We start from the raw sequence: 125,514 nt of genomic DNA on the forward strand, positions 1-125,514 counted from the left end.
CATTCCGTGATTGGTCCGGGCACTCGGAGACATTGATAGATCGATTCTTGGGGGAAATCTTGGTAGCGATACGAGCGCTGATCGGCCGTAGCGTACAAATCCTAGTGGATTTGTGGTAAATATGAAAACGTGATTGCTGTCACTACCAAGAATAACCTCGACGTGCCATCGTTCTCATGATCTCTGATCATGTTTGGCAGTTTATTACAATCTACGCCTTTTCGCACAATGGAAAAGAATTAGGATGTGAAAGAGCAGGATAAGCGGTTAAGATAATGGATGGATGGATGGAAAAGAGTTAGTAGATAAACGTTTAGAAAAATGTGTATGTCAGAAGTGGGATTCGAACCCACGCCTCCAGGGGAGACTACGACCTGAACGTAGCGCCTTAGACCGCTCGGCCATCCTGACATACGCGTAACGCTTACGTTTAGTTATATGAATCATTACAAGCACGATGAGTCGTGTAATATTTGTTAGATTTTTCGATGTGAACTACAAAGCTACAACACAATCCGGTTTAATTTTGTAGTTCAAGCGCTCAAAAAAAAAACAACCATGTGCCTATTAGGCAACGGTGATTCCCCAGAGAAAGCCTTCCGGTCCGGCTGTAACACGCACAGTTTAAACCAGGGGTCTCCAACCTTTTTTCGTCTGAGAGCTATACTTTTACAAAATGAAAATGGCCAAGAGCTACTCGTGTTTTGTAACATTTATTCTCATAGCTTATTTCAACCCAAACAAAATGAATAAGCTTGTTTTGCCTGAACATTCACAAAATGTTGGTTTCCACAACTCACATTTTGTATTAAAACATCACAAAAAGTATTTAATTCACCTGCATGTGCGTTTTGTATTTCTGCCTGCATTTCTTTCTAGTCTGTCTCACACTATTAAATTAGAATATGAATGCTGTAAAAACAAAATGCAATTACAAATACACAGATATTATTACTTACTCACTTGTCATTTTGTTATATCTGTCCACATGTCACTGTATCACTTCACAAGAGTATTCACATGTACAGTTGTATGTGTGATGTGTATTCAGTCTTTTGTAGTTAGTGAGATGACTGGCACTGCATGGAGTCAACAAGAGAGATGTATGCTGGAGTGTATCCACTCAGGTTCACTCTTGTGGAGTCCTTTAAATGTTCATCTGTCAGTCTTGTTCTGAATTTTGATTTCATGACATTCATGTCAGAAAAGGCCGACTCACAGAGGTGTGTAGACCCAAACAAAGCAGACATTTTCAGAGCTGCTTGGTGAAGATTCTTATAGTTATCTGGCTCTACTAAGCTCCAGAAATGCTGAGAATGCTGTTGAGCCTTTAACTGCACATTATTTTGAAGGTTTATTACCTCAATTTCCATTTCTACAGGATCAACACAGAAAAGTTCAGCAATCTGTCCTGAAATTTCAATTATATCCACATCCATGGAGGGGTTGGCCATAAATGTCACACAGGGCGCAAATTTCTCAAAGTCACTGAATCTGTCTGCAAACTCCTTTCCAAGCCTTGACAAGAGGTCACAATACTTGGAAACCTTTAAAACGCTGGCTGCACCTGTGTGACTTTCCAACATCTTTGAGACACAGGGGAAGTGCTGAAACCTTTTGTTTTTCACTTGCTGAATGTACAGTGACAGTTTTGCACTGAACGCACTGACAGCACTGATCATATCAGATATGTTTTTATCTTTGCCTTGTAACTGTAGGTTCAGGTCATTAATTTTCTCAGTTACATCTGTCAGGAAAGCAAGATCAAGTAGCCACTCTGCATCAGATAATAGGGTGGTATCCTCCTCCCTCGTTTCCATAAATGCCTTGATTTCACCCAGCAAGGAAAGAAAGCGCTGTAGTATCTTACCCCGACTTAGCCATCTGACTTCAGTGTGGAGGAGGAGATCCCCATACTCCGCAGAGCATTCCTCCAGCAACAGCTTGAAGCTCCGGTGTTGCTTAGCCTTTGCTCGAATGGAGTTGATGATCTTAACAACAGGCGCCGTCACACGGTCAAATTCCATAACTTTTGCGCATATAGCCTGCTGGTGAATGATGCAGTGATAGTTCAGAAACTTTGGAAAGTCCGGGTCCGCTTTGCAGTGCGCAATAAATCCCGAGTGACGACCTGTCATAGCAGGGGCTCCATCAGTTGTTACAGACACCAGCTTTTCAATAGGGATCTTTTGTTCTACAAAGTATTCCTTCACTGCATGGTAAATATCAACTCCCCTGGTTGTGGTTTTCAGTGGAAGTAAGGTCAAAAACTCTTCTTTGGTGGAAAAGTCATCAAACACCATCCGAATGAAAACTACGCTTCAAAGACAACAGTCTCTGTTCACAAGACCAACGAAGAAGGCCAGAGCAGCAACGGAGGCTTCGTTTAAAGTGGCGCACGTCTTCGTCTTAACCAAGCACAGAAAGCCCTTCACCGATGGCGGGATTGTAAAGGAGGCTATGACTGCGGTGGCTGACACGTTATTCAGGGACAACAAAAGTAAGACAGAAATGTTGTCTGCTATTGCCGATGTACAACTTGGTGCTAATACTGTGGCAAGGAGAGCGTCTGCGCTGTCTGTGGATGTGGTAAAACAGCTGGACTCGGACACGTGCAAATGGTTTTCAATTCAGTATGATGAGTCTGTCGACTCCAGCGATGCAGCCCAGCTAGCTGTTTTCAGCTCCTTTACCTACACTGCTACCTGCAGGGAAGGCCCGTGAAAACTTGCTGTGGACTTTGGTGAAATGGCGCTCCACGTTACATCTTTTACCAACTGACACACTAGCTCCGCAGATCAGACACACACTTATCGTTCACATTCGTGAAACAAAACTGTTTCCCACTCTCCGTGAAAATGGTATGTTTTTAGCCTCTTATTGGTATGGGCAGCTGCCGCGGTCATGGTTGCTGTCCGTCTCACATCACCACTGACTCATCAAGCTTGACAGCAGCGCAACTGTTTGACTGACAACTAATTGGCAAATAATAATTTTGTGTAAGGAGGGGACCGGACACCTGTGAATTTGACTGGATATAAATGTAAGCAGGTTTTCCAAGTGACCAAACAAATTTGACTCATCAAGTTTTCAAATATATAGTCCGCGGTGGTGTAGCGGTCTAAGCGTCGGTCGGCTTTGTGTCGACGCAGTTGCCCGCTGGGGACCAGGGGTACGCGCCTCGGTCTTGTCTGATCCGACTATGGCCGGGTTCGATGAAGCAGCAATAATTGGCAGCGCTGTCTTCGGGAGGGGGGCGGAGTCGGCTTGTGTTCGTCATATAAAGCGTCTCTGGGTGTGTCGCAAAAAGCAGTGGTTCGGCTTGGAGTCGCCTTATCACGGAAGTGGCGAGGTGTCTCCTTCAAGACTGCCGGCCGGAAAGATGCAGTACGAGGGTGGGTGTTGGAACTAAAATAGCGACGATTGGCCACTAAATTGGGAGAAAAAGGGGAAAACAAATTAACCCTTCATTAACCCTTTGGCGAGCTACTTGAAAAGGGGCCGCGAGCTACCGGTAGCTCGCGAGCGACGTGTTGGAGACCCCCGGTTTAAACTGACGGGCCAGAGCCGAACCGAAACGGGGTACCAATCGAAAACGGCCGTTTGTTCTAGTGCCGTTTACAGACCTAAACCGGAAGCACCAAAACGGAGCTCATGTGTTTCTTAGATCATAACATGACTTTTGGCTTCGAATTATACTGAACCTCCAGAGGGTTGGCACTTTTTCATTGACGTGGCACGTCAATGAAATGGTTTTTCTAGTCTATAATGTATCATCAGGCCAGTGGAAATCACAGGTCACAATGTAAATGCTTGGCTATATGCACCAAAAACATTTCCATGAATAAAACATCAGTGCTCAGAATAACAAAAGCCACAGCAAATCGACACAATTTGAGGAGCCTAAACTGGTACATTTGTAAAAATGTTTATCACTGTAAAATGTTCTTTTCTTTCTCTCTCTCTCTCTCTCTCTCTCTCTCTCTCTCTCTCATTAATGAGTTTGAGTTACTCTGTGTCACTATAGAATTATTATCCTGATACTAAGCAGAAATTGGTCAGAATCCAAATGGCATTAGCTGGCATAGAGAGCCATAAACTATTCAAATTAATGTTATTTTAAAGCTTCCTATAGTACCAACTCCTTGGACAAGCTCCCTTTTCAAAATGCAAACTGTGTACTATTTTACAGCAACAATGTTTTCCCCAAACTAAAGTTAATACATGTTTATCATACTTATGTAACCCCTTTTTCACTGGCGGGCAATGCCAAGCACATTTAAACAAGACAAAAGCTAATGCTACCAGTTACTAAAGTGTTACAATACAACCCAATGGCGCAACAGGATCCTGAATTCTCAGCAGTGGAATGGTGAGCTGGCTGAACTTCCTGCGTACTAGTAGGCTAGTGCCACTAATGACAATATTAGTGATAAATGATAATAGAAATAATTAACCAATATAATAATCAATTTAGTAGTGCCTTGCCTCCACTGTCAAAATACTACACTTACCTAAGGCTAGTGAATGGTGTATCTTCCCAGAATTAAACAAACCCAAAGAGCTACCTGAAACCTAGGTTCAAGCTAGCTGTAGCTTTTAGCCTAAGTAGCGTTACAGACCAGTGTTAGTAGCACTAGCTGTGAATCGCACAGCTTAACACCCAATGAACAATAGCAATATGCTTAAATCGATAACAGATTATTGACATCGGTACATTAATTGAAATTATACAAGGTGTGACAACCGGTCACAATAAACAGGGCGAAAAGTATCAAAAGAACACAAAAATACCCGGCGCTTTCCGTTGGGGCCCATTGGTGCACATAAAACAGCTCTCTGAGCTGAGGGCAAGGCAGCAACCGCTACGATGCCCAGGCGACGAGATAAAAGTGTGTGTGTGTGTGTGTCAGTATAAATGCAATTTCAGGTTACACACAACCCATCGCTCCCTCGACCGGGAGGCTGTGTGCAGTCCAGAGGATGGAAGGCGTAGTGCTAGCCTAGCAGCTGGCAGGTGTCGGCTCCCCGTAAGCATCCTCAGCCGCAAGATGGCCACAGGTTGCAATGATCAGAAAAACCCTGGCGAAGATGGTGATCCTCCGATGGGCCCAGCACCGGAGAGTAGATCAAGCGAGTCCTCTTTGGACAGCAGACAGGTCCCAGGAATGGAGCAGAGCGGCTCACCTAGTTAGCTCACAGTCCAGCGCAGCCCGATGACTTCTTGCTAGCCTCCACAACTCAAGTCGGCTAACACATTAGCACTGGATGCTGAATCCACTTAGCTAGTGTAAACTACTAATAAGACACGTTAGTCCCTAGCTAACGGGTCTGACCCTTTAGCCGAGCGGTTGGTGATATCGCCTTGTGGTGCAGTACACCTCGTATCGAATCCCGCACCGGGCAAGAAAATAACCGGTTACATTGGTGGCAGCGGTGGGATCCGGAAGTGTGCAGATCCTCAGAAGTCTCTTCGTAGCGCGGGAATAACCAAGCGCGAGGGCGCGCTTCCGGGGAGGGTGACGATTGTAAACTACTAAGAAGACACGTCAGTCCCTAGCTAATGGGTCAGACCCTTTAGCCGAGCGGTTAGTGATGTCGCCTTGTGGTTCAGTACACCCCGTATCGTATCCCGCACCGGGCAAGAAAATAACCGGTTACACTAGCTAGTGGCTACACTGGCTATAGAGCATAGCCAAAATAATCGTAATACTAAAAAAAACAACCACACAAGCAAGCATATGACCGCGGGCCAATCGCAATACTCCTGAACTCAAATGCGGGCCTAGTACACGGGCTGTACCAGATATTTACACAATATCATTGGATGATAACAAAATTCAAATAAAAATACAAAGAGCAAATACATTTCATTAGTTCACATGTTTAGAAACTTATAAGAACATAGGAAATGCTTAAGACACAAAGCATGCTGGTAAATGAAGTACCACAAAGTATGTACACTAAGCAGTATGCTAAACAATACAATGTCATAACATATGCATTACAATAAACAGTATTATACTAGGCCTCTATTTACATCCTAGGGGCCTAGGTTTTAGAGGTCCTTACACTTAGAAGGGTTTAACTACTGATGCTGGACAATACCCTCTTAAAAATGTGGATTTGCTTTTGAGAACATGTTTGCTGGTGGCACAGTGAAAGTGCCAAGGGGAGCCTAAAAGTGAGGGTATAACAGTGAAGTTTTGGTATCCATGATTGCATTTACCATCTATGCCTTTTTATTGTAAAGCCCTATATAGTACATACACGTGGTGCATCGTAGAATATGTAGAACCCCACATTTGTAGGGAATTAGATGGGTATTTTCATTGTATTTTACACTTTACTTTTTTCTTTACCTGTACAGTTGACTGTCATGGCATTTGAATGGAGTATGAGGGCGCACCATGTGAATACGTGACTGCAAGCGCTTTATTTGCTTATCAGAATGTTCAACCATTACAGCTTTGAAGTGTTCCACCATCTGTCATAAACATAGGCCTATATAGCTCATATCCTGTTTTGTACCTGTCAACATGGTGCTTAAGTTGAAGTGTCTAAACTCGGGGGACAACTCTGTGAGTCATTTCCATCTGTCATTTCCAACATTTTTTGATGTGAAGTCTTTAAGGAAATGAGACTGAGCATCCAGCAGGAAGGGATTCCTTCAAGCTCAGACATCAACAACATCCCGAATATCACACCCATACATTATGCGAGGTGGGTGGTGGGAGTGAGCGTGGAAATAATGCCATAGCGACCTACTGTCAAGGGCACCCATTAGAATACCCAGACAGTCTGAGGGTAAACACGGCACTTCAAGGCAACGGAAATGCTGCATATGTCACCGATGACGTGTTTCATCTCAAAATGAGCACCTGTGAAGAAGATTTGTTGTTCTCCTGTGTAGGAACTTGCATCATTCTACGGTGGTCATGAATTTTACACTTCCAGTGTTTTGGCAATTAGATGATGCTAATGGGAGACCAAAAATAGATGGAAAATAAAGAGATAATGCCATCAAATATTTGATGAGTCCTCTGGCTAGAAATCCGAATTTATTCTTACATGATTGGCATGTTTGAGAAATTACAGACTGCTTTGACTACCACTACTACTTGCAAGAAGAATATTGTAGATTCTTGTGAATTCTTGGTTTTTCTATTCCAATTTTAGAAAGAAGGCATATGAAAACTCACAAGATAGCAGTGCCATGAAGGCAATGAATGAATTGAATTTGAGAACGAGAAAGAATGAATCGAGAAAAGATGGAGAAAAGAAGCGAGTGAACAGCATTAGTTCTAGACTGGATTTGAATGAGCCGGGTAAGCAAGCGTGGGTCAATATAAGGGGAAACACTTAATTCAACAACAGTGAACGAAATCATATCGTACAAACTTAGGTCACGTCCTTAAGGTGGCTCTCTAGGACAGGGGGAGTTTGAGGAGATTTTTTTTAGGGGTTATCTCATTTGAACGACTTGATGCTGTTGGACTATGATATTGTAGCGAATTCGGGGGGCAGTCTGGGAGACCATCGCCACAGCCGGGACGTGAACCCGTGTCTCCCACTCCGCAAGCAGCAACGTTAACCAGTCGACTAAGGTTAACGTTGTCGCTTGCGGAGTGGGAGACACGGGTTCGCGTCCCGGCTGTGGCGATGGTCTCCCAGACTGCCCCCCGAATTCGCTACACTATTTAGACCAGGGGTTTTCAAAGTGTGAGGCGCACCTCCCCTGGGGGGCGCCAGAGAGCTTCAGGGGAGGCGCAGCGTGAGAAAAAAAACGTGAAGAAAAAGTAACCGTAAACATCTAGCTAAATTTAGTTAACTTCAGCAAAATGGATCGATTTTTAGTAACATCACCTACAGTGAGAAAGGAGACAGCGTCTGGGGCAAGCAGAAAACGGAGTAAGTATGCCATGATTATTTAAAGTTTGGATTTTCATGGATTGGTCCTGATGACGCCCTACTGCCGCAGTGTGCTATCTGCAAAGAGATGCTAACTAACGGCAGTATGAGACCGTGTAAACTCCGGCGTCATATTGATACGAAACACCCAAGTTTGGTGACCAAGCCACAGGAGTTTTTTGATAGGAAGCTAAAAGAATGGCGGTCACAGAAGAAAGTCATTGACACATTTAGCACTGTAAATACCAAGGCAACCCAAGCATCACACGGAGTGGTGTTGCGCATAGCTAAGGCAGGTAAACCCCACTTTAAAACATAAAGATAAAGATAAAGATGTTTGAAAAGATGTTTAAAACATTTGAAAATGTTTGAAAAAGATGTTTAAAATGTTTAAAAATATGTTTAAAAGATAAAGATGTTTAAAAAATTTTGAAAAGATGTTTAAAAAAATAAAAGATCATCTTCAAAGATATATCATTTATTGTTGAAACCCGTTTTTACACCTAAGTGGAACCTACATTATAGCAACAACAATAATAGTAATAATAGCAATAATAATTGGGGGGGCGCAGCTGTTTTTTATGTTCTCTGAGGGGAGGCTCACTTTCCCTACACTTTGAAAACCCCTGATTTAGACGCAAGCCAGACTGTCTAGAACAGTCACAGCTAGCGTAACACTGTGCCATAAATCCCTCCAGCGAGTTCTGGGTCTACCCCGGGGTCTCCTCCCAGTTGGACATGCCCGGTAAACCTCCAAAGGAAGACGCCCAGGAGGCATCCTAATCAGATGCCCGAACCACCTCAACTGGCTCCTTTCGACGCGAGGGAGCAGCGGCTCTGCTCCGAGCTCCCTCCGGATGTCCGAGCTCCTCACCCCATCTCTAAGGCTGAGCCCAGACACCCTATGGAGGAAACTCATTTCAGCCACTTGTATCCGCGATCTCACCCTTTCGGTCACTACCAATAGGTGAGGGTTGGAACGAAGGCTGACTGATAAATTGAGAGCTTTGCCTTCCGGCTCAGCTCCTTCTTCACCACAACAGTCCGGTACAACGTCCGCATTACTGCTGATGCTGCACCAATCCGCCTGTCAATCTCCCGCTCCATCCTACCCTCACTCGTGACCCTAAGGAACGAACTGCCCATTTTCAAACAAGATACTATTTTTTTCAAACGAGATACGAAGTCGTTCAAACGAGATACCAAGTTGCTCAAAGAAGAGATTAAGTCGTTCAAATGAGATACCCCCCCATAAAAAAACAAAAACAAATCCTCCTCAATTTTCCCCCCTATGTTCTTCAGAGCCTCTGTAGCTCCTCGCTCTGTGAATAATGCAGTCCTTTTTAGGTTACTGTTAACCCAATGCTGAGTCACGGATTTGTCGGGAATACTCATCATGTGAGGGTAGCCTATTGTAGCCTACGACGTGTCAGCTGAATCAAAATACATGTAGTAAAGTCAATGGGTGGAAATATTAGAGCCCAATGCTTAGGAAATCACTGACATATATGCATGAACTGGGACTATTGATTTTAAGGATGTGTATTTTTTTACCCCTACAACAACATAACAAAAGAAAACAACGCCAGTAATGCCTTGTCTTTGCTGGTCAGCTGCTGCTTCCCTGCCTGTGCTTCCTGCACCTGTGTTTTATGACTTTACTGTATTATTATTGATGTATTTTGTGTTTTTCACCTTTTTTAGACCCTTTTCCATTTCCTCTCAAGTGGCTCTTGCCGCTTGCAAGGCCACCATTGTAAAGAAGAATTTGTTCGTAATGACTTGCCTTGGTAAAATTAGAAGAAGAAAAAAACCATCAAAATAGTATAAGTCGTTACTAAAAACAGCTTCACAAAGGCAGAAAAAGAGGGTTAAGTAAAATTTACAAGTGGGGGGATAAAAGCAAATGTATTTTAAAGGTTTTGTTGAGGGATTTAGTAGATAATGTTGATTTATGTCCACACAAACATGATTAAATCTTTAAAAAAAAAGTCTTTTTTGCTTTCTATCCGCACACTAAATTGGCATTTTCGACCATTTGAAGGAAAAAAAAAGTATTTTCAGAAATGCTCCCCTGAGTGGATGAATTTGAAAACGGCGGTGTCGCGTTGTAGTGTGTCAGCCTGCAGACAGCAAGTCACTCGGAAGTCTGGAAGCCCTGATGTCAAGCGCTCAGTCCCCTCTTCTTTACAGTCTAGACTCTGGTCTATGAGTGCAATTACATGTCCGGCCAAGTAGTTAACAAAAACAAATAAAGTCCATCATTGTAGTTTGACTGATCTTTTGTTAAAACATAAGAAACTTGTATTTTATTTGGTTATCTGGAAACCAGTCACTGGGCAGCATGGTGGCTTCCTATGTCTACCTTCCACAGTAACTGTTAAAAGGGGCTCTTTTAGCTAAACTTATAACATCACTCATCAGAATCATTAGTGTGTCTGCTTTTCAGGATGCACAGTGAGTAAACTCTGTGGCACAGGATGATGTGGCCAGAGCCATGTTGGGAATATGTAGACCCACTAAAAGGGAAAAGAGGAGGGATGACTCAGGATCAAAGCCATTAGCTGATGGTCCAGTCGACTAATAGTTTCCAAACTCCTTGAACGTCTGGACATGATGTTGGCGATATTAGCCAACTTTTTACATAGGCTGTAACCACCTCACAGGAATGCCTTTGGTTTAATTTGGATCTTCTGACATCTGACATCTTCTGTGGCTGTAGAGCCATACTTGAAATTATAGCCACGACAGTTACACTGTATCCCTCTGCTGTGGTGAACCTTGGCCCACCAGATGGGTGTGTGTGTGTGTGTGTGTGTGTGTGTGTGTGTGTGCGCTTATATATATATATATATATATATATATATATATATACACATATATACATACATACATACATACATACATATATAGTTTTTTTTTCAGAAACCATCAATAGTCTTAATATATGATTGCTTATGGCATGAAACAGGCTTGTACTGTCTCGTAAAGAATTTACTTGGCTCTACTTGCTTGACTTGATATATATATATACACCCATTGAGTCAAGTAAATTCTTTCTGAGACAGTACAAGCCTATTTCATGCCATAAGCAATAGCTGATGGTTGCTTAAGGCATGGAACAGGCTTGTACTGTCTCATAAAGAATTCACTTGACTGACTGGATTATTTTGCTCCTTATTTGTTGAGCACTTTCCCTACCGTTAAGTGTTTTTTTAACAAGGTTACATATATATATATATACATATACACACATACACACACACATACATATATACATATACACACACGTGTGTGTGTGTGTGTGTGTGTGTGTGTGTGTGTGTGTGTGTGTGTGTGTGTGTGTGAACTTTGTGTTGTACTGCTGTGGGCTGGGGGAAATGGCATTTCGTTTCATTTCATGTACGCAAGTGCATGAAGTGAAATGACAAATAAAGTGTTCCTGATTCCTCACACACACACACACACACACACACACACACACACACATATATATATATATAACTTTGTTAAAACAAACACTCGACAATAGGAAAAGTGCTCAACAAATAAGGAGCAAAATAATCCAGTGATTCAAGTAAATTCTTTATGAGACAGTACAAGTCTGTTTCATGCCCAGCTGTCTATATATAGTATGTGTGTGTGTGTGTGTGTGTGTATATATATATATAGATAGATAGATAGATAGATAGATAGATAGATAGATATATATAGAGAGAGAGAGAGATTTCATAGTAATTTAGTCATAAATTCGGCAATTTTACCACTATATTGAAACATACAAAATATGTCGTACTTGTTAAAGTTATTCCCATAATACAAGGTCACACAGGGAACAGATGAGGATGTTCTATCTCTTAAATGGAACAACCACATTGCAATTAGGAAGCACAATAGGAACATCCTCCTCCACATTGAGGTGAAGAGTAACATCACCCATGGGAGAATCTGCAGCACTCAAAAACAAGCTAGATAGCTCTGCAGTATACACGGAGACCAGCTCAACAAGCCATGCACTTTAAACAAGTTGAATGCAGGCCATGCTTTTAAAAATAGGACATGCGCTACAATGTTGCATCATTTGTCTCGAGAATAACGAATCTCAGTTGAAAAGTCGTGTTCTAAAATCTCTCATACGTGTTTATATCCTTTGCTTTTTACAGTGTACAACATTTTGTCCATAAAATTAGCAACGTTTTATTAGCATCCCACCAGCATATAATTTGTGTCTTTTAATTTAAAGATTTCCCAACATAACTCTTGCAAGGAATGAGATAGGCTCGCATTAAATACCAAAATGGTATGGTACTTTCAGGACAAAGCAAGCCTCCAAATCCTTTGTTTTGTCATTTTGCACACATTGCAGTAGAGCACGGGCAACACTGCCAGACTTGATTTTGTAATCAAGCCACTCTTATTGGTAAATGGAAATCTAGCCTTCTCCTTCCCTGGGCTGGCAGACTTCTGCTGGACTCTCTCTATGTTTTTGCTGGTTGCCTGTATCTGCTTAGAACAGGTGCCGGATCCCGCTCAGCTGCAGCATTCATAGCGCAGGTACAGGTGGGAGGCCCTTGGCTGCTCATACAGTCCCCCAAGTTTTCCAGGGGTCCCCATCTGTGTCCCCGCACATCCTCTGCCACATGGCACTTGTCCCTCGCCGAGTCTGGTCCATTCTTCGTCCGGCAACGTACACGCCTGCCTGCCACCGCACACTGTGCCTGTTGTTGTGCCACAATGAGATGGAGAATAGCTGCACCCATAATCCCTTGCTTTGAGATGTGGGGGTTTGTTTTCTCTCTCTCTCTTTCCTCATTTGGCCAGATTTGAGGCCAAGTACAAATTGTAAACAGGTTATTATGCTGCTGTAACATACTCCAACTGGAAATACACTCCGTATTTACTTATGTAAGTGTACCTTTGTCCCACAGGTAGAGAAGTTTTAATGGTGTTAAGTTGCTGGGCATTGCAAAGAAAAAAAAAGAAAGAGGCTGTAGCCTTTTCCTCAACTTGGTCAGAAGAATCATTTCTCTATTAATCTTTAAGTTGCAATATAATCCAAAATATTAACAATAGCTAGCATATTATGCTTAAAACTTATTAACCTGTCCTCTTATGTAGCTTTAAAGGGCAATCCTGGCCCATTACCGCACCGGACATGGATTTGCCTTAGTCACGTAGTCCAAATTAGCCACTTCCTCCCAACCTACAGTTAATAAGAAAAGCATGTCATGTATTTCACAAATTGCCAGCCCCGAAGCGTGACATGATTAGATGCTCTCTCATTGTCCATGCAACACGGCACTGACCAGACAGTCAGCCTCCTTCGCCCCTGCAGAAGACATAATATTTAAAGCGATCACTGCTCACCTCAGGCCCAACATGCAGCTAATACTTTACACAGCTGTGCAAGCCACACACACACACACACACACACACACACACACACACACACACACACACACACACACACACACACACACACACACACACACATGCACACACACACACTGGTCCCCATGTTGCTAGTTTAACGCTTGGCGTTGAGTTGGACGGTTGAGTTGTTTGTTTGCCCACGGATGTGACATGACGGCAGAGAGGGAAACGGGAAACATAACAGACTACCTGACAGCCTCATTCCACAGGCCTGACCTGAGACTGGAACTGGGCCAGCCGGCAATCAGAGAGAAATAACAAGAGGGGTCTCCCGTTTGTTTGTTCAGCTTATGTCCTCATAATCACAAATACTGTAAATCTTACCATTCTGCGACTTAGCATTAGGCTAATTTTGCGGAGTATGAGATATTATGCAGATGACATGATGAAAACTTCTGGAGAGAGGGGTCTTGAGGATTATGAGGCTTTCTCTGAATGAAGTATGATGTTTACGGCGTTGCACAGTGGCATTGCACGGTAGTTCGTTGACACATCGTTTTTTTTTCTACCTTCGTTTCCTCTCGTGTTGATTTATGGCATCTTGTGCTGAAACAGCAGCCAATTCTGGTGCCAGTTTTTAGCCGAGCACTCTCGGTAAAGGTTAGGGTAAGGACGAGTCCGTTTTCAGGGAGGAAGGGAACGGGCCTGAAAAGTTGAGCGTTTTGCCCTCGTTTTCTGAAAATGTAAAAACCATAGGCTCAACAAATCTTGTCGAGTGTTTGTTTGGGATATTTGTTGATTAATTTGAATATACGTTATGATGGATATCTTAGCCTGACACTTAAATGATTTGGCTTGCTTTCATGAGAGGAGTGATTAACTTGCAATATTCTTTTATCCTAGCCTCTTCTTTTCTACTGCCATGTGAAAGTGCTTCTCAAGGTTTTTTGCAAACACAATACAGTAATAAAAGCAAAGCATTAGGAAGATATGGGGGGGAAACAATCCGGTTGCAGCTTTGTGTGGTATTGTATGTCTCAAGAATGCAAACTATTGTGTGATACCTCAGTGACTAGTATCCCGGTGTGCACTTCTCTGAATCTTAAGTATGGATGCTTTGTCGACGGTGGAGTTTTTGTCCTTGTCCGTGTGACAATGCCCTTCCTGCGGGTGGTGGGGGTGATTGTTGAGACATGGCAGGGAGTCTTTACCATGGGAGTCTGCTGTAGGACCCTGACCTGACCTTCATGACTCTGGGGCTGATGCTTTATCGAAGGGCCCTTCCTTAGCCTTCATGCCTGGGGCTCACCAAGCGTCTGGCCCCAACATCCGAAATATGGCCGCACTCACACAGACCCTCCACAGAGTTATGGAAGCCTACAGGCACAAAGGGTAATGATCTAACCCTGCAGAAATGAGAACAGCATTGCCCAGCTGCAACCCCTCGGCATATGATGAATGTCGTCATTGCGGTCAATTTAATCACAGAAAGTGTAATGTTGTGAGGGTGGATCTGAAACACGCTTTCATAGTTGAGTGTGAAGAATGAGGAGGGTCGGATTTGAAATCCATATGCTTGTCGCTAAGAGTTGTTATTTCGGTCTGTTTTCTCGGTGTATTTACTGTCTCGTGCGTATTTTGTGTGTGTGTGTGTGTGTGTGTGTGTGTGTGTGTGTGTGTGTGTGTGTGTGTGTGTGTGTGTGTGTGTGTGTTTGTGTGGGTGGTCAAGGTACATGGGGTCAGTTCGTCAAAGCCTCCCCCAAAAAAGTGGTGGACGGGTAAGTAAGATGCTAATCAGCAAGGCAGTGTTTCCTCCCGCTAGCCGACCAGCAGGTTCCCTTCCCTCTCTCCGGCTCTTTAATGCGAGGCCCAGCCAGGCCCAAACATCCTGACGGAGAGAGGCTTTTCCCTTATCAGTCAGGAAACACCGCTCCTCCGCCACATCCTCTTTACAAGAAGAGCGACTCAACCGTTCCCAAAAAATGCAGGAAGACCAGCCAGACTCCAGGATTTGTCAAAAGCCCCCTGAATTCCTTTTATCGAAAAAGAAAAATTCAAGAGAAGAGAGTGGGGTGAGAGGGGAGGAGCAGAAAGGGAGGGGAGGGGGAGAGAGGAGAAAAATGAGGAGCGCGTAAAACAGTCAACGAGACCCCAGGATTTATTTATTTATTTCGCACAGATTACGAAAGGTCTGCATCAGCAAGATAGACCATGGGGTGAGGTGGGGTGGGGTTGGGGGATGGGGGTGGTGGTGAGGAGGAGGAGGGGGGGGGCTCTAAGAATGGCACCCAGAATAAGACTCCGGGAAAACAAAGGGCGGTTGAGATGGAGGCGGGTGGCGATGGCCGTGCCTGTTTTACACTAATCCTCCAAACCGAGATGAAATGAAAGCGAGACGAGAGGAATGGAAAAAGGAGGATGGAGGGTGGAGAGGACGAGAAGGGAGTGGGTGTCAATAAGGGCCACGAGCTGTAATGAGGGTGACAAGACAGCAAAATAGAAGAACAGCCAGTGGTGACACATTTAAATAGTTGGGGGGGGGGGACAAGTCAAATATGGTAGCAACTTTTCAAGGCGGAACCCAAAACGAAAGACGAACCCGGAACCCCCCCCCCCTTACATATTACAAATGCATGCCCTTTAATAACTATTACCCAGGAGACGTCCTCTTGTTTTCATCTTTATTCATGAAATTTGATAATGATTGTACTGATTAGTTTCAAGGTACGAGCACATGTAAAACTGGGGGAAATTTCGCCTTCATCTGTTACTGCACAATGCTGACAAGTGTATAAATTAAGAACACTGCAACACAGGTATAATAATGAAATGATAGAGAGAGGATTTTTATTCTGTGGCGTGTAACATGTGGTCGGCCGGCGCCTGCAGGGACGCCTTCTCAAAGTGGCAATCACATCAATTATAAAAGTGGAACTTTATTTTAAATTAATTGTCTCTCACAAACCTAAATCAGCATACAATTAGATAGTTATTATTATTTTCATCGTAAAGGTTATGATTATATATTATTAAGTACTTGAGAAGAAGTATAGATGCCCTTTTTTTTCTTCATTATACACCATTTTTGCTGGGGAGACTTGCATAAGAAGTGTCCGGCTAATCCTCATTTAATTACAAACTACTGAGGTAAGACTCCCACCGAATGAGAGCAGGAACAAAGAATACAAACATTCAAAATGGGAAGAATCGATAATAGCATTACAATTGGCATAATGCGAGACATCAAAATACTTAAATTAGCTTCTCGGGAGCATCTGTACATGCCTCAGTGGCAACGATGAGCAAAGACATTTACAAGTGGACGTTGAGTCCATGCAATTGTTCTGGTTTGGAAACTTCATTTGGAGGTGACATACTATATATATATAGTGTTCTGTGTGTGCATCCCTGAGGTGTCCATATCCCTCTCTTTTTACTCCTCCAAATCCCATTTGTTCTTCCCTTGGCGCCAAACAATCATATTGCTCTGTAACTGGATCAGGTTTTGATTGCTGGAGGATGAATTTGCACATGAACGTGCCAATCGGGGGAGTCAATGCTAAAGTTTCCCTGTTTACAGTAAAGGTGTAAAGGCTACAAAAGGGAGTAAAAGAGATGTTTCCCCGGTCAGCACTCAAGAGCAACTTCATCCCAAACACAACTTGACCCAACCCTTTGTTGTCTCTGGTCGGTCAGTCACAGGTGTATTGGGTGCCGTTACCTACGTAGGGGAACAGCTTACGAGATGCCATAGTTGTTGTAGTAGGCTGCCGTGGCGTCCGCGAGCACGGAGATGAGGCTGGTTTCCGTGGTGCTACTGGGACAAGTGGTGGTGGAAGCAGAGGCAGCCGTTGCCACCTGGATGTGTCCTGCAACAGTCATGCTCCCACCTTGCTCAGGGTGGAACCCGGTCCCGGTGGAGTTTAGATACTGGTCAAACTCGTTGCGGTCCACCTCACCCAGAAGCTCAGCTTGACTCAGTTGGTCCAGGGTCTCCAGGTGACCCTGTGTTTCTGGTGGGGGGGACAGTTGACCCAGATGACCCTGATGGAGCCCATGGTGAACCTGGGAGAAAGATGAGGTGCTGTAGTAGGGCAACGGTGGACCAGAGATCAGTCCACCGCCGCCGCCTGTTTGGGACATGTGGGAGATGTGGCCCAGGTGTGCGGCCCCACAGTGGAGCTGCGTCTGGGTGTAGTCAGCGTGGTACGGGGGTGGGCTCCCCATGTGCGTCTGAGTTGGACGGTGCTCATCTTGACAGGAGACCGAGGAGGTGCAGGAGGCAGGGGTACCACCAGACGTTGAGTAATAAGTGGAGGTCACGTGCTCATGGTCCATGGCATCTAAGGGGGACATCTCAGGAGGAGTAGGCAGACCATAAGGGTACGTGTCAAAGCTGCTGCTGGAGCTGGCGGGGTCTCTGAAGGATCTGACGCTAGGCAGGGCAGGGCTGGAGGTGGAGAACCCACCGCTGACATTGTTAGGGCTGCCCTCGTCCTTTTCAAGTGGGTGACAGAGGGCACGGTGGTCAGGGAGAGCATTCTGATCAGGACCCATCCCGCTCAGGAGGAAACCGGGGTCCACACGCTTGCAGATACGCTTCAGCTGCTTCTTCCGGCGAGGCCGGTATTTGTAGTTGGGGTAGTCCTGCATGTGCTGCACCCGAAGTCTCTCAGCTTCCTCTACATAGGGCCTCTTCTGAGGGGGAGTCAGGGCCTTCCATGACTTGCCTGCATAAACAGGAGATGGGAGAATTTAAACTTAAAGAGAAGAGTTTAAATCCTAGGCGAGACACCTCAGATTTGTGTTTATTTTGTCATCATATATGTTCTTTCCTTGATGTCTATACACTGTGTTGAAAGGATTGAGTGCGTGTCATCCCACTTAAACAACTCGGAGAAATTTCTTGCTCGGAACATGGGGGGGGGTTAATAACCATTATCTAAAAGTTTTATTATTTCTGATATTTGTTGGGAGTTAATACATCATTATTTGTCAACCCATTCAGTTGCATCTAATTAATATGATTGAACTATAACGAAGTTACAAAACATTCTGTAAGCCTACGCGAATCAACTACACAAAAAGGCACAAAAAGAGGGGGAATTTAAATATTAGGGGGAGGCATCAATTTAGTTATGACTATATTTTAGTGCGATTTTATTTTAGCGGAAGTTAGAAATGAAATATCAGTAGAGAGGTTTCCTCCAGGCACCCATTTTATAGCGCCAGCCAGGAAAGGTTACAAACAATAACAACAACAATACCTGAGTGCAGAATAGGACGCACTTCCCTGCCTAATCTCTGCACGCGCCGCTAATCTCGAACTGGCAAAAACGTCGCGCGACGCCGCCAATTTGAACCTTAATCCAAATCTTTTTGTTTGTTTGTTTGTTTTTTGTTTTTTTGGCCCGACGACACATTTCTATCTTCTTTTTTTTTCGTGTGTAATAAATGTTATACTATACGATTTAAATGAAATTCAGGCTACTGATTATTTAATATTTCGTGGGGATTCATCATGATAATCCTAATATTAAAACAAATCTGCACTATTATTTTTTTTTTTTTTTTTAGAAATATTAGATAATTTGTGTGGTCGAATAAACCAAATATGACTGACCAAATAAAAATGAAACTTTGGGGGGGGGGCACGTTATTTTCGCGTTATTGTAGCGGCATGTTACGCGATGGGATTTTAATTTCGTAGATCTGCCGCAGTTTGGTGCAATTTATATAAATATATATTTTTAAAGTTTTTTTAAAAGTACTATTTAGGGTGTAATTTAAGAAAAAATACAAAAACAGTTTTGGGGCTCAGCCAAGGCCTCTGGGGGGGGGATGCCGGCGTTTGATTTTGTTTTTAATAGTAGCCTAATAACAATAAGAAAAAGATATTAGCCATAATGATAATCGCGATAATAACAACAACAACAACGACTTCGTATTCATCGACCCGCGACGTGTTGACTGTGTAACTGTTCTCTCACCCAACATCTTGCTGAGCTCGGCGTTGTGCAGGTCGGGGTTCTGGACGGCCAGCCGCTTGCGCTCGTCCTTGGCCCACACCATGAAGGCGTTCATGGGCCGCCGGATGCGCGGCTCCGACGCCTTGTCCACAGGTGTCCTGCTGTGGGAGCCGTGGCCGTCGGGCACGTCCCCACCTCCCGCGGAGCACTCGAAGGACTCCGGCCACGACGAGTACGCGCTGATCAGGGCGGCCATCGGTCTGCGCGCTCTCTCTCGCTCCCCTCTTTCTGTATCTCTCACTGTCTCTCTCCCCCCCCCTCTCTCTCTCTCTCTCTCTCTCGCGCTCTCGCTCTCCTCCCAACTTCAGGATGCGCCTTCTCACTTCTCCTTCGCGAACAAGTTGGTTGTCTCTAATTGGATCCCTCTCTGGACGCGCTGTAATGACGAGCGATGTCAAAACGAAAAACGCAGCTCTGGATGAAGTGATGATAGAAAGAAGAATAAAAAGAAAGGAAAAAAAGAAGAGAAATCCCGTGGTTTGGCAGGCTACACGCGGTGAAGTGGAGGAGCTGCTGTCACTGTGGGTTAGACATGGGGTGCGATGCTCACGCAGGGAGTCGTGATTCACTCTTTCCTGCTGGATGGGGGGAGCGCTTTATATTTGAGGAGCAGCTTCCAGGAGAAGCCCCGGAGGACTCTCAGCTCCTCCTCGATTGCAACTTGAGCCCCGTGAAAAAAGGAAGAGGGAGAGGGCAACATTTCAACACCATTAGCCACTAAAAACGCTTTGGCACAACAAAACATCACTTCCAACAGTGAGATGTGTAACTCCGTTTCATTTTGGAAGCTATGGAGACGCTCCGGCTCGTCATGCGCCACTCAGCTCGTGGGGAAATTGGTTTTGTGTTTCCCTCATTAGAAAAAAAAGAGGGGGGGGGATTTCTGCATGATAGTGGATTCAGTAGGATGAAGGTTCGACCCGCAACAAAGCGGCAATGTTTTATTCAAAGTGCTGGAGAAAGCCCCCTTGCTATCTTTAGACCCCCCCCAGTCCACTCCTGGTGACACAGAGACGTCAGGTGTGTAAAGGTAGACCTCACCTGAGGTTCTTCCTGCACAGACCCTTTTTCCTGCTCTAACCCTAACCCTAACCCAACCTGTTCTGCAGTGTTTACTGCAAAACCGCTCTGACGTTGGGTTGCCAAACCCAAGAGGCAACTCCGCATTGCCTCACAACTTTGAACACACAAAAAAAAACCTGACACTCCTTATGTAAACCCCAGGTTTGCGTCAAAGTACCGATTCCAGCACAAGTTCCCTTAAGGAGATGGCTGCAAAGGCTTTTAATGGATGCCGAATGATGATACAGCAGGGCTGTCATCTCACCAAATCAAACTTCTTGTCCTAACACCTTCCTTCCCCAAACTTCTTGGTGTCCAGGTGAGATTTTACACATTTCTGAGCAAATGTGGGTGAGAAGGGAGATAATCACTGAGTGCAAACAACACTGCCACAAATCAGTTCCCTTCTGTGGCCAGGGACGGGTGCATATCTAGCACAGTAGTTCCTGTTGACAGGATACTCTTGGGCTGCGGCCATGGAGTAGCTCACACACAAGAGAGTGTGTAGTCGCGCGCACGCACACACACACACACACACACACACACACACACACACACACACACACACACACACATCCTGCAAATGTACAATCGTACACTCCTAAAATACTGATTAGGAGCTCAGCAATGTCTCTTCATTTTATAATAGTAATGAGGTATTAGGTCAAAATCCTGTTTACGTTTTTAATTAACTCTTATTGCATTGCTGACCTCTGGTTTTGATACCTGCAGCAAGCTCTTTCACAATTACCCTTCAGCCCGATGGTGTGTATATTTACCCCGATATTAGTCTAAAGGCATTGTGTTACACATCTGTTGCACAAAATCAAAATGAAGTGTCCCTTTAACCAGTATAACAGACCAGGATGCCTCTTGACTCAAGTCAGAAACGGCCCAACTAGTATAGACTCTAAACCGAGAGATTTTGTTTTGTGTATAGGTGAACCATGCTGATCATTTATTTTTCTTGAACTTTGTGTTTTTGTTTTTTTTTCTTCTTTGATTTGGTTGTATGTAATTTCATTATTTCTTTAATCTGTAATCTGTATTTCTCCTTGAGGATCTGGGAATGTCTGAAGGGGGGTGGGGGGTTTATTGTGTTAAATTATTCAATATGTGACTTGTTTATAGTAAAATTGTAAATGCCAATAAACTTTTTTTTTTTAAAATGAAGCGTCAGCTCCAGTTCTGTGTGGGACCCCCTCCTCTCACAGGAACAGGATACGGCACCTGAAAGCCCAGATTACACAGAGAGCAGACACATCAATGATGTATAGGCCTACACTTCCTCTTACTGCTCCAACATATGTATGCATGTGTGTATGTTCATACACTGATGAGCCAAAACATTATGACCATGTGCCTAATATGCTGTTGGTTCTCTCTGTGCTGGCAAAACAGCGCCGACCCACCAAGGCATGGACTCTATAAGACCCCTGAAGGTGTCCTGTGGTATCTGGCACCAAAACATTTGCATCAGATTCTTCAAATCCTGTAATTTGTGAGGTGGGGCCTCCCTGGATCAGACTTTTCAGTCCAGCACATCCCACAGATGCTCAGTTGGATTGAGATCTGGAGAATTTGGAGGCCAGAGCAACACCTTGAACACAATCATTTTCCTCTAACCATTCCTGAACAATGTGTGCAGTGTGGCAGGGCACATTATCCTTTTGAAAGAGGCCACTGCCATCAAGGAATACCATTACCATGAAGGGGTATACCTGGTCTGCAATGATGTTTAGGTTAGTGGCACATGTCAAATTGACATCCACATGAATAGCCGGACCCAGAGTTTCCCAGCAGAGCATTGCCCAGAGCATCACACCTCCTCTACCAGCTTGTCGTCTTCCCACAGTGCATCCTGGTGCCATCACTTCCCCAGGTAAACGACGCACATGGACCTGGCCATCCACATAATCTAAAAGAAAACGGGACTCATCAGACCAGACAACCTTCTTCCACTAATCCAAGGTCCAGTTCTGATGCTCGCATGCCCATTGTAGGCACTCTCGACAGTGGACAGGGGTCATCATGGGCACTAACTGCTCTGCAGCTACCCAGCCCCATATGCAGCAGGGTGCGATGCACTGTGTTAGGACACAGTCCTCCCGTAACCAATATTTAAATGTACTGTGACTTGTGCTACAGTAGACCTTCTGTCAGTTTGGACAAGACGGGATATGCTTCATTGCCCTTGTGCATCAGTGAGCCTTGGGTGCCCAACACCCTGTCGCCGGTTTGTGGTTTGTCCCTCCTCGGACCACTGTCAGTAGGTACTCACCACTGCTGACCGGGAGCATCCCACAAGCCTTGCTGTTTCAGAGATGCTCTGACCCAGTCGTCTGACCATAAAAACTTGACCCTTGTCAAAGTCACTCAGGTCTTTACTTCTGCCCATTTCTCCTGCATCCAACACGTTGACTACAAGAGCTGATTGTTATCTTACCATCTAATCTACCCAGACATTGACATGTGCCCTTGTTTGGCGATGATCACCATTATTCGGCTCACCTGTGAGTGGTCATAATGTTTTGGCTCATCAGTGTGTGTGTGTGTGTGTGTGTGTGTGTGTGTGTGTGTGTGTGTGTGTGTGTGTGTGTGTGTGTGTGTAGTGGGGGTGTGACAGTGAAAGTGGGCATGTGTTAGGGTTTCCTTGAGCCACAAAACAAGTAAAGTGTAGGTTTGTGGTGGATTGTGGGCCATGCGAGTCTAGGAGTAATATCAGATTTGCATGTGATAGCTGCATTTTGGAGGTTTCTGAGATGACTAATAGCTGTATTTTTCCTCGCCCAGTGTGGTTGGTTGTAGTTGCAGCGCTTACACATCACATCCAGCGTGATGAGACATGGAGTCAGAGGAGAATCATGAAGGGGATTTCATGTTTCATATGAAGGTAGTCTGATCTGAATGTATCAATATATCCCTTTGACACACGTATTAGCATAATATGCCGTAAACATGAGTTTATCCAAAAAAAGTCTCCTGTCGTCCACAATCTTGTTATTGTTTGTATTGCTATGCACCATTTTGTGTTATTGTTATTGTTTATATTATTTTACTACATTTTTTACGTTTTAAATGCCTACCTTGTCGTAAACTTTTTTTAGCATGTATATTCTCACACAAATGGTGTGTGTAAAGGATTTCCATTGATCTTTTAATGGGATAAGCTATGGTGTCATTGGTGAATTAATTGTAAAGCACTTTGAGTGGCTGTTGCAACTAGAAAAGCGCTATATAAAATGCAACTTGATTGCTTGATTGATGTGTGTGTGTGTGGGGGGGGACATTTCACTGCCATTGTCTTGAGATTGTGTATGTGACGAATAAACTGGAACTTGAAACTGCTTTGGGAATACGGCAGTTTCTGCTCCAAGTTTATTTTAATCAATCAATAACTGACTAGGAAAGATTATTTCAAGAAGTAATAATAATAATAATAATATCTATTCCTATAGCAACTTTTAAAGACAAGTTAAAGTGAATAAAAGTAGAATTGAAGCAGTAAAAGTGACAAATGACAAGGTATGAGTTGCTAACACAATAAAACAAGTAAAGTAAAAATAGAAGAAAAGCAGATTCAAGAGAAAGCAATTCTAAAAAAGTGTGTCTTTAAGAGAGATTTAAAAGAAGAAACAGAGCTAGCGTACCTTAACTCCTCCAGCAGGTCATTCCAGAGTCATGGAGACCTGATTCCAAAGGCCCCGTCTCTGGTTTTTTACCCTTGACCTAGGAATTACTAACAGACCCTGATCGGCACCATGCCATGGTGGAGAAGCTTGCGTCTACCAATGATTCCAGGAGCTATGCCGTCTGGAGCTTGGCTCCTGGTAGGGTCCCCCAAGGCGGATAGGTCAAGGGGGAGGTTCCAGACGAAGCCCGATCCAACAAAGACTTCAACAGCGGAACTGGCAGAAGATGTCTCCAGGTCACAATGGCAGTGAAGGCGGATGAAGACTGCAACAAAGGATGGTCCTCAATCATCTTGGTTCTCCATGTCATTGGACTCTAGCCACCCCGTCAAGGATCATGTGGTGGCTGCAGGTGCATCAGCCACTTCACGTAAAAAGCTGTCACACGCAGGCATCCTCCTATTATGCAGCTCCAGGATCAGCCGCTACACCACCTGAAGACCCAAGAGGACCGAGAAGGAGGACAGTCACACTTGACCCCAAGTGACAGCTGATGATGATGATGACTAACATACCTCTGCCAGAGGATCTCAGGCTACATTCAGGCTCGTAAGGGGTTAGTAAGCCAGTGATATAATTAGGGGCCAACCCCAAACATGCTTTAAAAGTAATCATTCAATTTTTAAAATCAATTCTAAAATGCACATGTAACTAATGTAGAGATGCTAAAACAGGCGTTATGTGGACTCTTCTGTTGGATTGTGTAAGTAGTCTTGCTGCAGCATTTTGAACTAGTTGAAGTTTGGAGAGGTTATATTGAGTGAGACAGGATTAGAGTTACAGTAGTCTAAGCGGGATGTAATGAAAGCGTGGATGACAGATTCCGGATTCTTAGTGGATAAAAAAGATCAAATTTTTGTGATATTACGAAGTTGCAGAAAGCATGATTGAATGACTGACTTCGCCTGTTGGTCAAAGTTAAATTTGTTATCAAACACCCAGATTTCTGCACTGGGTTTTGATGCAGTAGGAAAGAGAACCTAAGTGAGAGGAGATGTGATTGCAGGAGGGGTCTGGACCTATGAAAATGGCTTCTGATTTATCAATTTAGCTGAAGAAGGTTTTGAGAGAGCCAGTTTTTTAACATCTGTAAGACACAATTGAATTTTGACCAGTTGTGTTGTGTTGTTGAAGTCCAACCAGAAATATATCTGGGAGTCAAAGAAGGTTGAATCAGTTCATCTGGATACGTTTATTGACAGCTACATTTCATTACTCAACTAAGTGACCTCTTCAGTCTAACTGACTGCAGGTATCCCCCCCTTATAAAAAAATACAGTTGCATAACGACCGAAACAAACCAGTTTCATATGCAAATATGCAATGTTTATATCCACCTCTTAGCCCCCTCCCCGGTTCAGGGATGGTCGTTCCCTCTTCACATAGATGGCCTCGTTGACTCCCCGGTCAAACCAGCGTTCCTCCCTATCAAGGATGTGCACATCTTCATCCTTGAAAGAGTGGCCACTGAGCTGTAGATGGGTGTAGACTGCGGAGTCCTGGCCTGACGAGTTAGCTCTCCTGTGTCGTGCCATCCTCTTGGCCCGCGTCTGTCTGGTTTCCCCGATGTATAAGTCACGGCAGTCCTACAAGCACTTAACAGCGTACACTATGTTACTGTTTGCACCAGGGGAGCCGATCCTTGGGGTGGACCAACTTCTAGCACAGCGTGTTTTGGGATTTGAAAGCAACTGAGACGTGGTGTTTGGACAATACGCGTCTCAACTTTTCTGATACTCCTGCCACATACGGCATCACCGCTGGTTTACGCTTAGGCAGCTTCTTTGATTTTCTTACCTGGATTATTGAGCATGCATCAAGACATATTTGGGAGTCATCTACATAGAAATGGAAACTGACATTGTACTTATGAAAGATTTGACCTGGAGGTAACATACTATATCGAGAATAATAAAGGGCCAGGGACTGAGCCTTGAGGCACTCCATAGGAGAAACGGCAGGTGGAGGATTTACAGCTGAAAATCAGAGAATACAATTGCTGTAGTTTATCCACATGATTTCTAGAGGGTTTTTAAAATCATTGCCAAGTGTTCTCACCTCAAAGTTATTTGCTGTACATAAACTCTTTGTTGTGTAGAACTATACAATATAAATACATTTTTACATGATGTCCTACAATTGTAATACGAGTGATATTTGCAGAGCTAATGATGCATGATTCCACACTGCATAATTAAAATAATTTACAAATTTTCTTATCCATCTTCTATTCTTTGCTATTGCAAAGACCTGATTTCTCCACTGGGATAATTTAAGTGTCATTTATATGTTCAACATCCCATACGATGTAGAGAGCACAATTTTGAAGTCTATTGTCTCCTACCTGCCGCCCAATGACTGCTGGGATAGGCTCCAGCATCCCTGAGAGCAGGATAAGCGGTTTGGATAATGGATGGATTAATTATATTAATAGCCTTCAAAATTGCTTTGTTTGGATAGTAACCACCATCCAAACAAAGCTTATCAATATAAATCATCTTGCATGTCAGCATTTTGAAATGCTTAAATGAAGACAATCTAAATAAAAGGCAGATGCATCTTTAATTCATCTAGCATTAGTGGTGACTCCATTTTCATAGTGGCTGGTGCTAGTGACTTACCTTGTCTATCAGCTTTACCCGAGCTAGATACTGATCTCAGAGACAAATATCATGTCAAAAAGTGTTTGACCAGCTGCAACTTTTTACAAGATGATTGACCATTGCACGCACATTAACCCATGCGTTTTTTTAAAGGGAGTCAAAATATTGTTTTGATGAGTAATGCTAGGCAGCTGCCATTTCCTTTTTCCTCCTTTGACTCATAACATCCACTCCCATCTCAGATGACGAGCTTGTTAAGAGACTCATCTGTAGTGTCAAAACAGGATTTCATAACCCATCAATTAAATTGGTTGAAAGGTTAGGAAAAACCTTTGTGAAATTTAGCTATGACACATGTGAGCTGGTAAACTCATGTGTTACTGCGAGTGTGATATTATATATATATACATATACATATATATATATATATACACACACATATATATCCATCCATCAATTATCCATGCTGCTTATCCAAATCGGGGTGGCGGGATGCTGGAGCCTATCCCAGCAGTCATTGGGCGGCAGGTGGGGAGACACCCTGGACAGGCCGCCAGGCCATCACAGGGCCATATATATAATAAAGATAGATGTAGGAAATAAACTTTAATACACTTCAGTACAAGCCTGTTTTGTGCGTCATATTATATATACATATATATATGTATTTTATACAAAAACTTATATATAATATACATGTATATAAAACTTTGAAACCCTAGCACAGCATATCAGTTCATGCATTAGACAAGGAATGGTGCGGTGCGGAATGGTCCAATTGTTTGCATTCTGTCAAAAAATAAAAATCTTATTCCTTGTAAGTACAACTTAAGAAAACAGTCTCTAAATCCTTGTTCCACTAACCCATCTTTCTGATTGTCCATGCAAAAAAAGCAAGTAGGCATAAACAGTCATTTTGAGTTTGATTTATTGAGGATTCGTCTGGTTATGAGGTTTTAATGTCACATACAAAGTTTCCTTGGAGCTCATTAAAGATGCTTTCGGACAGTTCAGATTTTTGTCACCTGAAAACATCATGAATGTTCATTAAACCTTTGAGACTTTAACTGATTTCATATTACCCATATTATAATAAAAAAAGTAACAACATTTGACAATCATATACATGATTTCATTCCAAAAAGAATTCAGACATTTGTCTATTAATTAGAGTTCTCGATGAAATACCTTTGGGGAAAAAAAATATTTTTTATGATTCTTGCATTCAAAATGTTGATATTTTGAAAAGAAAGCCACTTTCTCTGTGAATGTTCTCATTCATCCAGGGTCATGGTTATCCAAAGGAGTTGAATCAAGTGCAACTGGGCTTGGGCGCGGCTGGACATCGGAGCACAGGACAGCCACGCTATCAATAGCTCTGATAACGACGGGTGCGGCCAAACGTCGGTACACAAAAGAGCCACTCATATCTATGGCTCTGTTAGCGACGGGTGTTGGTAAACATCGGATCACAAAGAGCCATGCATATCAATAGCTCTGACAACAACTCCTAGAGGATAAATTCTGAGTCTCATCACCAGCCAGTCAGACTAGCTTGGTCTCGTCAGAAAGGCACGAACTGAGGAAGCCTCTTGGATGAGAGGCAAAACGTCTTCACGGATATATACCAAGTCCAGTTGCACTTGATTCAACTCCTTTGGAGAAAGCCACTTTATTTGGCATTGTATTCTGTTCTCTGCATTTAACCTATCCTATTTTATAGGAGCAGCTGCAGTGCCCGGGGAGTGTTTACAACTTTACATGTAGAATATTTTGAAATAAAAACATATTCAACACCTGGTGCATTAACAGCACTGGATTAGTTCAAATTCATGTTTGTTTTGTTACTACCGTTAACTGGTGAAATAACAAAGGGCTATTTATGAGGACTTCTGCACGATGAATATATTTGCCAACATGGAGAAGGCAAGCATAGTGGAGTCCAGTGGGGCGGCTCAGTAGCAGATAGTACGAGGGTGGTTGAACTGTGCAGCTCCCAGTGTCTGATGCCACCCCCGCAATAGCTCATGGGATGCAGATTCTTTCTAAATGGACTCGTCTGGTTAAATAAGGGCTAAAAATCACAGGTTGAAAGTAATCCACACAAACTCATGTAAACTGGTAAAAAAAAAAAAGAGGCTAGTCACTCCATGTATTTCTGCATTCATCATCAAATTAGGGCAAAATTAGGTCCCTCTGATGGCTTAAGAGTTAATGGGATTTTAGGATAAAAAAAATTATTCATTTCAATACTATTCTCATTCCTTTTTCTTTTTTTTGTCCTTTTTTGATTTCTTCGCCATCACCACCTTATTTTCCTCTGGTAACACAACGTCCTCGTGTCTCTTCTTCTTCTTCTTCTTCTTCTTCTTGTGCGCATGCTCTGACTCCACAGTTTGGTTCTCAACTGAGTTATTTTCCTGATTTCTTTTAAGCTTTTTCTTCTTGGAGGAACTCTGCCTGTCCTCGCAGTTCGGCTCCACAACGGCGGCGGAGCTGCAATCCTCAGCCACAGCTCCTTCTTCCTCTGCCACTTTCCTCTTTTTCTTTTTTTTCCCTAAACAGGCCTGCTCCTGGTCCTCGTTCTCCTCTGTTACAGAAGTGCACATCTCTGATGCAAAGTCCATGTCTTCGACAGCCTCGCTGATTTTCTTTTTCTTCTTTTTGGGTTTTTCTGTAACACTGTCATTGCTCTGGAGGGCATCGGGTTCCTCACACAGACCTGACATTTCGGTGGTCTCTGCCTCCAGTGATGAAGCTGGATTCTGGGCCTGGCTACGAGCCCTCTTCAGCTGAGCCATCCGCTGGGCAAAGTACTCCTGCATGGTGAGAGAGCTGGTCACGGTGTTGCTGACGGACTCTGTGTCAGGTTCAGGAGTGGCAGAAGCCTCATTCTCATTCTCCCACTGGGAATCGCTGCTACTATTGTTCTCCTGCAGATAAAGATATAAATACACTTGTGTTATGCTTTCACAAAGCATTCAAAGAACTGAAACAGAGACACAGTAAACAATGGTGGAGGACTCAGGTGCTGAAGTTATTGTCAATCATCACACAGACATTAACACTGCGGAGGCCAAACAGGCTTTCGGTATAACAATGGGTGTTAAAAGAACCTCCTGTGAATTACACCTGTGCTCTCAGACACAGGACAAATCATAGGAAACAGACTATCAATGTTCATCATATTTCTCTTTTTTTCTTACAGAGCACAGCCCTACAAATGCAGGCCACTCTTTGTTGCACGCCCCTGCACAGTCAAACTACCATCCCTCTTCAACAGCCAACCACTTGCCAGTCAACGGCAAACTCCGAGTGAGACTTTCAGGCGGTGATAGTGCATCACTTATGTATTTACATAGGTTCTTAAATTCAGCTCAACAGGTTCACCAGAGTGTGGATGACTGAATTACAAAATGCATTTTCTTTGCTAAGTAAATTGTAAATCTTAATACAAAAAAAAATTTTTTTTGGAGACCCATCAGGACATTATTTAAAAAAAAAAAGATAGGTGAAATGACAATCCTGGTTCCTGGGTGTGGGTGTATTCTACCAGCAAGAATACTTGACACTCATTAAGTACAAGAGGTTGTGTCCTTGCTCTCTGCCCGTTTTTTTTTTATCTTGTTTGGAAATGTCTTTCATATGACTTATGTTTTAGGGGTTGCACGACTTCTGATTTTTTCAAGTCGACGTTTCTATCAATAAAGTCGACGTAACGTCGACGCGTCGTTGATGACGTCATCACATACACACGCACGCAAAAAAAGAGACAGAATGGGCTGTCCAAAAATGAGCAACTTGTATTGACAAGAGCTCTAGTGTGTGTGTGTGTCAATGTGAAATCGCTTAATTTTTCCCCCCACCGGCCACCGCATTTGCGGAAAAAAATAATGCTGTGTGATCATGTGGTCAACGACTCATGGCCGGCGCATAGGAGCGACAAATTGGTTCGTCGCGCTCGCTCCGAGAGTGGGGGGGGGGGGGGGTCGGAGATCTCATAGGTGTTCAATTGGCTACCAAATTGGGAGGAGAAATTGCAGACAATTCTAAGAAAGTATTAACAAGGAAGAATGTATGAACAGGAAAAAAAAAGTGGTCAACGACTCGACGTCTCCCAGTAGGCGTCGACTTGTGGTAGTGACGTCGACATGTCGATAAGTCGACTTTTCTGTGCAAGCCCTATTATGTTTAAAAAAAAAACCTAAACATAAAGTATTAAAAGTGGGAAGAGCTCCAGCAAGTTTTCTGGTGATGATGGAGAGTGGCAAGGCATATTTTTCTCTTGTTTTTTCCTGCAGTTGGAAGATTATGGAATAACCCTAACTAAGTAAAGCAGGGTGAACATAAAACGGCTGATTTTTTTTTATTATTTCTGCCCCTTTTTCTCCCCAATTGTACTGGGCCAATTACCCTGTTTTCCAAGCCGCCCCGGTCGCTGCTCCACCTCCTCTGTCGATCCCGGGAGGGCTGCAGACTACCACATGCCTCCTCCAATATACAGTGCATCCAGAAAGAATTCACACCCCTTCACTTTCCCCACATTTTGTTATGTTACAGCCTTATTCCGAAATGGATTAAATTCCTTTTTTTCCTCATCAATCTACACACAATACCCCATAACGACAAAGTGAGAAAGGTTTTGTAGAAATTTTTGCAAATTTATTAAAAATAAAAAACTGAAATACTGCATGTACATAAGTATTCATTCACACCCTTTGCTATGACACTCAAAATTGAGCTCAGGTTCATCCTGTTTCCACTGATCATCCTTGAGATGTTTCTACATCTTGATTGGAGTCCACCTGTAGTAAATTCAATGGATTGGACATGATTTGGAAAGGCACACACCTGTCTATATAAGGTCCCAGGCTGTTGACAGTGCATGTCAGAGCAGAAACCAAGCCATGAGGTCAAAGGAATTGTCTGTGGACCTCCGAGACAGGATTGTATCGAGGCACAGATCTGGGGAAGGGTACAAAAACATTTCTACAGCTTTGAAGGTCCCGAAGAGCACAGTGGTCTCCATCATTCGTAAATGGAAGAAGTTTGGATCCACCAGGACTCTTCCTAGAGCTGGCCGCCCAGCCAAACTCAGCAATCGGGGGAGAAGGGCCTTGGTAAGGGAGGTGACCAAGAACCCGATGGTCACTCTGACAGAGCTCCAGCGTTCCTCTGTGGAGATGGGAGAACCTTCCAGAAGGACAACCATCTCTGCAGCACTCCACCAATCAAGCCTTTATGGTAGAGTGGCCAGACGGAAGCCTCTGCTCAGTAAAAGGCACATGACAGCCCACTTGGAGTTTGCCAGAAAGCACCTAAAGGACTTTCAGACCATGAGAAACAAAATTCTCTGGTCTGATGAAATCAAGATTGAATTCTTTGGCCTGAATGCCAAACGTCACGTCTGGAGGAAACCAGGCACCTCTCATCACCTTGCTAATACCATCCCTACAGTGAAGCATGGTGGTGGCAGCATCATGCTGTGGGGATGTTTTTCAGCAGCAGGAACTGGGAGACTAGTCAGGATCGAGGGAAAGATGAATGGAGCAAAGTACAGAGAGATCCTTGATGAAAACCTGCTCCAGAGCACTCAGGATCTCAGACTGCGGCGAAGGTTCACCTTTCAACATGACAACGACCCTAAGCACACAGCCAAGACAATGAAGGAGTGGCTTCGGGACAAGTCTGTGAATGTCCTTGAGTGGCCCAGTCAGAGCCCAGACTTGAACCCCATTGAACATCTCTGGAAAGACCTGAAAATAGCTGTGCAGCGATGCTCCCCATCTAACGTTACAGAGCTCGAGAGGATCTGCAGAGAAGAATGGGAGAAATACCCCAAATATAGGTGTGCCAAGCTTGTAGCTTCACACCCAAGAAGACTTGAGGCTGTAATCGCTGCCAAGGGTGCCTCAACCAAGTACTGAGTAAAGGGTGTGAATACTTATGTACATGCAATATTTCAGTTTTTTATTTTTAATAAATTTGCAAAAATTTCTACAAAACCTTTTTCACTTTGTCATCATGGGGTATTGTTTGTAGATTGATGAGGGAAAAAAATGAATTTAATCCATTTTGGAATAAGGCTTTACCATAACAAAATGTGGGGAAAATGAAGGGGTGTGAATACTTTCAGGATGCACTGTATGTGGAGTCGCCAGCCGCTTCTTGTCACCTGACAGTGAGGAGTTTCGCCAGGGGGACATAGCGCGTGGGAGGATCACGATATTCCCCCCAGTTCCCCCCTGAACAGGCACCCCGACCGACCAGAGGTGGCGTTAGTGCAGCAACCAGGACACACACCCACATCCGGCTTCCCACTGACAGACACAACCAATTGGGTTTTTTTTTTTAACCTTTTTCTCCCCAGTTGTACTTGGCCAATTACCCTATTTTCTGAGCCATCTCGGTCACTGCTCCACCACCTCTGCCAATCCGGGGAGGGCTGCAGACTACCACGTTTCCTCCGATACATGTGGCCAGTCACTTCTTTTCACCTGGCAGTGAGGAGTTTTGCCTGGGGGATGTAGCACATGGGAGGATCACGCTATTCCCTCCAGTCACCCCCCCCCCTCCCGAACAGGCGCCCTGACCAACCAGAGGAGGTGCTAGTGCAGTGACCAGGGCACACACCCACCCACTGATACAACCATTTGTGTCCGTAGGGACACCCGACCAAGCCGGAGGTAACACGGGGATTTGAGCCGGCGATCCCGTGTTAGCGGGCAATAGAATAGACCGCTACGCTACCTGGACACCCAAAACGCCTGATTTCTAGAGTTTGGAGAGTGTTTCCGTCACACACAAACACAGTGGGCATGACCTGCACAGCAAATTGAGCAGAGTTAAATTTCTGGTGTTGATGAGAAGCTTCCAAACAGTCACTGTGACTCTACTTGGAATCAATCGAACTCTGTATTTTGTCTAATCCATTAGATTTCACAATGTATCATCAAACAATTGGTGTCAAAATAGAGCGTATAACGGTTTTCTTGAAATCAACTCTGATAGTGAATGAAGTCAATGACCCTTAGCTGTTGTGTTTTATGCTAAGGCTGCTGAGGGTTGATCGCTGTACATGGCTGAGGAAAAAAGAAGATGATTACCTTGCACTGAACTGGACTTTTTTTCAGTTTGTTGGTAATAGCATCCCCCAATAAAAATATTGTAGTTCTATAATTTCATAAATGCAACAAAACATGACATTACTGTAATAGAAATGCAAAGTTAAAGTACCAAGTAATCACAAATAGCCTACTGCAGAGTAGCCACATGTGGTAAAACTTAATTCATTTAGATTTAGCTACATGGCTGCCCACTGTTTCCAGTGTGTGTGTTGGGATGGGTTAAATGCAAAGGATGAATTTTCCCAAGGGGATTAATAACGTACACCTTATCTTATCTAGTAATGTTGATAGGCTGTGTTAACTTCATTATAAGGCTCAAATATGTTTTACGGCTCCAGACAATTTTTTTGTTGTTTTTTTTTTGAGCCAAAAATGGCTCATTTGATAGTAAAGGTTGCCAACCCCTGCTCTAGTGGAATGCACAGCATTTGGAAGAAATCTGCCATTAGAAGTCTTTTTGCATTATGTCGGCAAGTAACAGTTAATTAGATTACCTAATTAGGGCTATTGTTAAATACAGAAGCAAATACTTATTTAGATCTTGGTATGATGTTTATGACCACTTTAATATTAGTAACTGTTAGGCTGCAGTTTTTACTCAAGGCCTAAGCTAATGTTAGCCAGTAACAGTAGAACCGACAAACTACCAAATGCTTGTTTCTTCTACTTTGTTACATTTTCTAATTATGAAGCGTTACTGTGAGATAAATGGAATTCTCGTTGAGCTTGCAAAGTTTGGCAGTGTAAGATACATTGCAGCATTGTTATGCTATCTTTTGAATTAGCTAACGGTTAAAATTAGCAAACTGGCTAGATGAGAACAAACCCCCACGTGTTAGCTGTGTTGTTGTCCAGCAAAAGAGTTGGTATTGCAATATCCTGAGATGAAGACTGGACATATCAGACATGTGGGGGGAAGTTAATTTGAAGGGCTCATTCACAAAGAGGTTTTTCTTGCATACTAAAATCTACTAACTTGGGCCTGTCAGCCCTGTTAACCCAGTTGGTGAAATGCAGAGCAACTCTAATTTGACTGGTCAGAATGAAAGAGAAATGTTAAGGTTCTGCAGCCGTTTCATGCCAAGGTCTTTTCCAATTTTCTACTGGGAATGGACATGCATAAAAAAGGTGAGGCAAAGTTAGTGGAGCAGCTAGGAGCCGTTTTCTCCTCAAAATGAGTGAAAAGCAACGGGCACATGCATGGTGAAAATCCTCAATGTTTCATGATTCTCCTGTAAATCTAGCTTGTTGGTCACTAATAAAAGGTAGTATTAGTAAAATAAAAAGGAACCTCCGATTTAATAATAGGCCACTGTGCAAATTGAAAAGTAGTTAAAAATCATTATCTTAGGATTTTAAGGCTTGTAGAAAGGACGACAAGTTATAAGTTCTTCATATAAAAACATTCTCAGTATCACTATGCACTGTGATAGTGCGGCATTTTCTTAATCTTGACACTTTTTTACTCACATCAAGAGGTAAACACCTCGTTTCTTTCCTCTTCACAAGAAGCAATGTCTTGTTTTAGAGAGACATTATGACTTTGGCTCCTATTTGGACTGTGTTGGCCTGGCTTTATTAACAAATAATTTATTAAATATCCTTTTACAGGAAACGCTGGCTAAAGTGGAGATCAGAGGAGTGCAGAAATATATTAAAGTTCCACAGGGTGATCAAGTCGTTCAGTTCGAGAAGTTCCTTCAAGAAAGTTTGTAGTTTATTTATGGAAATAGTTTGCATTTAATGTTGTTATCACTGCAGTTGAACATGCAATGTTAAAGAGTCTGTAAATACAGTGATTAGTTTGCAAGTGCTAGTATTCCATAGGAATTACAAAAATAGTTCTTTATGTCAGCGATACTGAGACCTGTATACTGAAATATTGTGTCTCCTTGTTTACAGATTGGCCAGGATTTCTCCATGATGTTTGGTGACCAAGTTTCTCAGAAGTTCCTGGCAAAGTGGTCAACATTCTCCAAGCCAAAAATCATCGCAGACAGCAAGACTCTTCCACAAAAATCAGAATATTGACAAGCTACTGCCAGGAACTGAACCTCAACCTGAGGACAACCATGGTCAGTATAAACGGCTTCGTATTTCCACAATATTTCATAAGTCTTAAAACATATATATATATATATATATATATATATATATATATATATATATCATTTCATTATTTTGTGATGTTTTTAGGATGGGACAGTGATATGTCCTCAATCTTTTTGCTGCTGCATCTGCTCCCTCAGACCTCAAGAGGCCAGGAAAAATTAAAAAAAAAAACAGCCAAGATCACTTCAGCTCAAGCAGCCAGCCATCTTGTGAAATATTTCAAGATATGCAAAAGCTAATATTCAAACATCAGATCTTGACTTTTGTGTCTCATTGAATTCATTTTAGGAATTCTTGAGGTGCGGATTATCTTGGGATTCTGAGACAAACATCATCTCTCATTTCGTTCATTCCATCTGGACATAAGCTGTGATGAAATACGAAGTAATAAAAATGATGCAAAGCGCTCACTATGTCTTCAGTCTCATATGATGACGCTCTTTGTAATTTCTATCCAAAACACAATTTATACGATCAATGCCGAAAGAGCAAAGGAGAGCCCACGTGTTAAAGAACTTAGAGCATGACTGCTGCAGCGAGAGGGTTGAACTGATAAACCTTAAAGACGCTCACATGTTTTGCATAAAAAGTGCACCATAAGGGGCATCCGGGTGGCATGGCGGTCTATTCCATTGCCTACCAACTTGGGGATCCCCAGTTCAAATCCCTGCGTTACCTCTGGCTTGATCAGGCATCGCTACAGACACAATTGGCCGTGTCTGCGGGTGGGAAGCCGGATGTGGGTATGTGTCCTGGTCACTGCACTAGCGCTTCCTCTGGTCAGTTGGGGCGCGTGTTCAGGGGGGAGGGGGAACTGGGGGGGATAGTATGGTCCTCCCACACACTACGTACCCCCGGTGAAACTCCTCACTGTCAGGTGAAAAGAAGCAGCGGTCGACTCCACATGTATCGGAGGAGGCATGTGGTAGTTTGCAGCCCTCCACGGATCGGCAGAGGAGGTGGAGCAGTGATCGGGATGGCTCAGAAAGAGTGGGGTAATTGGCCGGATACAACTGGTGAGAGAAACAGGCGAGCCAAAAAAAAAAGCACACCACAAAAATTGTTTGGTTCTGTGTCAACATTAAACATGGTTTATATCCAGGCAAAAAGTTATGTTTAAAAATGTGGAGAGCTAGGTTGTCCATTATCACTTTGCACTAATAGTGGCTTCTGAAAGCACCTCAACAAGGTGCATAAAACATCAAAAACAGCCTGTAACTTGCAAGGTGGGGAAGAACTTACTCAGACAATATATTTAAGAACATGTTCAAGTGTTTCAAGCACCAACTGGGTCAGAAATGATGATACCGAGTGCCAAGTTGATTTGTTCATTTAGATATACCTATGATCTCTGTGTGTTTAAAAAGATGTGATATAATAATATACTACGAGTGTGCTTTCATAATAGCCTGTAATGTAAAAACAATGTACTATGATGACCGCTTTAATGTGTACAGTATAGAAGACCAAATTGGTGAGTTTTCTGTCATCCGAGTGGATGAACGGACTCATTTCAGACCATTTGACAGGCAGTGCTCTAATGAGAATAGTCAAAGTGCATACATAGTGCGCTATTGTTATATTCTGAAAAGTGACTGAGGAGCTAGTATAAAGCAATCAACTTGTATATCATTCTTATTTTACATTTTTAATGATTTAATGCTTTAATTATGAAGTAGCATATTTACACATTATAGTGTTAATGAGGCAACACATTTATAGTATGCAAATCACACTATGAGAGTTAATGAATTACTCAGAATTAATTTCTAACACTATGAACTGGTGTTGAGAAAATTTAACACTAGTTATTGTTTAGTAGTGTTAAATTTCAACAATACAAAGAGTTGATATTAACCATTATAGTGTAAAAATACCAATAATTGGGCATCCGGGTAGCATAGTGGTCTATTCTGTTGTCTACCAACATGGGGATCCCGGTTCGAATCTCCGTGTTACCCCCGGCTTGGTCAGGCGTCCCTACAGACACAATTGGCCGTGTCTGCGGATGGGAAGCCAGATGTGGGTATGTGTCCTAGTCACTGCACTAGCACCTCCTCTGGTCGGTCAGGGTGCCTGTTCGGGGGGAGGGGGAACTGGTGGGAATAGTGTGATCCTCCCACGCGCTATGTCCCCCTGGCGATACTCCTCACTGTCAGGTTAAAAGAAGCGGCTGGTGACTCCACATGTATCAGAAGAGGCATGTGGTAGTCTGCAGCCCTCCCCGGATCAGCAGAGGGGTGGAGCAGCGACCAGGATGGCTCGGAATATAGGGTAATTGGCCAGATACAATTGGGGTGAAAAGGGGGGAGGCCAAATAATTTAAACGTATTAAAATCACTCTGGGGAGTGGACCCTTCCAGACACTTAAAAAGAGTTGAAATTAACTGATAAGAGTTTTGTGTCTGTTGATTTTGCTGTGTGGGGCTAATGTAGGGAGCAGTCAGAGCCGCCAGAGCAAGTTGGGGTTAAACGCCTTGCTCAAAGGTGCATTAACAATGGTTAAGGTTTGGTAGTGGGTCACTCTCCTGGGCTAAATTTTCCCAGCCAATCTGGGGAGCTTAAACCTTCTGGTCAGAAGACTTCCCTTTCTAACCTTGAGGCTACTGCTGCCTGTATCACTGGGCTAAATCTGTAACAACTGTGTCCAACCACCAAAGGTACAATACAATCTAGATTGCAACTGTAGAGCATGAACACTTTGTCATGCCATCCCAGCGGCCCATTTGTCTTCATTTTCCTAATGGCCTACTCAATGCATAATGATTTGTCCTGAAGAATACAGAACCTCCTCCTGAGAATCCCGCTAAACAATGCTTCTGCTCTGCGTATTGCTTCAGAGGTAGCAATGTGGATGGCATTTTTCCAAACCCTGCAGATTAGAGATAAATGTGAAGACACCATGTAGGGGTGAGGCACCTCATGGGTTGGCCTTTATGCTTTTACATCCAGATTACACTGAATTGACCCTGAATATGGAGTGAAATAGACAAGCAAATTGATGGTCTGCTAAAACAATACACGTGTAGATCTGCATGGGCCTTGAGAGGTTTGATGATATTGAAGTGTTTTGTGGTGCTGCTTATTAGCAGGTGTTTTCTGAGCATCTAAGAAAAATTTTAAATATATTCTATCCATGTTTGGTTATTTATCTCATACTCATAAAATTCAAGTTTACAAAAAAAATCTTAATTTTTCTCCAGCCTGGCCTCAAAGGGGGGCTAGCAAAGATCCTACCTCCATTAGTCTCTGTCCTTTTACCCACTAAAAGAGCCCTTATAGTCAAAACTTTTCAATATGGGGAATGCAGTTGTAGTCATTATTTTGAAGGCTAATTCATTGATCAAATCAGGAAGAAAAGGCACAAAAACAAAGATCACTGAGTTTATCAGAGCATAAAACAATGTATTGTTTTTTTCCCTATGCGATTAAATTGTACAAGGATACAAATTTTGAGTAAGATATTTTGAGTAAAAACTGTACACCTGAGCTTGAGTAAATTAATGGCATAACACTCCATTATCACCCATAGTACTGAGTAGTCTCCTGTACGTCACTAAAATGCCACCCAAATTGTGTGGAAAAGTGCATATTGCAAGGCTAACTGTATATTGGGCGGCACAGTGGCGCAGTGGTTAGCGCTGTCACCTCACAGCAAGAGGGTCCTGGGTTTGAACCCCGGGGGTTGTCCAACCTTGGGGGTCATCCCAGATTGTCCTCTGTGTGGAGTTTGCATGTTCTCCCCGTATCTGCGGGGGGTTTTCTCCGGGTGCTCCGGTTTCCCCCACCATCAAAAAAGACATGCATGTTAGGGTTAATATTTCTTTCCGTCTGTGCCCCTGACCAAGGCAATGGCAAGACGAACTGGAGTTGGTCCCCAGGTGCTGCACGGCGGCTGCCCATTGCTAGGATGGGTTAAATGCAGAGCAGAATTTCCCCACGGAGATTAATAAAGTATATCAAAAATAAAAAAAATAAAATAAATATTGGACTGTTAACTCTATAACTTACAGCATATATAGAGATACTGGTGAAAATCATGATCGTTCCCATATATGTAAATATGTACTTGAGTCTGTTCCTTATTACAAGGTTGCACTGGCAGACCAGTGTTTGACCAAAATTATAATACCTGACAGAGGTTCTATGACGACACAAGGCAGTTGGTTCAAATGGCCTACGAAAGTTTTCTGCGATCTCAGATCTCGACTTGAAATGGCCTCAACTTCTAACAAGGGGGGGGGGGGTATTGGCCCTTCAGGTGAGGTGAGGTGCCATTAAACAAAACTTTCCAACTTCCCAGAGAAAATCTATACTCCCTGTTATTTCACAATGGCATCCACTGCTTGGGAGATGGCAGATGGGGTTTAGAGCTTACAGCGTCAAACAACATGTAACTGGGATTTGGGGATGATGGCTGGGGGCCACTTTCCAACTGCCTGTGAAATTACTCTCAAGAGAGGGTGAATGAGAGAGAGAGAGAGAGAGAGAGAGAGAGAGAGAGAGAGAGAGAGAGAGAGAGAGAGAGAGAGAGAGAAGAGAGAAAGAGAGAGAGAGAGAGAGAGAGAGAGAGAGAGAGAGAGAGAGAGAGAGAGAGAGAGACTTCATCCTAGGAGTGCCCTGAAACCCAGTGTGTGGTTCATCCTCTCCCTGCCTGGGGACCTCTATTAGCCACATCTCTGGTCCAACAAGGGGAAAGTGCTGTGCTGAGCACTGGCTGGACACACAGACACACAGCAACAGATCCAGTCAGCATCACTGAAACCCTTGCAGATCTTAGCTGATCAGTTCTCAGGACAAAATATTATACAGAATGAATACTTTTGTGACGATATGAATTTTTGATATCAAAGTAATATTTATTCAACAAATTTAAATAAGTCGGGCAGTCATCAACAACCAGTTTTCAATCAACTGTTAGATGAGTAAAAGCAGAAGGGCACCTGCCAAAATGAAGTAAATGTCTGCATTATGTGTTGTATTTGATCACTGAGCCACCACACGGCAAAGACGTCTTAGTGTACCTCAAGTGTACCTACTCTAAAATCTCCATTAGGTATTTCAGGTTTGAAATGGGTGAAAACTTAGCAGTTGTAAATTTTTAATGGTTTATTCTGAGTCTTCTAACTTTTAAGAAAGTTGTTTCAACAATGGCTCTATGAAACCTGTAAGAGGTAAAAGGGTTTTAAAACACACCAAACCCACAAAACTCTACATCGCTTTCCATCCCCATCCTCTCCTTCAATACTCGCCAACGGTTGAAAGCCGACCTCAGATTCACTGGTTTTGGAGTGAACCCTTGTCTGCTTGTAGTTTCACCTTGCTCTACTTTTGTTTTTGAGGGTGCTGTGTCTGCCACTTTATATCATTTCAGCTGCAAAGACTGAACGCAGCAGTTTTAAAGAATCCTGCCCTCACAAGCAGTGCTATTGGTTGCAGGCGTTGACTGGCGGACCCACTGCCAAAAAGCTGATGTCTGGAAATGTTCCGAACGTTCAGAAAACACACATGGAAGTCAGGATGTCTGCAGACACTGACACGGACTACCAATGGGCCATAAGAAATGAATGGGTAGGTACATTTCTGGACAAGTCCATGCTATTTCAAGTGTGTGTGTGTGTGTGTGTGTGGGGGGGGTAGTATTCTAGTTGGTATGCCTTTAACTGAAAAATAAAATACAATAAAACAGTTTGGAGGGAATGAAACATAATTTCATAAAAGGCTTTCATAGCCATTTCCACCGGCAATCAAACCAAATTACTCTTCTTTCAGTATCACATTAACTCAAGCGCTAGTGCAAGTGCTCGGTGGATGGACTGAAAAAGCCCTAGTTCAGGAAACGATACCGTGGTAGGTAGCAACAGTAGCAGAATGAGTAATATTCTGCCCATACTTTCAACAAATACTTTTAAGGTAGCATTGGGCAAGGCACGTAACTCCCAAATGTCCCGGTGGAGCTTTTCTATGGCCACTACAAAAAAAGACCGTTTTAGGGCAGTTGCTATTGTAAATAAGTGTAAGTGCATGAATGTGAAGCATGCTACTGCTGAAAAAACTGCATGTGCTAATTGGTAATAATAGCTCTGAAGATAATAAAAACATACATCAAATCGTTTTATCATCTGATTTGCTGGCCCTTGTATTCAGTGAACGCAATTTTTTTTTCTAGAGGTTTTTGTTTATCTAAGGAATGTAATTTGACAATTTTGTTCTTTTGAAAATTTATCTGTGATTTCTATTAACAAAATGATTTGTGGTGGTGAGGTGGCCATGATATATTTTCCATGTCATCTTATTAAGCAAACAAAAGTATTTCCTTGGTTACTGAATGCTCAATCCAATAATGCAACAAAAATTTGCATAAATCCATGTAGTACATATAAACTCTCACATTTGATGAGGTTGTCTACCAATCTGGTTTTAGGCATCAATTTGTTGTGAGATAGCTCTACTGATGCATGTGTGTCTGCTCTCATGCCTTGAGAAGAGTCGAGTGCCTGTGGCGCAATTCTTCCTCTGCATTTAACCCCTCCTAGCTGTGTAGCTAGGAGCAGTGGGCAGCCGCTAGTGCAGCACCCGGGGACCAACTCCAGTTCTTCTTTCCATTGCCTTGGTCAGGGGCACAGACAGGAGTATTAACCCTAAAATGCATGTCTTTTTGATGGTGGGAGGAAACCAGAGCACCCAGAGAAAACTCACCGCAGACACAGGGAGACATGCAAACTCTACACAGAAAGGACCTGGGATGACCCCCAAGGCTGGACAACCCCGGGGTTTGAACTCAGGACCTTCTTGCTGTGAGAAGACAGCACTAACCACTGTGCCACCATGCTGCCAGGGATGTTGTCTGCTGTAGTTTATCTAGCAGCTTTTGAAGAATAATTACTTTTTCCTTTTTTATACAACTCGGGTCTTATTCTTATAGTTTTTAATATCGTTCATATTGGTTATGATATTTTACTCATTTGCTTCATTGTGGAGATCAATGATACAGGACCACTGCCGGACACAGCTTTACAGCAGCGTCTTATGGGGAGAATACAGAACAGTCTATCATCTAAACCACATATTTGGAGGAGAAAACAAAAGCCCAAGTTAAAAGTTGCAACTTGAAATATCCAATGTTATTAACAATGGTCCATCATATTGTTAAACTACCCATTTCAAAATGCAGGAATGACCATCATACTTCACCCCAGGTAGTAATAACCATTGATAAACTACCTGGCCATTGCAGCTGACAGATCACAGATAACAGCAAATCATGTACACAGTCTAACTGAGAAACTACTCTTTTTGGAGTGGCTGTCATTTAAAGCACAGGTTTAAAGCTCGTGTTCGATGCCCCGTTAGACGCCGTTGTAAAGTGATGCCTAGTACTGGTCCCATGTACAAGAATTTCCCAAATGAAGCGGGTGAGTAACATTCTAACATAACCACTATGCATGATGGCAAAAGTTATAAATTATGAAAAGATGCAGGTTGTTAGCCCCCCCCCCAAAAAAATCTTTAATTGGTACCTAAAACTAATCATTCTCAGTTAAGCCCTAACTTGTTTGACCGTTGGCCTCTCTTCACTTGGTCTAAGGGTGAACATAGTTACGGGTACGAGTGAGTTTATCCTGGCTAATGTCCCTAAATTTGTCGATGAGAAATTCTGCCTCGAGGAACCCACGAAAGGTACCTCATCATCAACTACATCACAAAGTACATCAAAAGTTAAGCACAGCTGCAGGATGGTGACAGTTTGAGGCTTGCTGGATTACTTTATGAGCCACATTTCCAGCCATCACCGTGAAATCCAGTCTTGCATGCCACACTTGAAAACGGTGGCTCCAATCAATTAAGGGTATAAATATGAGGGATGTGCTAGCATACTGCAAGATGAAAATACTGGGATACATTAGCTTCCACCAAAATTTCAATGGGAAAATATTTATACCTTAATTACATATGTAAAATTTCAACTTCAAAGCAGATTTTAAATGATTCAACTTGATTACAATATAACCAATAATTAGTGTTTTAGGAAATGGAAAATTAACTACAGAGAGGTACTTTGTGGACAAAGTCATACATGTCATAACATTTTCATTAGCAGTGATAGTCAAACTATGTTTTTTTGCAGAGATGGCATTTTTCTAGACTAAACTGACATTCTCAAGTTGATTAAATGCTAAACTTAATCTGTAAGAGTTTTAAGTCCTTTGTTTAAAAAAAGGTTAAAAATAGCTTCTTTTTCCTTAATTCAAATGTGTCTCAATGTAACCACCTCATTTTATCCAGTTTAAAACTCGTAGAAACACTGCATGTTTGAAGAGACTGGAAGAAAATGACTGAATACAGGCAGACCAGGGAAGGATACAGGGAGGTTGACGAGTGAAGAAGGGCTGGAAAATGCACCTATAGTCAACCATCCTCCTCCACCTCCTCACAGCCCCAGAACCCCAGGAAGAGGATGCGCTCAGTGCACTGTGTGCAGCTCTGAGATAAGACTCCTACGGCGGAGTAGCGGTCTGGCTGGCTATCGGGCCCTTCCTGCTCCGCTCTCTCCCCAGGCGGGGGCTGGGGCTGGGCAGGGAACATAGGGAGGGCCCGCAGAGGGTCCCAAAGAAAAGGAGAAGGTGGGAAGGCATTCAACAGGGCCACCTCCTTCAAGACACTCCAGTTCTATCTTTCCCTGCTAATGTGGCCAACAAAGAGCCACATGCCAAGGTACCAAGATATGGAGGCCAAGGCATTCAGAAGGAGAGTCCATCAAACCCATACAGGAATCATGCAAAAGGCTGATTAGAGTAAATCTGAAACTTTACCTGAAAAAAATAAAAATCAGGTAGAAATTCCAACTCATCCATTATTAACAGAGAAGTGCTATACTTTGTCATCAATGCGCTAGCAGAGTCCGGGAATTAAAATGACTTCATTTTTGTAACAGCATGCAATACTGCAATGAAACTGAGGAAGCAAATATATCAAACTGACACAGCAATTCATGTGAATGTTGTGTGAAGCAAAGCAAAATTCTTTAAGGAACATAATCATAAACAGTAATTTGGCTCTATTTTTGTGAATGCCTACTATGTGTTTATGTAGAAGAGGAATTCAAGTTGGCAATTTGTATGATGACTATGCTGTCTCCGTCTATCTATTTTGACCACAAACAGTTGGCAGCCCTGTAGCCATGTCTTTCTTCTGAATTGATGAGTAAGGCCGGTTCCGGCAGCTTGACAGAAAAAAAAAAAACAACAACAAACTGCGTCTCATTACTTTGGTCAATACAAGGAATCTTTACTGGCTCTAGTAAGAGTCAGTTTGCTTCATTATAACTGAAAAAGAGAAAAACATATTGTTGCTAATCTCTTGGCACTAAATCTGATCTAATTTAGGATATAGTGTACCCTTTCCTATTCACAAACAAGTTTTTCATCTAGCTAGAGGATATCCTACAAAAATCTGGAGGAAGGCCTTGGAAATCTCAAGTGTTGCCGTACACTGTCTAAATGAGGGCATTAGGCAACCCTAATTTCCCTATGCAATGATAATACCAGTGCAGAAATTTTACTATAAATTATTCATTGCTGCAAATGTAAGACATGTACATGTAAATGTAACAGACTCAATAAATGGATGCACATCCATCCACAGACGTGGAATCATAGATCACTGACATTACACTGACACTTAAAATGAACGCTTTTAATTACTAACCAATTTTTTTAATTAGTATCCATTTATGTTCAACTTACTGATATTAAAAGGTGTCAGCAGGCATCACCATATCACCATGGCGATGCTGATAATGGTATTGGTGTTTGGCCATTCCAGATCCCTGAGATCCACTTGAAATCCCACCACCATGGAGAGTAAAAAAATTTTTTTTTTAAAAACACATGGTTTAGCCTGGATTACAGATATTATATTGTAGTATCTGTTGATAAAAGGTCTTTTGCAAACTTGGTCTGCCTCATCTGCTTGTTAACCACTACAATGATGCTTCAACTTTTGCATTTGGCAGACAGGTTGAAGATGTAAAACACAATGCGCTCTCTCTTTTTCTCCTGGGGTCCAAGCCAACAATAAACATTAAAATGAGCAATTAAAAAAATGGTCATGACGTGGCTATCCACAAATTACATTAATTTCATCACCACATCTAACAACAGTGATATCATTTTTTTTTATTTTGATATACTATATTAATCCCCGTGGGGAAATTCTTCTCTGCATTGAACCCATCCTAGCTATGTAGCTAGGAGCAGTGGGCAGCCGCCGTGCAGCACCCGGGGACCAACTCCAGTTCTTTACATCGCTGTGGTCAGGGACACAGACAGGAGTATCAACCCTAACACGCATGTCTTTTTGATGGTGGGAGGAAACCGAAGCACCCGGAGGAACCCGCCACAGACACGGGGAGAACACGCAAACTCCTCACAGAGGACGACCCTGGATGACCCCCAAGGTTGGACAGCCCCGGGGTTCGAACCCAGGCCCTTCTTGCTGTGAGGTGACAGCGCTAACCACTGGCCCACCGTGCCGCCCATCATCTAAAATTGGACTTTTTTAACATGCAAGTTTTCATGGGTCATACTTTGAGTCACATTGGCCATACTATTTAACTTTACTGTAAAAAAAAAAAAAATTACTGTTGTTCCAAAACAAATATTAAAAGTGGAACCAATTCAGCCTTATAATGAATTAAAAGGTCCAATGTAGCAGTCACTCCAATTGTCTGTATGAGGTTAAAATGTTTTCAGTTTGTGTCTTAAATCATGGCATGTCACACAAAGTCTGTCAGTAAAAAACTACCACCCCATCCACCCTTTAAAAACAGTCTATGAGACTAGCGGGCTACGACTGACAACATTCTAGCACTGAGCATGCCTAAAGATTTGAATGTTGTGTCCCGAGGCATCAGCCTTCAAAAAAAAAGTCACATTAGGTTCCAATACTAATTAGCATTGAACAGAGCCACAGTTACCCATTCATTTTCCCCAAAAATGCCCGTTTGCATTACTTGCCCTTTTTTCAATAATATCCCATCAATATTGGTTGGTTCTGTAATTGCGGGAATGTGCTCTCATTGTCCTGCCACAATAATAAATTTGGTGATAGTAGGAGTCTATGGATCAGGCCTGGATCAGACCCAGCTGTCTCTCCCTGATGAGCACACAAGTCCATGAGCCCATCCTTCATGAGCGTGATGTGGGCGGACAGGAAAACAGGTGGATACCGCTGCTTATCAATGGGTAAATAAGCATACGATTCACTTCACTATCAATTATTTTCCAAGAAACAGCAGTGCCTCGGGAGAAATTGAATTTTTTTTTTTTGGTTGTTGGTGTTCAAGATTAACTTTAGCTCTTCTGCAGAATCACGTTAAAGAAAATATCATACACAATTTAATGAACAAAATAAGAAACATTACCATGGCCTGTACAGCCACTAGCGCATTTAAATACCACAATTCCTCGACTAAAAGCATACCTTCTTATGTTCAGTTTTGAAAAAAACGTTTAAAAAAAATTGGGTTTTGAAAAAATGCACTTTGCCACCAGATGCAAGAATGTTTATCATTAGTAACAAATGAAGACATTATGCATGCAACATGACTGCCCTGCACTTGTTCAACATTGCAAGCGCTTGCCGAATATGCCTCCCTCAAGAGCGCAGGGGTCCCCACCACTGCAACCCCGACGACGGAAGATACAGCGATTATTTTCCCTAGCTGTGATTTATTAGATTAAAGAGTCAGTGATTAAATGGGTGTCGGTGGACGTAAACAGCCAAGGGGCTGGAAAGCTTCAGGCAGTTAGCTTCACCAGGCAGTAATTACCCTGGCCGCATGCATTCTAGCTTAGGTCCGTAACTAAGAGACAGACACTCTCCATTTCTTTTCTTTTTTTTTTCGTTTTTTCTACACTAATCTTTAAGTGTCAGCAAGCTGGCATGGCCTACAGGGAGCCTTCCACAGAGCTGCCAGGGAGGTAGGTGGTAGGTGTGTGTGTCTTTGCAGGTGGGGGGTTATGCTGGTGGTGGTTGTGTCACTTGGCAGGCCCTATTTTATTTTCGGCGGTAAGAAGCAATGGGGCCTTGTCAACAGACACGCTCTTGAAAGGCAGAGCTTTTGTTTTGAGGCAATTAGATGTTATCTGAGAGTGAATTAGAGCTCCGCAGTTTCACAACAGGCCAGGCACTCGGTGCAAGTGCATCAGTCTATTCCAAATGTCACAAGCGCGTATGGTTCGGCCGCTTATCTCAACGGACCAACACGGAATTTGGACAACTATGCCAAAAATACAACCTTATTTTCGGTCCAATATTCTTATCTGTTAAATTAAGATTCAACAAAAAATTAGCACACTTAGTATGCTACCAACAGGACAGACCCATTCATATGATGTATGAGCAGCTGAAAAACCATGGCTGATTTAAAGCAAACAGGGAAATGTACCTCAAAACAATTTCCAATACGAAAGGCTAATATAACAGTACCTGCATGCTATTCCAATGTCAAGCCATCTAAAGCAAATATTCCGACAAATTCGGCGAATAAATTTATGTTGAGAGAACTGGTGGAAGAATGCAGGAGTAGCTTACAACACAATTCAAATTTATGTAACTGAATTTTTTTCATTCATATGACACCTTGTTGAAATAAAGTCATCTCAGACTGTGATAATTTATTCATCCATCCATTAACCAAACGGCTTATCCTTACTCAGGGTCGCGGAGATGCTGGAGCCTATCCCAGCAGTCATTGGGCGGCAGGCGGGGAGACACCCTGGACAGGCCGCCAGACCATCACAGGACCAACACACACACACACACACACACACACACACACACACATATTCACACCTCGGGACAATTTAGTTCTGTGATAATTATCCCCCCGTGTAATTGGCTCAAAGATTCCTCCCTCTCCACCTCATGCTGATGGGTGGTGAGCGTTCTGGTGCAAAATGGCTGCCGTGCATCACTCAGGTGGGTGCTACACATTGGTGGTGGTTGAGGTGAGTTTCCCCTCTTCTCTGTGAAGTGCTTTGGGTGTCTAAATATAAAGCGCTATATAAATGTAATCCATTATAATTATTATTATCCTGATCACTTTGAAGTCTTGTACAATAAAGGGTTTGTCTCATCCAGGAACTCAAACTATAATCACAACTTCTAACGACACGTAGTTTCAGGGCAATTTTAACACCATTTAAAACTAAATTGAAACATACCCACGCCTCATCGTGTATGGGCCTTGGCAGTGACCCGAAACCTGTGCTGTACTCTTTTTAGCATATTTTCGTACAGAAAAGACACCTCGCTTCTGCGCTGTCAGCAGAGTTTCACTGCTCGACTCCGCCCACCGACTCCCTGGCGCCCTGCCGACACATCTGCCAAACGCCCAAGCCCACAACCTGCACCGCCCCTGCCCCATATTCCTTAAGATGGCGGCACCGGGGGAGCCCCTGCTGACATGCGATTCTTCATGTAGACGATGCGTGGGCAGGAAAATCCAGCAACAGGTGCCATCCGACGACGCCTGATTCTGGGCCCTTTGTGCCTGAGGAGGAGTGGGAGTGGGAGAGGCCGTGGGGTCATGCCGACCGCTGGAGCAGGGTGCACCATGCAGACCGCCTGACTAGCCATTTCAGATGCCAAAACAAGGCTTGCATCAAATTATAAACTACTATTTATCACCCACGGCATTTTAAGGAGTACAGCACTAAAGAATTACACCAAGTTGGTCCGTTCAAACAAAGCAGACCTGGCAAGGAAATATCCTATAGATAACATAAGAGTACAAGCACTAAGCGATTCCAACCAACAGTTGTATAAATAAACTAATTTTCTGCTTTATGATGCCAATATGCTGCCATCAATACATAGGGTGTAAAGAAGTAAATATATGAAATTTCAAAACAGTGATGGATTTCAGCCAAATGAACAGAAATGGTAGCTCATCAATCAACAATTATTCATTAAACTGTCACATAGCAGACATGATCAAATACTGAACGGGTGCGTATCTAATGACCTTGTTCGGTTTGAAATGAAATCACATGATCAACTGCGGGTTCATCTCAGATATGGCCATGATACACAGCTTAGGTGTCCAGGAGCAGAAAACAATCAAGCAAAAACAAAAAAAAAAGTTTTAAGAACAGACAACAGTTGAGGATGTATTTGACCTTTGAGCATATAAAATTTGCTGTCGCAGCTTATGCAAAAATCAGCGGGTTAATAGAAAAAACAAAACACTTTTCACAAACACACACACACCAATTACAATTAACTACAAAGATGGAAAATCTCAAAACAAATTTGTCAAAAAGTAGCCTTCCACCAAACAAAAACACCAAAAGTGCGATAGAGTGGGCAAAAATATTAAATTATATACTTGTGTTCCCACCACTCACGTTAGCCGGTGGCTTTAAAAAATGACTAACTTTTGTTGATGTATGAATCGGCGGGAAGTCTATTTATCAGCAGGCCCTCTGCGGTCGCCCGCTTGGGTCCCTCAAGTCACAAACCGCGTCGCTCCCCTTTGACTGATTAATTAGCCAATCAGAGGACATTTTTCACTGGGCGGCAGGATGGTTTATTTCAGCTAATGCCGGGCTTTCGAGCAGAGGCCCGTTGGAGCCTCGTCGGCTCTTTCGGCCTGCCTGACTGGCCGGGCAGAGGGGCAAGGGAGATAAATCAAGCTGGGCTGGCCCTCCCTGTGGCTCCCCTAACTAAACCCCCTGAGAAGAGCACAGAGATCTGGAGGAGGAGGGAAGAGAGAGGGACACAGGATGGCCAGGGGCACTGCTCGCCCGGCGATAAGCATTGGGAGCACAGGGCTGCCAAAGTGCCTTCATTTAGAAGTGGCCGGGGCTTTTTGATATCTCGGCAGAGAGAGCCTGTCATTTGTCTTGCAGTGAGTAATTGTGTTGAGGGACATAGGGGAAGGCAGGAGATGGAGGGAGCTTGCAGGCACGGGATGGGTGATGGATAACAGAGAGGGCTGCGGATGGACAGGTGCTCTACCACAACTCGATAACCCTTACCGTTAGGGTGTGCGTGCGTGCGTATATGTGCGTGTGTAAATAATGGTCTCGAGCATACATTTTCAAGTAGCTCTGTAGGAAAAAAAAAAGGTGGGATGAGGTTACTGGTGGTGGTCATGCTGTCTCATACAGCTAAAAAGGAGTAATTGTCATGGCACACGTTCTGTGGCCTTCAAATTCATATTCTTTAGCACCCCTTGTGGTAGTTTGTTGTAAAAAGATGGTGATACATTTTAAGCGTTTTCTCAGTGGTCAGTTCAGATCACGTGTCTCGTAGGTTAGAGGTCAACCAGGAAAAGAGAGAAGTTTGCAAGAATTTCTCCATGTGTCAGACAGGAAGTTCCGCTCCGTTTTTCTTTACGTTTGTGCCTTGGAGAGCCTTTGCTTGTAAGTTTGTTATCTTTTCTGTGTTTTGTGAAAATGTGCATATTAATGATTTGGAATTCAAACGTTTGGATTAACAATGCTATTTGTGATCATTTCATTTTCTAAGGTTAAAAACGGTAAGCTAAGCTAAATGTAGCTTCTTGTCGTAGCATGTGTATTTAGGCTATTTGTAAGCAATGATAATTCATTTGTGCTGTACTTTGAGAACAGTTTGTAACCAAAGCATTGTAACTTTGCATTTATTTAACTTTTACAAAAAAAGGAAAAGAAGAGAAATGAGGACTTGGTAAAACACCTTAACTTCACTCTTGTGTTCGACTTTTCTCGGAATCCTGTTTGTTAGCTATCTGTCAGTTTTTGCGTAGATGAAACATGTATCAGGGACAGAATAGTAAAAAAGCAACCTCACAGTGGGTACAACAATTCAAGGAAAGAAAGCTTCACTTCAAGCATTCCTCACTCATTATCACGCTTCATACGCCTGGAAAGCATCAGCATTACATGATGGTACAGGAAACGTTTGAGATTGAAGATGCAATGGAGCAAAGCCAAGCATTGGAGACAAGATCCTTCGCCTCCATTTCAACGAATGGATCAAGAAGCTCATCAGCTAGCATAGCTGCTGCCAAGGCTCGTGCCAAGCTGGAGGCCGCTCGAGCCAGGGCTGAATTCTTCAAGAAGGAATCGGAAGTTACGATTGAAAAGGCTCAATTAAAAGTGACAGAGGCTCGTATGGAAGCGACTCTACCAGCTTTAAAGTATGAGAGAGAGGTAGCTGCAGCCATTGCTGAGACAAAAGTGCTGGAGGCAGCAGTAGAAGGTGAGCATGGAGAAAAGAACTCAGATGTAAGCGAGGTCTCTGAACGCACTCGTGACTACATCCTGTGTCAGTCCTAGCTAGGTTCAACAACTCCTTTAGGGGTTGAACCATATCAACCACCTCTAGAGCCCATCATCCATGCATTCAAACCTGAAACACCATTAAGGCAGCATCTCTACAGCTCGAAATGTTAGAGCTCCTTGCAAAATGCTTGATAATGATGATACAACACAGCAACCTCAGAGGCCAACGCCAGTGATTCATCACAACTCTCCAGCACCGCCATTCACAACCTCACCTATTAAGACTGTACCATAGCCACCGCTCAATAAAGACACCAATATAAGCGATGTCGCTAGGTACTTAGCACTCCATGAGCTTGTTAACTCAGGACTCACAAAGTTTGATGATCGTCCCGAGAACTATTGGGCGTAGAAGTCATCTTTCACAAATGCCATAGAAGGATTGCGCCTATCAGCTAGACGACCTTCAGTCAAAATGGTTGGGAGAACAGTCCACGTATCAGGTGAGGAGGATTCGAGCTGTGCATGTAGGTAATCCTATTACCGGCCTAAGAAAGGCTTGGGAGCACCTGGAAGACTGCTATGGCGCCCCGGAGGTTATTGAAAAGTCTCTCTTTGACAGGACTGACAACTTTCCAAAGATCAGTGGTAAAGATGCTGTAAAATTTAGGGAGCTTGGAGATCCCCTACAGGAGGTGGAGTCTGCTAAATATGAAGGTTACTTACCTGGACTTACCTATCTTGACACCGCCTGTGGTATAGCCCCCATTGTACACAAGCTACCTTATAGTCTTCAAGAGAAGTGGATGGCTCAATGTTCCCAGTACAAAGCTGTATATCACGTTGCCTTTCCACCATTTTCGTTCTTCTGTGACTTCATTTATGGTCTCTGAAGCACAGCTGTCCATGGTGAAGAGGAGTACGGTTCAGATGCCAAGCGCTTTGTTGACAGAGGGTTTTATGTTGATGATGGACTTCTGTCAATGCCCACAGCTGCTGAAGCTATTGACCTGTTAGCACGGACACAGGAGATGTTCGACACCTCAAATCTGAGACTTTACAAGTTTGCCTCTAACAGCAAGGACATAATGGAAGCACTCGCCACCGAAGATCATGCGAAAAGACTCAAGGACCTTGACTTGGATGTTGATCCTATACCTACCTATCCAACGCAGCCTTGGACTTTGCTGGGATCTGAAGAAGGACATATTTACCTTCCGTGTAGCTGACACCGAGAAGCCTTTTACACGCAGAGGGATACTCGCTACTGTCAATAGTCTCTTTGACCCACTCGGGTTTGTCGCACCCATCAGCATCCAGGGAAGTTCCTGCTACGGGAATTATCAAGTGAGGCTCGTGACTGGGATTCCCCCCTTCCTGAAGTTAAGGAAAAAGAATGGAACATCTGGAGGAAATCACTGCATGATCTCAAGCAGCTGGAGATTCCCAGACCATATGCTGCCACCACCCTCCCTAAAGCTCTGAGAAAGGAACTCACATTTTCTCAGATGCTTCTGTCAAAGCGACTGTGGCAGTAGCATATCTCTGTGTCATTGACAGAGAAGGAGCATGTCACACTGGCTTTGTCCTTGGTAAAGCGAAGCTAGCTCCACAAGCTGCTCATACCATTCCCAGACTGTAACTGAGAGCTGCTGTTCTAGCTACAGAGATAGCAGAGATGGTCACAAGTGAACAGGACTTCACTCCATATGCCGTGGACTTCTACACCGATAGCAGAGTCGTCCTGGGATACATCTATAACCAGACAAGATGTTTCTATGTATACGGCTGTGGACTTCTACACCGATAGCAGAGTCGTCCTGGGATACATCTATAACCAGACAAGACGTTTCAATGTATACGTCAGTAACAGAGTGCAGCGTATTAGGAAGGTCTCAAGCCCAGCACAATGGCATTATGTCTCTACGAGGCATAACCCTGCAGATCACGCCACTCACTCCATGCCAGCAGCTCTGTTGAGCACTACCAGCTAGTTCACAGGACTCGCTTCCCTGTCACAAACTGAAAAAAGAACCATCTCTGGAAGAGGAAAGGTTTGACCTCCTCATCGATCCAGACATAGATGTGGAAGTTCATTCTCTCACCACCACACTATCTAGAGAGCTCCTACCTAGGATCCCAATGCTTCGAGCGATTTTCTTCATGGAGGTGAGAGCCACAGCTTCTCTCATACACATCATCCAGTCTTATAAGGCGACAGATGGTCAGGAGAGAACCTGCAGATCATGGCACCACTGCACAAGGCCTCGCACAGTGGAGGAACTGTTACAAGCAGAAGCAGTCATAATCAAGAGTGTGCAGAGAAAGGCTTACATTGAAGAGCTTGTCTGCACTGCCAAGTGGAAAAGAAATTCCAAGGAACAGTGCTCTGAAATAACTGAACCCTTACCTGGACGATGGAGGCTTTCTCAGGATAGGAGGCCGGCTTAAGCATGTTGCTCTGGACTTCAAAGAGAAATTCCCTGTAATTGTTTCAGGCTGCAGCCATGCCACAAAACTGCTTGTGGAACACTACCAATATCGAGTCAAACATCATGGTCATGTGTTCACTGAAGCCACAGTTCGCACTGCAGGGTATTAGATTGTTGGTGTTAGGAAGTATATACACAGCATCCTTCACAAGTGTGTGATATGTAACAAGCTTCGTGGGAAATTAACTGAGCAGAAGATGGCGGACTTACCCATCGATCGCCTGAGCACTGAACCACCATTCACATATATTGGGCTGGATGTGTTTGGCCCTTGGACAGTCGTCGCAAGATGTACATGAGGGGGGCAGGCAAATGCAAGAGATGGGCCATTCTCGTCGCCTGTATGAGCACTTGTGTCATACACATCAAGCTGACTGAGTACATGGATTCATCCACCTTTATAAATGCCTTAAGATTTTTTGTTCTGCGAAGACCTGCCGAGCAGATTCGCTCAGATTGCAGGACCAACTGGAAATCCTGCTGACTGATCCCTGTGAGCCCAAAGTGAGGAAGTACCTTAGTACTCAAAAGGACTGCACTCTCCTTCCCCCGTCCAGGCCACTTCAAGGAATCTGACCTCCACAGACAACGATGGAGGCAAGTGCAGCATCTTGCCAACACCTTCTGGAGCAGATGGGGGCGTGAATACCTGGCAACGCTTCAGAGCCAAAGCAAATGGCAAGAGGAATGACAAAACCTGAAGGAGGGCAATGTGGTCCTTCTTAAAGAGGCTCAAGCCAAGCGCAACGAATGGCCCATGGCTCTTGTGACCAAGGCATTTGCTTGAAGAAATGGAAGAGTCAGAAAGGTCGAGCTTAGGGTCACGAAACATGGAACAATCAAAATGTTCCTCAGACATGTTTCAGAAATGGTTGTTCTTATGTCAACCAAGGACTGACTTTGAAGTTTTTCCTGCGGACATTTCCTATAATCTCAGTTGGTTACATAGTGGTATCTAATTAATACCAGGCGGGGAGTGTCATGGCACATGTTCTGTGGCCTTCAAATTCATATTCTTTAGCATCCCTTGAGGTAGTTTGTTGTAAAAAACGATAAATGTAAAGCATTTTCTCAGTGGTCAGTTCAGATCATGTGACTCGTAGGTTAGAGTTCAACCAGGAAAAGACGGCAGTTTGCAAGAATTTCTCCATGTGTCAGACAGAAAGTTCCGCTCTGTTTTTCCTTACGTTGGTGCCTTGGAGAGCCTTTGCTTGTAAGTTTGTTAGCTTTTCCGTGTTTTGTGCAAATGTGCATATTAATAATTTGGAATTCAAACGTTTGGATTAACAATGCTATTTGTGATGATTTCGTTTGCTACGGTTAAAAATGGTAAGCTAAGCTAAATGTAGCTTCTTGTCGTAGCATGTGCATTTAGGCTATTTGTAAGCAATGAGAATTCATTTGTGCTGTACTCTGAGAACAGTTTGTAACCAAATCATTGTAACTTTGCATTTATTTCAGTTTTACAAAAAAGGAAAAAAGGAAAAGAAGAGAAACGAGGACTCAGTGAAACATCTTAACTTCACTCCCATGTTCGACTTTTCTCTGAATCCTGTTTGTTAGGTATCTGTCAGTTTTTGTGTAAATGAAACACGCATCAGGGACAGAATAGTAATATTTCCCAGTCAAATGGTCTGTACACTACTTAGAGAAACACACCACTTCAACATAAGGTAATTCTAACCCTTTTGCTGAGTCTAATGTTAATAAGACAGTAATTAAAATGACCATGTACTGCACATGAAGGTGAGGCAGTTGAGTAAACACTATCTGCTTCCATGTTCCTACATAGACAGCAGTGTCTTTAACAAGCAGGGGCACGTGGGACGGCTGTGTGTGTGCATGTAAGTGTGTGTGTGTGTATGTGTGTGTGTGTGTGTCTGTCTGTCTGTCTGTCTGTCTGTCTGTCTGTCTGTCTGTCTGTCTGTCTGCCTGTGTTCCAGGGAGCACTGTGAGCAGCGATAAGGGGCTAGCAGGAAGCACATCTCTATGGAGGAAGGAAAACCCCAGCAGTGAGAGACTGGTGGAAGGGAGGCTGGAGAGACAGCAGTGGGTGGTGGGTGGGGGTCGCTTGGTCTGGTTACTGAGGGAAGACACATGAGAAGGATGAATGGTTTTGAAAAGACAGTTAAGATGTGGGTGAGTCCAGTGGTATCACTTCATTTGAGTGCCAATATGTAATTGGGGACAGTACACATATATGCCTTCCAGTGCAGTCTATAACTGGATTGGTGCTAATACCTCAGATCATTTTACATTTAGGCACCAACCGAACTACACACACACACAACTTCTCATGTGAATAAAGGCTGTGATACACTACTCCCCTGGATTTTAAGTATGGCTAATTTTTAAATGTTGCATATCCTGGTATGATTAATATTACGAATGAGACTAACTTTAAGCACAGATGAACAAGTGATCAAGGGTCACTGGCAGTGTCAGGGACCGATGCACAGCAGGTCTCACACAATGCCTAAAGCTTGATTGGTCCATCACCCTCGTTACCTCTACCCGGAAACCTCTGACACTACAGTGCTTTACCAGGTGGCCCCATGAGATGCCATTGTAACTACGTTCAGTATTTTCAATATGGTCATTGATGTCGCCCCTGGCTGAAAAATAACAACCCATAACCAAATGATTAGGGAGAAAAGATGATGGGTACTGCTTGCACATCCAGTGATGGTCAACTGGGGAGCAGTGGCCATTGTGTTGCTATGGCTCCACCTAAGCAGGGGGACAACAAGGCTTTCTTGCAACTAGACAATTCAGATGACCATTCAGTCAAGCTAAAAGGGTTGCGATATAGACAGGAAATCATGCAAGTGGGCTTTGCACTGTCTCCTAGTCAAAGGCTATTTTGAAGTTGTTTTGCACCTGTAAAGAGGACAGCACAACTTGTCATGGCAAAAAAAAAAAACGGTTTTATTGAGCATTGGTGAAATGAAGAAGAAAGATGGCAATGTAAAACTTCTTTGTGTACCACCGGAGCTAAAATGTAGACATGCATAATAGATTTCCATCCATCCATCCGTCCATTCATTACCCAAACTGCTTATCCTGTTCCAAGGGTCGCGGGGATGCTGGAGCCTATCCCAGCAGGCAACAAAAAACAAGTGCAGTCCAATGTCCATGTTAGTTGTTCATAGGGTTTATAAAAATATTTTGGTGGTATATATTATTCACAGGAGTTTACTTACTAACCTTGCGCCTTTATTACATTTTCTACCAACCTCTCCACGTACTCTCAATTTACACAGTTATAGTTATATTATTTCATCATTTTCAATTTTGGTGCAAACGAGCACAGTTTCACAAACTCACACTCAAGGTTGGGGGCTGGGGGAGGTGCATCGCCCATCTCTGAGCAGGATAAGTGGTTTGGATAATGGATGGATGGATGGTATATATTATCTATCCTAGAGCACAACTTAATTTTAGGGTTTGGTTTAGAATTTTACCTTCCAATTATTACTGTGCTTCTCATCCAGAACAAACAATGCAACTACGCAACCAAGTGTCCGAACCATTCTGAGTGCAATCAAACCAATACTCTGTAATCACCATAACCTAACTTGCACACCATAACCTAACTTGCAATGGGACAAGCATCAAATGCAGCACATCAGAAGCATACAAGTGAATAACCTTTCTAATAACCTTACAAATATGAATACATGCTTTATGCCAACAAGTTCATATCAATGAAATGGGGAATATATTGGGACTGGTGAAAAAAAACATTACATGACATGGGTTAGCTAGAAATAATTCAAGAGGCTGATAGCAAATAAATCAAACTAATCATCTTAAACATTTAAAACAAAGTGTCAATTGGGGACCTCTATAGGCTTACAACCTGATTTGCACCTGGTTCACCTGAATATGCAGAGATACTTCCATAGCACCAAATGGCAAACTGGAGGAGTTTCAAGTGGCGTACCACTAAAGCTTAGAGGAGAAAGAATGTGATGAACTTTTTTTGCAAGTGTCATCAAGTCTGTGTTCTGCAAAGCTCATCCCGATTTAGAGGTGCCTGTAATGGTGCCTGTTGGCACACTTAACCACCTGATGTGACTGCTCCAAGACAGAGGTGGAGAGGAAGGAAGTGGAGAGGAGTCAGGGGTAAGAGTGCAAATCTTTTAACTGGATTTAGGTGCTTTCGCTGCCAACTGTGGCCTGCTGGCAGTGGTAAAAGCTGCACGCTATGACACGGCTAATCTCGGGCCGCAGGCTGCTGGTGGGGCTGGGCCCAAACGGCTCATGTGACACTGGGGCCAGTGACAGAGGCCTCAGCAGCAGTGGTCATCCTTAATTACCAAGGGAGAGGCAGATAAGCCAGAACCACTTGGCCAGAGGGGTGTCAGCACCCCTCCCCCAGTGCCCACTTGACTTGGTTTAACAGGACCAGGGATTGGTCCTTGTGATTTCCATCATTTCTGCTTCCATCATTTCTGCAATTAAGTGTAAACAAGCTTTTCTAACTTTATATAGAAACCTTTCCCCCCATTTAGATGACGATTTATGACAGTTGTTGAAGGAAAAAGTCAAACAAGCGTAAACTCTACTTTAGATTCTTGTGGTTGATTTTTTTTTGTTTGTAATGATAAAATCATTTGAATCTGATGAACTGATAAAATAATGTTTTGTTGGTATTAGTCATGAAAAGTGTTGAGATAATTTTACCTCCGAAGATAGCGAAGATTGAAAACAGTCCGACAAGACATTTCAGAAGCGCTATTGCACCAACGGTCAACTCTGAAAGGTTAGAAGACTCTTAACTGAAAATTTGATTAAGTTCAACTTCAAATTTGAAAAGTATACACCTCATTTCAAAAGATAAGGCAAGAAGGTAAAGGCAAAGAACTGTGACTTCAGTGTGCGATGGTTTATTGCCGCTTACCTCCTCTTCGTCTTTAGCGTGTTTTGCTCTCTTCCCAAAGATACAATTTAGATCTTTTTCGGTGCGGCAGGACAGATCCTTTCCTGAAAAATAAATGGATTGCATTAATATAGCGCTTTTCTAGCTGCAAGAGCCACTCAAAGCGGTTTACAATCAATGAATGCCTCACATTCACCCCCCACCCCCACGGCGGTGTCAACTATGCAAGATAACAACCAGCTCATTGGGAGCAGATATGAGTTAGGTGTCTTGCTCAGGGACACCTCAACCTTTTTTGCAAGGAGAAGCCAAGGATCAAACCGGAAACTGTCAAGTTACCAGATGACCCGCTCTACCTCCAAGCCACTGTCACCCCACATTAAGAAAATATATATTTTTCTTCAACTGAACGCATTTCAAAACTCAACCAAACGTTAACAATTGCAACTTGACTATTAGTTTGGGTTCTGTAGCACTAAGAACCATGGCTAATTCTTATTATAGGTTCAAATGGGTATTGAGAAAGCCACAAAACACTTCAGAGCATCCTTTTAAGACCTGATATAAAACATTAAATGGATAGTAAATGTAAAAAATACATGCATGGGTTGGTAGTTTGTAATAAGTTTCAGACATATTTGACCATTTATGAGAACGTTGTATTTCTGTAATTCTGTTCTAATGTGATTAGGAGGTGCCAGGTTTTGCCGTCACACATACTTATACTGAGAAACTCTACCGATTCCCATGTTCGATACAGAGGGGGGAAAGTGCAAATGCTGAAATCACCATCTGCAGACAAGATGGGGGGGGGGGGCGTGATCCTCCCACGTGCTACGTCCCCCTGGTGAAACTCCGCACTGCCAGGTGAAAAGAAGCGGCTGACGAGTTGGGTAATTGGCCAAGTACAATTCGGAGAAAAATAAGAGAGACAGATATCTAGTTGTATGAGCTCTTTGTTTTCAAACGTTAGCATTGAACTGTTAATTTACATCATAATCTATCTTCTTACCTGTATTTCGCCATGGGTTTACTTTTCCTTGGACACATACAGCAGTAGATTTTTACTTTCAAATACAGCAAAAGGCAACAGCCGGACACTCAGGACAGTTTTTAATTCACATTTTTTTTCCACCATGCAAAAAATAGGTAATCACTTAAATCACAGTGTTTTGATCTTCAGCCAAACACGTTGAAATGGATGGCGTATGGGAGGTGGGGGGTGCGCAGGGGATGAGAATGTTCTCGGGGGGGAAGAAAGGGCGCATTTGTGTGGTGTGCTTTTTGCTTCAAGGATAAAACAGCAAAGAAAAATAAACCAATGTCAGTGTCTGCCATGCCACGCCTCCGGACTCCCATTTTCAAGCCAGGCCTCAAAGACTCCTGGAGCACACAGTCGTCTGTCTCAGGCCAGAGTCCTGTTCGTACAGCTGCATCCTCTTCCTCCAGCAGGCCCCCGATAACATTTGGTTATTTATTGCTTTAAAATCTCTATCTTCCCTCCTCTTGGCTTTCAAAGCCACAGCATATGCATATCTGAGGAGCAAAACCAAGCAGTTATGTTCAAGGCTAAAATAAACAGGGGGGTGTCCATAGTGTATGTTGCCTATTGATCTTAGGTCGAAGGTAAAATTATGTCCAATCTGACCTTTCTACTGTTTGGCTCAGGAAATACCTGTCAAAATTCTCAGGCTGAGACTTTCAGGTGAAAGTTCAAACAACAATGTTGAGATAAAGAGGAACTTAGCCTTATTTTTCCCCCCTTTTCAATGCTCCAAGGCAACTAAATGCCATCAGGCAGGATGAGGAGTGGGTATGGCCAACGTGCAATGGGAAGTGTTATTGAATACCTGCTGGTTTCCAAGGTCACCATTTAGACAGAACGGGTTCTAGTGCCAACAACTAGTCAAACCAGATTAGGGAATCACGGTGGCTCTGAAAAAGAAATCCCCTAATCTGACAAGTAACAAATTGATGGCAACCAGACAAGTTAGAGCAGGAAAAAAATCAAAAGGGCATACTGAAAAATGAAAGTCAGAGTTGCTTAAAGAAGGGATTAAGAGAAGAACTGATGTTTTCTTAAACATTTTTACATGGCTTAAAACCTGTAGCTCACTTAACTGTCCTCCTGACACATCACATGATAAGTCACATAGTGAAGACTTTTCAATTAACATTCATGAAAGGGAAAAAAAATCAAGTTTGAGAGAAGAAATAAAAAAGAGGCTAAGTCACAAACATGAGCACAGGATGGAATGCTATAGTTAAATTTTGCATCAACCACCCTCATTGTTATGACAAGTGATAGATGGGGAGGACAATTAAAACTGGGTTACTGGTTTACGCTGTGGGCATGGGTCTGAGCAGTGGAGATTTCGGTGCCTTTCCCCACAAACGAAGGCCATCAATCCTTACCGCTGGCAGTAAAAGGAGCTAGCCTGAACAGGATATCAATAAAAAGCAGAATAAGGGGGCCTGCAGGCTTATGTTTGCAGAAACTCTGTTGTTGTGGCCAAAACATATTAGATTTTGGTTTGTATTCAGAGTGATCCAAAAAAATATTCTATTTTTTATGTTTAAATTTTTTTTTAGAAATGTTGTGTGCTATGGTTCAACAAATTTAGCTAATAATACAGAATCAAGGGTTGATATTTAATGCAGATGTCTAATGTTGATCCCTATTTAATGTAATGGACAATTTAATGTAGAACCGTTTAATTTTTTGCAAACGGTTATGCAATAGATGCCCATGCTCAAACATACATTCTCTTGGCACACAGAGAACTGAATAAGTAGCACTTGACATTCAACTTTCTGAACCTTTCACGTAAAGAGCTTAGCAACACTAAATCCATTACCAGGCCTTAAAGTGGCAACAGCCGTACAGGGATGTCAGCACAGGTTGGAGGCATGCAAAAGAGGGTGGAGTTGGGTGGTTTGTTGAGCAACTCTTGTTGCCCGTGGTGATCTAGACCACATACAAGACAGAGCAGGTAGGGTCAAGAGAAGGTGACATTAATTCTTTAAACGGTCATCCTCCTGCTGTTCAGTGCTGCTGTGATAAGACCATAAATACAGCTGACATTCATTTCAAAGCGGATCATTCCTGTGTGTGCCAAAGGTTTATGCTAACCAGCCTAACTTCAGGCAGGTGCAGCACTGAACTCTCAAATTTCAAATTAAGAGTTATTAACAATTAGTAGAAAAACAGGAGAAACCAGCATCCCAGCATGTTGCACAGCAACCGCTGAGGCCTGGTGATGGGCAACGATTGTCCAATACCACACACTCTTTGGGCTTACCCTGTCCATCACAAACTGCCAATGGTGGTGATAGAAGGGATCCAAGTGCCTCGTGTGGATTAACGCTGCAAGTCCCGTAAAGCCAAATTATTATAGTTAATCGGTTGAGCTGTGCATCTTCATGCCTAGGTCATGAGAAGGTCCCAAGTTCACAGACACACACAAACAAGTAGCCTTGTTAAGTTGACAAAGTCAACACTCCAGAGGGGTCATTTTAGGTACCCTCTTATGGGGTCAGTGATGTGGGGGAGGGGTCATTTTAGGTACCCTCTTATGGGGTCAGTGAGGTTGTTTTGGAAAAAAGAGGAAGGGGTTAAAAGAGCATAGCTGCAACAACAAGGATGTCTTTCCTATGTGCCTCAAGTATCTACTGTATAGGTGTCTCTTTCTCTGTCTGGGACCCGGCATCTTCTGGTCCCAGCTAAATTAAGATCCCATAAACAGGGTGAGGGGGGATCTGGAAGAGGTTGGGTTTTATCTTGAAGGGTCATCTAATGGGTCATGCAGGCGCTGGGAGTTGATATTTGGGAAGGCCTGTAAATGCTCATTCCAGATGCCAAAAACATGAAACAGGAAGTCGCTACTGAATGACGTAAGAGAAGTCTCTTCTAGGTGAGGCAAAAGTTGAGATTTTATTTTCCAAAGCATACTGACCTATTTATATACATTTGAAAGCAAGATAGAAGATGGGTCATGATTGGATTATAATAACAGATGTGACATTTGATGAACCAGTGCACTCCTTACAGCAATCCTGGTAATTAGCAGGAAAAGAAATTGCAAATTCGAAAAATAAAAATTATGTGTAATAACAACATCTAAAGTGGTTCTTAGGCAGCCACACTTGCAAGACCTCAAACATGCTTTAGTCCAAGCAGCTTCTCAGCAGCAAAATAAGAACTACTGGTTATTCATTTTGGCCTTCAATAGTCCTGAACACAAAATCAGTCCTCCTTGCATCTATCAGTACACTGGCCTTGACCTGCATATCTCAACTTCCTGATGTGTAAAGAAGTAATAAAAGTAGAGGGGATGAGTTATTAATAACTTGCTCTACCCCAACACTGACCGAACCAACTGACCCAGCACCAGCTGATAGCGTGCCGCTCTGATCCGTGTCTGTGGTCGGAGCCAAGGGTGCAGCGCTGAGGAAGGATGTGTATGTGTGCATGAGTATGTTCATTTTAATTATTTTTGATCCGAAATGCAAAACCATTTTTTAGTAGCTCACTTCTACTGTGTGCCTCACGAGAAGTACTTAATCTGACAAGCTTTGCGATTAGTTTATTGCAGGAACAGATTTGTAGATGATCAAAATGTAACAAATGTTAAAAGAAGAAAGGGACCGTCTTTGATTGAAGTCATGCTATGGCACAAAGCAGCACCCTCAACAAAATGTATATCCCTCAGTGACTTGTCTGCTGTCGGGTAGAGCTGACAGCTTCCAGAAGACACACTCACCTTTAGTGAATTTCATGTAATGAACCCTCTTTTTGGACGTCTTGGACTTCTCCTCCAAGCTAAAGCCTTGCTGCTGCTCAGGCAGGGACTCTTCAAATAAAAGTAAAGATAGTCACAACCAATGTCTATCAATTTATTTCAATATCCTTTTGCCCATTATGTATATTAACACTGTGCTATAATTCCCATTTAATATGTCTCTCTTCTCGTTCCTGTACATTGATATATATCACTGTTGATATGTTACATTTTTTCCTATATCAAAGCCTCTTTTCTCTTAAGTGTTGCAGTGCAGCACCCTCTACTGGTTAACAGATTAACAAACAAGCTAGAAACTGGGAGACTGCAGTCATTTTGGTGGTCATGTGATGTTTTTTTGTTATATTTAGTTCTGTAACACTGCCACCAGTAAGAATCTTTGAATACTTAAGTTTCCCCAAATAGCATAAATTGGCATATATGATATCTACGGTGGATAAATGTGATAATTCCTTACCCTTGTTGTTGTTTTGACCATGGCAGTTATTTAGCTCAGCCAAAAGCTGATTGAAATCATCTTGGTGGGCAATCCAGTTATCCTGTAAATACAGCAGCTTTTAAAACACAGACTGTACCAAGACATTTCTACTTGAGAACCTCATACATAAAAGTGCCTTCCAACATAAAACTGACCTCAAACTGGAGTCACTCTGAATTTAAAGCTGAAATCTGCAGATTTTCTTCATTAGTAATGTCTATTTTATCCATTTGAAATGTGGTGAAGATGTGGGTATTATGTTGACCAGGCAATTAACATTACAGTAGAACAGTATTCTGGTATAGCTGGATATATGGAGGAGGCATAAAAAAAAACATTAAAAAACAAAAATAGACCTGTCGCAACCAATTTTCTCAGACTTCAAACAAGGTGTAGCAGCCATTGTGTGCCATCAGCTCAGCAGGAAACAGTTACCACCTTTGTAAAAATAGGATCCAAAGCCAAGCCAGGTGGTCTAATGTACTACAAACTACATCAAATCACTGTTTCCACCCCAACTTAGCCATTAGTAGGCAAGGGGCCGAATAATCATGAATACTTGCTAACTAATCCATGTCAACAGTGAAAATGAATCACGAATAAATGAATAAGTGAAATTAGCCCACAGTCCAAAGACATTCAGGTCAGGTGAATTGGCTGTACCAAATTGTCCCTAAGTGTGAATGTGTGTTGTGAGTCGGCCCTGTGATGGACTAGCGGCCTGTCCAGGGTGTCTCCCCGCCCTCTGCCCAATGACTGCTGGGATAGGCTCCAGCATCCCGCGACCCTAATTAGGATAAGCGTCTTGGATAATGGATGGATGGACGGGCTTGGATAATGGATGGTTGGATTACAAGTAAAGCACATACGTGCAGCAGAAGTTAATTTTACTGTACCACAAAATTACAAGTTTTCATAAGCATAATCTATAGCCGTTTGTTAATTTTGTCCACAAAATTGTGACTTTGTCTAAGTAAATCCATGCAGGAGAGCTGCAGCACTGTTGACAAACCAGATGTCACACACTCTCTGGATGTCTTAACAGTCCAAATGTCTTTGGACTGTGGGAGGAAACCAGAGCACCTGGAGGAAACCCACACAGACACAGGGAGAACATGCAAACTCCACACAGAGGACAACCTGAAACAACCCCAAAGGTTGGACAACCCCAGGACCTTCTTACTGTGAGGCGACTGTGCTAACCACTGCGCCACCGTGCCGCCCTAATGATAGCTCATCATCTGTGACAGACGTAATTCTTGGTATTTAACAGATTTTCTTCCTGGTTCATTTCTGTAGTAAAGACGTCAAGAGATGCTAAGAACTAGTTTTCATGAATTTATTTCCTCTGTGGCAGCAAAACACATGAGAGCAGCCTTCAGAAACTCCTGCAGGTTCAATTGGATTAATCAGAATCATGTTTATTGGCCATGCAGATTTGCACATACATGGAATTTGACTCCAGTTTCGTGGCTCTCGCCATGTACTTAACATAGAATAACAACACTACAACATAATCTTCATATATAATGAAACACTTTCAGTGCTGACCAGAATAAAAACACTGGCTAGCCTGGGACATTAAGGCTACAACAACCCATATTGCAACACTGTAAAATACCGTAGTTACTCTGGTACTCTCCATTCAGAAAGAATATCTGTTGTAATGAATGAACATGTAACTGTCTAGTCCTGAAATATGACAACCTCCACTTTTTTAAACCCAAGTTTCAGTAAAAAAAAAATATTGTCTTATATTTGGGCCAATACAGTATCCTTTCTATCCAGAGCAGCAGAGAACTCTCAACAATTTTTTGCTGGACCCAACAGCGGGGCCAGCCCTACACATGCGGCTGTCCGTGAGTGAGTTTCACTGTTAGTAGGACGGCTGAGTTGGAGTTTCCCCATTAGCCACATGGAACAGTTTTCTATTACCCCAGAAAATTGAATCGGTTTATCTGGACACAACGTGTATTGGGAGAAATGTTTCATCCCTCATCTAAGTGACTTCGTCAGTCTCAATTTAGATGAGTGATGAAATGTTTCTCCTAATAAACGTTGTGTCCAGATGAACTGATTCAACTTTCTGGGGTTTCCTTACCTGGATCATTGAACATGGATCAAGACAGTTTTCTATTATGTCATCAGCTGTTCACGAAACCAATGTCAAAACAGCTGCATTTTAAACGTAGTCACGCAAAAACTGCTGTTTAATAAATGTTGTCGCGGTCCAGCCATACCAGATATAATCTAGTCTTGTTTCCGTTCATTCGGTTTGGGCGCTGAGCAGGCTTTCAGGCAACACAAGAGCACCGCTGCACTCTGAAACCCATTATTTCTAATGGCTTGCACCCCACCACGATGGCTTTTCGTTACATCGAGCAAAGCATAGCGCACTGTGACAAAAACCAGCGCAGCCAATAGAAACGAGGCAGTCAGCTAGGCACGGAAGACAAAATGGAGGAAAAGACAATATAAAATAAAACAAATAACATAAAATATAATTAAAAAAAAGGTAATAAAGCTAATGACAAACTTGTCCTTCTAGAAGTTTTGAAAACTCCGCCTATTTTGCTCTGTCCTCCGCGACTTCCCCGAACACCTAGTCAGATGTGCACTGAACCCAGTGTCGAGCGCAGCTCAAATCGTGTTTTATCTGAAACGGCCATTTGTAAACCCTGCACCGATCTCATATATGGCCTCTATGGAATCCAATTGACGGAAATCTGTCATAGCAACGGAGAACTTTAATCAATGCGGTCAACTACATACCTTCACAGCCCCCACCAACGCCCACCAACAAATATAACATCTCCTGGGGAATTACTGCAACATTGTTCTTCAGTAATACTGAATGTCTATCCAACAGGAGCATTGCTATAACAGCTTCACATTTCAATCTCTTTTTTTTTTATGCTGGAGTTGTTTTCCCAACACAATTATGCTTGCCGCAGCACCAGTGTTAATTCGACCTGGTCAACAAATTTCCACAACAGAATATGGAGACTGGAGAGTAGCTCCAACCATGGTACAGATACCAGTTAGAACTATTTAACTTGAGTCTGTGTTCCAGATGAATAAAATAACCATTTATTTGAGGAAAGATTGCAGATTTCAGCTTTAAAGACAACAAAATTTCAGAAGACAAGGTGACCTTATTTGTTTAAGATGTTCTACTGAATTAAGCATACATTCAGACCACAATCACTATGGTAATGTTTGCAAGCACATGGATACCATCTACACCTTTTTGCCAAGAAAGAACTGATTAGTGACGTGATATAATAAACCTCTCAGATGTTCCAAGTTCTCACAGTTTTCATTATTGGCTTGCTCTTTTTTTCCTGGATGCCTGCAGGATGCTGGAGTTTTAAGACTACAGCTGCCCAATAGTGGAAAATTACAATAATTCATAGCTGCAAATTGTAAAGAGGCACTCATTTTATCTGTGCTCACCTCATGGCTAACAGTGGTTCCAAGACCCAGGCTGTCATTTTTCACTTTAACTTTGATGTGATCTGTGGAACCTTGCTCAGTTTTACCCAGGCCCTAGAAGGGACAAAAAAAGCAACACTTAAGATGCAACATCAATGTTCAGCTGTCATTTATGTATCAGATTTGAATTCTAAGACATTCATCATTGGATCCATAATGCACAAGTCCAAAAATATGTTACAGATTCTTTGTGGTATTTTTTCAAACATATTTACACATGTGTGTACAGATTTCGCCTCTTCCATTGTAAACAAACTAGAGCTGTTTACAAGAAAATATTTGTTGTATTCCTTTAGTTTATATGAGACTTTAACTTCTCTGGTACCAGAGTCTTGTAAGATATATGAAACAGTACTTTTAAGTTGTTTACCAGTACCAGAGATTCCTCAGTACTGAATATCACCAATTTGCACCTTTATGTTGAGACTGTGTTTTGTGTGTAAAAAGAACTACTCATCTCTCAAAGTCAGAGACAGAACTGCTAAGCAGGGTTTCCAAGCTCCTGCTGTTACTTCATTTTCTATTCGTGTTTTTCCCATATGGCACAATTTACCTGTGATGTGCCATGACGCGAAACATTAAACAATAGAACTGGTTTTTTGGGGGGGGGGTTTTATGACTGAAAATTCATACATTGGATGGAATTGAACACAGTCTTTCCATGCTGTATACAAAAAAAAAACCCAGACTTCAAGTGTTAAAAAATTGAGACACATGCATGAGATGCAGTTGAGTCACTTACCTACAGGGACCTATAGTGAGTGCAATGTTAAGAAACACCAGGATCAAATCGTTGTTGAAAATGCTGATTAACTGTCCTTGACTCAAGTATATTTAAGAATATACATTAGCCCTGTCAGGTAACATGAGATCAAAACTGAATGCAACACTGATAGTCTATTGAGTACAGCATATGACAAAAGAAAACACAGCCCGTGTAGACCAGCGGTTTCTGTTAATTGCAGAGGCAAAATTACTCCTTGAATTCGTTACAGTAATTTTTGAGTTTGTGAGAAATGCATCGGCTCTGAGAACATATTGAAATAGCCTCTACTGACCCAACAAGTAACCCAAATAGTACTCAAGGCACATACCTTGCCCTTGGACCAGCCCATTCGCTCAAGCATCTTCTGGCCGAACTTGGATTCATCATTACTCCAGGTACTGTTCCTAGGGTCCACAGACCATTTCACTTTCCTCCGGGCTACAGGGTGCAAACCAAACAATATTAGTTTAACTACATACTCAAACTGCATACTCCCACTGAAATACAGCAATCATATGAGACACATGTCTACTACAGCACGCTGACAGCTGTCAAATATCAAGTCAGGTTTAATTTTATACTAATCCCAAGGTAGTCCCGTAGGGTTTTACAATCAGTACAATACACAACAATACAGTATATGACAATATCTTTGGACCCTAGACACGAATGAGGAAAAACTCCACAAGAAACACCTTGTCAGTAAAAAAATGGGAGAAATGTCAGGAAGAGCAACAGAGGAGGGATCCCTCGTTAAGGGCCAGACAGACATGCAACATGTCTCGTATGCACAAAATACACAAGGGTAACAGAATTATGTGTACCATCATAGATTTTACATAGAGCAGGGTAATGCAGAATGTACCATCAGATTACACACAGAGCAAGTTAATGTAGAATAAATACAGCTAATGCATAAAATTTGGCAAATTTAAATGAATTGGTATCGTTGTCACTTATTTGAGGTGCGTGTTAACAGGTGTTTTGACAATACATAATGGGGACGTTGGACTACTGATCTTACTCTGACCTGAAACAACCGCGCTGCTTTCACCGGCAAACAACATAGCTTATGTCAGAGTACCAAGTCATGGTTATTAAATAATACGGTTATCATCAATAAAAAATAATGAGTCAATGACAAGTTGTTTACAACAACATTAGGGGAGAACATGCGTTTACCACGGCTAATGTAGAAAGCTAATGCTAACTAAGTACATAAACCATTTCACAACTGAGAAAAGTATTTTAAGAAGAAAGCTCTTGACAGTGGATGGCTTAGCCTTATTAGAAACGTAACAAAAGCGGAATAAAGTTTGTTATCAAACTGAAAAAAGGGGGAAATGCAACGTAAAAGTAGAGGCAAAGTACTCACGCTCCGCAAGCATGGACATCCTGGGGTCTTTAATCGCCTTGGCGGAAGTCGCGTAGGAGTCCCAGGAAATGCCTATAAATATGTCCGAGTGCGCCGACTGTCCAAATTACATTTTCAGAATTACTCCTGGAATGTGATACCATATATTCAATTCGATTGTGATCTAAAATTATTGAGGCGTTCAAGTTGATTTTTTTTCTTCTTCCTGGAATTGCATACCGCTACGAGCGACTGTAATGAATGTCTTTCGACAAACGAGGGCGCATAAAGTTTAACAGTAAATTAAGTATTTGAGCTCAACGTCGCGGTCCATACAAAACCAATTGTTGATCTCAGGAGGGTTGTATCGGGTTGACACACGAGCCCCCGCACCGTTAACATAATATAAAGTATTAGTTTGTAAACTGACAATGACTGGAAATAGTCAACACTGGTAAGCTAATTACGTAACCGTTTTGCGCGGAGTGTACAGGCAACATCCATCACTTCGAAATAGGATTTCTTTTTTTATAACCTTTGTAGTTCAAAAGAAATCTTAAATATAAGCTCATACGTGCTTATGCGAATTGCTGATAAGCGTTCCTTGTCTCATGCACGTTTTACAAAAGCTATTTTAAAAACGTGCGCCAGCCCTATCGGGAAACAAAAGACAGGTTACCTCGGGTAAATATATTGTCAATATTCACAAGGCCATTTTCTTTTGCATAACCAATGTCACCAGTCAGTCAAGATCTTTGGGAGGTTTACTCTTAGGAAACAATTTCATTGCTTGAAAAAAACCCACTGTGTAAATCCAGGGTTACTGAACTGCGTTGGATAACCTTGAGGAGTTTGCCAGTATCACTGTGTCCATATATATATATATATATATATTCATTTCTATTGTGAAGAGTAGTTTAAAAAAAGAAGTCCATTCATCCACAGGGGATTTTTTTTAAACATAATCTAAAATACTGTATTTTTCACTGCTCATTTTCCTCAGCCTCTGCTTTCCAGCCTCCCCCCTTCAGACGCTAGTGTCATCATCCTTATCCCAGTAATTTATCAGGCCTTCTTCCAAGATGGCATTGTTCCTACTCCCACTCCTGCCAGCTTGTTGGACTGTTTCAAACACCATATTTTATTCATTCTGCACTATTGGGTATAAACAATGAACAACCACATGGCACTTGTTATGGAGCTACTTCTACAAAGACAAAGTTCATGTAAATCAAAAAGCCACTGTAATGTTATACAAGCTCCTTCTGGAAACGTTTGATACTTTGGTTGAACTGCTATATGGCCTTGAGGTCGGACAGGCTGAAAGATTGGCAGTTCTATCTATTGCTTCATTAGTATGTATTGAAGCCAAAACTCTCAGCAAGGTACTTTCCAATCTGCTCAGATGACCCACTGGATAGCTTTGGGCATTGGATGCCACCCTGAGGTTTAGAGGCTAGAGTGCTGCTTAGCCTGGTTTATGAATCAATAACTCAATTTTGTTCCTCACGTTCTCCTCAGCTTGCACTGAAAGCCAAAGAGGGAAGAAGAGGGAACCATTGTGTGACAATATCTTTCTTGAAAAGTGTAACCTAGCTGGCCTAACTATAGCAAAATGATTCACTTGCTGTTACAAACTATCAGTCAAGTCAATTGACTTTATCTGTGAAATTTTAGCTCGCTAATGAGCCAGTGAAAGTTAATACATCTTTCAAAATTCTCTGAGCGAAGTCCCAAATGCAGCTTGAGTAAATAGCACACAGTGATTGAATTCTTGAAAACAACCCAAAGCAAGCATTAAGGTAAAAGATGCAAAAAGATAAGATAGTGAAAAAAGTCCTCCTGATCCTGTCTGCCCCAGAGTCGTGTTGCATTTACAAGGCTTTGTCCAGGGGATTAGGAAGAATAAGGCTTAATTCCCTGTCCCAGAGTCAGACAGCCTGTCAGTATTTGTGACCCTAATGGTCAAGGTCAGAATGTGTGGAGGGTGAATCTGACCGAATCAGTGGTTATAGTTAGGTTGTAGCTCAAGACAGGGATTAAGCTGTGATTGTGTAACAGTGTGGGAAGCTTGTGAGGGATCGATGGCACAGCACTGACAGCTTGAGACGACAAATCCTCAAGACACATTGACGAAAAAAATGCCGAGTTGCAGTACCTTTAAAAACATGGCAAACCTGATTTTTAATTTAATTTCTTTTGTATTTTTAGACCTATATTGATTTTTGTCTTACCTTTTGAACTACTTAGAAATTTAAGTTTTCTCCTGGCCCAAAGATTTCTTCTTAATAATTTTATAGTTATACAGAGCCTGTCTTCAACCTCCTACAAGTGCTTCAAAATATTTTATATTATATATATGGCTACTCTGACAATGATTTTGCATTCTCAGAATGGGGCTATTATTCTGGATGAAAGCATAAGATAGGGCATATAGATAAGATATTTTTCAATGAACATTTACTCTACATGGCTTTGAAAATGCAGACACGGTGTTGTAGTAGTGATTCTATGGTAGTATACACTGTTCAATCATCATTCCTCAGCCATTTTTGCTCCCTCCTTTTCCCACATGTACTCTGACTGTACAGTGTGTACCAGAAATGAAGGAATTACAATGTGCACAGCTAACGGCTGCAAGAAGGCGTGCAGGAAATTTTGCATACACACACTTTTTGAGGGCAAGCTTGGGTCAAAGGTATCATTGTTCATCCATTGCTCACTGTGTCATTGAATCCTAAGCCTCATAAATGTGATCGTTCTCATGTGGAAGAAGATGATTTAATGACCATCATCACGATATCCGCTATGCTCCAGACTGCTAGAGAAAACGCTATCGTAAACAATTCAATGCTTTGAATTTTATCCTTTTAGAAAATGGCTTTTTGGGAAGCTCTATTAACCATAAAAGTGAGTTATAGGTAATTAGCAAAGGCCAAAAGGTGTCTCCTCATTAAGATCATCAATAAGTGGAACTGAACTCACAGGATAAGAACTCAAGAGGAACAATGTCGAGAGAAATGGGAGAAATGGACCAAGTTTACATGTCAATGACTAGATAAGTGAAAGGTGCGCTGAATATTTCACAGAAATGTGTGGACTTCTTGGAGACAGTGGAATCCAGACCTTTCTGTGTTTTCGTTTTTGTTTTTTTCCCCTTTGATGTCTTTGTATAATGAAAAACAATAAAAAATAAAGTATTAAAAAAAGATCAATAATTGACTTTTGAGTTCCATAATTTGTAATTATGAGTAGCCATGGGAAGGTGAGGGGCTCTAAAAAGCCAAAGGATTTCACTGTTTTGATTCTGATGAGTGGGAGCCAAATGCAGGAGAGTGACGTATTGTCTTTCATGTATCTGTGGGTGGGAGTTGGGGTGGGGGTGGGGGGTGGGGTGTAGGGTCAGCTTGCATTACCATAGCAACAGGTTTCCTTCCAATAACAGCTGGGACACAACGTGTTATGGCACTTCTCCAAGGCCCACCCTCAACACCCAAATCTCACCATCAGCGCCGCCCAGCCCCCTCCTCAGTCTTGTTTTCGTCCAAACGTATCCAATCCCAGCTCCTTCTGCATAAACAGCGGCTCCCACTCTGGTCCCGCGCTCTGCCTATGAATCTTATTACATGACGAAGGACAAAACAGTGGGTGCCCTGTGGGGGGGGGGGGCTGGCAAGCACTCTGATTGGTTAGTGACAGACAGGCGTGCACACACACAAGGAGACTTGTTACATAACAGGCAAGGTTTTTCCTACCCAGTTAAAGAACATGGAGGAAGAATTAACGACCCGGTCAGATTTGTCCTTGTTCCATTTCCAAACTCCTCCTTCTGGCCCAGTCTCCCTTCTTTGACTGTATTGTCTTGATGGTTATGTCTAGTTAGTTCAGCACACACACACACACACACACACACACACACACACACACACACACACACACAGCCAGCTTTGGATATGAGAATTTTCTGACTTGGCACTCAGCTTACTCAGTTCTTGGTAAGAACAGGGCTCTTCACTGAACTGGGTTGGGAACACCCAATTCAGTATAGATATAGTCACTGCTATAGGTGTGTGTGTGTGTATGTGTGTGTGTATGTGTGTGTGTGTGTGTGTGTGTGGTATCTGTTGCTCTCCCTGAGGTTTCCTCTTATTTTTATTCCCCTGTTAAAGGATTGTTTTTTTTTTAGGGAGTTGCCCTTTAACTGATGCGAGGGCCCAAGGACAGGATGCTGTGTTGCTGTAAAGCCTCCAGAGGCAAATTTTTAATATGTGATATTGACCCACACAAATAAAATTGACTTGACTTGATTTGATTAAATAGATTTTTTTCCCCCGTGTTTATTTTACACCAGGGATGTTTGAAATCATGCATCAGTAAAATTCAATTTCCATGGTACAAACTCACTTCCATAAAACATTTTCAGTGATGCATGTAGTCACGCTAAGAAAATTGAAGAAAAAAAAAGCGCCTACATTTGGAAAATCATATGTCAAACCCAAACCCCTGTAATTTATCTTCCATTAATGGTTTCCACCGAGCTCCTGCAAGTAAACGAAATACACTGTTTCATTAACTGCGCCAAGAGTTGGAAAGTTGGAGAAGATGTCCTCTACTCAATATGAAAGGATCTCATGCAGCCTGCATACTTCAAAAATACATGGCAGTAATCACCAACATGATTATGCACAGTAAACTGTGTTAGGGGGAACAGTTTAAAGTGTTACTGTCATAAGGCTTGAACTTACGCATGTTATTCTTTAGGTTTATTGTCATTTGTAAATAGAAACATGGTGCCTGCATTCAGACAGTATTGAATTGAGGAAATGGTTCATGGATTTCCCCAGGAGTCTTGCAACATTTGACCACTGAGCTAAAATTGCACTACACTCAAGCTTTGTCTATAAATCCTGGTTCATACCCCTCAGACTGAAGAAGTCTCCCTCCTTTCTGTCTCCTGGCTGGCTTTGCAGAACACAACAAACCAAGGTCACCTGGGTGGGGACAGTAATTACTGACGTGCAGAAACTGAAGAAATGCTATCAAGCATGTTTGGCCAGATTCATTGCTATGGCATACCTCAAGGTTGCAGTTTGCGATCTCATTCAGTCCGTTCCAGACGACTGCATTCACTGATGTCTGGGACAGGTCACTCCCACAGCCTACTCTCGTCCTCACAAGACTTTTCTTTAAATCAAATCAAATCAAATCAGTTTTATTTGTAATGCCCAATATCACAAATTACAAATTTGCCTCAGAGGGCTTAACAGCAATACAACATCCTCTCCTTAGACACTCTCATTGGATAAGGAACAACTCCCTAAAAAAACTCCCTTAAAAAAAACTCTTTCAACTTGGTTTTTGGGCCTTTTTTAAACGCACACCCTTGCAACAAATTCTAATAGTCTGTCTTGCAGATAAAACCAGCTCTAACGAGTCCAATCTTCCATTTGTCCTTTTACATGGACAAAAAGATAACATCACATTATTGCCATATTGGATCAAATAGTTATTTATTAAGGTAGATTGTTGCTTGCCTTACGATTTTGGAGTTGGCATATCAAATATTTACTGTGTAAATAAATGTTTTGTTTTTTCATAGATACACAGTCACTGATAGTCCATTTCCAACAAAGGTTTAACTCACGTACATTTTCACATCTTATGAGAAGAATCTGTGGAGCATGGAAGAAGTGAATGTCAGGGCACATTACATTCTGTATAACGTGGTTTATTTTTACATTTACTGCATTAGAGGGGAGTGTCCACGTTGCATAAAACGGACATCTCCTTTTGAACCTGCTCTTTTAGAGATGGAGAGATGAGTTTGCATCGTAATACTCTTATTACAAATGTCACCTGCCCTCTCACATTGCAAATATCTCTTTGCATTACATAAACAGGCTTGCATCGAGCTGAAGCCCTGCAGGGACAAGGAAAAACAATGAAAGTAAAGTGCGACACAAAATTTGGACAAAAGTTTCTCGTCGATGGCATCTTGTCTGACTTTGACGCATGCGCACTAAGTCTGGTGTACGCCACAATATCGCTTGTGACCTTTCATGGTTCCCCATATGACTTTGACGTAAAAAGGTTATTTATGGTGTATCGAATTTCAAGTTTTAGCTGTCAGTGTGTGACTGCATACACAAGTTTAAGCCCAGCTAAGTCTTCTAGTACCATCTTGTTTTTTGTTTTTTTGTTTGTTTTTTTTTTCATTCAAATGCTGAAAGCACAGCAGTCTAACCGAACTCTCTGGGGTTTCGAGACACTGGTTCATTTGTTGCAGTTCCTGCTGACTCTAGCTTTCGGGTAAAAAAAACATCACTTTTGGTATGATTTGGATCATAACATCCCCCCCCCTTTTTTTCTCCCCAATTGTGCTTGGCCATTTACCCCACTCTTCCGAGCCGTCCCGGTTGCTGCTCCCCCCCCTCTGCCGACCAGGGGAGGGCTGCAGACTACCAAATGCCTCCTCCGATACGTGTGGAGTCGCCAGCCGCTTCTTTTCACCTGACAGTGAGGAGTTTCACCAGGGGGACGTAGCACGTGGAGGATCACGCTATTCCACCCAGTTCCCCCTTCCCCCTGAACAGGCGCCCCGACTGACCAGAGGAGGCGCTAGTGCAGCGACCAGGACACATACCCACATCCAGCTCCCCACAGACACGGCCAGTTGTGTCTGTAGGGACGCCCGACCAAGCCGGAGGTAACAGGGGGGATTCGCACCGGCGATCTCTGTGTTGGTAGGCAACGGAATAACGCCACCCGGGCGCCCCTGGATCATTACACTTTGAAACGTCTGATTCTGTACATTATGCAGTTTCCCAGTTTCTGTCTACTGCAACTTTGCTCTTGTTGAAACACAATTTGCACATCCGACTAATTGGCTCTTTGACTTGTCCTTCTTTGAGGCTATATAACACACCCTATTTCCACTACCATGTGCACAAGTCTGTGGGGAGAGAGGCTATGCTCTCATGATGGCAGTTTGTTGATTTTAGGTGCCTAAGTCGGCTCGCGAAAATTCTGATAACAACTTTGCAGCTGATGTAATTATCTCAGTTGCTTTATTTAACATGCAAATATATCAGCCTGACAGAGACATTTTGCGCTTAATCATTCTTCTGTGTTTTTTACTTTCTTGAATGCAAGAACTGAGATCCAAGGAGTTTTGACTCTAGATGTGTTTTTACAAAAAGGGAGCTAAGAAACTTGGGTACCGACCGAGAGGATTCGGTTTATGTTGCAAGTTGTTTGTAAAACAGGCACCAGGGACTTGGGTACTTGGAAAAAAAAGTTTTTATTGATAGAGGATGTTCTGTCAATCTAAGAATAAACTTAGCTAAGACTTCCACATAGAAAGCAATGAATGCCTCATACAGAATGATGGAGAAAAAAAAAAAAACAAAGAGCCACAAAATGTGGCAGTGTAGATGCGGCACGCAATGTCACATTTCGCTCTTTGTTATAAAGTAACCCCAATGAGTTGATGAGAAAATACATTTGCTCACAATGATGTATAAAGGGACCATTGGCCAAAAAGTCCACACTTAATCACTATTCCAGAAGTGGACTGGAGCACTTGTACACGAGTGCAAAAAAAAACAAAAAACACCTTACTCAACATGATTCCTTAACATTAACCAGCAGAATAAATAGAGAATGCAAAATAAGTGGAATATAAAGAAGAAACAAAATATAAAAGTTATACCTCATCGTCAAATGAGTTGCTCCACATTGTTCTAAATGCAGACGCATGGTCAGATATCGCTCCCCTCAAGCGATTTTCCATTTTGTTTGTGATTTAAAAGGACTTAAATCTCTTTAAAGTGCACTGAAGAATACCGCTTGAATATTATTTTGTAAACCTCTCAATTTAAATTCCTATGTTGATTTTGGCCTTTGAACAGTTTTTGGCCCTGAATACCTCAATACTCAGAATTTCTCTGCAAATTAATAAATAGCAAATAAAAACCTGACATTTCTTCCCCAAAGACAAAGGGGTCAAGGACTTATGAATGAATGACTGATGCTACACTCGTTTGTTGAATTTCCTTGATTTTTGTCCAGAAAACATTACAGTGTTACGAGAGTACAAGTCTTAGCCATGCAAGTCATCTTTGATTTCATTCATCAAGTTTCCAGGGGCTCTGTTAACACCCACAATATTTCTGACAGCCTTACATAGAGAATAGGAAATCTCCAAGCAGATATGTGGTAGCAGAGAATGTGAGAGAGGAGGGGTAGACAGAAGGGGTCACTGGGGTTTTCTGCCTCGACCTGTGGCATGACCTTTACATTCTGCAGACATGGCAGCCTGGTGCCAGGTAAAACAGAGCCCATCTGAATTACACAGAGAAGAGAGCGAGAGAGAGAGACTATGCACAGGCCAGGTTTCTCAATTCTCTTTGACCAGTCTTTACAATATGTACAAACAACACTCCCAGAGATGCTTTGGCCACTCAGTTGGCATGAGCAATGCGTGTTTCTGAGCCAATGAAGTTGAGCATGGTCTGGACAAGCTCTGGGAGGTCGTAGTCATGCTTCCAACCCCAGTCGTTTCGTGCGTTGATGTCATCAAAGTTCATTGGCCAGCTGTCGGCTGAAAAGAAACAGACAAGACAGAATTTAGCACAAGCAAGAATGGGACCAACAAGTTGTACTGAACCTGGTTTATTTATTGAATCACATACTAATTTTATTTAAAAAAAATTTTTTTGGATTTTTTTCTTCCTTTTCCTTCCCAATTGTACTTGGCCAATTACCCCACTCTTCCGAGCCGTCCTGATCTCTGTTCCACCCCTTCTGTTAATCCGGGGAGGGCTGCAGACTACCACGTTTCCTCCGATACATGTGGAGTCGGCAGCCGCTTCTTTTCACCTGACAGTGAGGAGTTTCACCAGGGGGACATAGCACGTGGGAGGATCACACTATTCCCCCCAGTTCCCACTCCCCCCTGAATAGACGCCCCGACTGACCAGAGGAGGTGCTAGTACAGGACACATACCCACATCCAGCTTCCCACCCACAGACACAGCCAATTGACCTTTCGCAAAGTCCCGCCCCCCTTAGTTACTGTTGCCATGCCCGTCAAGCATTTCAGAACTATCCAGGAAGTAGCCGGAAAACACCAAAACATGAAGGAAGAAATTGTGTGGGTAAAAGTAACAATAATAATACGTTAGCTGTATTAGCTATCAATAATAGCTAGTAGCAAGCTTAGCTGGGAGCAGACAGGTATTTTTGTTGATTTTGGATGGATTGAGCTGGACATGGGGTCTGCTATACTGCGAAATCTATTGCCGACATTGCGCTTCTTGCGTTCTGGGTTTCGGGAAGGGAAAGAAAATTACACCCCCTCCAAACTTTTCAGATATCTAGTATCCGATTTGCAGATCCCATAGGCACACCATTTCAGCATTTTGTTGTGTAGATTGTATTGTTCTTACATTCGTAATTATACCATAACACCAAGCTAAATTCCTAGTGCATGCATTGCACATGGCAATAAAAGGATTTCTCACTCTGATTTGTGGTGCAAGTGACAATCTTTTTCTTTCAATGGCTCATGCACCCAGCCCCCCAAAAAAGGTTACTAGGTGTATTTACCGATGGCCTGTCGAACAGGGTCAATGTCGTATGTGACCTCGAGATCGGGCAGCTGCTTCTGGACCTCCTGGGCCAGTTCTTCAGGAGTAAAGCTCATGGCGTTGATGTTGTAGGTCCTCATGGTCAGCATGTCTGTAGGAGCCTCCATCACCTCCAGGGTGGCACGCAAGCAGTCGTCAATGTACATCATGGGCAGTCGTGTGTCTGGCTTCAAGTTACACTCAAACTTGCCTGCCTTAATGGCATCGTGAAAAATCTGGACAGCATAGTCTAGAAGAGAGAGGCAAAACACTTGCTTACACCTGCTTGCACATGAAGATCATTTGAAAGACTTCTAAGTAGCTGTGGCTGGAAAGGAAAAAAATGCAATGACATTCTACACATTAAAAACTTCTTCTATCTACTTAAAAACAGTTCAAATCCGCATTAAATGGTCATTAGAGTTAAACATATCAACAAAGTTAACCCTAAATAGATTACACACATGCAAAGATATCAGCTGAGGTGGAAAATGCTGACTTTTAAGAGATGAAAATATCGGTGTTTTTTTTCCAGAAGGGAGACATTATCAGCTGCCTAAAAATACCAACACATCAGAACAAGTCACCAGTATAAGCCAGTTGCATAACGAACTTGTGACACAACAGCATGGGAATGGGAATAGATACATAAATGAAATCTGGAGAACCTGGCAGGGATCCAATTGAACCATGTGGTGGGATTTTGTTCCTCTCACCTGTCGTGCCGCCTCCAGGCTGGGAGTCAGCAGAGATGATCCCTGGGTAACGGAGACAGCGGAAGTCCAGGCCATAACGGTGGTGGTAGTACTAGAGAAAATCAGAGGAAATTCGATCATTCATGAAGTATTACATAGCCTGATTGTATATCAATGTAACAAATTAGTCCACACAGTGGATACTCAAATGGTCCACCAGACGTTTTCGTAAATTGTCACTGCATGTTTAACTGTCAGTGTGCGTGTGCTTGATTTAGTGCGGGAAGGGGGTCTAGTGGTCTCACCTCGCCCATCAGCTCAGCATGAACTTTGGAGACACCATAGATGGTGCGGGGTCTCTGCACACAGAGATCTGGTGTAGGGTTGCGAGGAGAAGTGGGACCAAAGGCACCAATGGTGCTGGGGACAAACAGACGCAAGCCATGTTCTGCAGCAATGTCCAGGATGTTGTGAAGCCCTAAGGAACAGACACAAAAACCAGGCCTTCAAGACACTGCATTTTCACAACATTTGAGTGAAAGCTGATATTTTATTCTTTTTTCTTTTTTACATTGAACCCTTAGACCTGAAGTTTCATAATTCCAAATTAAATGTTCGCTTACCTGTGATGTTGACAGCCCGTGCCAGAGGCACATTAGCCTCACCAACAGCACTGAGGAGAGCACTGTAATGAACAAGCCAGGTGATCCGGTTGTTTACCACAATTTCACGTAGGTTCTTGTAATCCAAGATGTCTGAGTAAATGAAGGGCCCTGCGGGTGACAAAGACGATTGAGCACAATTCATACATAAAATATTCTCGCAATACCAGACCTAACTTCATGCTACGTTTTAGCACTGTACCTGTGCAGAAGATTTACATATAACATAAACTTGTCTTTTCAAATATCCATTTTAATCTGTCTTCCCAATGGTTTATTTGGAGAAAATTAACTAGTGCAAAATTTTATTCCAAGATTTCTCATTTCATAGAGACTATAATTAATTTGACTTCACCTCACCTCAGTCTCTGCCCGTGTTGTTTAGGGTCACTGCCTCAATCCCAATTTATTCCTTTTCTCTCCTCATCCTTGTCCAATTACTGTTTTCCTTGTGACTAATTTCTAAAAGAACTAATTTACTTCACGCAAATAAACTGCATGTGTATCAACTGCTGTTTGACTTTCCTGTTACATATAATCAACCGTTTGTCTTCTCTGCTGTTAAATAGAGTATAAAGCTTTGCATGTGAAAACTGCTTCGGGCTCAAGTCTGTTTACAGCTCATGATGAATGGGGCTGTTAACGTTCCTATTCATCACTTCCTTGGACAGCTCGTTATTGGTCTTTCGCAGACCACTCACCATACATCAACAATTGATTCTAGAGAGCGCCTTGTTTATCAATGCGTCTTTCCTGAAGAATTTACCGACTTCCCCTTGACCATATTTAAAGTGTGCTTCAAAAAAAGAATCAATACTGATAACCGGAAAGGTTTCAGTCACCTTTCTTTACCAAACCTTTCTTTGTCGTATTTGGCAGCATGTGGCTATGATGCAAACAGTTGCGGTACATTTGTAACACATTAACAAATCATCCCATTTCATTATTGGCAAATGAAGAATTTTGCTTTAGCAGGCCACTCACTATGAGTCAGTAATAATGAATTAAAAAAAAAACAAATAAGACAAAAACTGTGCTGTTTTAAAATCCCCCTCTCGTGTGATCAGCAGGTTGATGTGTATGGTTAGATCAGTACAATGCTACAGCAGTTCTGCATGACATCCATCATCAATCACATCAATGACATGTATGGGTTTATAAGTACACGTCTTTATATGAGTCTTCAGTAGTCTGACATTAGACCCAGACATTAAAACATGGCTTGTGTTGTACAAAAGATTTTACTCACCACTGTGAAAGACGTGACTCGGAGGCTTTCTGATATCAGACAGAATGACATTGTTCTTTCCAAACCTCTTCCTGTCCCACAGGAAAGTCAAGTTTAAACTCATGTGATGCATCATAGCACTTCTCCCAAGCCTAAATTTTTTACAGCATGGCCTACCAGCCCACCATAAAATGTTCTTCCACTGTAATAACATCATTATGAGTTATGCTCAAAGTATAACTTGTGAAAAGTTAAACATGTGCTCTCGAACTTGCTGAGAAAATTCTTACCTCAGCAATTTGGCAAGCCCCACTCCCAGCTGCCCAAGGCCACCTGCAGTAGAGGAAATGATTGAGAGATAAACAGAGAAAAGGAAAATAGATGTCATCAAAGAGGTCATTCCCAATATTAACTTATGAGCATAAAATCATCTGCCATTGTTGCTATGGAGACTGAGCTGATGTCAAGAGAGAGTGGGTCATATGAGAAACGGTCAAAACTGGACGCCTACGGTTTGCTCATAACTAACGTGCCATAACAATTTCTTTGCCGCCCTCATTTTACATGCAGCCAGCGATGAATTTCTGTGAAACTCATTTGGACACTACAGTGCATCTATACATCAATTCCCTATACAACAAAGATGTCTTCCCTTTGTGCTCATAATTACGAATGCATAAACACAAGTTTGGGCTTAGCTCTTTTTCTTTAAGATTTTCATCACAACATAAAGTGCAAGTTGTAAGTGCCTCTCAACAGATATAGTGCTTACCTGTGATGAGCACCTTTGGATGGTCTGTCTCCGAGAAGGACACAGAATGGAAACTGGCATCGGATGTCACCTGTCGCGGGGAGAAGCTGATGTTTCGTACAGCCACCGTGAGGGGCAGGCACCCACATCCTGGTGGGGTGGTCAGGAGGGCCTGTTTGGCTACCTTGCTGAGGGCTCTGATGACAGGCATGCTGTTCACTGTGGAGAGAAAACCAAGTTGTCATCGAATCAAAATCCCCCAAACGCACTAAAAAAAAAAGGAAAAGTTTGAGTAACTGACTGGTTGATTGAACACGAATGTCAGGAGATCTCTTTGTGGTTTAAATGCAACAAATCGCGTCGCGGCTCTGACAGTTTCATTTCTTAGGAAGCCCATCAATCTAAGCACACAAATGAACTGACTGACTGACTGAGTGCCATCGTCTGGTGATCTCATTTCAGTGCCACGTTTTGAGGCAAACGCATTACAAGGTGCAGGCGCCGCGCAGGGGACGCCAGGAAGTAGACGCGGCACATTAGCGACTCACCATTTATTCAGTTTCATATCGTAAGTCTTTCAGCAGAAACGAGTGAGATTTACACCACACACAAAAAAAATCTACAAAAGCATGAGCAATTCCCGCTGGTTTGATGCTTTGGTTATTATCAGCCTATTGTAACCAAGCCGAAGCGGATGACGTGGAGCTGGAGCGCAGCGGTTGCAAAGCGCCTTTGCGATCACGTGGTATTCATTAAAGACAAGAGGAGCGATTCACTCCGTTTCAGCATTACCGTAAAACCCCGCTTACTTACCGAAAGCTGACGGAGCTCCCAAAAAAAGGAAGCAGACGGAGTACCTTGAGAGGATTTATACCGCCCTGCCTTCAGCGTCGGCCAATCAGAGAGAGAGGGCGGATAGGATGATGGAGTGGATGAAAACAATACACTGTTGAATATGGCGTGCGTTTCACACTCTGGGGTTTGCGCGCCCTCACATTCAGGCGAGAGACACTTTTAACGGGCTCGCTTTTCCGTAGACTAATCGTTCATACAGCAATTACAAAGCGTTATTATCAAAAGGGAGAATATGCAGTTTTTCTTTTCGGCAACAAAAAAGTGTCACGAGGTTTTGTTTTTTTTTTTGGTGGGGAGGGGGTTTGTCTATTTCTCCAGAAGAAGAAGATCCTCATCATGTGCGCTGACCAATATGTCCCCTTGCTATCCGGAGCCGTGCGCTCTCCCTGCCATCTGCTCCGTTATCACCGCTGTAGCCTACCGGTGCACCACGCTAAAGTCGGCTGTACAACGGGGGCCTCGAAACCAAATGTGAGTTTCCTCTTAAAATGCGAGAAACTCGTCCATTTAACATGTATCGCCATGTTTTGTTTTGTTTGTTTTTTTTAATTTGAGATCGATGCTTGAATAGATTTCAAGGTCGTTGACCTATATTTAGGCTGTCTGAGATAGTAACCCAGTTGCCACAGGGTGACAATAGTGTGCACCCTAGGGCTATGTACACATTCCAAAAAAATGTGTGTTTCATGCTAGCTGTTATATCTACAATTTACACTTTTACGACAACCACCTCTCAATAGCGTTGTATTAGCATACAGTAAAATCTTCTTTTCGCATCGTATTAGGACTATAACAGCACATCTTTTCCATACATATTGTACACTTGGCGAGCGGTGTTACGTGACGCTATACAACAAGAAGCCAACACGCAGGCCACGTATTCAGAGAACGTGTTGACCGGTTTCCAGTAACTATAGGCTTATCTATTCACCAGGCTGTACACCACCATTGATCTCGCTCATATTCAGAAGCAGTTCCGCTTTCCCATGCAAAGTAAAACAGCATCTAAAAGTGCGCGTTTGCGCGAATTTAGCCACCACAGATTCGGCCTGCTCACCAGCTTAGGTCATAAGATAGCAAGCAACAAAGAAAACATAAAATAAAAAAAAATCAACCTAACAAATATATACATTAATAAGCGATACGTTGCAAAAAATATTCAAAATTAAAAGAAAATGAAGAGAAAGTTTATAAGACGATTTACTCACCAATAAATAGACTTTAAGAGTCGAAAGACCGAATGTAAAGTTTCCTGTCTTTGCAGTGATGGATAGATAATAAGATGAGTCTCCTCCCTTAGTGGCTCCCCGTCAGTGTGAGACTGAGTCGAGCCGCCTGGCGTTACACGTGTTATCTCGGTCTAGTATTGCATCAGCTGCGCCGGCCTCACGCCGTATACCACACACATGTATATATATATCAGCGGTCCCCCTCCCGGCTTCGGCTGGGATTGGAGGGTTATCGGAGGTGCGGTCCCCCCTCACAGACCACTCCCGAATGACGTCACGGCTCGCTCTGTCTGTGTGCAATATGTTTTGACTATAAGGGCAGTTGTCTTCTCGCTTGTTTATGGCAACCGAGAATCCTGTTCCAGATGATCCGAAATACCTTTTATTAATACATTTTTTAAAAATAACAACAAACAAAAAAAATCACAAAAATCAACAGCGTTGAAAATGTTTTGTTTGGTGGAAATCAAAGAGACCGACTCAAAATGCATTTACATTCTCAGCTTTGGCTTATTTTTCCAATGTAATTCCACATTCGTAGTTTGCAAAGCCCCGGGCCAAAGCTGTCAAAACCAAAGCAATAGGACAACTTGGGGTTTAATTTCACTTTTGTAACATTATGCAATTTGTAGACAACGTGTATTTGGTGAATTATTTAGTTTGAGTGTTCCTACATAATCTTTTTTTTTGGGGGGGGGGGGCAAACGACAGCATTCATTAAAAGAAGGAAACAGCCTGAGCTGGACTCCCAGCCAGCTGACAGACCACATGAACTATGTCAGATAGCAAATCTACATACACACTGTCCCAGAGGGGTGTGTGTGTGTGTGTGTGTGTGTGTGTGTGACAGTGGGCTTCACGACCGATAAGGAAAAGTAAGGCCGACATGTCACACACTTGCATGCTGGAATGCCAAAACTACAAATGCCTTGGCTATTTCTATTTGATTTCGGAATCCACTTATACATGCCATTAGAAAAACAAAACATGTTGAATTCCAAACTTACCATCATGGTCAAGTCCAACAGGGATTTCAACAGACGTCTTGGAAAACACACACTGTGAAACACATTTGCAAAAACCGCATCTGCTTTTAACCTTGCAGAGAAATAACAAGAACAAGAACCCACAATGACCCCAACCCGAGGACCTCACGTGCCCATAAAGGCCTACACAAATACTGAGAAAAAAAATCAATGATGGATAGATTTAAAGTAGAAAGGAACATTTGTGTGGACTCCAGATCAGGCTGAGGAGAACATCATGGGTGCTATGAAAGCGGTGTGATTGTACACTCATTTCCAGAGATAACTTCTTTTTTTTTCTTTTTTTTTTTAATTGACGTGCTGTATTGGGATGTTTCTGGGCAGTTTCCCCAAACTATGACACGAAAAAGCAAAAACAGATGTGGCTTCTCTTTGCACCCCCCCCCTTTAATAAATGTTCCACAACCTATTTAGGGGTCTCCGTTCATGTTTACCAAGGAAAAAGGTACAACATTTCCTCCTCCATGCCCTCTTTGACTTTGAGGTTTGTTTGCATTCGATAGAGGTGGGCCAGAAAGGCCGTGCGTATCTCGGAGCAGCTTTTGCAGGGGGCTGGCTTTAGATATTCCCTGGCAAGTGTGTGGTGGATACGTGCACACACCCATGCCTGTCGTCACTGAAGGGAAACAAGTTCTTCACTCTAAAAAAGAAAAAAAAACAGCAAGTTAAACAAGTTACGAGCTGACACAGTTTCACCAGGAGCACCACCCCTCTGTGAAACTAAGAATGTCTTCTTTGCAAAACCCTAATCAATGTCAATGATGTTGATTGCCACAAATAAAAGCCAATCATTTGTTTCGCAGACAGATTTGTATTGAACTTGGATCACGCAATCCATTCACCTTCCCAGGGCTGCGTGAGAGGACACCTGATACCATGTCTTAACTGTGGTCAGAGTAGGCCAGTGGGTATCACAACTGGGTATGTCTTTGTCCTGTTCAAAACCTCTGGTGAGGAAAATCTGGTTACTGGGTGGAACTCCCCAAGCACTCCGCTTTTGGTCAAGGCAACTTGTTGGGTCAAATAAAGCGAGGTGGTCGACCTTGTGCAGAAACGGACCACCTGAAACCGAACCGGTGTGAATAAAAGTTAGCAGGGATGGTAGCTCTCGAGCCGTGGTAAATACTGGCTGCCGTCACATGCCCTCACCATGGGACAGCTGACTCTTGGCTATTTATTCCACAGTTGCCCCACCAGATGATCCGTTTGAAATAGTGATTGGAGTATATTATGAGATGAAAGGGGTGTGTGTGCGTGTGTGTGCGCATGCGCATGTGTGTGTGTGTGTGAGAGAGAGAGAGAGAGAGAGAGAGAGAGAGAGAGAGAGAGAGAGAGAGAGAGAGAGAGAGAGAGAGAGAGAGAGAGAGAGAGAGAGAGAGAGAGAGACCAACAACGTGAAGGTAAAGTGGGATGCAAGAGAGTTTTCTGCTGCCCACCATAACCAGTCTTACTGATTTAAAGCCTAGGTCAGTGGGCGGTGATATGCATGTCTTTGGGGTCATGAGATACTCTTAAGAAATCCTGTAAAGAAAATTGAAGCATTTCAGATATTTGCAAAATTTAATATTCAAGTAATAATTCATATGCAACCATGATTCAGTTGTGAATGGCTTTTTCATTTTTACATTAGAAATGACATCTTCGCATTTAGAAAAAAAAGCGGTAAAATGTGAAGGTACATTTCCACCTATTGCTTTCCCCCTTTTTCTCCCCAATTGTATCCGGTCAATTACCCCACTCTTCCGAGCCGTCCCGGCTGCTGCTCCGCCCCCTCTGCTGATCCAGGGAGGGCTGCAGATGACCATGCCTACTCCGATACATGTGGAGTCGTCAGCTGCTTCTTTTCACCTGACAGTGAGGAGTTTCACCAGGGGGACGTAGCGCATGGGAGGACCACGCTATTCCCCCCAGTTCCCCCTCCAGCGACTAGGACACATACCCACAGCCGGCTTCCCATCCGCGGGCATGGCCAATTGTGTCTGTAGGGACGCCTGACCAAGCCGGAGGAGGTTAACATGGGGATTCGAACTGATGAGCCCCGTGTTGGTAGGCAACGGAATAGACCACTATGTTTCCCGGACGCCCCCATTTCCACCTATTTTTACATTACACGTTTAACTCATTGTAAATTAATCATGAGGGTCAGTGATAAACTGTTTGCCTTAAGCATTTTTACTCACGAGTAATCTCTTTAGGGCGAAACTAAAGCGGCGAGCTTGTAAGAGGTGTATGAAATCTTGCAAGTGCAATAACAAGCAATAGTCAAGCTCATCATGTAATGGCTTGACAATTTAACAAAAATTCCATAAATATCTTAAGACCTCAAGCCTTTCAGCAGTGATCGGTGACTGTGACTCTGGACTTTCAGAGGAGTGCAGAAAGACAACGATGAGGAGCACGTGGCAACCTGCTGGTCGATGGTACTGAAGACCTCTAAGAACTGTGCCGGTGTGATGTGAAGCGATGCATTATTTGAGATTGTAGTAAAGGACACGAGTCTGCACAGTGTGTCTCTATTACTCAAGCTGAAGCTGAAGCTGAAACTGATCAACAACTTTTATTTTTATTTTACTAGTCCTTTATACTCTGCCCTAACCTCCTCGTTTTGTTCTGATTTAGGTATTTTCTGTGCTTAGTTCACTTATCGCTAGATTCTCTAGTTTCTCTCTTATACGAATCATGTGTTTAGTAGGTGGCTTCTTGTTCCCAGTTTGTTACTAGCTTTGAGCTTAGCCTAGCTTACCAGTTAGCTCTATTACATTCGCAGTCAAAGCTGCCTCGTTAAAACGATGGTTTGTGGTGACTGCTCCATAGTTACAGACAGGTTGTCTCTACTAGAGAGACGTGTCTGTGAGTTAGAGCAGCTGCTTTCGGCTAGGATTACGTTAGATGTGACGGGCACTCCAGATAGCCTTAGCCCCGGGCCTGACAGCAGGCCTGCTATTGTTAGCACTAGCTCAGCTTCGTCGGCAGATGCGGCGGAGTTTGTCTCTGTTTACCGGCGTGGGAAGGCTCGAAAGAGCAAGCCATCGGTCGCGTGGCCTGGCCTGCAGTCGCCTCTCCCGCCTGCAAACTGGTTTTCACCATTCACCAGCCCTGTTGGTAGTCCTACCGGCCATCGTGCTTCTCCCCCCTCCTGTCGACAGAGTAAAGCAACGCACGCTAGTGATAGGAGACCCCATTACATGCAATCTTAGATTGGCTTCGCCAGCCTTGGTTCACTGTTTACCCGGGGCCAGAGTCTCCGACATAGAGGCTAATCTTAGGGTGCTGGCATCACGGAGGGAGAGTCAGGGAACCCAAGCACACAACGCCACTACTTTCAGCAACATCGTTATTCATGTCGGCACCAATAATGCTAGGATGAAGCAATCAGAGATCACGAAAACCAGCCTAGTCAGAATGCTTGAGTTTGCTAGAAAGATGTGTCGGCATCGATTAATTGTCTCTGGTCCCTTACCTATGAGGGCTAATGATTAGATGTACAGTAGGCTCACCTCAATGAACCGCTGGCTGGCTCGTTACTGTAAGGAGCAGGGATTCGGCTTCGTTGATAACTGGCCTTCTTTCTGGGGCCGCCCTTACCTGCTGAAAGCGGACGGCATTCACCCTACTGGGGACAGCGCCGCTCTTTGGTCTAGCAATATAGATAGCTGTTTACGTTTAGTTTGACACTAGGGACTTATCATTCAGCAGGTTGCAGGTGATTAGAGAGCCTGCTGGGTTTAAATCTAGTGCGGATGTGGAGTCAAGTAGTTTAATTAATATGATTAGTCTGGGAATGTATCATAGTGTAGATTATCAGCCTGGTAGCTTGGTCTATAACAGGGGTTTTCAAAGTGTAGGAAAGTGAGCCTCCCCTCAGAGAACATAAAAACAGCTGCGCCCCCCCTCCCAATTATTATTGCTATTATTACTATTATTGTTGTTGCTATAATGTAGGTTTCACTCAGGTATAAAAACGGGTTTCAACAATAAATGATATATCTTTGAAGATGATCTTTTATTTTTTTAAACATCTTTTTCAACATTTTTAAACGTTTTAAACATATTTTGAAACATTTTAAACATATTTTTCAAACATTTTCAAATATTTTAAACATCTTTTTCAAAATTTTTTAAACATCTTTATCTTTATGTTTTAAAGTGGGGTTTACCTGCCTTAGCTATGCGCAACACCACTCCGTATGATGCTTGGGTTGCCTTGGTATTTACAGTGCTAAATGTGTCAATGACTTTCTTCTGTGACCGCCATTCCTTTAGCTTCCTATCAAAAAACTCCTGTGGCTTGGTCACCAAACTTGGGTGTTTCGTATCAATATGACGCCGGAGTTTACACGGTCTCATACTGCCGTTAGCTAGCACCTCTGCAGATAGCACACTGCGGCAGTGGGGCGTCATCAGGACCAATCCATGAAAATTCAAACTTTAAATAATCATGGTCATACTTACTCCGTTTTCTGCTTGCCCCAGACGCTGTCTCCTTTCTCACTGTAGGTAATGTTACTAAAAATCGATCCATTTTGCTCCAAGCATTGCTGAAGTTAACTAAATTTAGCTAGACGTTTACGATTACTTTTTCTTCACTTTTTTTTCTCACGCTGCGCCTCCCCTGAAGTTCTCTGGCGCCCCCCAGGGGAGGCGCGCCTCACACTTTGAAAACCCCTGGTCTATAACATTGAGACTGTCTCCCTACCCTGCTGTATTGCTCCCAAGCTCTCCTCTCCTAAATGTGTGAAACACAATAATCTAGTAATTATTCCTACCACTGGTAGTGGTGAGATGTGTGACAAAGGACCCAATAATCTACAAAACCAAACAGCTAATGTTATCAAGAATGTGACGACATATCGTCCAAAGCGTTGGTGGCCAAAACTCTCAACAAGGTGTCTAATTCCAATTAATCTTTCACCTATTGGTAGCTCTAAAGCTCTGCCTACTACTAATCACTTCCACAAGACACTTAAATTTGGTTTCGGAAATATCAGATCACTGTCTACCAAAGCCTTACTAATAAGTGATCTGATTCTTGAACATAGTTTTGATATGATTGGATTATGTGAAACATGGCTGAAACCAAGTGTTTTCCTTCCCTTAAATGAAGCTTCCCCACCCAACTATACTTATGCCCATGTAGGTCAGGCAAATAAACAAGGTGGGGGTGTTGCCTTAATATATAAATCTATTTTCAATCTGACGTCAAGACTTTAATCTAAATTCCAGTCTTTTGAGTCTCTTGTTCTTGGTCCATCTCCCTCAGCCATGAATAGACTCGGCTCAGTCCAAATTGTGATACTCTATCGGCCTCCTGGCTGTTACTCGTTATTTCTTGAAGAATTTGGAGAATTTGTCTCAGGCCTTGTTACTCACTCTGATGAGATTCTAATTCTAGGTGATTTCAATATTCATCTGAATAAGGCTGCTGATCCTCTAAGTAAAGCCTTTCTGGCACTAGTTGATACTTTTGGGTTCACTCAGTTTGTTCAAGAGTCGACTCATTGCAGTGGTAACACCCTTGATTTGGTTTTATCTAAAGGAATAGCTGTTTCTGATCTGAATGTCTTACCAACCACATCTGCTGTGTCAGATAATTTTCTCATCAAATTTGAAGCATTATTGGCCTGTCCAGTTAATGTCAGCACAGATGTAATTGCCACTCGCCATATTGGTCCCTCCACTGTAGCTGCATTGGGCCAGCAGCTGCCTGAAGTCTTGGCTCCTTTCACTGTGGTAAATGACTCTGTTGAAAATTTCACTAGTGACTTAAATGTGGCCCTCTCTAGTCTCCTCGATTCAGTTGCACCACTCACTACCAGAGCTAGGCGACTAAAGAGGCCTACACCCTGGTTTAATGATGAGACACGTGTTCTTAAGCGGACCTGGCTAAAATCAAAATTGGAAGTTTTTTACCTATCGTGGCACGAGTGTTTATTGAAATACAAGCATGCTTTATCTACTGCAAAAACATTGTATCTCTCTCACTTAATAAATATTAATAAACATAACCCCAGATTTCTCTTTGACACTGTATCTAAACTTACTAAAAAGCAGCCGCTGCTCATCATTCACAGCCCATGAATTTCTAGATTTTTTCTGCAATAAGGTTGATGAGATCTTAGACAAAATTAGTTCTTCAACTCCATCTACTCCTGCAGATCCTGTCTTACTAAAGTCATGTCTACACAATGAGTCACTGACAGTTCCAGTTATTACGGCTTTTGAGACGATCTCTCTTGATACTTTGACTAAGTTCGTGTCAGCTTCTAAACCAACTGCTTGCCTACTTGATCCCTTACCAGCAAAACTTTTTAAAGACCTCTGGCCTTTTCTTGGACCTACAATGCTAGACATTGTTAATTCATCTCTTACTACTGGCATTGTTCCCAGCAGTTTTAAGACAGCTGTGGTTAAACCTCTACTTAAAAAACTGCACCTTGATCCAGGGTCTCTTAAAAACTATCGACCAGTCTCTAATCTTCCATTCTTCTCTAAAGTACAAGAGAGAGTTGTGTATCAACAACTTTCGACCCATATAAAAGAAAACCATCTATATGAACCTTTTCAGTCGGCTTTCAGACCCTGTCACTCCACTGAAACTGCTCTGACCAGAGTGGTAAATGATCTTTTACTGGCTATCGACTCTGATTCCACTTCTGTGCTTCTACTACTGGATCTCAGTGCAGCCTTTGACACCATTGATCACTGTATACTTGTAGATAGATTCAATTGTAATTTTGGTGTCTCTGGCTTAGCTCTCTCTTGGCTTAAGTCCTACTTATCTGGAAGAACACATTGTGTCTGCTATAATAATATATCAACATTTTCTGACGTTAAATATGGTGTGCCCCAGGGCTCAGTTCTTGGCCCTCTACTTTTCTCTCTTTACATTACACCTCTTGGCCAAATTATACGCAGTTATGGAATAAATTTCCATTGCTATGCTGATGATACTCAGCTGTATGTGCCTATAAGGGCTGATGATCATACTCAAATCACTAACTTAGAGGCCTGCTTGGCTACTGTGAAAAACTGGATGTCACTTAACTTTCTGCTTTTAAATTCAGATAAAACCAAGATGCTGGTCATTGGCCCTGCTAGACACAGACACCAATTTGATCAAGTAACGATAACAATCGACAACTCTGTGGTTTCACAAAGTGTGGCAGCCAAAATTCTTGGTGTTACGTTTGATCCCAGCCTTTCCTTTGATAAGCACATTAAAGAACTCACCATCACTGCCTTTTTTCACTTACGTAACATGGCTAAAATTCAGTCTTTTCTGTCCATGGCTGACGCAGAGACTCTAATACATGCATTTGTTTCATCCAGACTTGATTACTGTAATGTTCTGTTCTCAGGTCTGCCACATTCTAGTACTAAAAGTCTTCAGATGGTTCAGAATGCTGCTGCTAGAATCCTAACTAAAACTAGGAAATATGACCATATTACACCAAGTCTTGCTTCCCTTCATTGGCTTCCTAGCCATGTTAGATCAGAATACAAGGTGCTTCTGCTGACTTATAAAATCCTAAATGGGCTTGCCCCATCTTACCTGTCTGATCTCCTTAAACCTTACATGCCATCTCGAGCTCTTCGTTCTCAAAATACAGGGCTCCTGTGTGTACCCAAAGTTAGAAAGAAGTCAGCTGGTGGCAGGGCCTTTTCCTATCGGGCTCCATTGTTGTGGAATAACCTGCCTGCTGCCATCAGACAATCAGAGTCAGTTGAGTCCTTTAAATCCAAACTTAAAACTCATCTTTTTGCCTTAACTTACAATTAGTTGCCTTTAAATTGAGTGCTTCAGAACCTGTACTGGATGGCGGGTTGGTTTTCTGTCGCAATGAATTTACCAACCACTGTTCTGCCGACGAGATTATCAAGTATAGATTACAGGGTAAAGATTATGACTAGTTGATGACTTAATTGATTATGACTAATGACTATTGCAAACTGTTCTCTTCTCTAACATGTCTCTCTCTTTCTCTGAATGATGTCTTCTCCTTTCTTTTTTCTGTGTTTGAATGGTGTCATGTGAGTCTCTCTTGCGTACACGTGCAGTCGGTTCTCCTCCCAGGTCTCCGTGGTGATGGTGGTCACCATTTGGATGCTGCCTGCCCTTCCTCTCCTCACATAAGTTTTTTTTTTTTTTACATGATGATGCTTGTCGCATGGGTTGGGTCCTGGACTGTTCCGTTGGCATCTGGACACTGCTTGGCATCCTGTGCATCATGTTCTTCATAAATTTTATGTCAATTATAATTCTGTTATCCTCTTTCGATGTTGTATTATGTAAATTGTGTGAACACAACATCCATTGCACGCTGTCCGTCTTGGGAGAGAGATCCCTCCTCTGTTGCTCTCCCTGAGGTTTCTCCCTATTTTTTCTCCCTGTTAAAGGATTTTTTTTTAGGGAGTTGTTCCTTATCCGATGAGAGGGTCTAAGGACAGGATGTTGTGTTGCTGTTAAACCCACTGAGGCAAATTTGTAATCTGTGATTTTGGGCTATATAAACAAAATTGATTTGATTTAATTTGATTTGTATTCTCAGCTGTATTCGCACATCTCTTTGGCAAGGCCAAAAAAATGCAATGCAAAGGAAGTGAAAGACATAGAAAACCTTTTCATTCAAAAAAAACAAACCTTAAAATAGAAGCTATAACTAAGCAAAGAACTGACTGTATAATCTCTGTATTACTGCATCAGGTTTTTTTTTTTTTTTGAATTTTCCCTCTTTTTCTCCCCAGTTGTATCCAGCCAATCACCTCGCTATTCCAAGCCGTCCCACTCACTGCTCCACCCCTTCTGCCGATCCGGGGAGGGCTGCAGACTACCACATGCCTCCTCTTGATACACGTGGAGTTGCCAGCCGCTTCTTTTCACCTGACAGTGGGGAGTTTCCTCCTTAGAGTGTCTGGGCTAAGCCTTAGTGATAGGGTGAGGAGCTCGGACATCCGGAGGGAGCTCGGAGTAGAGCCGCTGCTCCTTCGCGTTGAAAGGAGCCAGTTGATGTGGTTCGGGCATCTGATTAGGATGCCTCCATGGCGCCTTCCTTTGGAGGTTAACCGGGCACGGCCAAATGGGAGGAGACCCCGGGGTAGATCCAGAACTCACTGGAGGGACTACATGTCCAATCTGGCCTGGGAACGCCTTGGGATCCCCCAGGAGGAGCTGGAGGATGTTGCTGGGGAGAGGGATGTCTGGAGTGCCCTACTTAGCTTGCTGCCACCACGACCCGACCCCCGAGAAGAGGTGAAGACCAATGAATGAGTGAAAAGTGAGGGGTTTCGCCAGGGGGACGTAACACATGGGAGGATCACGCTATTCCCCCCAGTTCCCTCTCTCTCCCGAACAGGCGCCCCGACTGACCAGAGGAGGAGCTAGTGTAGGGACCAGGACACATACCCACATCCGGCTTCCCACCCGCAGACACGGCCAATTGTGTCTGTAGGGATGCCTGACCAAGCCGGAGGTAACACAGGGATTCGAACCGGCGATGCCCGTGTTGGTAGACAACGGAATAGACCGCTACACTACCCGGACACCCCATAGATTTACTCAGATTTTTAAACAAGCAATGATACTACTTAAACTTTTACTTAAATCTTGCTGTGAACATACATAAGATAATTACAATACAATAATTACACAGAATAATTTAGGTCATGACTGGATGTCTTTAATGTTCTTTTATAATGACTGGTAGTACATTTTCAGAATGGCCAACACTGTAATTACGTGGCTTTCTCGATCCAGTTGTTTACGTTCATGTAATGTGGGGTTATCGTTAAACCATTTCTCTTTCCTCCAAAAACAGGAGCAGTGAAGATGGTGGACTATACATTTAGACATTTCTTCAATCAAACTTTCAATAAACAGACTGACATACACGCTTAGGATGAATAGCAAAATACTGATGAAATATAATTAAGTTTACATGTGTTGGGTATTTTTCTATCACTGGTGCATTATCACACTGAAGATTGAGAAATGATTTTGTCAATGTGGTGTGGTACCAAAGAACTTGCAAGCACTGGAAAAAAAAACAGTGTTTCATACACAAAATGTAATGCTTGAAATCACCTTTCATATAGTAGCTATCTTATAAGAAAACAACATACAGTATACAGAAAATATGCCTTTCACGAAGGTGCCTCAGGTTTATGATAATAACCTCATTAAACTAGAAAACCACAGCATATATGTATTTTGTTCAATTACATACTCTATAATACAAATAAGACAAAAGAAAATTCCAAAACATACAGAATAATCTTTGACGCCATATCCCACTTGATACAGTACTGACACTTTTAGTTATCTGTACATTGGTGACATTAGTTGGGCATGGCACCCTTGTGTCTACATTGGTGCCGTGTCCAACCAATCTTGGCACCAACTGGATTCCACTGTGATCACGACTACCTTGCTCAATTGATCACAACTCACATTCGCTTTGAAAAGTAAAAAAAAAAAAAAACTGTCCAACAAAAATACAATCTACAGCGATGTTGCGATATTCATATCTTAGGTCATGGTTGGTTTTGGAATGTAACGTATGCTCTGAAATAGAAACCTGCATCAGGATGTGCTTTATAAAGCCATATTGAGTGAGCCATGTAGTTCCCCGGTGATGCTGACACTGCTCTCACATTGCCCATACCATCCAAAAGTGCAGCAAAGTCCCATGTTGCTCAGTAGTACCGTATATGTTGCCATAGTTACTAAGCATCGCTCAAGAGTCCCACATACATTCCTGCAAGATGTCTGGCTGAAATAACTCAACAGACACAAGCGTTTACATTTTTTTTTCTAAAAGCTGTCTGCCAAAATAGCGACATTACAAGCAGCGGTACCCTCCTGGGCGAGAGCAAGCTCAGACAACCAGCAGTCCTAATTGCATTGAGAAGATATACACAGCTGTAAGATGGAGTTGGCGAATAAGGCAGGTGGAAGGGGTTAACGAGGCTTAGTAGCTGTTAGTGCAGCTGATTTTGGTGAAACACGTCTGTGTCCCCATAGTTATGTGTCTGTACAGGCCTGTACACATACTGATAAGCAGGTTATATATATACATATATACAAGCTGAAGGATGCTTGACTTTAATGGTGTCATTTCTGACTCTTCTTTCTCCCTACTGCTTGCCTTGAATTGGCCCAATGGCAAATATTTGGCGATGTCATTTTGGATTGGCCCAGACAAATAACGTGCACCACAGCGTGTGAATCCATTCAGTCAATCGAGCTGTGCGCAAAATAAGTGCTTAACAACTGCATGAAAGTGAAAGCAAAGAGAGGTTGATTTTAAAAGACCATTATACCATTTTTTAGGTGAATTTAAATATTTTTTGGTTTCAACAATGCACACAAACAAACATGTAGGGAGAATAATATGACAAAACAACCAAAAATGTTCCATTGTTGTGAATTTCTGTTAACTGGAAATGACTTAAGTGAAATCCAAATACATTTAACGAAAACCCTGAGAGCCTAAAACAGGGCTAACATTCCCCCCTCTTTAAGACGTTCTCTTCCCCTGTACCTTTCGTTCTCCCATCCCGCCCTCATTTGCAGCGCTCTCTCTTCAGGGCGTCTGCAGCAGCGGGTCTTCAGTCTCCAGCTGAGCCAGCTGCCTGCGCAGGCTGTTGACTTTGTTCTGCAGCTCCTTGTTGTACTCAATGATATGGATCATTTCCTCATAGGCCTCATCCAGACATCTGGAGGAGCGGTTCCAGCGAAGGAACACACCTAGAATGAAAGGGAGTGATTGTTGTTAAGTTTTTCAAGAATCTTCCTTTTTTTTCCCCTCCCTCTCTCTTTTTTAAAAAAATCGGATGATTGTATAGGGCAAGCATCCTAAGAAGGAAATACAACTCCAATGAAGCCAGGTCTAAGTTTTTCCCCAATGTACAAAGAAACACCGGCAGAGCTCCCTGAACAGCCTACCTTGCAAGACCTAGACCTCCCACCATCTTTTAAAGAAATCCTACATGCAGTCAAGACCCTGAAAAACAACAAAACCCCTGAACCTGATAATATTCCAGCTGAAATCCTCAAGGAAGGAGGCCATCTCTGTACGAGGACACTGTATCTCTATATCCTTGAGGTGTGGAGTCGCGAGTGTGTCCCCCAACAGTGGAAAGATGCCAACATTGTGGCCATTTATAAAAACAAAGGAGACAAATCCATCTGCTCCAACAGTAGGGGTATTTCACTACTGGCCATTGCTGGAAAGGTGCTAGCCAAGATCATGCTCCACAGACTAACACTCGCAATAGCCGAACGGGTCATACCAGAGTCACAATGCGGCTTCTGAAAGGATAGAGGGACCGTTGACATGATCTTTGTCACACGCCAGCTCCAGGAGAAATGCCGAGAACAGCACAAGGATCTATATATAGATTTCATAGACCTCTCAAAGACATTTGATACAGTTAACCGGGCCCTGCTGTGGCAAGTCCTGAAGAAATTTGGATGTCCACCCAAGTTTCTCACCATTCTTGGCCAGTTTCACTCAGGAATGATGGCCTGAGTGGTAGTGGGGAACCACAGTTCTGAGCCCTTTGGTATGCAGACTGGAGTCAGACAAGGCTGTGTGCTAGCCCCAGTCCTGTTCAATATCTTCTTAGTCTCTGTTACAACACTGTTACGAAGGAGGTTGGAGAAGCAGGCTGGAGTTACCATTGACTTCAGGCTTGATGGAAACCTATTCAACATCAGGAGGTTTCAGGCAACCACCAAGTTGACCTCTGAGAACATTATTGAGCTACAGTATGTCGACGATTGTGCCCTGGTAGCTCACACACCAGAAGCCCTACAAAACACTCTGTTGGCAGTTGTAACTGCATACAGGAGAATGGGACTGATTATCAACACCCAAAAGACAGAGGTAATCTGTCAGTTGACTGCCGGCCTCCCAAACCACCCAACAACCTTCACAGCAGAAGGGCAACAACTGGCCACTGTTCCTGCCTTCAAATATCTGAGAAGTATGCTATCCGACACCTGCACAATGGACAATGAAATTCGGCACCACCTCAAACAAACCTCAACATCTTTTGGCCGTCTAAAGAGAAGGCTTTTCCAAAACAGCAACCTCAATCTCCACACCAAAGTGCTTGTTTACAGAGCAGTGTGCATCTCCACACTACTCTATGGATGTGAGGCATGGACCATCTACAGCCACCATCTCAGAGGCCTGGAGGCCTTCCATATGAAATGTCTCCAGAGGATCCTCGGCATTACTTGGGAGGACAGAGTGCCACACACAGTTGTGTTGGAGTGGGCAGGCAGCTGCAGCGTGGAGTCTACCCTAAACCACCATCAACTCAGGTGGCTTGGGCATGTTATTCGCATGCCCAGCGAACGACTCCCACGTAAAGTCCTCCACGGCCAACTACGCCTTGGTCAACGCACTGCTGGTGGGCAGAAGAAGCGGTTCAAAGACCAAATGAAGACCACACTGAAAAGATGTCAGATCAACCCCTCTTCTTTGGAGGAACTTGCTTCCCGCCGCACAACCTGGCACTCTCACATCTCAGAGGGAGTGAAGTATATGGAAAACCAGCGCACACAACACCGTGTAGCAAAGAGTGCGAAGAGGCTTACTGACAAAGCTACCGCTACCCCCTCCAGCACCACTTTTACATGCCTGGTCTGCAACCGCAACGGTGCATCCAGGATCGGACTATTCAGCCACCAAAGGACCCACAAATAGGAGAAGAGGGTCATCATCGGACACGATGGACAACTAGCAAGCAAGCAAGCATCCTAAGAAGAAAATACAACTCCAATGAAGCCAGGTCTATGTTTTTCCCCAATGTAAAAAAGAAACACTGTTCATGAAAAACACTTGCATTCCGTTGCCTACCAACACGGGAATCGCTGGTTCGAATCCCCATGTTACCTGCAGCTTGGTCAGGCATCCCTACAGACACAATTGGCCGTGTCTGTGGGTGGGAAGCCGTATGTGGGTATGTGACCTGGTCGCTGCACTAGCGCCTCCTCTGGTCGGTCAGGGGAACTGGGGGGAAATGGCGTGATCCTACTACATGCTAGGTCCCCCTGGCAAAACTCCCCACTGTCAGGTGAAAAGAAGCAGCTGGTAACTCCACATGTACCGGAGGAGGCATGTGGTAGTCTGCAGCCCTCCCCAAATAGGCAGAGGGTGGAGCAGCGACTGGGACAGTTCGGAAATTGGCCAAGTACAATTGGGGAGAAAACGAGGGGGGGAACAACATTTGCACGAAACCATATCAATAATGAATAATCCTTTCTTACTTAACGTTTTTTCATTTCAGGTAACACACTGGTTGACGTGCAGTTCAAGCAAACATCTTTTACGTTACTGGACATTATTGTTGAGAGGCTCTTTTGGCTCTTCTACATCTAATGAGCTCCAAAAGTGAAAAAAAAAACCCAAAACAAAACCAAAACAGAGACTTGTTAAAAATCTTCAATTTAAAAATCAAATGTATGAAAAACAGTCGATCAAGTTGTTCTGGAGATGAACAACAGAATTTGCTGTTCATGTTCAGGTGTGAAGTTTTGCGAGTTGAGCAGAAGGTGGAGTTATATACAGAATGTGCAACAGCAGATGGACAGAATGTCATGGGGCGTCCTCCAAAACTAATAACGGATGACGCAGAGACCCATCTCGTGAGCTGACAGCAAAAACACCTTTCCCCACAGCGGTTGTGGGTGGTTGCAGCGGGAGCTCGTGCTGAAATACATTGTTGAACAGACGCAAGTATGTGACTCTGGAATGTTCTGTATGCATAGATGGCGCGCCATGACGTGCCAGTCACTTAGCGTTCAACATTAAAGCAAGTGAGGGGTGGGCTGGATCTGGCACTTCTTTAAAACCAACCAACCAAACCCCTGGAACAAGACGTTGGATCGCCTGGGGACATTGCTCTGTGCCTCATGCCAACAACTGAAAATGGCAGTGCTTCATTTTCACTTTGTTAATCAAAATGAGCACAGGCGATCCAGACCTATTAAACAAATTACTGCAGTCATTCTTATCCACTTCATGCTATTTCTAAAGGCTTAGAAGAGAATAATTTCAAATGAAGGGCAAGGGCCTTACAATACAATACAACAGAAATACAATAAAGATAATATAAAATATAATAATAATAATAAATATAATAATAATAATATCTAATATATATACATAATATATAATAATAATAATAAAATAATGATAATAATAAAATATAAAATGATATAAAAAAATAGAAATACAACAGATCCTCACTTTTCTTAACCAAGAGACATCCAAACTCATAAAAGTATCAACTGACATACATCAAGTAACGAATTAATTGAGACCTATCTTATTTGTGTACAAAAGTTTTAATTTCCAGGTCGGGCGTTCCCACAGACACATTTGGCCATGTCTGCAGGGGGGAAGCCGGATGTGGGTATGTGTCCTGGTCGCTGCACTAGCGCCTCCTCTGGTCACTCGGGGCGCCTGTTCAGGGGGGAGGGGGAACTGGGGGGCAATGGCATGATCCTCCCACGCGCTACATCCCCCTGGCGAAACTCCTCACTGTCAGGTGAAAAGAAGCGGCTGGCAACTCCACATGTATCGGAGGAGGCATGTGGTAGTCTGCAGCCCTCCCCGACTAGGCGGAGGGGGTGGAGCAGCGACCGGGACGGCTTAGAAGAGTGGGGTAATTGGCCGGGTACAATTGGGGAGAAAAAAGAGGGGGGGGGGAGTTGGAATTTCTTTTAAGTGCAAATAATTTCCAGTGCAGATTAACTACACTGGAAATTAGATCAGATGCAAACGCCACATTACTTCACATTATGATTTAACTGTGGTGTAAAATGAGAAACACTTTTTGATAAATTAAGTTGAATTAAATTAAAGGAGAATGAATGACAAATTTCAGGTAAGAGAGTTCTTCCTCTGTTAATGGATATGTGGTGATTTGGATAGAAATTGTTCAAATTCTTGCCTGGTATCTACACATATTTTGGGATCATCCAAACATGTCCCATGAGTGAGCAATATCCTTAAGACAACATCTTTTAATAAAATTTTACTTTGGCCCATGGCCCTCATCAGAATGCAGGCTTCTTACTAAGTAAATATTATTGCCTCGCTGTGAAGAGAGTTTAAAATGCATACGTGTCAAGCACCCTTTGTGGTGCATGCAGCAAGATGCAAGGTTTAAATTCCAGACTAGCAGGCGTAAAGCATGTCCTTAGATGACATACGGACATTTATTACAGGATGGGATTAAATCATCTCTATGTCCAAGGATGACACAACAAAAAATAGGCTGCAGAAAATGGTTTAATTTTCCTAAGGCAATAGCATGGAGTTTTAAGAGGCTTGCTAAAGTAGAGCAATCATGCCCCCAAGGTCATAATCACTGAACTAATGCTTTTTCAATGCTTGGTGTATGCCATCGTACTCAAGTCTGTCCTTGATGATGAACGCTAGAAATCTGGACCTCTTCATGCAAACCTCAAACATGGTTATGAAGGCAGCAGTGTTTTCTCTGAAAGAGGACTATGAGCAGGATGAGGGCTGCATGCCATGCCCTCTTGCTGGGCCGGTCTCATTTGTTCTGTCCCATATGGAATGTGGTTGTAGCTCTTACACTGTAGGCTTTAAGAGAGGCCCACACTGGCAGTGGTGTTTGAACTTAATGAACCCTAATCTGTCTGGACCCTTTACACATGAGCTTTACATTGAGCTGATGCAAGAATCGGCCAAATTTGCACTTTGGGCTTTGCATTTTGGGCAAAGATTATCCCAATAAAAACCAGTTTTCTAGAGCTTCTGACTAGGAAAATGAAAATCTTCGTCCTTATTATTCAACTTGGTTCTGAGAGAAATGTCAGTGGGGTCACATTTGTTTTTGTTGTTTTGTTTTTTTTACCCTCATAGAAGTTGTTGTGGTATAGCGTTTTCAAAGAACCCCTCAAAAGGCACTCATTTGAAATACATGACAGGGGGGAACTCTGGTCTGATAGCAGAGTCATGGGTTGGAATCTGGCAATGGCACCTTTGCAGCATTTATTTCCTTATTTGCTTCACTGAGTGTTTCCTGTCTCTCTGCCCTATCCTGTCCAACAAAGGCTACAATACCATAAACCTATTTGCAAAAACACAAAGAAATGAAAGGCAGATCAGTTCATCTGGATAATTATTGATATGATATTGATAAATATTATTGAGCATGCATAAAGACAAAGAAATGAAAGGCGATCATGAGGGCTCACACTCAGCTATACCATGTGAATCGCTGATAAACTGCTGTTGTAAACATTCATCAATGAATACAGTCAAATCTGTATTCATCAAAACATCTATATGTTCCATTTCCAAAACATTTTCAATGTGGTGACAGAATTATTTGAATGACAATGTGTTTCTAATACTTGTCTGAGGTTGTATTATGGAGGCCTAGCACAGTCTGGTGTGTATTGAAAAAAAAAAAAAAAAAGCAAGTCATCCTTCTTTCAAACACAGACTATCAGACTCTCAGATATTGCTTGCATCCAACTCGATTTCAACAAAACAGACGGTATTCTCAACCTCAATACACATTCTTAACATTGCTACACAAACCACTTTACACTCAATTTAGTTAGACTGTTACTAGGCAACGCTAGGTCTTCTTCTTTAGTTATGTCTAAATCACATGGATTGGATGGATGGAAATTTTAAGTATTCTTATATAGGGAAGTTTTTTTTTCTTCTCCAGGGCAACCCTGCTTCACATTTACAAACTGTCCAGTCTTGAGAAATGTCTAATACAATTACAATCCACTACTGTCAGCCAATGAGCCCCACTCAGCATCAGGTGTCTTTCTCAATGGCACTACAGTTGTTGAAGGTATGAAGAGCACTAGTCAAGCTTAGACTTGTTTCCACACACCTTTACAACAATGGTGTGATGTGGGAGGGGATGACTTTGTAGACTGGATTCATAATTATGGACACTGTAAATGTACAACTCAACACTTCATTCACTAACATGATGAAAATGAACACGTGCAGATGAAAACAAACAGTGGTGGCCGAGGCAGCATCGTCAAGTAGCCAACGTGTGTCTTGAGTTTGCTTATAGGGGGAATAAAAAGGTAATTTCCATGAAGCAGTTCATGCTATGAATTCACAAAGATTGAAGTAAGATTTTTTTTCTTAAGATGCCACATAGCCCATGATGGGACTTTACAAAAGATTAATGCCTCGTCTAGTTCTTTAATTGTGTCCATTTCTCTGGAAAATCCATCCATCCATCCATTATCCAACCGCTTATCCTGCTCTCAGGGTAGCGGGGATGCTGGAGCCTATCCCAGCAGTCATTGGGCAGCAGGCGGGGAGACACCCTGGACAAGCCGCCAGGCCATCACAGGTCACACAGACACCTAGGGACAATGTAGTACAGCCAATTCACTTGATCTGCATGTGTTTTGACTGTGGGAGGAAACTGGAGCACCCGGAGGAAACCCATGCAGACACGGGGAGAACATGCAAACTCCACACAGAGGATGACCCCCAAGGTTGGACGACCCCAGGGCTCGAACCCTTGTTGTCGCCTGACAACAAGGGTTCGCACCACCGTGCCGCCCTTCTCTGGAAATATTTTTCGAATTTATTTCAATATTCCTGCTGTTTGTTATAAGAAAAGTCTTACAATATGAGGTGCTATCATTGCCTATGTGAATAAAGGTTAGCAGATACTGTTGTGGCTGAAGACCACCAGGTATAACACTGACATCCAATGGTGCCGCCTTGCTTTATAATTAGTATCAAGTATGCAGCATTAGCAATGTTAAAACGTGCTTTCTATCAAATGGAGACGAACTGCTTTTGTAATTGGTTTAGCCATCGAAAACAATCTCTCTGAATAACTACGAAGAGTTACTAAAGGCTAAAAGACACATTGCCGCAGACTTATGTTTTCGTTTAATTTATTCAACCGACCCTGAATTCCTCACTGCTGAGGAATTCAGGGTCAGTTGAGCAGTTGTCACCTTGCATACCTTGGATAGTTGACATGCCATCGGTGTATGTGTGTGTGTGTGTGTGTGTGTGTGTGTGTGTGTGTGTGTGTGTGTGTGTGTGTGTGTGCGTGTGTGAATTAATTAATTAATTGTAAAGCGCTTTGAGTGGTTGTTGCAGCTAGAAAAGCGCTATATAAAATGCAACCTGATTGACTGATTAATACTGGTAATTTCACTGGTGTCTGACCACTCGAAATTTGCATGTGTCGCTTCCCCATGCTTGTTCTACCAGATCTGCTTGTTTGCTATAAAAACATTGCTTCCTTTTCGAATTCAAGGCTAACCTAACCGCCTTATTCTCCCACATTTGGCTGCGACTGTGAAGATGAGAAATGCTATGTGCTGTATCATTTCCTCAAGCAAATTCATATCGAGTACAAAAGCATTTTTGATTTGGATAATCATGAATTAAATATAGCCTTGAATATGCCAGCACACAGAAGGGATCAAAAAAGTCATTTGTTTGCATATAAATATTCAGGATTGAAGCTTTGAATAACTATGAAATTGTAACTCAGTGTAATATTTATCAAGCCCTGTCGTCCTTAGTTTGTAAAACATGCTTAATAAAAATTTGCCATGGGATTCACACACTTTCCTTCATATCTACTCTGAGAGCACATCAGTTCCCACACAGACTTGGGCTACAGGTCCAAGAATAGCTGTCATATGGCTGCTAACTTATAACTGGCGTTGACCAGCTACTGGCAGCCTTCATCTGCCACCTGAGCACCGTCATGGGTGTCAGTGGAAACCCCTTCTTGGTCATCTATAATAAGACCACAGTGTAGGCAATGGCGTCATTGATGGGCCAATGAAGTCATCTGTGCGATGCTGGAAATGCATATGTGCTAAAAAACAGACGAGAGTAAAGTGGTCATATGAGCACATGCATACTGTGGCCCCTGTAAAAAGTTTGACGCCATTAACACAACATGGCTAAATGATTATTATTCGGGGCTGTAAGATGCTTGTAGGTTGACACATGAATATAACTGCTGACTCTCTTTTCCACTTAGGATAAAAGCATCTGCTCAGTGAGGTAATATTAAAGTAATCATAAATATTTGAGGATAATTTTGGCATTTTCAAGCAAATCCCAAGCTTCAATATTGCTAGCTGACAAATCTGCAGTAATTTATAATGATGTATTGCATAATAAATGTAATAGAGGGCGGGCGTTATTGATTTATCCCTTAATGAAACTAAATGTTGATTGTATGGGAGAGCAGCAGTTATTGTGATTTTTGTCATATGCAACTACAGCAATGAGAAAAAAAACTGACCGTAGATGTGCATCTAATTTTGAAAGATGCAAATCACAAATGAACCATGTTTGGTTTGATGCCAATAAGCAGTATGTATCAAGCAACATCAGCAAAGATGTGACACACCCAGGTCACAGTCTGTTTGTTCCCTTGCCATCAGGGAAAAGATACCGCACCATCAAAACCCAGACTAACAGGCTGAGGAACAGCTTCTTCCCCAGAGCTGTAGCCTCCATCACCCCCCCCCACACACACACACACACACACATCTGCCTATACCTGCTGAGGACTAACTGGTACTAAAGCCGCTGCAATATGGACAACTATGTGCAATAACCCCATGCACTATTTTGAACTTTAAAAGCCGCTGCTATCTTTTATTGTCTTATCATCATTTTTTCTACCTCACTTATTTATACTTAATGTTGTTTGTCCTTGTTTTTATATTGGTTTTTTTTTTTTTATCATTTACCTTGTCTAAGGTTGCTGGTCTGAGAGTCACCAAATGAAATTTTGTTATGTGTACACAATGACAATAGAGTATCTTATCTTATCTTATCTTTAACAAAAGTCAGAAAGAAGACACATATATACCTAAAATTTCATTGGTTCATGAAGCAAACCATACAATTAATGCCCAACATGCAAGAGCATCTATCATAAAGACGGCAAAAACAATGGTAAGGAAAGGTGTCTCTATCAAAAACCATTAAAAATAAAAAAGAAATTAAAAAAAAAATCACTAAATCTTGAGAATCAAAACCTTTGCGACACACTCTTAAAGTGAACCTGTATATGGTGAGCTTCAGAAATCTGGTATTTATTGCAGGGATGCCATATGGAAATGACTTGTATCTAAGGACAACACATAAAAATGCATGACCTGGTTCAAGGAGCATTGAGCTGTGTAAAACAGTAAAATAACCCAGAGATGCCTTCAAGCCAGAATGTCTGCAAGCGACTGTTGAGCATGGCAGGGGATCTGTAATATCAGGGGTAACCATCTGGTGGGAGTCATTAGGTCCAGTGATTGCTCTGCATGGCCAGGTAACAGCCAAGCAACAGGAGGCCATTTTACGGCACCAGGCGCACCCTATGATGCAGGCAGTGTTCCCATCTTTCGAAATGATGATGTCCCCTTACAAGCAGCGGGTCAAATTTGAAAGTCACCATGAACATTTAGGTAGATTCCTAGATTGCCAATTCTAAGCACCATTCAACCTTTACAGAAAGCTCTGCAGCAGAGAGTTTTAGGTGAATCTCCACCTCCTTTATCGCTCAATGAACAAGCGACCTTTCTGATAAGGACTTGCATGACAGCACTCCATTGGGGATTAAAGCTGTCCTGAAAGCTCCAGGATGGCCCAGAGCACAGTGCTAACAGAGACTTAATATATGCAGACTTTAACTTTGTTAAAAGAAACACTCAACGGTAGGAAAAATGCTCAACAAATAAGGAGCAAAATAATCCAGTGATTCAAGTAAATTCTTAAATAGACAGTACAGTACTTTCTATTAAATCACTGGATTATATGCGGACTATATGAGCTACTTGTCTTTATGGGATATTGTAAAGATATCAGGCGGCCAGCTTCTCGCAAGGAGTGATGTACATGAATTGGCTCGCTGATGCCCCCCTCTGGTGAAACTGTTATGCATCTAAATCTACCGCTAAAATACTGAGCTGTCCATCCACCCATCCATCCATTATCCGAACTACTTGAACTTAACATTATCCGAACTACTATCCTGCGCTCAGGGTCGCGGGGATGCTGGAGCCTATCCCAGCAGTCATTGGGTGGCAGGCGGGGAGACACCCTGGACAGGCCACCAGGCCAACACACAGGGCCGACACACACACACACACACACACACACACACACACACACACACACACACACACACACACACACACACACACACACACACACACACATACCTAGCATACCTAAGGGCAATTTACCACAAATAATTAAACAGAAGAGGAGCAAATCAGTAACATATCTGTCCCAATCAATCATTTGTCCAAAATTCCAAACTCAACTCTGGGTTATTTCGTCTAAAGTCAGTTAAAACGTGACTCAAAATATTGTCAGAATGCAATTACCCTAATTTGGAAGCAGGCAAGCCTTAATTTATGTATTTATTACCTGAAATACACATCTCACTCATCATTTCAAGGATGAAAGTAAAAGTATGGGGTACAAATTTAAAAAGCTGTTTATTCATCAAAACAAGGTCTGAAATGAATTGAATATTTTTACACTTATGTGCTGAAAAAGGCAACAGCATTCCTCCAGTACCACAGTATGAGCCTCTCAACGGGGTCCCAACTGACTGTTGTTATTATTTATCAGTGTTAAACAGATCCTGTTGCAGAATCTTGCTTATCACAATGTCACAACTTCAAGCAACTGTCATAACCGTATGACGCTGCTTTCTCACCAACATGGCATACCGCTCAAGCACTTGCCTCTGATAAGGTTTCCTACCTTCCCATAGCAGCAGGCTCTGAGGGGCCACAGAGGGCCAGATGACTAGACTGTTGGCCTCGTAGAGCGGGTTGGACAGGCGCTCCAACTCCTGGGGCCGGTTCATCCACGACCAAAGGGACACGGTCTTCTCAGGCAGATGCAGCTTGGCCCTAAAACAGGCAGAGGAGAGCTACGTATATGCTAACTTAAAAAAGGTGCTTCCTTATCACTTAAACCTTAGGGAAGTGAGCTTGTGACTGGTGCTTTGCTGATTTTCATTGCATGGATTTTCAAGAAAAATCTAAAGGAATGGACAAGAAGAAAACAAAAATCAAAATAATACACAGTTGCTGTACTGTGGCAGTAAAGGCTGTGGTTGTGGTGTGCATGTTGATATACAACTCACTGAAAAACAGTTAACATATTGCTGACAATCCTTGACAGGAAGCAAAACATGTTCAAACTGACCTTTCTGCAGCACTATTGCCCATGAAGGTGCCAAATTGGGAAGCATAGGCATGTTCAAAAAGCTGCACCAGGAACTGCTCATTGAATTCAAAGGAACAGGGGAATTGGCGTAGGATCTGCCACACACAGTCCAAAAAGAGGAGGAAGACAGGGGCCTCTTGGCGAGGCTTGCTGTTGGAGTAGGCTGACTGGGCACAGCGCTGCTGGAATGGGTGGCCTGCCTGGGTGGGGTGGGGGATCACAGAGGTGGTAGGGGTCAAGAAGGGAAAAGAAAGACCCTGTATCTTTCCTACAAGGGAAGGCATATATCTGAGAGTAGTTTGCTTCTTAGGTCATAATGAAATTGACTTAGTCATAGGACCTGGCCATAGATCCTCCGTCAACACACCTATGCATAGTAACTTTGTGAATGTGAAACCAGGTGAAGTAAGAAATGTATAATGTCCCTGCCATCTGAGCGCTGCTTTAGTCATAAATTGTAAACACCCTGTTCATTTTTAGTCAGGAAAGGCTTATGTCAGCACCCTCTGATCCCCTGTGGGATTGGGGTGTAAATAATAATGCTTTTCACAGCAACAGAATTGTTCAGTCAACCTCAAATTCTCAGTAATATCTGCAAAACAGAAAAACTAACCTCTATAAAGTCTTCATTAAGTGAACAACAATTAAAGAGTAAATGGAAAATTTAATTGTTTTCTGAGTCGAAAAACTTAAATATATGGCTTGTCTCGACATTTTGAACAAATATGATAATACACAAATTTTCTGTAATAAATCATCCAACAGTACTGCTGAATGTCCTGAATGTTTACATGTCCAAGTTCTTTTTTCACAGACACACACAAAAGAGAATAAATGTTCCTGCAATCACTGATCAGTGAGAAATTCTGATTCCAATCAACCGCTCCCCCTTTCTTGTCTGTTAGAAGACACACACCCCCAATGAAAAAAATATTTCTGGGCATTTTTCAAAGATGAGAAAAGGACAGAGATTGAGAGCTCACCTGAAGCCACTCGCGTTCCACCAGGCCTTGGAAACCCCTGATGGTCCTGCAGGTTGGGTCCAGGATGATCTGTGCCAGAGAGGTTACCTGCAGGGTGGAGTCTGCCCCTTCAGTGCCATGAACGAGCACTGATGCCCCCTCCCTGAAAGAGAGAGGAAAAAAATAAGCGCATTCAAAAATGTTTCAGAGGGCCACCTGCTATGAAATGTTAAAAATTGAGATGCAGATAAATAAATCTGTTTAAACAAGGACGTTTTAATCAAATACATTATACCTTCTAAGATAAGAAGTTCTCAGAGACAAATTACTTGTGAATTATGTTTGTGTCATAGAAAATCCTTTCACACTATATAGTGCACTAGAGAGTAAGTGCAACAGATCGTCCCTTTTCAGGCATAGTATCTGACTTTGGATGGCTGTGCTGAACTGCTAATGTGATGTAACATGACAATGACAGCATGATGTGTAAATGTTCAAGCAAGCATCCAAATTGGTACTCCTGACCGATCAATGCACTGTGCAGCCAGACAGGCGGTTGTGAGGATCTCCTTGACATGGGTCTGCCAGTTAGAGGCCTCCAGCTTGCTTAGCCAGCGGTCCATGTTGTGGGACTGGTCGTTGCATGCCTCCACCAACTTAATCAGGCTCTCTTGGAGGATATTAGACCTGGAAATGACAGAATGCCCATTTGGAAAATAAGTGATAAATAAAGGTGTCAAATGCTGCAAATGGGGAGGTTGTATGTTTAAAACCTAACTCAGGGCATATTAGTGAAAATGCAGACATATGGGGTCATTTTTAGAGGCCAGTATGGAAAATGAGAACAGGTTTTTAATGTGACTTCTTATTTACAGATTATCTGACAACTGATATGAAATACATATGATAAAAATAATACATTCTAATTGACAAAGGTAAAAAAAAGTCATATCCCGTGCAAATAATGCAAAATAAAGTACCAGAACACTAGATTGCTGACTGGAGTGTTTTTATAATTTCCAAATTCTATGGCCCAGATTCATAAAACTTGGCAGTAACAGCAATGTGCCACACAAAATCTATGCCACAGCAATCTTGAGTGTGTGAATCCCATTTTATGGAGAGGAAAATGCCCACCACTATGGTATTACCAATTCCTGGCAGCCAGATTTTATGAATATGGGCTAAAGAGCTTAATATAATGTGATTATTGATCCTCATAGTAAAACGTTAACGGTGCTCACATAGAACGGCAGTGGTTCTGTGTATTGCTTAAGGCCAGTATGACATCAACATGACATCATTACACAGTGGGAGGATTAATCATTAATTTGGGTTTTTTTTAACACAACATCAGTGACAGCGCACCTCTCGATGGCTTTGTGGATCCTCCTCCACTGAGGGTAGTTTGCCTCAGACTCGAAACCTCCGCCACGAGCCTTGGCCTGCTGGGCCACACTGATCGTGCGTGTGTCAATGATGTAGCCCCGCTTGCCAGGCCGCAGAGTAGCATTGATGAGCTTCTCGTCCTCTTTGCAACGTCGTCCATTGGTGCCTGTTAGAGGCTGCCCTGCACGCATTATCACCTGAGGGTAGCAGTGGTTTGGGGGAGAATTAAAGAACCTGCAATTATCACTCCCTGATAACAATTTACAAATTCTCATTCCTTTGGAACAACAAATAAACAATAACCACACTTTTGAAACCAATGACTAGGGACGAGTATCGTTAAGATTTTAATGGTACTACTACTCTTACTGATACTGCTTATCGATCTGGTACTTTAACGGCACTCTTATTGGTTCTTTTTGTTATCTTTTTTAAGAGAAAAAAAAAATTAATAACAGAATTAACATTTGCTTTATTTTCTCATGTCTGGACAGAGCATTACTTTTAATCATTAACCCATGTTTGTATAATTTCGTTAACTCTGTGTGGGCTCTAGGCTGCTAGCATACATAACATACCTCAGGTGGATGGGGCAACGAGAGATGAACTATGAGCTAGGCAGTCAAAAACTGCATTTCTCTACCTGTACTTGATGCACTTTTGCTAGACGTTTTGAAAGACTGCTTGAGTTTCCGCCCTTACATGCAAAAGATTTGTTGCACTTGTGGCAACAAGCATTGTCAGCATTGACTCTAGTGAAGTACAGCCAGACTTTTGATCGTTTAGTTCTCTCTCCACCATTGTCACTAAGAGCAGGCTCTGTGGGTCTGCGTGTGAGAGAGAGGCAGAGAGAGCTGGTCCCACCCCTTGGCTCGCACATACAACCGGCTCCAAGAGAGATCTCTCTTCTGGATTGGGAATAGTGAAAATGCATCATAGAGAAATGTCTCAATCTTATTACAAATTAGAAACGGAGTTGATGAGATAAAAGGTGCAAGATAACATATATGTAGCCTCAATAAATAGGAAATTTATTTTCTTAATTTCTCTAATTAATACCGGATTTCGGTACCCATCCCTACCAATGACATTACAATACAGCTGGCCACTAGCATATTTATATGCACATAATGAATAATAATAAGAAAAAAACACTGTAAAAACAACTCTGAGGACATCAGCTTCTTAACATTACATTTCTCATGATGTACTTACCATGCCATTCTTCTTGTGGTAGTAGCTGAGGACAGGGAAGCGGCCGCCATGACGGAAGGTCGCTAGTTTCCTTAGCATATCATCATCAACGTCTTTGGGCACAGTCACCAGAGGGGGATACGACGGGCACACACCAAAGTCCTTGTTAACCTCGCTAAGTCTCCACTCATCCGTCTGAGTGAAGAGATGGGTTTGATTAAAGAGAAAAATTTGCACAACCTCCCAATAATCTATGCAGTCTTATTTGCTCATGTCAATACCATAGACTCCAAGCATTTGAAGGCATCCTCTGAAAGAAAAGAGTCCCAGCCGTCCTCAATGACCTCAAACATTGGCCGGTAGAAGAAAGGGTACATCAGGGAGACTGAATCAAGTGTAGATAGAGCCTTTGGAAACACAGGCAAGTAAAATATTAATTAAACAACTTTCATTTGACATTACGAGACAAGCAGCCTTTAAAAATGGTCACAGAATGATTTTTCAGAATACTTTATTTATCCCCGAGGGGAAATTGAGTTCTATTACAGACACTCACGCTCTAATAACTAACAAGATACAAGATAAGAAAATAGAAACAGAAACAGAAACAAACAGAAATAAAAGATAAATAAGAAATAGAAATAAGAACAAAATATATCAACAAGCAAGGTGCACATAAGACCCTATCTATACTGCACTACCGCAGCACACAACAAGCAGCACAAACAAAACTCGACAGGGCCAATCCAATGACCATTAACTCAGAGTGTCTGACAGTCTGAGTCTGAGGGAGGAATTGTAAAGTTTGATGGCCACAGGCAGCAATGTCCTCCTGTGGCGCACTGTGGTGCTTTTTGGCAGAATGAGTCTATTATTAAAAGTACTCCTGTGCCCAACCAGCATGTCATGGAGTGGGTGGGAGACATTGTCCACGGTGGTACGTAATTTCAACAGCACCCTCCTCTCAGATACTTCCACCAGAGAATCCAGTTCCACCCCTCAACGTCACCGGCCTTGCGGATCAGTTTATTGAGCCTGTTTGCATCTTGGGATCATATAATTTCTGAAAAAGTAAAGTTATCCGTGTTGTGCATTTAGCACTTCGCTTACTTCAATAGAGCTGGCGATGTTGAGACATTCATCCATGCCAGGAATATCCAGCTGGATCACTCTTAGGTCTTTGCATTTCACTATAATTGTGCCCAGAGATCCCACAAACCTAAAAGAAATGATGAACATTGGATGCTGAGGCTGGTAGAGTAGAGGAGGCAATTGCAGCAGGTTGGACATTTGCCTTTTTTAAGTAAACTGGGTGAATGAATGAAATCGCTGAATTGAAATATTGCTAATGGTGTGACAGCCATTACAGATAAATGATAAAAAAGGCAAAAAAAATTTTGCCAAGTGTGTTTCACCTTCAATAAACTACAATTCTACCAAAAGTGGAGGCAAAAATCCTGCTCAATGTCAAATTTCCATTTCTCCCTTGGCTAATTATCTATTAAACAACTGCAATTCCCATCCATCCATCTTTCTTTTCTTTCCCAGCACTTCCCTCTTTATTAAATGTGATTTCACTTGCTCTGCTGCTGCCTTAATTAGCTTCATTAGATATTCAAGGGTTTAATTTCAATGTCACACAATGCAGAGGTATCCATGAATCTATTTATTCATACTAAAGGATATACAATAATAAGGCATCCAAAACGGAAGTTATTAAATAAGATACTAATAAATGCACTCCATGAAAAACAATCGAGGATTATTGTAGTAAAAGCCACTGATACATCACCTCTTCTCTATGGCATCAATGTTGGCGTGTAGTAGCCAGAGCTCCTCTGTGTTGTCCTGTCTGGAGGAGAGGATCAAGTGATGACCAGTCAGGCACAGGGTCCCCTCCACAGTTGGCATGAAGGGCCGATGGAGGACAACCCCATCAACCCTGGGGGTCTTAATGAGCTCAGCAAACTCCATGAACCAAACTAAAGGAAGAGGTGCAAACAACAGACACATGAGAGGATGTCACTGATTGGTGACTGGAAGTATGAGCCATATTCTTCTTAACTAACACAATCCATGTAAAGTATCCTGATTCGGCATGGTTTTCGTCAAAACTGGGGCAATTTTTTTAATGCTAGAATGAGCCAGCGAACAATAAATGTGTCGTTGTTTGTGTTATTATTTCCAATAAGTAGGGCCTACGCAGTAATGACGTAAGCGTCAGGCGCTTTAAATCACGGGGATGGCACCATTTGTTAGCTGCTATGATGCAAATCTTGCTACGCGGCATGGCTAGCTAGCTAACAGACAATTCATTGTAACTTCACCTTAGACGCCCAACTTGTTTTTAGGAAAATTATGATTGCTGTCATTAAGGAAATGAAGTGGCTAACACTGCCGTTAGCAAGCCGACGACGTTGGAGTAGGCGGTAGAAAGTGTCCATGTCATCTTCAGATTTTTTTTAAAAATTCAGTGTGGCGCATATTTCAAAATGTGAGCGTAAACAAGAATATTTACATGCGTGTGACAAAGTACCTGAATATTAAAGTGCTCTGCAGTTGCCGGACTGCCGATTTTGGTGGGGGGAGGAAAATGGCACGTTTACAAAAATATGCCGAGTGGAAAATCTAAAAGGCTGCAATTGGTTCCGCTCTCCTTCCGCAATCCCAGCGAGTAGACAAAACTGTTGAAATAACAAAATTGGTTGTATAATATATATCAGCATAAAATAAAAGGGGTATTAAAATGTGCAAAAGGGTTTTATATATCAGCAACAACGTATAAAGGGTGCAAACAAAAAGTGCAACAAGCGGAGATATAGCCAACATTGCAGAGGAATATATTTGTAGAAAGATTGCAATATACATGTTTAATATACAGTGCACTATTGGACATTTATATCCATCACTGATGACGTTTTGTTGTGGAATTATTTGCCACTGTGTGGTTATGATTAGGTTGGGTTTTTTTTTACAGGCGTAATCCCCTCAAATGAATGAATGAATCATAGCGTTGTATCATTAAAGAACACTAGGGGGCGACAATGAACCAGATATCGAGAGATTTGTGGCGCTGACAGCCTGGGGCTACAATTCAGTGAACATGGTGTACAATGTCTGGAAGGTGAGGGTGAAGACCATGTCTACAGAGTGGAGAAACTCTTTTTTTTCTTACAGATTTTGCATTAGGTCAGATACTTAAATAGATGCTATTGCATTTGCTGTGTTGCCATTGTACTCCGCACAAGTCAAATTTCTATTGATGACCTTAATTTGACGATTTTTCCCAGAGAGTCAGTGGTATAATGGCTTGATAGCAAAGCAAAGATAGTGTGTGTTCCATCAAGTGGTGAGGATTTGATTGTGTCCTGCACGTTTTTTTTGCAAGCCAGTAAGGTATGGGATTAAGTCAAATAATAGGCTCAGATCTTTCTGAGCCCTATTGCTACTGCTACTACTGCTACTACTGCTACTACTACTACTACTACTACTACTACTACTACTACTACTACTACTACTACTACTTTCAGCTGCTCCGGTTAGGGGTCACCACAGCAGATCATCCGTTTCCATTTCTTCCTGTCCTTTGCATCTTCCTCTGTTACACCAGCCACCTGCATGTCCTCCCTCACCACATCCCTAAACCTCCTCTTTGGCCTTCCTCTTTTACCCATCCCTGGTGGCTCCATATGTCAGCATCCTTCTCCCAATATACCCAGCATCTCTCCTCCACACATGTCCAAGCCATCTCAATCATGCCTCAGATCTTCCTGAGCCCATTATTTGGAAAAAGGCATAGAGGTCTCATATGCCACAGACACATCAATGAAACACTTCACAGCTTAGATAGTTTGATAAATGCTGACCTTAATTAATTAAGTGCCATCCTTAATTTTGAATTCGATTATGACTAAGTTATGTTGCCTTACAGATCTACAAATATTATACACTAGAAATCAGATTAACAGACATGCACACACACATGCACATGCACGCACGCACGCACACACACAAACACACGCACACACACACACACACAAGACTAGACTGACATAGAGAATGTTCTAATTCAAGAGGCTCTATTCAATTATGACATCCCTCCTAGCCAAGACAACCACATATGATGCAATACACACACACACACACATACAAACACACACACACACACACACACACACACACATGCACATATACGGACGCACACACACAGATATGCATACACATGCACACGTGTGCACGCACACACAGACACATACAGTGAGACTAGGGATAAGAGAATCCTTTAAAAAGTGAATACTTGAGTATTATGGGTGAGAAAAAAAATAGCAGATGGTTTGGCAGAGACTGCTGTGGGTCTGTTGGTTTGTTTGTTGGTTTGTTTGTTTGTTTGTTTGTTTGTTTGTTTGTTTGTTTGTTTGTTTGTTTGTTTGTTTGCAACCAGATGAGTATTTGTCAGGGCAATGCGTATTTGTGTGTGTGTGTCAGAGAGAGAGAGAAGGAAAGAGAAAGAAAGAGAGAGAGAGAGTTTATGGGTGTATGCTTGTGATGTATTAAAAAATCACCACGGTATTTGCTTCAGTTTGCAGGCTGTCTGGGCTGCACGATAGATAGATGGTTTGCTTTGGGCTTTTCCGGCCCACATCCTCCAGAAGACTATAGAGATGCCAGGGCACAACTTGAAAGTGAAACCCTGACTTGCTTTACAGACCAAATAGCTGTACTTCCTCTGATGAAAAGGTGCTTTGCTTTGACTTTCCCCACTGTCTGCCCCCCCCCCCAAAAAAAAGCTGTCAAAGCAAATGCTCACATCACAGCCCCCTGCAAGATTTGATAATACAGCGAGGATGTTTTGTTGAAGAAAAAAAACCTGTTTGATGAATGTATTACTGGAGGAACTGATCCTGGGGGATCAAATGCCCTACAGCATTCCCTTCGCTGTTTCATGGGATATATTTCCCATTGTCTGCATGAAAAATATAGAAAGCGGGGGACTGATCACAGCACTTTTCAGGTTTGTTTGTGAGTGTAACACGTTTCATTGCCTAAAGCACACTTGTCATCTCCGGTGGGCAAAAGTCCCGGCACAAATAGCAAACTATACAAACAAGCGCTAATGCCCCAAATCGTCTATGAATAAAAGATCCTTCATCGGGAATGTTTACAACACTAACTTACCCACACACACAGCAGACAAGCTTTTGATGTTTTTTTTAACTGACTTAATTTTTGACGACTTAGTGATCTGCTTTGCTCCTGCTCATACCAATTACGCACTTGTCAGTAATCAGATGTATGATGGAAGACAATGTCTCATTCATTCATTTCTATTATTGTTCCGTTCTGTTGTTTGCATGAATTTTTTTATCCCCCCCCCCCTTTTTCTTCCTAATTGTACCTGGCCAATCACCCCGCTCTCCGAGCCCTCCCGATCTCTGCTCCACCCCCTGCCGATCCGGGGAGGGCTGCAGACTACCTCATGCCTCCTCCGGTCCATGTGGAGTCACCAGCCGCTTCTTTTCACCTGACAGTGAGGAGTTTCGCCAGGGGGACGTAGCGCGTGGGAGATCACACTATTCCCTCACTCACTCACTCCCCCCAAACAGGCGCCCCCACCGACCAGAAGAGGCGCTAGTGCAGCGACCAGGACACATACCCACATCCGGCTTCACAGCCGCAGAAACGGCCAATTGTGTCTGTAGGGACGCTCGAGGTAACGCGGGGATTCGAACCAGCAACCCCCGCGTTGATACCAACGGAATAGACCGCCGCGCTACCCGGACTCCCTTGTGTGCGTGTATTTTTGATTATTCATCATTGTATTATTTCATGCATTCTCCCTCACCTCGTTTTAACGCATGTGCCTGCACGTTGTATTTAATGACAATAAATTCAACTGAATCTTCTGTGAATCATTTCAGTCCGTCGGGGGAAATAAGGACGGTACGGGGATGTGGGGAAAACAAACCCCCTCAAATGAGCTCATCTCGCTAATGCTTTAGTGTATGCTATGTTATGCAAAAAAAAAACTTGGATCTGTGCATGCTCTGAACGTGTGATCTGCAGCCGCTCCAACAGAAGGACACTCCAACTCTGAACCAGTGTAACACATGGCATATGAATAGCATTAGAAATACGGCCCTCGTTCAGTAAAGACGCCCTTTTTTGAACAGACCACAGTCTTGAATATTACCCATGCACGAGCTGGAAGCAACAATTATGAATACTTTTCGCAAATCAACGTGCACACCAGTCTTCTGTCCGCCTGCAGAAACACACACAGACACGCGTACTACACAGGTAAACCACACAGCTTCCATAACCTACTGCTGATGAACGAAAGCAGAGGCCACCCAGATGCATTGAGTACCCTTACTGCTTCAGAAATGTGGGAAGGTCTGGGCGTCTAGGTGGCGTAGCGGTCTATTCCGTTGCCTACCAACACGGGGATCGCCGGTTCGAATCTCCGTGTTACCTCCGGCTTGGTCGGGCGTCCCTACAGTCACAACTGGCCGTATCTGCGGGTGGGAAGCATGGATGGGGGTATGCGTCCTGGTCGCTGCACTAGCGCCTCCTCTGGTCGGTCGGGTCGTCTATTCGTAGGGAGGGGGAACTGGGGGGACTCGCGTGATCCTAACACGCGCTACGTCCCCCTAGCGAAACTTCTCACTGTCAGGTGAAAAGAAGCGGCTGGCGACTCCACATGTATGTGCAGGCATGTGGTGGTCAGCAGCCCTCCCCGGACCGGCAGAGGGGGCGGAGCGGGAGGGCAAAAAAAAGTGAAAAGTGGGAACGTATTGGCCTAGCTTGTTGCAGCAAAAAAAAAAATCTGTAATTCAAAGAAGGTTGAATCAGTTCATCTGGATACAACGTTTATTGACAGATATGTTTCATCACTCAACTAAGTGACAGCTTCAGTCTAAACGGACTGCAGGTACCCCCACCCCTTACAAACTATACAGTACACTGCAATGCCTAACGACCCAAACCAACCACCAGTTTCATATGCAAATATAGGTGTGACCATTGCTCATGTGTACTATTCACAGAAGATTAGGGATTGTTGCAACCAACGACCGGTTTCATGATCAGGTATGGGTGTGCCCATTAACTAGAGTTTCCATGGCCATGTGTACTATTCACAGAGGGTTGGGGAATAGTTGCACTCACAGCATTGTAAGATGGTGTCGGATGTACTCTTAGAACCCCCCCACCCCCCCACCCCCCGGTTCAGGGATGGTCGTTCCCTCTTCACATAGATGGCCTCTTTGACTCCCCATTCAAATCATCATTCCTCCCCAGCAAGGACGTGCACGTCCTCCTCCCTGAAAGAGTGGCCACTGGCCTGTAGATGGGGGCAGACTGCGGAGTCCTGGCCTAACGTGTTAGCTCTCCTGTGTTGTGCCAGTCTTTGGCCAGCGTCTGTTTAGTGTGTCCGATGTGCAAGTCACCGCAATCCTTCTGGCACTTCACAGCGTACCCTATATTGCTCTGTTTGTACCAGGGGATCCGATCCTTGGGAGCGTCTAGCGCAGCGTGTTTTGGGGTTTGAAAACAACTGAGACGCGGTGTTTGGAAAATACGAGTCTGTCCCGACTCTCCCACCACACATAACGGAATCCCCACTGGTTTACACTCAGGCAGCTGTTGTCCTTCTCCCTTCGGTCGGCTGGTGCACTGTCTGGACGTCTTCCTGGCTTTGACAAACGCCTAGTCAGGATAACCAGGCTTAACCAGGGCCTGTTTAATGTGGGCTTTCTCCCCTTGCCTTTCTCCCCTGTGTCAGTGGGGACGCGGTCAGCTCGGTGGTACAGCGGCCTGATGACTCCTAGTTTGTGCTCCAGTGGATGATCATGAGAGTCAAACCTGAAGTACTGGTCAGTATGTGTTGGTTTGCGGTAAACATCAACAATCAAGTGTCCCCCATCACCAACTGCAATTTCCCAGTGTAAGGAGGCTAACCTGTCATTTTTCACATCCTCCCTGGTGAAGTTGATGTGGTTGTCCACAGAGTTAATGTGGTTGGTGACACGTGGTACATTCTGAGATTGAAATTTAACCCAGGCGTCGTCCACTAATCTGAACCAATGGCTAGGTGGCGTCCCTGGATGGGACATCAGAGCCCACTTTTCTACTTCTTCCGTATACAAGTTGGCCACTACAGGTGAGATTGGAGAACCCATAGCACACCAATGCCCCTGCCTATAGTACTGCCCCTTGTATGTGAAATACATGGACCGAAGACATAGTTTCAGGAGCAGACTTACTTGGTCAGTGTTATGGGTGGTCCTATTGCTAAAGGTGGGGTCGTTAGGCACTGTATTGTACTGTATTGTTTATAAGGGGTGGGGATACCTGCAGTCGGTTTGGACTGAAGATGTCAGTTGAGCGATGAAACGTATCTGCCAATAAACGTTGAATCCAGATGAACTGATTCAACCTTCTTTGATTTTCTTACCCGGATTACTGAGCATGCATCAAGATATCTGTAATTCAGTTAAGATTTTTAAAATTTTCACAAAAAAAAGAAAAAAGAATGAAAAAATCACGTTCTTTTGGCCAAATATGGGCATAGTGTGTGCAAGAAAGTGCAACTGTGAATTCCCTGCCTTCCCTCCCATGCCAAAAAAAAAAATCTATCTGACAGACACAGGAACATTTCAGAGGTGGCTGCATTGCCACCCATTTAATTTAGAGACAGTAATAATCCATTCCCAGTATCCTTTGCATGTAACCTGTGATAAAATAATCTGACCGGGCTGCCAGATTATCTGTTATGCTGCTGATTCAGTACTCTGGTTCTTAGTGGTTTTTTCTTTTGTAATGAGGTTATTAATGGATCATTTAATGCTGTTTTCGCCCTGCATGCTGATGCGGCTGTCTCGTCACATGTGAAGGAATCTCTCATGACCAGACACATTCACCTATCAGCTGCAGTGAATGTCAGGAATCCTTCACATCCCTCCCCGTGGGGAGGGAAAGCGGGGGAACTGCAAGCAGGCTCCCCCCGGAGATCCATCACCGATTACATGCTCTGCATTATTTAGCACCAGCCACGCGCATGCTGCTATGAACCCTGTCTGCTCAAGCAATATGCTACCCTATTTGGTTTCATCAAACTTTAATATGGTTTGTAGGATGAGGGAAAAGTCCAAGAGGGTAGCTATTTGAGATCCTACACAGTTGTTTTTTCTTTCTTTTTTAAGTAACTCCCTCAACTCAATGTTTACTCAACCCCATGTTCCCTCAACCCCATGTTCCCCCAACTCGATGTTCCCTCAACCCTATGTTCCATCAGTCCTATGTTCCTTCAACCCTATGTTCCCTCTACCCTGTTCCCTCAACCCTATGTTTCTTCAACCCTATGTTCCCTCAACTCTATGTTCCCCCAACCCTATGTTCCTTCAATCTCATGTTCCCTCAAACCATTGTTCCTCAACCCTGTTTTCCTTCAACCATATGTTCCCCCAACCATATGTTCTGTCAGCCCTATGTTCCATCAACCTTGTGTTCACCCAGCCTATGTTCCCTCAGCCCTATGGTCCTTCAACCCCATTTTCCCTCAACACTATGTTCCCTCGACCCCATGTTCCCTCAATCCTATGTTCCTTCAACCCTATGTTCCCTCAACCCTATGCTCCTTCAACTCTATGTTCCCCCACCTCTACGCTCCCCAACCCTATGTTCCCTCAACCCCATGTTTCCTCAACCCTATGTTCCTCCACCTCTATGTTCCCCCAACCCCATTTTCTTTCAATCCCATGTTCCCCCAATCCTATGTTCCCTCAAGCCTGTGCTCTCTCAACCCTGTGTTCCTTCAACCCTATGTTCCAGCAACTCTATGTTCCCTCAACCATATGTTCCCCATCCCTATGTTCAGTCAGCCCTATGTTCCCCCAACCCTATGTTCCCTCAACCATATGTTCCTTCAACCCCATGTTTCCTCAACCCTATGTTCCCTCAACCCCATGTTCCCCCAACCCTATGTTCCCTCAACCCTATGTTCCCTCAACCCCATGTTTCCTCAACCCTATGTTCCTCCACCTCTATGTTCCCCCAACCCCATTTTCTTTCAATCCTATGTTCCCTCAAGCCTGTGTTCTCTCAACCCTGTGCTCCTTCAACCCTATGTCCAAGCAACCCTATGTTCCCTCAACCATATGTTCCAGCAACCCTATGTTCCCTCAACCATATGTTACCCATCCCTATGTTCCATCAGCCCTATGTTCCCTCAACCCTATGTTCCCTCAACCATATGTTCCTTCAACCCCATGTTCCCTCAACCCATGTTCTCTCAACCCTATGTTCCCTCAACCCAATGTTTCCTCAACCCCATGTTCCCCCAACCCTATGTTCCCCCAACCCTATGTTCCCTCAACCCTATGTTCCCTCAACCCCATGTTCCCCCAATCCTATGTTCCCTCAATCTCATGTTCCTCCAACCCTATGTCCTTCAACCCTATGTCCAAGCAACCCTATGTTCCCTCAACCATATGTTCCAGCAACCCTATGTTCCCTCAACCATATGTTACCCATCCCTATGTTCCATCAGCCCTATGTTCCCTCAACCCTATGTTCCCTCAACCATATGTTCCTTCAACCCCATGTTCCCTCAACCCATGTTCTCTCAACCCTATGTTCCCTCAACCCAATGTTTCCTCAACCCCATGTTCCCCCAACCCTATGTTCCCCCAACCCTATGTTCCCTCAACCCTATGTTCCCTCAACCCCATGTTACCCCAATCCTATGTTCCCTCAATCTCATGTTCCTCCAACCCTATGTCCTTCAACCCTATGTTCCTTCAACCCTATGTTCCCTCAAGCCTATGTTCCCTCAACCCTATGTCCCCTCACCCTATGTCCCCTCATCCCATGTTCCTTCAGCCCTATGTTCATATGCTCCCTTAATCTACCTTTAACCACAATTCATGAGGGAACATCGGGCTGATCTCATTACTATAGGACCTGTAGTCTGAAGGCCATTTCCTCAAGCACTGCTCCCATCTGTTGGCTGAATGAAAGATTGCTTTTTACAACCTGGGTCATCCTTTTGTAATTTTATGCCAGTGTGTGTCACTACATTTTGAAGATTTTGGATATGAAACCACTGCTAGACAGAGCTTTGTAATGGTGTCTTACTGGACAGCTGAACTATTGGCAAAATCAATGAAAATAAGAGCCTGGTTGTAAAAAAGAACCTGGATTTTATCCATTAATTTCTATCTATAACAACTTTCACATGGAGTTGTATACTTGAATTGCTAAGGAGGTAATTTAGAGCAAGAAAGCAACAAAAAATATACTATCACTGTTTTATTGTTTGCTGTATAGCTATTTGTGAGGAGAGTCATTATACTGTCTTGGTTAGTTGTAGATGCTAATGGCTAGCCATAAATTTTGTTACCTTTTATTTAAATCCTTCCATGGATTTGTTGTGAATAACATCGTTTGATTAGTGACACACAGTATATCAAAACTGATATCAATACTGTCTGCTTTCACAGTCCCAGTCAGGCTCAAATGTTCTGGGGCCCCTGTAGACATGGAATATCAAACTCCCACAAATGGAAGAAACATGTGTACAATTTGATATTCAAATCCATGCAGAAATTACCACAATATTGGCCCAGTGGTTAGCACTGTTGCCACACAGCAAGAAGGTCCTGGGTTTGAACCCCAGGCCGTCCCAGGTCCTATCTGTGTGGAGTTTGCATGTTCTCCCCGTGTCTGTGTGGGTTTCCTCCGGATGTTCTGGTTTCCTCCCACCATCAAAAATACATGCATGTTACGGTTAATACTCCTTCCTGTCTGTGCCCCTGACCAAGGCAATGGAAAGAAGAACTGGAGTTGGTCCCCGGGTGCTGCAGCTGCCCACTGCTGCTATACAATAGGATGGGTTACATGCAGAAAACAAATTTCATTGTAACCGTTCAACTGTGCAATGACAAAATAAAGTGTCTTTCACATTCTCTCCTTCAAACAAGCCATTCAGTTAACTTGCTGCTTCCTCTGCATTTGCATAGTACCCAGATTCTGTTATACCGGGGCAGGGACACGCTAAAAGACGGTTCAGATCATAGCAGGCAAGAAAAAGACAGGGCACCACCCATTTAATGGCTGATGTTTCTAGTCAACACACACACACACACACACAC

At 42.9% G+C, this 125,514-nt stretch overlaps 4 protein-coding genes, 1 long non-coding RNA gene and 1 other non-coding gene across 10 annotated transcripts; 1 reads left to right on the top strand and 5 right to left on the bottom strand.

The window, feature by feature from the left end:
- Positions 1-328: 328 nt before the first annotated feature.
- Positions 329-411, bottom strand: trnal-cag (transfer RNA leucine (anticodon CAG)). The gene has a single exon. It is a non-coding gene; the product is annotated as a tRNA-Leu (tRNA).
- Positions 412-15,951: 15,540 nt separating this feature from the next.
- Positions 15,952-19,870, bottom strand: sox7 (SRY-box transcription factor 7). The gene is made up of 2 exons (XM_056294311.1): positions 19,275-19,870; positions 15,952-18,014 (listed from the first exon to the last, which is right to left on the bottom strand). Exons 1-2 carry the CDS (start codon positions 19,507-19,509, stop codon positions 17,023-17,025), a joined length of 1,227 nt encoding a protein of 408 aa, XP_056150286.1. The 5' UTR covers positions 19,510-19,870; the 3' UTR covers positions 15,952-17,022.
- A 7,711-nt stretch (positions 19,871-27,581) lies between these two features.
- Positions 27,582-70,504, bottom strand: pinx1 (PIN2 (TERF1) interacting telomerase inhibitor 1). Its single transcript, XM_056294645.1, has 7 exons — positions 70,480-70,504; positions 69,433-69,542; positions 68,300-68,392; positions 64,823-64,904; positions 64,327-64,416; positions 59,585-59,667; positions 27,582-29,603 (listed from the first exon to the last, which is right to left on the bottom strand). Exons 1-7 carry the CDS (start codon positions 70,496-70,498, stop codon positions 28,929-28,931), a joined length of 1,152 nt encoding a protein of 383 aa, XP_056150620.1. The 5' UTR covers positions 70,499-70,504; the 3' UTR covers positions 27,582-28,928.
- A 7,239-nt stretch (positions 70,505-77,743) lies between these two features.
- Positions 77,744-85,702, bottom strand: tdh (L-threonine dehydrogenase). Of its 4 annotated transcripts, none has more exons than XM_056294346.1 (9): positions 85,487-85,702; positions 83,445-83,642; positions 82,963-83,005; positions 82,694-82,764; positions 81,406-81,555; positions 81,088-81,260; positions 80,804-80,894; positions 80,068-80,337; positions 77,744-79,060 (listed from the first exon to the last, which is right to left on the bottom strand). In XM_056294346.1, the coding sequence occupies exons 2-9, from the start codon at positions 83,632-83,634 to the stop codon at positions 78,921-78,923; spliced, it is 1,128 nt and encodes a 375-aa protein (XP_056150321.1). In that variant the 5' UTR covers positions 83,635-83,642; positions 85,487-85,702; the 3' UTR covers positions 77,744-78,920. The 4 variants fall into 4 exon arrangements, with proteins under 4 accessions (XP_056150321.1, XP_056150323.1, XP_056150322.1 ...); XM_056294348.1 differs by lacking the exon at positions 85,487-85,702 and adding an exon at positions 84,237-84,247; XM_056294347.1 differs by lacking the exon at positions 85,487-85,702 and adding an exon at positions 83,972-84,220.
- A 777-nt stretch (positions 85,703-86,479) lies between these two features.
- mtmr9 (myotubularin related protein 9) lies at positions 86,480-115,946 on the bottom strand. 2 transcript variants are annotated; one of them, XM_056294344.1, is made up of 12 exons: positions 115,899-115,946; positions 115,155-115,344; positions 114,473-114,581; positions 113,644-113,769; positions 113,384-113,557; positions 112,148-112,365; positions 111,305-111,466; positions 110,801-110,942; positions 109,797-110,017; positions 109,347-109,498; positions 98,094-98,299; positions 86,480-87,193 (listed from the first exon to the last, which is right to left on the bottom strand). In XM_056294344.1, the coding sequence occupies exons 2-11, from the start codon at positions 115,334-115,336 to the stop codon at positions 98,136-98,138; spliced, it is 1,650 nt and encodes a 549-aa protein (XP_056150319.1). In that variant the 5' UTR covers positions 115,337-115,344; positions 115,899-115,946; the 3' UTR covers positions 86,480-87,193; positions 98,094-98,135. The 2 variants fall into 2 exon arrangements, with proteins under 2 accessions (XP_056150319.1, XP_056150318.1); XM_056294343.1 differs by lacking the exon at positions 86,480-87,193 and having other exon boundaries at positions 96,800-98,299.
- On the top strand, positions 95,449-96,652 carry LOC130124964 (uncharacterized). The gene is made up of 2 exons (XR_008811404.1): positions 95,449-96,023; positions 96,369-96,652. It is a non-coding gene; the product is annotated as an uncharacterized LOC130124964 (long non-coding RNA).
- Positions 115,947-125,514: the final 9,568 nt, after the last annotated feature.

This window comes from Lampris incognitus, chromosome 15 (assembly GCF_029633865.1).
Source record: "Lampris incognitus isolate fLamInc1 chromosome 15, fLamInc1.hap2, whole genome shotgun sequence".
Classification (NCBI taxonomy): domain Eukaryota; kingdom Metazoa; phylum Chordata; class Actinopteri; order Lampriformes; family Lampridae; genus Lampris; species Lampris incognitus.

Bases quoted from the DNA above. Each gene is read 5' to 3' on its own strand.
- sox7 (XM_056294311.1), bottom strand. From the start codon at position 19,509: ATGGCCGCCCTGATCAGCGCGTACTCGTCGTGGCCGGAGTCCTTCGAG. The intron at 18,015-19,274 runs GTGAGAGAACAG...CTGTTTATGCAG, and splicing joins CGAGCTCAGCAAGATGTTGG to GCAAGTCATGGAAGGCCCTG.
- pinx1 (XM_056294645.1), bottom strand. The intron at 64,417-64,822 runs GTAAGGAATTAT...TTTTATTTGAAG, and splicing joins TGGTCAAAACAACAACAAGG to AGTCCCTGCCTGAGCAGCAG. The intron at 29,604-59,584 runs GTAAGCGGCAAT...CTTTATCTGCAG, and splicing joins ACGCTAAAGACGAAGAGGAG to GAGAACAATAGTAGCAGCGA.
- tdh (XM_056294345.1), bottom strand. The intron at 82,765-82,962 runs GTAAGAATTTTC...CCTGTGGGACAG, and splicing joins GGGCTTGCCAAATTGCTGAG to GAAGAGGTTTGGAAAGAACA. The intron at 81,261-81,405 runs GTAAGCGAACAT...TCTGTTCCTTAG, and splicing joins ACGGGCTGTCAACATCACAG to GGCTTCACAACATCCTGGAC.
- mtmr9 (XM_056294344.1), bottom strand. From the start codon at position 115,336: ATGGAGTTTGCTGAGCTCATTAAGACCCCCAGGGTTGATGGGGTTGTC. The intron at 110,943-111,304 runs GTCAGGAGTACC...TCTCTCTTTCAG, and splicing joins GCTGCACAGTGCATTGATCG to GGAGGGGGCATCAGTGCTCG. The intron at 98,300-109,346 runs GTAGGAAACCTT...CTTTCATTCTAG, and splicing joins GAGCCTGCTGCTATGGGAAG to GTGTGTTCCTTCGCTGGAAC.